Source organism: Oncorhynchus masou, chromosome 15 (genome assembly GCF_036934945.1).
Source record: "Oncorhynchus masou masou isolate Uvic2021 chromosome 15, UVic_Omas_1.1, whole genome shotgun sequence".
In the NCBI taxonomy this organism is placed as follows: domain Eukaryota; kingdom Metazoa; phylum Chordata; class Actinopteri; order Salmoniformes; family Salmonidae; genus Oncorhynchus; species Oncorhynchus masou.
This window is the reverse complement of record NC_088226.1, coordinates 54,720,212-54,850,196: the sequence shown is the minus strand read 5'-3', so window position 1 is coordinate 54,850,196 and position 129,985 is coordinate 54,720,212. Positions and strand designations below refer to the sequence as shown.

The following is a 129,985-nucleotide window of genomic DNA, read 5'->3' as shown; positions in this document are numbered from 1 at the left end:
GGGAGTTAGGAAAGCTAAGGCTAGCTTTTCAAGCAGAAATTAGCATCCTGTAGCACACACTCCAAAAAGTTCTGGGACACTGTAAAGTCCATGGAGAATAAGAGCACCTCCTCCCAGCTGCCCACTACACTGAGGCTAGGAAACACTGTCACCACCGATAAATCCACAATAATTGAGAATTTCAATTTTTCTACAGCTGGCCATGCTTTCCACCTGGCCACCCCTACCCTGGTCAACACCCCTGCACCCCTCACAGCAACATGCCCAAGCCTCCCCATTTCTCCTTCACCCAAATCCAGATAGCTGATGTTCTGAAAGAGCTACAAAATCTGGACCCCTACAAATCAGCTGGGCCAGACAATTTGGACCCTCTCTTTCTAAAATTATCTGCCGAAATTGTTGCAACCCCTATTACTAGCCTGTTCAACCGCTCTTTTGTAGCGTCTGAGATTCCCATAGATTGGAAAACTGCCACTCTAGACCCAAACTGCTACAGACCTATATCTATCCTACCCTGCCTTTCTAAGGTCTTCGAAAGCCAAGTTAACAAATAGATTACTGACCATTTTGAATCCCACCGTACCTTCTCCGCTATGCAATCTGGTTTCAGAGCTGGTCATGGGTGCACCTCAGCCACGCTCAAAGTCCTAAACGATATCATAACCGCCATCGATAAGGGACATTACTGTGACATTACAGCATTCATAGACCTGGCCAAGACTTTCGACTCTGTCAATCACCACATTCTTATTGGCAGACTCAGCAGCCTTGGTTTCTCAAGTGATTGCCTCGCCTGGTTCACCAACTACTTCTCTGATAGAGTTCAGTGTGTCAAATCGGAGGGCCTGTTGTCTGGACCTCTGGCAGTCTCTATGGGGGTGTCACAGGGTTCAATCCTCGGGCCGACTTTCTTCTCTGTATACATCAATGATGTCACTGTTTCTGCTGGTGATTCTCTGATCCACCTCTACGCAGACGACACCATTCTGGAAGCCTCTGGCCCTTCGTTGGACACTGTGTTAACTAACTGCCAGACGAGCTTCAATGCCATCCAACTCTCCTTCTGTGGCCTCCAACTGCTCTTAAATGCAAGTAAAACTAAATGCATTCTCTTCAACCGATCGCTGCCCGCACCTGCCCGCCCGTCCAGCATCACTACTCGGGACGGTTCTGACTTTGAATATGTGGACAACTACAAATACCTAGGTGTCTGGTTAGACAGTAAACTCTTCTTCCAGACTCACATTAAGCATGTCCAATTCAAAATTAAATCTAGAATCAGCTTCCTATTTCACAACAAAGCATCCTCACTCATGCTGTCAAACATACCCTCGTAAAACTGACAATCCTCGACTTCGGCGATATAATTTACATAATAGCCTCCAACATTCTACTCAACAAATTGGATGCAGTCTATCACAGTGCCATTTTGTGCCGTTTTGTCACCAAAGCCCCATAAACTACCCACCAGTGTGACATGTACGCTCTCATTAGCTGGCCCTCACTTCATACTCGTCGCCAAACCCACTGGTTCCAGGTCATCTTCAAGTCTCTGTCATGTCTTGTTATGTCTGTTCCTGTCCTTTCTCTTCACTCTCTCTCTCTGCTGGTCTTTTTAGGTTACCTTCTCTGTCTCTCATTCCTCAGCTGTTCTACATCTGCCCTAACTAGCTCTTTCACTCTTCCCCACCTGTTCTCTCTTCCCCCTCTGATTAGGTCTCTATTTCTCTCTCTGTTCCTGCTACTTTCAGTGTCTGATTCTTGTTTGTGTTTTTTGATGCCAGAAGCAAGCTGTCGTCTCGTTTGCTTCCACCTTGTCCTGTCCTGTCGGAGTCTGCCTGGCAGGAGCATCCTGCACTATACTAACGTTCTTTTTGTTCCGCTGACAACGTTGGAAGAGGATTTATGCCATTCCTGTATTTTCATTAAAGAACTCTGTTTTCTGTTAAAACCGCTTTTGGGTCTTCACTCAAGTTCATAACAGAAGAATCAGAACAAGAATGGACCCAGCGGCTCCGGACCCTTTTCACTCCGCCGTCGAGATCCAGGGAGCGATGCTAGGCAGACACGAGGAGGAATTGTCTGCTGCTCGACATGCCGTTGAGACCCTGGCCGTCCAAGTCTCCGACCTCACAAGACAGGTTCACCAACTCCACCTCGATCCACCGCCCACTTCCAGGGTTTCCGAGTCTCCGGAGCCCAGGATCAACAACCCGCCGTGTTACTCTGGGGAGCCCACTGAGTGCCGCTCATTCCTCACTCAGTGTGATGTGGTGTTCTCTCTCCAGCCCAACACTTACTCCAGGAGCGCAGCCCGCATCGCCTACCATCTCGTGCGCATCAGGGAGGGGGACGAGTGGAAGACGGCGTTTAACACTCCGTTAGGGCACTTTGAATACCGGGTTCTTCCTTTCGGCCTCGTTAACGCTCCAGCTGTCTTTCAGGCACTAGTTAACGACGTCCTGAGAGACATGCTGAACATTTTTGTTTTCGTTTACATGGACGATATCCTGATTTTTTTCACCGTCTCTCTCGATTCATGTTCAGCACCTGCGACGCGTCCTTCAGCGCCTTTTGGAGAACTGTCTTTATGTGAAGGCTGAGAAGTGCACTTTTCATGCCGCCTCTGTCCCTTTTCTCGGTTCCGTTATTTCCGCTGAGGGCATTAAGATGGATCCCGCTAAGGTCCAGGCTGTCATTGATTGGCCCGTTCCTAAGTCACGCGTCGAGCTGCAGCGCTTTCTGGGCTTCGCTAATTTCTACCGTCGTTTCATCCGTAATTTCGGTCAGGTGGCAGCTCCTCTCACAGCCCTTACTTCTGTTAAGACGTGCTTTAAGTGGTCCGTTTCCGCCCAGGGAGCTTTTGATCTTCTTAAGAATCGTTTTACATCCGCACCTATTCTTGTTACACCTGACATCTCTAGACAGTTTGTTGTTGAGGTTGACGCGTCAGAGGTGGGCGTGGGAGCCATTCTTTCTCAGCGCTCTCTCTCTGACGGCAAGGTCCATCCTTGCGCGTTTTTCTCTCATCGCTTATCGCCGTCAGAACGTAACTATGATGTTGGTAATCGCGAACTGCTCGCCATCCGCTTAACCCTAGGCGAATGGCGACAGTGGTTGGAGGGGGCGACCGTTCCTTTTGTCGTTTGGACTGACCATAGGAACCTTGAGTACATCCGTTCAGCCAAACGACTTAATGCGCGTCAGGCTCGTTGGGCTCTGTTTTTCGCTCGTTTCGAGTTTGTTATTTCTTATCGTCCGGGCTCAAAAAACACCAAACCTGATGCTTTATCTCGTCTCTTCAGTTCTTCTGAGGTCTCCACCGACCCCGATGGGATTCTCCCTGAGGGGCGTGTTGTCGGGTTGACTGTCTGGGGAATTGAGAGGCAGGTAAAGCAAGCACTCGCTCACACTCCGTCGCCGCGAGCTTGTCCTAGGAACCTTCTGTTCGTTCCCGTTCCTACTCGTCCGGCCGTTCTTCAGTGGGCCCACTCTGCCAAGTTAGCCGGCCACCCCGGCGTTCGGGTACGCTCGCTTCCATTCGCCAGCGTTTCTGGTGGCCCACTCGGGAACGTGACGCGCGTCGATTTGTCGCCGCTTGTTCGGTCTGCGCGCAGACTAAATCTGGGAACTCTCCTCCTGCCGGCCGTCTCAGACCGCTTCCCATTCCCTCTCGACCGTGGTCTCACATCGCTTTAGATTTTATCACCGGACTGCCTTCATCAGCGGGGAAGACAGTTATTCTTACGGTTGTCGATAGATTCTCTAAGGCGGCTCATTTCATTCCTCTCGATAAGCTCCCTTCTGCTAAGGAGACGGCTCAGATCATTATCGAGAATGTTTTCCGAATTCATGGCCTTCCGTCTGACGTCGTTTCCGACAGAGGCCCGCAGTTCACGTCTCAATTTTGGAGGGAGTTTTGCCGTTTGATTGGGGCTTCCGTCAGTCTCTCGTCCGGCTTTCATCCCCAGTCTAACGGTCAAGCCGAACGGGCCAATCAGACTGTTGGTCGCATTTTACGCAGTCTTTCTTTTCGTAACCCTGCGTCTTGGTCAGAACAGCTCCCCTGGGCAGAGTACGCCCACAACTCGCTTCCCTCGTCTGCTACCGGTCTATCCCCTTTTCAGTGTAGCCTCGGGTACCAGCCTCCGCTGTTCTCATCTCAGCTCGCCGAGTCCTGCGTCCCCTCCGCTCAGGCTTTTGTCCAGCGTTGCGAGCGCACCTGGAAGGGGGTCAGGTCGGCACTTTGCCGTAATAGGGCGCAGACTGTGAGGGCCGCTAATAAGCGTAGGACCAAGAGTCCTAGATATTGTTGCGGTCAGAGAGTATGGCTCTCCACTCAGAACCTTCCCCTTAAGACAGCTTCTCGCAAGTTGGCCCCGCGGTTCATTGGTCCGTTCCGTATTTCCCAGGTCATTAATCCTGTCGCAGTGCGACTTCTTCTCCCGCGCTATCTTCGTCGCGTTCACCCGGTCTTCCATGTCTCCTGTGTTAAGCCCGTTCTTCGCGCCCCCGCTCGTCCCTTCCCCCCATCCTTGTCGAGGGCGCACCCATCTACAGGGTTCGTAAGATTTTGGACATGCGCCCTCGGGGCCGTGGTCATCAGTACCTAGTGGATTGGGAGGGGTACGGTCCTGAGGAGAGGAGTTGGGTTCCCTCTCGGGACGTGCTGGACCGTTCGCTGATCGATGATTTCCTCCGTTGCCGCCAGGTTTCCTCCTCGAGTGCGCCAGGAGGCGCTCGGTGAGTGGGGGGGGGGTACTGTCATGTCTTGTTATGTCTGTTCCTGTCCTTTCTCTTCACTCTCTCTCTGCTGGTCTTTTTAGGTTACCTTCTCTGTCTCTCATTCCTCAGCTGTTCTACATCTGCCCTAACTAGCTCTTTCACTCTTCCCCACCTATTCTCTCTTCCCCCTCTGATTAGGTCTCTATTTCTCTCTCTGTTCCTGCTACTTTCAGTGTCTGATTCTTGTTTGTGTTTTTTGATGCCAGAAGCAAGCTGTCGTCTCGTTTGCTTCCACCTTGTCCTGTCCTGTCGGAGTCTGCCTGGCAGGAGCATCCTGCACTATACTAACGTTCTTTTTGTTCCGCTGACAACGTTGGAAGAGGATTTATGCCATTCCTGTATTTTCATTAAAGAACTCTGTTTTCTGTTAAAACCGCTTTTGGGTCTTCACTCAAGTTCATAACAGTCTCTGCTAGGTAAAGCCCTGCCTTATCTCAGCTCACTGGTCACCATGGCAGCACCCACCCGTAGCACGTGCTCCAGCAGATATATCTCACTGGTCTCCCCCAAAGCCATTTTGTCCTTTGGCCGCCTTTCCTTCAAGTTCACTGCTGCCAATGACAGAAATGAACTGCAAAAATCACTGAAGCTGGAGACCCTCGCTAGCTATAAGCACCAGCTGTCAGAGAAGCTCACAGATCACTGCACCTGTACATAGCCCATCTGTAAATAGCCCATCCAACTACCTCATCCCCATACTGTATTTATTTATTTATCTTGCTCCTTTGCACCCCAGTATCTCTACTTGCACATTCATCTTCTGCACGTCTACCATTCCAGTGTTTAATTGCTATATTGTAATTACTTCGCCACCATGGCCTATTTATTACCTTACTTCTCTTATCCTACCTCATTTGCACTCAGTGTATATAGATTTTTCTACTGTATTATTGATTGTATGTTTGTTTATTCCATGTGTAACTCTGTGTTGTTGTATGTTTCGAACTGCTTTGCTTTATCTTGGCCAGGTTGCAAATGAGAACTTGTTCTCAACTAACCTACCTGGTTAAATAAAGGTGAAATAAATAAAAAATAATCAAAATAAATACTGTAAGTTTGTAATATTGATGGGCACCAAATAAAGTCCATTTCTACTTGATATGTCAAATTGCAGTGTGTTTTTTTTGTACATTTACTTTTTTGTAAATAAACTATGCAATTCATGTAACACACATGCTATCGTATCTCCTTGGTGCTTGAGATGTATTTTCTGAAAATATTTAGGATGTTCAACACATAGACCCAGATGATATATTCATGGTAATAGAGTGACCCAAGTCTCTCCTGTGTGTGTGTGCGTGAGTGAGTGAGTGAGTGAGTGAGTGAGAAATTGAGCTGCAGTTCCGAGGTATTCATAGTATGACTATTCCCTAGTATGTTCAAGAATTCTAGTGAAGTAACCCTTTTAGACCACACTATCTGCCACATTAAAGAACTCCGGGTTAAGTGAATTATCACTTCTACCTCTAATCAGCAATCATAGGATTCATTCATGCTCCTTAGATGCCAGGTTAAGGTTACACACACATTTTCTGTCACGGTCTATGGACCCCCTGAAGTAGCTTTGGCCACCCCATGTATAAAACTCTAGTTCCACCACTGATGATGAGTGGTACTTTTGATTATCTCTTCATCTTGACAAAACAACTTCTGTTATGTTGTGATCATGAGACAATTATCTCATAATCTCGACAAAACAAATGTTATGTGGTGATCATGACATAACGAGGTCATATTTGTTTTATTCATATGTCCTCTCTGGACGTCCATACAATTTGTAGAAGACAGCTAGCTACATTTTTTTTATTTTTTAAATCCAGCAATATTACACCGAAATCAATAGAAGGGGGCAAATGTTTGGGATGAAGCGGTGTTTAAACTATCACTATTCAAAGACCACACGGAAACTTGGAATATGGTTATATGAGAATTTGTAGAAGGCTTATATCTATATTTTGGAATGTCGGATGTTGATTTCGGGAGGCTGCCATCAAGGAAAAGGGTACAAACCACACTTTTTATGTTAGCCGACTTCAACTAATCACGACGCGACAAAGGATTTCTACAGTGACAACGGTTGACTGCTATTTAATTGATAGTTTGACTGTCAAATTGGTGTGTGGCCAGTGACTTTTAAATAGAGACCGCCCTGACTTTTCCATGCCATTTGAAAGATCGAAAATTAACTCGGCGTTCCTGCACAACCACAGCGCGTGACAAAATCAACAGTACAAAACCAAAGATATTGATCTGTTTTAAGCAATTGATATTGTCATCGTGTTGACTATAAACGTTTATACTAACATAACCAATTTGGGGTAAAAACGATGTGTAATTCCATAAAGTTATGGGGTGAAAATGCAAGTTTGTGCAAGGCAGTAGTAACAAACTGGGAAATTAGTGCAATATCAAATAATTAATATGTAAATAATAATTTAACATGATAGTTTGTTGCCCACTACAAAAACGATTACAACAATGACATATTTCTCATTAATTTAACCATTTCGACAGTTTAAAAAGGCTGAGTACTAGAGGCTCCATGGTGTCTGCACAGCAGCCTGAACGTTTGACTTCCATACTCTTTGGATTGGTGGTTACATCTCGTTATTTTAAACATTTTTGAATATTCGATGAGGGGTGTTGACATCATCCGCCTGTATTCAATGAAGAGAGATGCTACGCTGCTCTGAAAGACAATCCTTTTCCAAAGCGTCCGGTCTATATCTTAACATGAATAAATGTGAACTCATGCCTGTCAAAGATTGTGTGACACCTTCATATTATGGTATTCCAGTAAAAGAAGAATTTACATATTTACATACAACCATTACAAAGGATCAGAAGTCTAGAGGCCTACTAAATTTTAACCCTCTTATTAAAAAAAACCAGAAGAAGCTAAGTCAATGGCTACAGAGGGACTTATCTTTAAAAGGAAGAGTCCTAATAACCAAGGCTGAAGGTATCTCTAGACTAACATGGCCCTCTATCTTTATATCTTGACAGTAAAATAAGCAAGGAGATAGACCAGATGCTTTTCAACTTTCTGTGGAGAAACCGTACCCATTACATTGTAATGAACACTTATGAAAATGGTGAGCTGAATTTTCTGGACTTTACTACCTTAAATAATAATTTTAAGATCAATTGGATAAAACAGTTCCTAAGAAGACCCACTTCTATCTGGAATTTTATTCCTCATCATGTCTTCTCTACTTTTGCTGGCCTTAACTTCATGTTGTTTTGCAATATGTGTGTTGCCACACACATACCTACTTGTTAACAAAATTAAGGAAGTTTCCTTTAAAATTATTCATAAATATTACCCTGCCAACCACTATATGAAGAAGTTTAAGGAAAGCATGAACTCAAATTGCTCCTTTTGTAATGACCACCCAGAAACAGTGTTGCATCTTTTTTGGCATTTTATTCATGTAAGAAAACTGTGGCAAGACATCAGTAGATTTATAATTGAACACTTATATGAAGGTCTTACACTATTGTGGAGAGATGTACTGCTTGGATTCTTTAACTAGGATAGGAATAAGCTGAAACATTTTTATGTAATTCATTTCATTATTCTTTTGGCCAAATTTCATATTCACAAATGTAAATTTACAAACAAAAAAGCTAATTTTCTTACCCTACAAAAATAAATTGAACTGTATTTTAAGACAATTAAATACTCTACTAACAAAAAAGCTATTAGAATTATAAGTGGATGTATGTCCCTTAAGGTCCTTGTGTAATGTGATATTGTACCCCCTAGCCCAATTGTCCATTGTATATCATCTATATATACACTTCTGTTCCCTCATGTATTTGTTGTTAATAAAAAAATAAAAATAAATGCGAGCATCATGTCATGAATATGCTTAGCTATCTCGAGACAACTCCGATAGAAAGTTTTTTTTCTCAAAGTTTCCGGGATGTCAAGTGTCCTTTTTTCACAGTAAACTCATAACAATCTAAGCACTAGGAAATTTTTATTATATCAAATAAACCTTACGTAGGAAAAAATCAATTACATTTTTGTTGACCAAATTCGACACTCATTAAACCACCTTCCAAAACCCCTCGCTTGGTGAGCGAAAATAAATAAACGACGCCACCTGGTGGAGAAGACCGATTTTTGGCCCCATTATCCCTCTCGCTTCGAGTAACACGGAACCTTTGAGAATACTGCTGTCTGGGATGGACGGTTAGAAATTTGAGTGACATACCCAACGAACATTTCAGGCCAGTTTAAAGCGTTCGGAGGGTTGTCACTAGTTACCACAGCCACGAAGTTATAATTATGGCTAAACCCCGCCTATTTCTACAATTGATCTTCTTAAAATCTGATTTTAACCATAACCACACTGCTGACCTTATGCCTAACCCTTAACTTTAATTAAGACCAAAAAGCTCATTTTTTTGTTTTCAATTGGTAACTAGTGACAACCCGTCCGTATTGTTGGGTTGTCAATCAGTTAGTGCAATAAGGAACCCTTGGGACGTCCATACCCTAAACCTAATCTCAAACCCTATATAACCATAACCATTTTAAACGTAATCTTCATTGTAGGGACGTCCTAAGGATCCCGGAAAACAGACCTTTGTCAATCTATGGTACCTTCGTAAACTCTCTGTGGCTATCTACTCTGACTTCAGAGCGCTCTCGTTTCTGCATGCCAGAGTGCAGAATAAATTTACGAACGCTCAACATGCGTTGAATATGGCCCGGTGTCAGTAGACGTTGGCAAAAAAGCGTCATTAAATGGTTGCCAGCAACACAGTCACCAATGCTCTAGATAACTTGAAAACAGCCTAACCAGTTCTGCTGGGGCGAGTAATATGGTGAGAGTGAGGTGTTCTCTCATTTTTGTCCGGAAGTAGCTAGCAAGCTAGCAAACTTTAGTTAGTTTGTTTAACAGTTGTGAGGTCAGAACTCTCGGATCAACCCTACCCCTCGTCCAGTGTGCAGTCTGAGCGCACCGAGAGCGAAACACTGAATTTACGAACGGACAATCTGACAACGCTCTGAATTTACTAACACCAAGAGCGCACTCCGGCTCTCCAGATTGAATTTACGAACACACCCCTAGCTGCTGTCTGTCATTATAATAGCTTTCACACTGTGGCTAACAACACTGGTTGAGAATAAAACATTTCAATCCCAAAATGGTGCTGCTGACAATGATCGCTCGGTTGGCTGATGGACTGCCGCTGGCCGCGTCAATGCAAGAGGACGAACAGGTTAATATTGATGGTTTTCCCTGTCAATGTCAGACAGCTAACTAGCTAAAATAGCTAATGTTAACACTAGCAATTCAATGTAGCTATCGAACTATTGGAAAATAGCTTGTAAAATAGCTTGCTAACTACGTGTGCAATATATATTTTATAATCTATTCGGTGTCTGTCTATGCAGGCCTACTTCATAATAAAACCATATTATTAGCTAGTTGTTTGATTGTGTCTATCATTGAAATCCAGATGGCTTTATTCCAGCTGTCAGAGTAACAGGCAGCTAATCATAATGGACAGATTTAGTCAATTTATGTGATGTAGCTAGAGGAAGAGATGGTTGAGGCGTCACTACAGACACTCTGGTTCGAATCTAGCCTGTATCACAACCGGCCGTGATTGGGAGTCCCATAGGGCGGCGCACAATAAATAAAGGTTATATATATATATATATATATATACATACACACAGTTGAAGTTGAAATTTCTTGTTAAAAAACTATAGTTTTGGCAAGTTGGTTAGGACATCTACATAGTGCATGACACAAGTAATTTTTCCAACAATTGTTTACAGACTGAGATTATTTATTATAATTCACTGTATCCCAATTCCAGTGGGTCCGAAGTTTGACTGTGCCTTTAAACAGCTTGGAAAATTACAGAAAACGATGTCATGGCTTTAGAAGCCTCTGATAGGCTAATTGACATAATTTGAGTCAATTGGAGGTGTGCCTGTGGATGTTTTTCAAGGCCTACTGTCAAACTCAGTTTTAATGTTTTATTTCACCTTTATTTAACCAGGTAGGCTAGTTGAGAACAAGTTCTCATTTACAACTGTGACCTGGCCAAGATAAAGCATAGCAGTGTGAACAGACAACAACACATAGTTACACATGGAGTAAACAATAAACAAGTCAATAACACAGTAGAAAAAAAAAGTCTATATACATTGTGTGCAAAAAAGGCATGAGGAGGTAGGCGAATAATTTCAATTTAGCAGATTAACACTGGAGTGATAAATGATCAGATGGTCAGATACTGGTGTGCAAAAGAGCAGAAAAGTAAATAAATAAAAACAGTATGGGGATGAGGTAGGTATAATGGGTGGGCTATTTACCGATGGACTATGTACAGCTGCAGCGATCGGTTAGCTGCTCAGATAGCGGATGTTTAAAGTTGGTGAGGGAGATAAAAGTCTCCAACTTCAGCGATATTTGCAATTTGTTCCAGTCACAGGCAGCAGAGAACTGGAAGGAAAGGCGGCCAAATGAGGTGTTGGCTTTAGGGATGATCAGTGAGATACACCTGCTGGAGCGCGTGCTACGGGTGGGTGTTGCCATCGTGACCAGTGAACTGAGATAAGGCGGAGCTTTACCTAGCAAGGACTTGTAGATGACCTGGAGCCAGTGCGTCTGGCGACGAATATGTAGCGAGGACCAGCAGACTAGAGCATACAGGTCGCAGTGGTGGGTGGTATAAGGTGCTTTAGTAACAAAACGGATGGCACTGTGATAAACTGCATCCAGTTTGCTGAGTAGAGTATTGGAAGCTATTTTGTAGATGACATCGCCGAAGTCGAGGATCGGTAGGATAGTCAGTTTTACTTGGAGGTTTGGAGGCGTGAGTGAAGGAGGCTTTATTGCGGAATAGAAAGCCGACTCTAGATTTGATTTTAGATTGGAGATGTTTGATATGAGTCTGGAAGGAGATATTACAGTCTAGCCAGAACCCTAGGTACTTATAGATGTCCACATATTCTAGGTCGGATCCATCCAGGGTGGTGATGCTAGTCGGGGGTGCGGGTGCAGGCAGCGCCTCTTTGCTTGACATCATCAGAAAATCAAAAGAAATCAGCCAAGACCTTAGAGAAAAAAATGTAGACCTCCACAAGTCTGGTTCATCCTTGGGAGCAATTTCCAAACACCTGACGGTACCACGTTCATCTGTACAAACAATAGTACGCAAGTATAAACACCATGGGACCACGCAGCCGTCATACCGCTCAGGAAGGAGACGTGTTCTGTCTCCTAGAGATGAACGTACTTTGGTGCAAAAAGTGCAAAACAATCTCAGAACAGCAGCAAAGGACCTTGTGAAGATGCTGGAGGAAACGGGTACAAAAGTATCTATATCCACAGTAAAAGGAGTCCTATATCGACATAACCTGAAAGGCCGCTCAGCAAGGAAGAAGCCACTGCTCCAAAACTTCCATAAAAATGCCAGACTATGGTTTGCAACTGCACATGGGGACAAATATCGTACTTTTTGGAGAAATGTCCTCTAGTCTGATGAAACAAAAATATAACTGTTTAGCCATAATGACCTTCGTTATGTTTGGAGGAAAAAGGGTGACGCTTGCAAGCCGAAGAACACCATCCCAACCATGAAGCACGGGTGTGGCAGTATCATGTTGTGGGGGTGCTTTGCTGCAAGATGGACTGGTGCACTTCACAAAATAGATGGCATCATAAGGAAGGAAAATTATGTGGATATATTGAAGCAACATCTCAAGACATCAGTCAGGAAGTTAAAGCTTGGTCGCAAATGGGTCTTCCAAATGGACATTGACCGCAAGCATACTTCCAAAGTTGTGGCAAAATGGCTTAAGGACAACAAAGTCAAGCTATTGAAGTGGCCATCACAAAGCCCTGACCTCAATCCTACAGAAAATTTGTGGGCAGAACTGAAAAAGCGTGTGCGAGCAAGGAGGCCTATAAAACCTGACTCAGTTACACCAACCCGGTCAGGAGGAATGGGCCAAAATTCACCCAACTTATTGTGGGAAGCTTGTGGAAGGCTACCTGAAACATTTGACCCAAGTTAAACAATTCAAAGGCAATGCTACCAAAAACTAATCGTGTGTAAGTAAACTTCTGACCAACTGGGAATGTGATGAAAAAAAAGCTAATATAATAATTCTCTCTACCATTATTCTGACATTTCACATTCTTAAAATAATGTGGTGATCCTAACTGATTTAAGACAGGGAATTTTTACAAGGATTAAATGTCAGGAATTGTGAAAAAGTTAATTTAAATGTATTTGGCTAAGGTGTATGTAAACTTCAGGCTTCAACTGTATATATATATATATATATATATATATATATATATATATATACACACACACACACACAAAAAGTATGGACACCCCTTCAAATTTGTGAATTTCAGCCACCCGTTGCTGACGGGTGCATAAATTCGAGCACACCGACATGCAATCTCCATAGGCTGTCACCTTTCCAACAAATCAGTTAGTCAAATACCTGCCCTGCTAGAACTGCCCTGGTCAACTGTAAGCACTGTTATTGTGAAGTGGAAACGTCTAGGAACAACAACAGCTCAGCCGCAAAATGGTAGGCCACACAAGATCACAGAATTGGACTATCAAGTGTTGAAGTGCGTATAAATCATCTGTCCTCGATTGCAACACTCACTGCTGAGTTCCAAACTGCCTCTGGAAGCAACGTCAGCACAATAACTGTTCGTCGGGAGCTTCATGAAATGGGTTTCCATGGCTGAGCAGCCGCACACAAGCCTAAGATCACCATCCACAATGGCAAGTGTCGGCTGAAGCGGTGTATAGCTTGCCTGTCATTGGACTCTGGAGCAATGAAAGCCCGTTCTCTGGAGTGATGTATCACAGTTCACCATCTGGCGGTCCGGCGGACGAATATGGGTTTGGCGGATGCCTGTGGAGAATGCTACCTGTCCCAGTGCATAGTGCCAACTTTAAAGTTTGATGGAGGAGGAATAATGGTCTGGGGCTCTTTTTCATGGTTAGGCTCCGTAATTCCAGTGAAGGGACTTCTTAACGCTGCAGCATACAATGACATTCTAGATGATTCTGTGCTTCCAAATTTGAGGCAACAGTTTGGGGAAGGCCATTTCCTGTTTCAGCATTACAATGCCCCCGTGCACAAAGCGAGGTACATACAGAAATGGTTTGTTGTGATCTGTGTGGAAGAACTTGACTGGCCTGCACAAAGCCCTGACCGCAACCCCACGAACACCTTTGGACTGAATTGGAACGCCAACTGCGAGCCCGGCCTAGTCGCCCAGCATCAGTGCCCAACCTCAATAATGCTCTTGTGGCAGAATGGAAGCAAGTCCCTGCAGCAATGTTCCAACAGCTAGTGGAAAGCCTTTCCAGAAAAGTGGAGGCTGTTATAGCGGCAAATGGGGGACCAACTCCATATTAATGCCCATGATTTTGGAATGAGATGTTCAATGTGCATGTGTCCACATACTTGTGATCATGTAGTGTAGGTAGTGAGTCAAAAACCAATGCAGAACAGCCATTTGTGTACTGTGCTGAATGATGTTGTGATAGCGATTTGATTAACCAGAGGAGATTGAGTAAATTCTGCTCCCTTTAGTTAATTTGCAATTTGTGATGGTCTACTTCATTCATCCTTGTTACTTTCTTGTCGTTGTAGCAAATCAGGCAGCCATGTATTTCTAGGACATGTGTAGTATAGGCTACATATGAGTCTTGCCACCTGCTTGAAGAACTTTAACACGTTTCCCTTGCTTTCTTATCTGCTCTCCCAAAGGGAAGTGACAAGGTTGGTCTTTTCTCTGCACTGTAACCAATGTTTGGACATCATACACATTGTTCCTGTGATGTGTTACTGTGTTTACCATACCCAGACCACCAACTTCTTTGTCGATAACATTTATATTGATCCCAATCATTGGTTCAGTGTCCTCTTAAATATGCTTGGTTGCATAATCTTGCTCTGTCCTCCGTGTTTAGTTGGGTCGGGACCTGCAACAGTACCAGAGCCAGGCTAAACAGCTGTTTAGGAAACTCAATGACCAGAGTCCCACTCGTTGCACATTAGAGGCTGGCTCCATGTCCTTCCAGTGAGTTCAAACCAGTTAGAGGAAAGACACCACAGACACTCTCTCTTGGCAAAATACTCATCACAATTAAAATACCATTAACATATTTATACCATGCACTAATAAGCAGGTATCCACTGACCTTTATGCTTCTCAGACACTCCACTCTCATGTTTCCCTCATGGATCTCCCAACAGCTACGTCATAGAAAAAGGAGTGGTCTACCTAGTGCTGTCTGAAGCAAGCTTTCACAAAAAACTTGCCTTTGCTTACCTGGAAGACCTGCAGGCAGAGTTCCATGAACAGCACGGGAAGAAGGTCCCCACTGTGTCCCGACCGTACTCCTTCATTGAGTTTGGTGAGATTCAATTAAATATATCATCATTAGAATCCTTACTATCAACCCAACGTTGATTAAAGCTCCAATGCAGCCATTCTTATCTCAATATTAAATTATTTCTGGGTAACAATTAACGACCTTACTCTGTTTTCAATTAAAATGGTCAAAAATAGCTTCTTAGCAAAGAGCAATTTCCCAAGCAAGAATTTTGCTACCACTGTCTGGAGGTGGTCTGAGTGGGGAGGGGAAAAATCTAAACTATCTGTTATTGGCAGACAGGTTTGGAACTCTTTCTTATTGGCATATTAACAAATTTACCACCTGGTGATGTCACCAGGCAGTCCAAAACTCCATCCCACCACAACAGGCTAACATTAAAGCAGTCTTTTCAAACAGCTCTTACACTAAAATGGCATTATCATAATTTTCTGAATTGTACAGTAATATTCCAACCTCGTAGTGTGGAGATATATAAAACATAGGATAATCATATTTTTGACTGTGATGAACCTTTAAAGGATACCCTAGTATGAATTATGAAAAAAATATGCCATAAATTCCTCAAATCAAATTTTATTTGTCACATACGCATGGTTAGCAGATGTTAATGCGAGTGTAGCGAAATGCTTGTGCTTCTAGTTCCGACAATGCAGTAATAACCAACAAGTAATCTAACTAACAATTCCAAAACTAATTTCTTATACACAGTGTAAGGGATATAAAGAATATGTACATAAAGATATATGAATGAGTGATGGTACAGAGCAGCATAGGCAAGATACAGTAGATGGTATCGAGTACGGTATATACATATGAGATGAGTATGTAAACAAAGTGGCATAGTTAAAGTGGCTAGTGATACATGTATTACATAAGGATGCAGTAGATGATATAGAGTACAGTATATACATATACATATGAGATGAATAATGTAGGGTATGTAAACATTATATTAGGTAGCATTGTTTAAAGTGGCTAGTGATATATTTTACATCATTTCCCATCAATTCCCATTATTAAAGTGGCTGGAGTTAGTGTGTTGGCAGCAGCCACTCAATGTTAGTGGTTGCTGTTTAACAGTCTGATGGCCTTGAGATAGAAGCTGTTTTTCAGTCTCTCGGTCCCAGCTTTGATGCACCTGTACTGACCTCGCCTTCTGGATGATAGCAGGGTGAACAGGCAGTGGCTCGGGTGGGTGTTGTCCTTGATGATCTTTATGGCCTTCCTGTAACATCGGGGGGTGTAGGTGTCCTGGAGGGCAGGTAGTTTGCCCCCGGTGATGCGTTGTGCAGACCTCACTACCCTCTGGAGAGCCTTACGGTTGTGGGCGGAGCAGTTACCGTACCAGGCGGTGATACAGCCCGCCAGGATGCTCTCGATTGTGGATCTGTAGAAGTTTGTGAGTGCTTTTGGTGACAAGCCGAATTTCTTCAGTCTCCTGAAGTTGAAGAGGCGCTGCTGCGCCTTCTTCGCGATGCTGTCTGTGTGAGTGGACCAATTCAGTTTGTCTGTGATGTGTATGCCGAGGAACTTAAAACTTACTACCCTCTCCACTACTGTTTCTGCAATGTTTTCTCTGTCAACAGACACCTACATTCAGAAGACCAAGAAGTCGTACATAGACAGCCGAGCCCGCAGGAACCTGGGCAGCATCAACACAGAGCTGCAGGATGTCCAGAGGATCATGGTGGCCAACATTGAGGAAGTGTTGCAACGAGGGGAGGCCTTGTCTGGTAATGTCGGTTTACTTGTTCTTCTTATAGATTTACAGCAATAATGTAGGTCAGGGGTACTGAACTACTATTTGAGAAGGTCTGGTCACACAAATGTCCTCCGTGGCAAAGGTCTGGATGGATATAGGCATTTATCGGCATAGTAACAATCCCCACCGCGCAACCCATCCGACTGAAAACTGTTCAAAATGTTCACACCCCTCTTGTTGAAGACAACCAAAGTTTTCTAACTTCCCAGATCAAGCTTCTTAGTTACAGCAGAGACAATCAATCCACTCATGGATCAAGTTCACTGTTGCCTAAATGTGTTTTGTTTGTCAATTATTAGTATTATTATCGTTACATTCTTTTGTGGGAAAAAATAGCACCCCTTGTGTTCACTGCTGGTAATACCATGTACCGCAGTATGGTATGAACATCTGGATACTGCCCAACCCTACTATCTAAGGTCTGTCAGTGAATGACATAACAAGAGGAAAACTGCCCATACACGAGCATGGCTGATGTAGGTCCTCGATGTAGGTCCTCGATAGCTGAAACACCTCTATTACACAAACCTCTATTACACAAACCTTTATCTATGATTCTCTGATGTCTAACTTGGGCAGGGCTTATTGCATTATCATGAATGCACATCATTGCAGCAAAACACACTGATAAAATGTAAATGATGTTGGGTAGAATTCACTAGATTAACTAATAAAAGGGAGTGCCACTTCTCAGCTACATACTGTTTGTCAAGTTGTGACAAAGAATAGTGTTTAAGTCACAAGAGGAAGCAGATGCCATTCTCACTTGTGTTAAATGAGGATTTGTTCTGGTTTCTGTTCCCTCTCTTTGCTCACCTGGATCCACTCTCATCACATCCAGCTCTGGACTCCAAGGCCAGTAATCTGTCCAGCCTGTCGAAGAAGTACAGAAGTGACGCCAAGTACCTGAACACTCGCTCCACCTATGCTAAGCTGGCTGCCGGAGGGGTCTTCTTCATCATGCTCATCGTCTATGTCCGCTTCTGGTGGCTCTGAGGAGGGAGAGGAGACAGGAGGGGTTGGAGAAGAAGAGCTGATAGGAGCTTAGCTGTGGTCTCACATTCCATCCAATATAGGATCCCTCCTTTTAACACAAGACTGTTGAAGTAGGGACAGACACTTCACGTTATTTTTCCAACTGTCTGTCCATAGATCTATCATGTAATTACAAATGTTATGTTTTATTTACAATTACGGTCATCCTATAGTGGTTATGCCTTGGAGTTGAGTGTTTGTATTGCGTGTGAGTGTGTGACAGAGGACATTTTATTTTCCTGTGTGTGTGTGTGTGTGTGTGTGTGTTACCAAAACCTGTATGATAACAATTCTTCTCTTATCGATTTAATCGTGTATACTGTGTAGCAGTACAGAAAAAAATATACGTAATTCTATTTACCCAGAGGACATCCCAAGGGCTTTGGCGTTAATAACACTACTATTATGTTGGTTTGGTGGAGATTTCTTAAATGTTAACCTGCTTTACTGGGGTGATCAATCACATTACCTGTGGTATTGGCTGCAGAAATAATATTTCTCATTCACTTTCATCTCCACACTGAGTGGACCAGTTTAACACCAGACGACGTCTAAAGGGTTAATTTCTTTTATTATGGAAAAAGTTTACACAAGTTGAAGGCTCCATGTAAAAACATGTTTTATCTAGATGAGAACGATAGCTAGCTAATGCTATGTAGCTGGCTTATGCTAATTGTGGCAGGGTTAATGAATTTCAACTTTACTGTTTCATTTGCTATGAATAAAGTGATTTGCACAAAAGTATTTGATTTCTACTAGAGAATACAAAGTTGCTCACAAATCAGGATCAATATAGATCAGTGGAGGCTGCCGAGGGGAGGATGGCTCATAATAATGGCTGGAATGGAGTCAATTTGTTCTTAAATGACTTGCCTAGTTAAATAAATAAAAATAGAATGGTAACATACACATCAAAGACGTGGTTTCCATGTGGTTGATTCCACTCCATTCTAGACATTAGCAGCCTCCACTGAGGTACATATTATACAGTACTAATAGAAACTGTTGTATTCCTGCCCGGTGCTGTGCTTGTTCATGAACTTTGGACACATAGCCAGTTGTGGTCTTTACTTACTACCAGGTCAAAGTCAGACCTCTAAATGCATAAGAGGAAGATGTGTCAACAGCTCAGTTTTCTAAATAAGGAACCTATAGTGAGGTGATGCATTCAAATCGTTATGTTTGTTTAACAGGACCAACTACTGGTAGGCCTCCTGGTTCATACATCAGCTCTTCAAGCTATGCCTATCCCAGCCAGCAGCTGGTGTCCTTTGCTTATGATACTCTTGCAGCTTGAAACACTGTTGCGGCAAAGACGTTTGCTGCACAAAATCAAAGGGTAGTAAAGGCTTGAAAAAATATACTGCTGCTTCTGGGGTAGAAAAAAAAACACTAAATGCACTACATACATTTAGAAAGTACTGCAGCCTGTTTCTGCTGACATAGTTTGAACAGGAAGTGGGCATAGCAGAAATGAGAAGCAGCAGAGGGTAGCGTCAGCTAAGATGGTTTTGGATAAATGAAGATGTCCCACTCAAGCCGTTTACCACTGAAAAAAATGCTCACAGTTTCGGTCTGCTTAAAGGGTGGCTCTCCCATAGGCACCAATTGCATTAGCAGCTGGGTCTGCTCTGCTTAGTTCATTGACTGTATATGAACCAGAATAAAGGAGCGAGTGTGATGGCTCGCTTTCTTCTCCGTCTCTGGCATGAATAGCGTGCAGAGCTAACCACAGGGCACAGCCTAACCTTTTCACCTCTCATCTTCAAGGGATACACATCTTCAAGGGAAGTGTGTGTGACTAACCTTGTAGTTACAAACTAGATCTTATCATATCCAAGAGTCTTCACAGGAAGGACATGTCAGATATTTTTATTTATTTAACTAGGCGAGTGAGTTAAGAACAAATTCTTATTTACAATGACGGCCTACCCCAGCCAAACCCTAATCCGGTCGATGCTGGGCCAATTGTGCACCGCTCTATGGGACTCCCAATCCCGGCCAGTTGTGATACAGCCTGGAATCGAACCAGGGTCTGTAGTGACGCCTCTAGCACTGAGATGCAGTGCCTTAGACCGCTGCACCACTCGGGAGCCAAATGATACTGATGTTACTTAATGGACTCAAACTGATAACACAGCCTGCAATCATCACTATAGTAATCATTATTCTAGTCTGTGTTACATTGCTGGAATCAGCCCATATGCTTCATATGAGCACTTGGGAGAGTAAATTAATGCATTGTTTGGTTTTCGCCAGGTGTAATGGGTCCCATGTCATCCCCAAAAAAAGTCCACTTTCACAGTAATAATCTTATACCATCGGTCAAGAAAGGTGGTGGTAGTGTGATGATTTGGGGATGCTTTGCTGCCTCAAGATCTGGACGACTTGCCTTAATAGAAGGAACCATGAATTCTGCTCTATCAGAGAATTCTACAAGAGAATGTCAGGCCATCTGTCTGAGCTGAAGCTGAAGTGCAGCTGTGTCATGCAGTAAGACAATGATCCAAAATAAGTCTACATGAAAATGGCTAAAAAAGCAACAAATTGTAAGTTTTGGAATGGCCTAGTCAAAGTCCAGACCTATTCCCTATTGAGATGTTGTGGCAGGACTTGATACAAGCACTTCATGCTTGAAAACCCACAAATGTCACTGAGTTAAAGCAGTTCCGCATGCAAGACTGGGTCAAGATTCCTCCACAGCGATGTGAGAGTCTGACCAACAACTACAGGAAGCATTTGGTTGCAGTCATTGCAACTTAAAGTGACACAGTTATTGAGTGTAAGGGGGCAATTACTTTTTCACACGGGAATTGGGTGTTGCATGACTTTGTTCATTAAGTAAATAAAATAAGTATACATTTTCTTTGTTATTTGTAAACACAGGTTCCCTTTATCTAATATTAGGTCTTGGTTGAAGATCTGATAACATCCACTATCATAAATATGCAAAAATAGGGAAAATCAGAAAGGGGGCAAATACTTTTTAATGGTATTGTATGTCACTCACTGACAGTGACTCAATTAGCCCATGTCAGTAAAAAATAATTAGATTGGTAAATTATTCTAGTTAGTCTAGCCAGCTATATAAACTGTAGTAATCATGGCTGAATTACCGACAGTGAACGGAGGGCATGTGCGGAAATTCAGGAAATAAACTTAAATAACAATTCAAAATTTGTTAAAACTGCTTTTATTTTCAATGGCTTCTCAATAAACTGAGGAGTAGAAGCTATTTATTTAAAAAGTTTTTCCATTTATTTTATTTTAAATTAGAATCACTTCCTGATTGACTGCCATCAATTCTAATTGGCCCCAGCCCTGGTGCCCAGGGGCCCTGACCTCACTCTTACTCAGATATCATATTAACATGGCAAAATGTGAAGGGAAATTAGTTTTAAAACGGACCTTTGGTAAATAAAATACTTATTCTGCTAACAGATCCCTATGTATGTTTTAAATTATAGTTTTTAATCCCAGGGGGGAGTTAATGTGAGTTAATGTGTAGCAGCTAATCGTATAGCTAATAGGCTATGTGTTTGTAGATTGCTGAATGATGCTACTGTGACATTTCGAGTAAAACAAATCTAATTATGATGTCGTATGAACATCAAACTCAGCCACAAAACCATGTTATTTGGTTTAGGGATTCTAGAAGAAGAATAGTGCCCACTTATGTAGTGGAGGTTGTTTGGTGAACTACACTGACATAAGTAAACCATCAGAGTGCTAATTTTGGTCTCAAATCTCAAGTTTGTGCATTTATTGTATGTTCAAGGTCCCAGACTTTTATGCAGAATGTGTCTCCAGAAGGATCTCTTTGGTATAACGGAGATGAGATTCCTACTGTTCCTAGGTGAGGCTCACTTAAACCCTGCCTACACCAACTCATTCCAGCTCACCTGTGCTATGGTGGGGGAGTTGGTCAACCAGCTCAATGCTGGCCTCTCAGTGGCAATGCAGACCAGCTCGGGTAGATTCTCCCCCATAATGTTAGATTGTGATGATGCTGGTGGATTAGCAGCAGGCAGGGAGATGGTGCATGTGGTCTCGGTCCAGCTACAGACACTAATGGACAGCTTTGATGGAAAGGCAGAAACCTTTGACAGAAACCTTCAGACTCTCTCTAGCCCTGACTTCCAGTCTAACACCCCTGCAGCGGTGAGCACCATACTTATGAAGAAGGTCAGCAGCTCTTCTGGTGTGCTTATTTCCTGAAGGCATTCTTGTGTTGCTCCCATAGTTCTGACGCCTGTAACCTCCACAACCAAAGGGATTATTAATACATTTATGGGAGACATGGAGGCCATAGCACAGTCATGTGAAGCATGTGTTGAGCCAGCTTCTCTCAATAACCAAGAGACAGAGTTTTCATAGAGGAGTGTCTTCTCTGCAGCCCACAGAGTCTATGGCCGTATGGACTTCCTTACACTTTTTGCTCCAGATCAAAGCGTGGCTAAAGATGCTCCTCTTCGGGAGTTTTCAGACACTCTGCAAAAGAACAACGTTTCCACTGGTGAGGAGCAATTACCCACCACCCAACTCAGTAGAGTTCCCAGTGAGAGCCAACCTTTACCAGCTATCTGTCTTCCTGATCTAGACGACAGCAATAAAGAGGTGCTCAGCAGCCTTGTGAACATCTTTAAGACAGAGGTCTCAAAAGTGGAGAGCAAATCTTCAACAGTAGCAAGTTCCCTTGGGTGGTTTGTGGATGGTGTTCTCACTATTTCCCAGTCCCCCTCAACATTTCAGGACTTGAGTCTTCAATTTTCTGAACTGAGCTCAGGAGAGAGTGTAATATTCACACAGTCATCGGCTAGTCTGAGTCAGAGCAATCAAATTCCTCTAGCAAGGAATTCCAGGCAAAAGAGGCTATTATGACATCCAGTAATTTCCTTATTATACAGGATAGCCATACTAGTCTTCATGAAGGTCTTCGGACTGACTTGTCATCTGGCTTATCATCAGAGATTGCATTCACATCCTCTCAGGACACAGCCTCTGGAATAATGGGAACTATTTTCCAGAACACTGAGTCCACTAAGTGGCCAACAGAGTCAGTGCTAGGGGGGTGTTTCAGAGACCTCAACAGTGGCCTCCCAGGGATTGACTGTGAAAATATCAGGTGAAAAGCTTTGGTCAATGGCTAAGAACATCTGCACCAATGTACAGAAGAAGCTTAAGGATTTCCTCACAGGGTTGAAGCCATTACTGTATGTCCTAAACAAACAGCAAAGTCTTTAAATGCCTCTTCCAAAGAGACCCTCGGAAAAATCCTGTTCACTATCCATAGTGAAATATCCACCTCAGAGAGAATGTAGACATCCAGGGAGCTCCTTTAGATCAACATTGATGTTGAAGGAGGAATAGAGAAGTGAGGGTGCCAGCGAACACGTCTGTCAAAAGACACCCAGGACCCACTCATCATTGTCTAAATCTTCAAGGAGTCATAGGCCAGCATCCCGGAGTCGCCTATTCACTGTTGAGACTGGTGTTTTGAGGGGACTATTTAATGAAGCTGGCAGTTGAGGACATGAGAGGCGTCTGTTTCTAAAACTAGGCACTCTAATGTACTTGTCCTCTTGCTCAGTTGTGCACCGGGGCCTCCCACTACTCTTTCTATTCTGGTTAGAGCCAGTATGTGCTGTTCTGTGAAGGGAGTAGTACACAGCGTTGTATGAGATCTTCCGTTTCTTGACAATTTCTCATGAAATAGCCTTCATTTCTCGGAACAAGAATATACTGAAGAGATTCAGAGGAAAGTTATTTGTTTCTGGCCATTCTGAACCTGTAATCGAACCCACAAATGCTGATACTCGAGATATTCAACTTATCAGGTATGAAGGTAAGACCACGTCAAATAAACAATAGTTTAATATTCCAACAGGGGCAGGCAATAGACAGGTCAGTGTAAGGCAGAGGTTGGTAATCCAGAGGGGGGCAAAGGTACATGTTGGCAGGCAGGGTCAGGGGCAGGCAGAGTGGTCAGGCAGGCTCGGAATCAGGACAGGCAAGGGTCAAAACCAGGAGGGCGAGAGAAGAGAGACTGGAAAAGGCCGGATCTGAGACACAAAATGCTGGTTGACTTGAACAAACAAGACAAACTGGCAACAGACAAACAGAGAACACAGGTACAAATACACAGGGGAAAACAGGGAAGATGGGCAACACTTCGAGGGTGCTGGAGACAATCATAAGGACAGGTGAAACACATCAGGGTGTGACACAACTAGTCTAAAGAAGGACAGTTTTATTGCTTCTTTAATAAGAACAACAGTTTTCAGCTGTGCTAACATAAGTGCAAAAGCATTTTCTAATGATCAATTAGCCTTTTAAAATGATAAACATTGATTAGCCAACACAACGTACCTTTGGAACATAGGGGTGTTGGTTACTGATAATGGGCCTCTGTATGCCTATGTAGATATTCCATTAAAAATCAGCCATTTCCAGCTACAATAGTCATTTACAACATTAACCATGTCTACACTGTATTTCCGATGTGATGTGTTATTGTAATGGACAAAACATTAGCTTTTCTTTCAAAAACAGGGACATTTCTAAGTGAACTCAGACTTTTGAATGGTAGTGTATATGTTTTCTATGTTTGTGGATTGCCCAGTTAAAGATTTCACCAAGACCCACAACCTCAGGGGCAGCATTTACAGTGCCTTGCGAGAGTATTCGGCCCCCTTGAACTTTGCAACCTTTTGCCACATTTCAGGCTTCAAACATAAAGATATAAAACTGTATTTTTTTGTGAAGAATCAACAACAAGTGGGACACAATCATGAAGTGGAACGACATTTATTGGATATTTCATAATTTTTTAACAAATCAAAAACTGAAAAATTGGGCATGCAAAATTATTCAGCCCCTTTACTTTCAGTGCAGCAAACTCTCTCCAGAAGTTCAGTGAGGATCTCTGAATGATCCAATGTTGACCTAAATGACTAATGATGATAAATACAATCCACCTGTGTGTAATCAAGTCTCCGTATAAATGCACCTGCACTGTGATAGTCTCAGAGGTCCGTTAAAAGCGCAGAGAGCATCATGAAGAACAAGGAACACACCAGGCAGGTCCGAGATATTGTTGTGAAGAAGTTTAAAGCCGGATTTGGATACAAAAAGATTTCCCAAGCTTTAAACATCCCAAGGAGCACTGTGCAAGCGATAATATTGAAATGGAAGGAGTATCAGATCACTGTAAATCTACCAAGACCTGGCCGTCCCTCTAAACTTTCAGCTCATACAAGGAGAAGACTGATCAGAGATGCAGCCAAGAGGCCCATGATCACTCTGGATGAACTGCAGAGATCTACAGCTGAGGTGGGAGACTCTGTCCATAGGACAACAATCAGTCGTATATTGCACAAATCTGGCCTTTATGGAAGAGTGGCAAGAAGAAAGCCATATCTTAAAGATATCCATAAAAAGTGTTGTTTAAAGTTTGCCACAAGCCAGTTGGGAGACACACCAAACATGTGGAAGAAGGTGCTCTGGTCAGATGAAACCAAAATGGAACTTTTTGGCAACAATGCAAAACGTTATGTTTGGCGTAAAAGCAACACAGCTCATCACCCTGAACACACCATCCCCACTGTCAAACATGGTGGTGGCAGCATCATGGTTTGGGCCTGCTTTTCTTCAGCAGGGACAGGGAAGATGGTTAAAATTGATGGGAAGATGGATGGAGCCAAATACAGGAACATCCTGGAAGAAAACCTGATGGAGTCTGCAAAAGACCTGAGACTGGGACAGAGATTTGTCTTCCAACAAGACAATGATCCAAAACATAAAGCAAAATCTACAATGGAATGGTTCAAAAATAAACATATCCAGGTGTTAGAATGGCCAAGTCAAAGTCCAGACCTGAATCCAATCGAGAATCTGTGGAAAGAACTGAAAACTGCTGTTCACAAATGCTCTCCATCCAACCTCACTGAGTTTTGCAAGGAGGAATGGGAAAATATTTCAGTCTCTCGATGTGAAAAACTGATAGAGACATACCCCAAGCAACTTACAGCTGTAATCGCAGCAAAAGGTGGCGCTACAAAGTATTAACTTAAGGGGGCTGAATAATTTTGCACTCCCAATTTTTCAGTTTTTGATTTGTTAAAAAAGTTTGAAATATCCAATAAATGTCGTTCCACTTCATGATTGTGTCCCACTTGTTGTTGATTCTTCACAAAAAAATACAGTTTTATATCTTTATGTTAGAAGCCTGAAATGTGGCAAAATGTCGCAAAGTTCAAGGGGGCCGAATACTTTCCCAAGGCACTGTATAACCAGAAATTGAAATTACAGAGTGCATTGGATTGATGAAGTAGGTCTATGGGTAATGGATGCTAGTCTCGTAAAATAAGGTGATTTGATGTATAAACATTACTGTGAACATACTTATTAGGTAAGTAACATGGTGATGTTTCTCCTCATCAGCTGGGTCAGTATTTCATCTCACGAGCGAGCAGCCTTCTGTCCTGCGGGCTCACTGAAGAGGTGTCAAACCCTGCCAGAGAGCACTGGGCCTCTGGGGAGGTCGCTTACTTTTCAGGTTCAGCCCAAGGATACAAGCCAGCGCTGGCAGCAGAATCTTGAGGACCTTCTGAGTCACAATCTTAATTATCTTCGGGCACATTATGGAGAGCTGCTCGAACATTGTAGTGTTTTGTCAATAGCTCAAATAAGTATAGCCTCTCTGATTAAACCCTATTCCCAATATAATGCACTACATTTGACCAGAACCCTAAATGAAGAGTCATATTATTATTCATGACATGCTGGGTCACTCTCCATTGGCTGGATAAGAAAATAAACATATTTTAGTTTGTGTTCACTGGTGTTAAAGAAGTTGCGGAGTAACCAGATAGCCATTAGGTAGAACAAAGGTGTCTACTACATTAAAGTGATTACCAAGTATATTTGTATTTGTAATATATCCCCATTAGCTGCTGCCAAAGCTGTCATTATCCTTGACATAACAACTACCCACGAAGTCACAATTAAAATATGTCTAGAAGCATTGTCAATGTCAACAGAACACAAGTCTTTGATATTGAAAGCCTGATCCTTCTAAATTTGAATATGTCCAGTTTTGTGCTTGTTAATATTTTATTTTAACTTTATTTTACTAGGCAAGTCAGTTAAGAACAAATTCTTATTTTCAATGACGGCCTAGGAACAGTGGGTTAACTGCCTGTTCAGGGGCAAAACGACAGATTTGTACCTTGTCAGCTCGGGGATTCGAACTTGCAACCTTTCAATTACTAGTCCAACGCTCTAACCACTAGGCTACCCTGCTGCCCCAGTATCAGGCACTCTCCTCCTGCTCTTATGCATCAACCTCATTCTCATCATCTCCACGTGCAAAAAGTGACACGCACAACACTGCATGGCTCCCATCAAATAGCCAATCCACTCCACGTAAGGCTTACCTAGTTGATTACATTTTATAGGTCAACTCGTGAATTAAAAATACATTTAAACGGCAGCCCCGCCACTTGGTTAACTATAGGCTTAAAGCTGAGGGGTGCTCCTGGAGAAGTGTAGCATAACACCTCTCAAATGGTGGAGCCATTTGACCACCATTTAAACATGTTTTAAGATGGATTTAAATGATAAACATCTGTAAATATCACAGCAGTGGGCCTTCTGTAGCCTATCTGTAGAAATGAAGATCAGCTAAGCAGTGCCTTTTTACGTTCAGTAGGCCGAGGTCTACCTTTTTGCAGCGTGGTTCCACATTCCCTTTGATTAGGCCAGTGAAACCCAGCTCAGACGTGGTTCCACATTCCCTTTGATTAGGCCAGTGAAACCCAGCTCAGACGTGGTCCACTTTCCCTTTGATTAGGCCAGTGAAACCCAGCTCAGGCGTGGTCCACTTTCCCTTTGATTAGGCCAGTGAAACCCAGCTCAGACGTGGTCCACTTTCCCTTTGATTAGGCCAGTGAAACCCAGCTCAGACGTGGTCCACTTTCCCTTTGATTAGGCCAGTGAAACCCGGCTCAGACGTGGTCCACTTTCCCTTTGATTAGGCCAGTGAAACCCAGCTCAGACGTGGTCCACTTTCCCTTTGATTAGGCCAGTGAAACCCAGCTCAGACGTGGTCCACTTTCCCTTTGATTAGGCCAGTGAAACCCAGCTCAGACGTGGTCCACTTTCCCTTTGATTAGGCCAGTGAAACCCAGCTCAGACGTGGTCCACTTTCCCTTTGATTAGGCCAGTGAAACCCAGCTCAGACGTGGTCCACTTTCCCTTTGATTAGGCCAGTGAAACCCAGCTCAGACGTGGTCCACTTTCCCTTTGATTAGGCCAGTGAAACCCAGCTCAGACGTGGTCCACTTTCCCTTTGATTAGGCCAGTGAAACCCAGCTCAGACGTGGTCCACTTTCCCTTTGATTAGGCCAGTGAAACCCAGCTCAGACGTGGTCCACTTTCCCTTTGATTAGGCCAGTGAAACCCAGCTCAGGCGTGGTCCACTTTCCCTTTGATTAGGCCAGTGAAACCCAGCTCAGACGTGGTCCACTTTCCCTTTGATTAGGCCAGTGAAACCCAGCTCAGACGTGGTCCACTTTCCCTTTGATTAGGCCAGTGAAACCCAGCTCAGACGTGGTCCACTTTCCCTTTGATTAGGCCAGTGAAACCCAGCTCAGACGTGGTCCACTTTCCCTTTGATTAGGCCAGTGAAACCCAGCTCAGACGTGGTCCACTTTCCCTTTGATTAGGCCAGTGAAACCCAGCTCAGGCGTGGTCCACTTTCTCCATTGTAGAAACTGTTATTCTTGGATTTTTTTAAAACCTTGACATGGTCACATAACTCAAGCATAGATTGGTCACTTTTTTTCTAATTTGGCACACAGAAACTAGAGGCCTTGAGTAACTTGGTCAAAAATAACTACATGGATTGGCCTATACGTCGCGCTGTTATAAGTAGTCTTATAACCCTTATATCATCCCGAAGAACACAGTGGCCTCCATCATTCTTAAATGGAAGAATTTTGGAATCACCAAGACTTCCTAGAGCTAGCCATCTGGCCAAGCTGAACAATTGGGGGAGAAGGGCCTTGGTCAGGGAGGTGGCCAAGAACCTGATGGTCACTCTGACAGAGCTCCAGAGTTCCTCTGTGGAGATGGGGGAACCTTCCAGAAGGACAACCCTCTCTAAAGCACTCCATCAATCAGGCCAGACAGAAGCCACTCCTCAGTAAAAGGCACATGATAGCCCGCTTGGAGTTTGCCATCTAAAGGACTCTCAGACCATGAGAAACAAGATTGAACTTTTTGGCCTGAATGCCAAGTGTCACATCTGGATGAAACCAGGCCCAATCCCTAGGGTGAAGCATGGTGGTGGCAGCATCATGCGGTGGAGATGTTTTTCAGCGGCAGGGACTGGGAGACTAGTCAAGATCAAGGGAAAGATGAACGGAGCAAAGTACAGAGAGATCCTTGATGAAAATCTGCTCCAGAGCGCTCAGGACCTGGGGCGAAGGTTCACATTCCAACAGGACAACGACCCTAAGCACACAGCCAAGACAACGCAGGAGTGGCTTTGGGACAAGTCTCTGAATGTCCTTGAGTGGCCCAGCCAGAGCCCGGACTTGAACCCGATCAAACATTTCTGGAGAGACCTGAAAATAGCTGTGCAGCGACGCTCCCCATCCAACCTGACAGAGCTTGAGAGGATCTGCAAGGAACAATGGGAGAAACTCCCAAAATACAGGTGTGCCAAGCTTGTATCGTCATACCCAAGAAGACTTGAGGCTGTAATCACTGCCAAAGGTGCTTCAACAATGTACTGAGTGTACATTTGATATTTCCTTTAAGATTTTTTATTAATTTGCTCAAATTTCTAAAAACCTGTTTTTGCTTTGTCATTATGTAGTTTTGTGTTTGATAAGTTAAAAAAAACAAAGATTGAATCAATTTTACAATACGGCTGTAATGTAACAAAATGTAAGAAAAAGTCCAGGGGTCTGAATACTTTCCGAATGCCCTGTAATGAGTTTAAGAATGATTACCTTCTGCATTCAAATATAACCAACCTACAGCACTAGACTAAACTTCACTTGCGTCATCCTTGTGGTATTGAAAGAACAAAATATTATTTTTTTATCACATGCTTCGTAAACAACAGGTATAGACCAACAGTGAAATGCTTACTTACGGGCCCTTCCCAACATTGCAGAGAGAAAAACATATAAAATAATATAAAAATATAAAAAATAATAACACGAGAAATAAATACACAGTCAGTATCGATAACTTGGATACTGGGTAAGTACCGAGTCAATATGCAGGGGTAAAAGCCATTGAGGTAGATACTGCATGTTATGATATATACTATAGGATATATACTATAAGAAGGGATAAAGTGACTAAGGCAACAGGCTAGATAATAAAACGTAACAGCAGCAGTGACAAGAGTTAGTTCAAAAAGGATCAATGCAGATAGTCCGGATAGCTATTGATGAACTATTTAACTAGCTATTTAGCAGTCTTATGGCTTGTTCAGGGTCCTGTTGGTTCCAGACTTGGTGCATCTGTACCACTTGCCATGCGGTAGCAGAGAGAACAGTCTATAACTTGAGTGGCTGGAGTCCATTTTTAGGCCTTTCTCTGCCTGGTTTAGAGGTCCTGGATGGCAAGGAGCTCGGTCCCAGTGATGTACTGGGCTGTACACACTACCATCTGTAGCGCCTTGTGGTCGGATGAGAAGCAGTTGCCATACCAAGTGGTGATGCAGCCAGTCAAGATGCTCTCAGTGGTACAGCTGTAGAACTTTTAGAGGATCTGAAGGCCCATGCCTTTCAGCCACCTAAGGGGGAAGAGGTGTTGTCGTGTCCTCTTCACCACTGTGTTGGTGTGTGTGGACCATGATAATTCCTTAATGATGTGGACACAGAGGAACTTGAAGCTCTCAACCTGTTACACTACAGCCCCATTTTTTATTTAGTGTTATTTAACCAGGCAGCCTAGTTAAGAACAAGTTCTTATTTACAACTGCGACCTGACAAAGCAGTGCGACACAAACAACACAGTTACACATGGAACAAACATACAGTTAATAATACAATAGAGAAAGTCTATATACAGTGTGTGCAAATGAGGTAGCATTTCTTTATATTGTTTTTTATTTCACCTTTATTTAACCAGGTAGGCTAATTGAGAACAAGTTCTCATTTGCAACTGCGACCTGGCCAAGTTAAAGCATAGCAGTTCGACACACACAACACAGAGTTACACATGGAACACACAAACATACAGTTAATAATACAGTGGAAAAAAGAAAACAAAAAGTCTATATACAGCGTATGAGTCAGGACCCGGTTACGAACCTGGGTCTCCGGAGTGAGAAACAGTCACTTAACCAACTGAGCCACGAATAATCAGCAGAACCCAGAAGATGAGGCAGACACAGCAGTACTTAAGACGGTGTATTTAATAAATTAAAAAAGAGAAGTCCTTCAATACAAAAAGGCAAATCCACAAGGTGGTAGGTATAGCACAAAAAAGCCTCAAAAGATACTCAAAAACAAAAACAAAAAACAGAATTCCACAAGAGCGTCCACCGGAATCGACAAGAGCACACAGAACACTAGGGCTGGGTGCTAACATACAAACACAGAGCCCAGAACTGAGGTTAACTAAGGGTTTAAATACAATCAGGGAAAACGAGGCACAGGTGCAAATAATAATGGGGAACAAGGGAAAAAACATAAGGTCAAAAAGCACAATGGGGGCATCTAGTGACCAAAACCCGGAACAACCCTGGCCAAATCCTGACAGAATCCCCCCCCTAGGAACGGCTCCTGACGTTCCTACCAGCTCTCTCAGGGTGGAGGGCCCTGAACTGACGAATGAGGTCAGGGTCCAGGATGTCTTTGGCAGGAACCCAGGAGCGCTCCTCGGGACCGTAGCCTTCCCAGTCCACCAGATACTGCCAGGACCGCTGCACCCGGCGGGAATCCAGTATCCGATGGACGGTATAAGCCGGCTGGCCTCCAATGACACGAGGCGGAGGGGAGGTCTGTCTGCCGGGACAAGGGGAGAAAAACAACAGGTTTTAACAATGAAATGTGAAATGTGGGATTAATCTTAAGGGATCTGGGTAAGTGTAGGCGATAAGAAACTGGGTTAACTCTCCTGGCAACCTTGAAGGGACCGATGTATTTTTGGGACAGCTTGCGAGACTCCACCCGTAGAGGTAAGTCTCTTGTGGAGAGCCAGACTCTCTGGCCGGGGCGCAGGGTAGGCCCGGGACGGCGACGTCTGTTGGCTTGTTGTTGGTACCTCTGTGAGGAACGCATAAGATTAAGACGGGTCTTCCTCCACATAAGCCGACAGCGTCTGACGAACTTCAAGGCTGAAGGCACTCTGACTTCTGCCTCCTGGTCCGGGAACAATGGAGGAGCATAGCCAAACTGACACTCGTGCGGGGACATACCAGTGGAGGAGGAGCGCAAGGTGTTGTGTGCGTATTCGGCCCAAACAATAAAGGATGACCATGTGGACGGGTTGTCACGAGTCATACATCGGAGGGTGGTTTCCAGCTCTTGATTCATCCTCTCTGTTTGACCGTTGGACTCCGGATGGTACCCTGAAGATAGACTGGCAGAAGCCCCCATGAGTTGGCAGAAGGCCTTCCAAAACCTTGAGGCGAACTGGGGACCTCTGTCAGAAACCATATCTTGAGGAATGCCGAAGACTCGGAACACATGATTAATTACCAACTCAGCCGTTTCCTTGGCAGAAGGTAACTTAGTCAGAGGGACGAACCTGGCCGCCTTTGAAAACCTGTCGATTATGACTAGGATAGTAGTATTGCCATGGGATGGAGGAAGTCCAGTAATAAAGTCCAATGAGATATGGGACCAGGGTCTGTGGGGAACAGGTAAAGGGTGAAGGAGTCCTTCTCTTATGGTAGGCCACCAGAACTTACGCTGGATGAACTCCAAGGTGCGACCTACGCCCGGATGACAGGTGAGGCGAGAGGAGTGCCCCCACAGAAGGACCTGAGTCCTCACTGCCTTGGGGACAAACAACCCATTGGCAGGACCTCCTTTCGGGTCCGGTTCGCTAGCTTGAGCACGTCTCACGGTATCCTCAACTTGCCACGAGATCGGAGCCACAATCTTAGCAGCAGGAAGGACAGGCATGTCCGTGTCATCTCGAATGGCAGGAGCGTAGACTCGGGACAGGGCATCCGGTTTGAGATTCTTCGACCCGGGCCGATAGGTGAGGATAAACTGGAATCGATTGAAGAAAAGAGACCATCTAGCTTGTCTAGAGTTCAACCGCTTCGCCTGCTGGATATACTCCAGATTTTTGTGGTCCGTAAGCACTTGAAACGGGTGAGAAGCCCCCTCGAGCCAGTGTCTCCATTCCTTCAATGCCATCTTAACCGCTAGGAGTTCACGATCCCCCACATCGTAGTTCCTCTCAGTCGGGGTAAGCCGGTGTGAGAAGAAAGCGCACAGATGAAGCTTCTTGTCTTCACCCCTCTGAGACAGGACAGCTCCAACACCAACCTCTGATGCGTCTACCTCCACCACAAATGGTTCATCCGTAGTTGGTAGTATCAGGATGGGAGCAGAGAGAACGCGCTGCTTGAGTCCTTGGAAGGCCGTCTCAGCTTCTCTTCCCCACAAAAACCTTGCATTGCCACCCTTGGTTAAAGCTGAGAGAGGGGCTGCCACCAAGCTGAAGTTCTTGATGAACTTGCGGTAAAAGTTTGTGAAGCCCAGGAAACGCTGAACTTCCTTAACGGATTTGGGGGTGGGCCAATCCGCTACCGCCCCTACCTTCCTGGGGTCCATCTGGACTCGACCGGGTTCCACTACAAATCCCAGGAATTGTACTCGGGATGAATGGAATTCACATTTTTCCGGCTTAACGTACAGATGGCTGTCCAGGAGGCGTTTGAGTACTTGTCTGACATGCTTAGTGTGTTCTTGAAGGGAGCTCGAAAAGATGAGGATGTCATCCAAGTAAACGAACACAAATATGTTAAGCATATCCCTAAGCACATCGTTTATGAGCGCTTGGAACACCGCTGGGGCGTTGGTCAGGCCGAAGGGCATCACCAAGTATTCATAGTGACCAGTAGGCGTGTTGAAAGCGGTCTTCCACTCGTCACCAGGTCTGATCCGCACAAGATGGTATGCGTTCCGCAGGTCAAGCTTAGTGAAAACAACTGCTTCCTGGAGCAGCTCGAAGGCTGTGGCCATAAGGGGTAGCGGGTAACGGTTACGGACGGTTATGGCATTGAGTCCCCGGTAGTCGATGCAAGGACGTAATCCACCGTCTTTCTTGGCCACAAAGAAAAACCCTGCTCCCGCCGGGGAGGTGGATGGACGCATGAGGCCTGCTTCCAGAGCGTCCTTGATGTAGGTATCCATAGCAGCTCGTTCGGGTGGAGATAGGGAAAAGATCCGACCCCTGGGGGGCAAGTGCCCGGAAACAGGTCAATGGGGCAATCGTAAGGTCTATGGGGTGGTAGCATGGTGGCCCTCTGTTTGCTAAACACCAGTTTGAGGTCATGGTAACACTCGGGAACTCGGGTCAGGTCGATGGATTCTAAAGACTCGGGAGTAGAACTCGGGAATTCTGGAAAATACAAGTAGCTTGGCACGTAGGACCCCACTGCTTGATAGTGCCCACAGACCAGTCGATGTGAGGGTTATGGCTGTGAAGCCAGGGGTATCCAAGGACGAGAGGGAACTCGGAACAGGAGATCAAATGAAAGTTCATCAATTCCTGGTGTTGTGAAACTGAAAGTCGCAAGGAGGTAGTGACATGAGTGACAAGTCCAGATCCCAAAGGGCTTCCATCCAATGTAGTGACCCTCATGGGTTCACTTAGAGGTTCAGAGGGAACGCCATTCTCCTTCGCCCAGACACCATCCATGAAGTTACCTGCGGCCCCAGAGTCTACCAAGGCTTGAAGGTGAAGCTTGTGGTTGTCCCAGGAGAGGGTGACTGGAATGAGCAGACGGGAGTTGGACGGATGGGAGGAGGTTATGTTTCCCGTTACTGTTCCCCCCGGTCTGTACGGGACAGAGCGTTTCCCTGGAGCCCGGGACACGTGGAACGGAAATGGCCCGGTTTGCCGCAATATAGACAGCGTCGCTCCCTCATCCGGCGGTCTCTCTCAGCCTGGGAGATGCGTCCAATCTGCATGGGTTCCGATGGAGCCAGCGAGGATAAAGGTGGGGACTCGGAGCTGGGACTGATAGGAGCTAGAGGTCTACGGTTGAGTTCTCTCTCTCTCAGACGCTGGTCAATGCGTGAGGCCAACTTAATCAGGGACTCGAGATTGTCCGGTGGTTCCCGAGTGGCCAGTTCATCTTGGATAGTGTCGGAAAGGCCTTTCAGAAAGCACACCGTGAGCGCCTCGTTGTTCCAGCCACTTGCTGCTGCCACCGTGCGGAACTGGATGGCATAGTCCGTCACGCTGCGCCAACCTTGGTGGAGAGTCAGGAGCTGTTTGGCTGAGTCGGAACCACTGCTTGGGCCTTGAAACACTCGTTTGAATTCCTCAGCAAAGGCAGAGTAGCTGGCACAGCAGGAACTATGGGCATCCCACACAGCAGTAGCCCAGGCCAGGGCTTTTTCCGACAGCAGGGTGATGATATAAGCGATCTTAGACCGGTCGGTGGGAAACGACGAGGGTTGTAGCTCAAAGGAGAGAGAACATTGGGTGAGAAACCCTTTACAAGCACTTGGATCACCTGAGAACCGTTGGGGAGGTGGAAGACGAGGTTCAGCCAGGGGGTTAACTGCCATGGGTACGTGAATCTGAGGTACTGGAATGGGAACTGTTGCCGGGGTAAGACGATCAGATATTTGCTTAATGGAAGTCAGCATCTCCGACAGAAGATGAGAATGTCTAGCCATTAAGGCCTCTTGCTGAACCAGGGCGGCTTCGTGGCGTTGGACAGTCTCCTGGTGGTGGGACAGCATGGCAAAAAGTTCCTGGGAACTGGCTGCCTCTGGGTTCATTTTTGGCTCTGTGTTTCTGTCAGGACCCGGTTACGAACCTGGGTCTCTGGAGTGAGAAACAGTCACTTAACCAACTGAGCCACGAATAATCAGCAGAACCCAGAAGATGAGGCAGACACAGCAGTACTTAAGACGGTGTATTTAATAAATTAAAAAAGAGAAGTCCTTCAATACAAAAAGGCAAATCCACAAGGTGGTAGGTATAGCACAAAAAAGCCTCAAAAGATACTCAAAAACAAAAACAAAAAACAGAATTCCACAAGAGCGTCCACCGGAATCGACAAGAGCACACAGAACACTAGGGCTGGGTGCTAACATACAAACACAGAGCCCAGAACTGAGGGAAACTAAGGGTTTAAATACAATCAGGGAAAACGAGGCACAGGTGCAAATAATAATAGGGAACAAGGGAAAAAACATAAGGTCAAAAAGCACAATGGGGGCATCTAGTGACCAAAACCCGGAACAACCCTGGCCAAATCCTGACAGTATGCAAATGCGGTAAGATAAGGGAGTTAAGGCAATAAATAGGCCATGGTGGCAAAGTAATTACAATATAGCAATTTAACACTGGAATGGTAGATGTGCAGAAGATGAATGCGCAAGTAGAGATTATGGGGTGCAAAGGAGCAAGATTAATAAATAAATACAGTATGGGGATGAGGTAGTTGGGTGAGCTGTTTACAGATTGGCTATGTACAGGTGCAGTGATCTGTGAGCTGCTCTGACAGCTGGTGCTTAAAAGCTAGTGAGGGAGATATGAGTCTCCAGCTTCAGAGATTTTCTGTAGTTCGTTCCAATCATTGGCAGCAGAGAACTGGAAGGAAAGGTGACCAAATGACGAATTGGCTTTGGGGGTGACCAGTGAGATATACCTGCTGGAGCGCATGCTACCAGTGGGTGCTGCTATGGTGACCAGTGAGCTGAGATAAGGCGGGGCTTTACCTAGCAGAGACTTGTAGATAACCTGGAGCCAGTGGGTTTGGCGACGAGTATGAAGCGAGGGCCAGCTAACAAGAGCGTACAAGTCGCAGTGGTGGGTAGTATATGGGGCTTTGGTGACAAAACGGATGGCACTATGATAGACTGCATCCAATTTGTTGAGTAGAGTGTTGGAAGGCTATTTTGTAAATGACATCGCCGAAGTCAAGGTTTGATGGGATGGTCAGTTTTACGAGGGTATGTTTGGCAGCATGAGTGAAGGATGCTTTGTTGCGAAATAGGAAGCCAATTCTAGATTTAATTTTGGATTGGAGTGTGAGTCTGGAAGGAGAGTTTACAGTCAAACCAGACACCAAAGAATTTGTATTTATCCACATATTCAAAGTCAGAGCCGTCCAGAGTAGTGATGCTGGACGGGTGGGCAAGTGCGGGCAGTGATCGGTTGAAGAGCATGCATTTAGTTTTACTTGCATTTAAGAGCAGTTGGAGGCCACGGAAGAAGAGTTGGATGGCATTGAAGCTTGTCTGGAGGTTAGTTAACACAGTGTCCAAAGAAGGGCCAGAGGTATACAGAATGGTGTCGTCTGCATAGAGGTGGATCAGAGAATCACCAGCAGCAAGAGTGACATCCTTGTATACTGTTGTTCAGGTTAGTTATCATTGTTTTAGTTCACAATGGAGCCCCTAGTTCCACTCTAAATACCCCTGATACCTCCTTTGTCCCACCTCCCACACATGCAGTGACCAGAGATACAACCTCTCTCATCATCACCCAGTGCCTGGGCTTACCTCCGCTGTACCCGCACCCCACCATACCACTGTCTGCGCATTATGCCCTGAATATATTCTACCATGCCCAGAAACCTGCTCCTCTTCTTCTCTGTCCCCAATGCTCTAGGCGACCAGTTTTGATAGCCTTTAGCCGCACCCTCATACTACTCCTTCTCTGTGCCGCGGGTGATGTGGAGGTAAACCCAGGCCCTGCATGTCCCCAGGCACCCTCATTTGTTGACTTCTGTGATCGAAAAAGCTTTGGTTTCATGCATGTCAACATCAGAAGCCTCCTCCCTAAGTTTGTTTTACTCACTGCTTTAGCACACTCTGCTAACCCTGATGTCCTTGCCGTGTCTGAATCCTGGCTCAGGAAGGCCACCAAAAATTCTGAGATTTCCATACCCAACTATAACATATTCCGTCAAGATAGAACTGCCAAAGGGGGAGGAGTTGCAGTCCACTGCAGAGATAGCCTGCAAAGTAATGTCATACTTTCCAGGTCCATACCCAAACAGTTCAAACTACTAATTTTGAAAATTACTCTCTCCAGAAATAAGTCTCTCACTGTTGCCGCCTGCTACCGACCCCCCTCAGCTCCCAGCTGTGCCCTGGACACCATTTGTGAATTGATCGCCCCCCATCTAGCTTCAGAGTTTGTTCTGTTAGGTGACCTAAACTGGGATATGCTTAACACCCCGGCAGTCCTACAATCTAAGCTAGATGCCCTCAATCTCACACAAATCATCAAGGAATCCACCAGGTACAACCCTAACTCTGTAAACAAGGGCACCCTCATAGACAACATCCTGACCAACTGGCCCTCCAAATACACCTCCGCTGTCTTCAACCAGGATCTCAGCGATCACTGCCTCATTGCCTGTATCCGCTACGGAGCCGCAGTCAAACGACCACCCCTCATCACTGTCAAACGCTCCCTAAAACACTTCTGTGAGCAGGCCTTTCTAATCGACTTGGCCCGCGTATCCTGGAAGGACATTGACCTCATCCCGTCAGTTGAGGATGCCTGGTCATTCTTTAAAAGTAACTTCCTCACCATTTTAGATAAGCATGCTCCGTTCAAAAAATGCAGAACTAAGAACAGATACAGCCCTTGGTTCACTCCAGACCTGACTGCCCTCGACCAGCACAAAAACATCCTGTGGCGGACTGCAATAGCATCGAATAGTCCCCGCGATATGCAACTGTTCAGGGAAGTCAGGAACCAATACACGCAGTCAGTCAGGAAAGCTAAGGCAAGCTTCTTCAGGCAGAAGTTTGCATCCTGTAGCTCCAACTCCAAAAAGTTCTGGGACACTGTGAAGTCCATGGAGAACAAGAGCACCTCCTCCCAGCTGCCCACTGCACTGAGGCTAGGTAACACGGTCACCACCGATAAATCCATGATTATCGAAAACTTCAACAAGCATTTCTCAACGGCTGGCCACGCCTTCCGCCTGGCTACTCCAACCTCGGCCAACAGCCCCGCCCCCCCCGCAGCTCCTCGCCCAAGCCTCTCCAGGTTCTCTTTTACCCAAATCCAGATAGCAGATGTTCTGAAAGAGCTGCAAAACCTGGACCCGTACAAATTAGCTGGGCTTGACAATCTGGACCCTCTATTTCTGAAACTATCCGCCGCCATTGTCGCAACCCCTATTACCAGCCTGTTCAACCTCTCTTTCATATCGTCTGAGATCCCCAAGGATTGGAAAGCTGCTGCAGTCATCCCCCTCTTCAAAGGGGGAGACACCCTGGACCCAAACTGTTACAGACATATATCCATCCTGCCCTGCCTATCTAAGGTCTTCGAAAGCCAAGTCAACAAACAGGTCACTGACCATCTTGAATCCCACCGTACCTTCTCCGCTGTGCAATCTGGTTTCCGAGCCGGTCACGGGTGCACCTCAGCCACACTCAAGGTACTAAACGATATCATAACCGCCATCGATAAAAGACAGTACTGTGCAGCCGTCTTCATCAACCTTGCCAAGGCTTTCGACTCTGTCAATCACCATATTCTTATCGGCAGACTCAGTAGCCTCGGTTTTTCGGATGTCTGCCTTGCCTGGTTCACCAATTACTTTGCAGACAGAGTTCAGTGTGTCAAATCGGAGGGCATGCTGTCCGGTCCTCTGGTAGTCTCTATGGGGGTGCCACAGGGTTCAATTCTCGGGCCGACTCTTTTCTCTGTATATATCAATGATGTTGCTCTTGCTGCGGGCGATTCCCTGATCCACCTCTACGCAGACGACACCATTCTGTATACTTCCGGCCCGTCCTTGGACACTGTGCTATCTAACCTCCAATTGAGCTTCAATGCCATACAACACTCCTTCCGTGGCCTCCAACTGCTCTTAAACGCTAGTAAAACCAAATGCATGCTTTTCAACCAATCGCTGCCTGCACCCGCATGCCCGACTATCATCACCACACTGGATGGTTCCGACCTTGAATATGTGGACATCTATAAGTACCTAGGTGTCTGGCTAGACTGTAAACTCTCCTTCCAGACTCATATCAAACATCTCCAATCGAAAATCAAATCAAGAGTCGGCTTTCTATTCCGCAACAAAGCCTCCTTCACTCACGCCGCCAAACTTACCCTAGTAAAACTGACTATCCTACCGATCCTCGACTTTGGCGATCTACAAAATTGCTTCCAACACTCTACTCAGCAAACTGGATGCAGTTTATCACAGTGCCATCCGTTTTGTCACTAAAGCACCTTATACCACCCACCACTTCGACTTGTATGCTCTAGTCGGCTGGCCCTCGCTACATATTCGTCGCCAGACCCACTGGCTCCAGGTCATCTACAAGTCCATGCTAGGTAAAGCTCCGCCTTATCTCAGTTCACTGGTCGTGATGGCAACACCCATCCGTAGCACGCGCTCCAGCAGGTGTATCTCACTGATCATCCCTAAAACCAACACCTCATTTGGCCGCCTTTCGTTCCAATACTCTGCTGCCTGTGACTGGAACGAATTGTAAAAATCCCTGAAGTTGGAGACTTTTATCTCCCAAACCAACTTCAAACATCTGCTATCTGAGCAGCGAACTGATCGCTGCAGCTGTACATAGTCTATTGGTAAATAGCCCACCCATTTTCACCTACCTCATCCCCATACTGTTTTTATTTATTAACTTTTCTGCTCTTTTGCACACCAATATCTCTACCTGTACATGACCATCTGATCATTTATCACCCCAGTGTTAATCTGCAAAATTGTAATTATTCGCCTACCTCCTCATGCCTTTTGCACACAATGTATATAGACTCCCCTTTTTTTCTACTGTGTTATTGACTTGTTAATTGTTTACTCCATGTGTAACTCTGTGTTGTCTGTTCACACTGCTATGCTTTATCTTGGCCAGGTCGCAGTTGCAAATGAGAACTTGTTCTCAACTAGCCTACCTGATTAAATAAAGGTGAAATAAAAATAAAAAATAAACATCATTGATGTATACAGAGAAGAGAGTCAGTCTGAGAATTGAACCCTGTGGCACCCTCATCGAGACTGCCAGAGGTCCGGACAACAGGCCCTCCAATTTGACACACTGAACTCTATCAGAGAAGTAGTTGGTAAACCAGGCGAGGCAATCATTTGAGAAACCAAGGCTGTTGAGTCTGCCAATAAGAATGTGGTGACTGACAGAGTCGAATGCCTTGGCCTGGTCGATGAATACGGTTACACAGCATTGTCTCTTATCGATGGCGGTAAGGATATCATTTAGGACCTTGAGCTTGGCTGAGGTGCACCCATGACCAGCTCGAACACCAGATTGCATAACGGAGAAGGTATGGTGGGATTCAAAATGGTCGGTGATGTTTGTTAACTTGGCTTTCGAAGACCTTAGAAAGGCAGGGGAGGATAGATATAGGTCTTTAGCAGTTTGGGTCTAGAGTGTCTCCCCCTTTGAAGAGGGGGATGACCGCGGCAGCTTTCCAATCTTTTGGGATCTCAGACGATACGAAAGAGAGGTTGAACAAGCTAGTAATAGGAGTGGCAACAATTTCGGCAGATAATTTTAGGATCCTAACTGCCTGTGTATATTGGTTCCTAACTTCCCTGAAAAGTTGCATATAGCGGGGGCTATTAAATGCTAATGCAGTACGCCACAGGATGTTTTTGTGCTGGTCAAGGGCAGTCAGGTCTGGAGTAAAAAAAGGGCTTTATCTGTTCCTGGTTTTAAATTCTTTTAATGGGTCATGCTTATTTAAGATGGTGAGGAAGCACTTTTAAAGAATAACCAGGCATCCTCTACTGATGGAATGAGGTCAATATCATTCCTGGATACCCGGGCCAGGTCGATTAGAAAGGCATGCTCGATGAAGTGTTTTAGGATGGTATCTATGAGGTGCCCGTGTTTACGGATTTTGGGTTGTACCTGGTGGGTTCATTGATAATTTCTGTGAGATTGAGAGCATCAAGCTTAGATTGTGGGATGGCCGGGGTGTTATGCATGTCCCAGTTTAGGTAACCTAACAGCACGAGCTCTAAAGATCGATGGGGGGCAATCAATTCACATATGGTGTTCAGGACACAGCTGAGGGCAGAAGGTGGTCTATAGCAAGCGGCACCGCTTGCTATAGCGACTTGTTTCTGGCGAGGTGGATTTTTAAAAGTAGAACCTCAAATTGTTTGGGCACAGACCTGGAAAGTAAGACAGAACTCTGCAGGCTATCCCTGCAGTAGATTGCAACTCCGCCCCCTTTGGCAGTTTTATCTTGTCGGAAAACGTTATAGTTAGGGATGGAAATTTCAAGGTTTTTGGTGGTCTTCCTAAGCCAGGATTCGGACACGGCTAGGACATCCGGGTTGGCAGAGTTTGCTAGGGCAGTGAATAGAACAAACGTCTAATGGCGTCTAATGTTAACATGTATGAAACCAAGGCTTTTACGGTTACAGAAGTCAACAAATGAGAGCGCCTGGGGAATGGGAGTGGAGCTAGGCACTGCAGGGCCTGGATTAACCTCCACATCACCAGAGGAACAGAGGAGGAGTAGGATAAGGGTACGGCTAAAGGCTATAATAACTGTCCGTCTAGTACGTTCAGAACAGAGAGTAAAAGGAGCAGATTTCTGGGCACGGTAGAATAGATTCAAGGAATAATGAACAGACATAGGTATGGTAGGATGAGAATACAGTGAGAGTAAACCTGTGCATAGAGTGACGATGAAAGAGATATTGTCTCTAGAAATATCATTTAAACCAGGTGATGTCACTGCATGTGTTGGACGTGGAACTTAAGTGTTAACTAAGGCGTATTTAGCAGGGCTATAGGCTCTACAGTGAAGTAAGGCGATAATTACTAACCAAAACAGCAATGGACAAGGCACATTGACATTAGGGAGAGTCATGCGTAGCCAAGTGATCATAGGAGTCCAGTGAGTGGCTTCAGGCAGCTAGCAAGCTAGCAGATGGGCCTTCGAGGGACTTTACGACGGAAGAAAGTCTGTTGTGGCCCCGTCGTGCTGTGATGTCGGGAGACGGATCAGCAGGGCTCAGTGTTGTAAATTAGGCCAATTGGCAAAATAGGCATAGTGGCCAAAGAATTTGTCCGATGGGCCTCTTAAGCTAACAGTCCGATGTGCTCTAGACAGCTAGTGGGCCGCGGCTAGCAGGTGGACATTCAGGGGACGTCGCAACGGAGGAGTCAGTTGAAAAAAACCCTCGGGCGGAATTACGTTGGTAGTCCAGTCGTGATGGGTCTGCGGGGGTCCAAGTATTTTAGCCCAAGGAGTGGCGTGATGGGTCTCTTCGGCCCTCCCGGGAGATGGGCCTAGCAGATGGGCCTAGCAATGGCTAACTGACTACTAGCTAGCAGCCAGTTAGCTGGCTAGCTTTTGATGGGGGTTCCGGTTCTTGGGTATAAAAAATTGCAGATCTGTACCACATTGGGTGAGGTGGGTTTTAGGAGAGTATATTCAGTCCGTAGATGGAAAGTGATATTAAAATATATATGAAATATATACAGGGAAATTATATTTACACGGGACAAGACAAAATACAAGTCCAATTGCTATGCCATCTTGGTTCCATTCTCCAATTGATGTGGATGGGGGCGTATTCGGCACTCCGTTTTCTGCAGTCTATGATCAACTCCTCTGAGGGAGAGGTTGTTGTCCTGGCACCACACTGTCATTTCTCGGACCTCTTCCCTTTAGGCTGGCTCATCGTAGTCGGTGATCAGGTCTACCTGAGGTTGTGTCGTCTGCAAACTTGATGGTTTTGGAGTCGTGCGCGGCCACACAATCGTGGGTGAACAGGGAGTACATGAGGGGACTAAACACGCACCCCTGACGGGCCCCCGTGTTTAGGGTCAGCATGGCAGATATGTTGTTGCCTAACCTCACCACCTGGGGGTGGCCCTTTAGGAAGTTCAGGATCCAGTTGCAGAGGGAGGTGTTTAATCCCAGGGTCCTTAGCTTAGTGATGAGCTTGTAGGGCACAATGGTGTTGACCACTGAGCTGTAGTCAATGAACAACATTCTCACGTAGGTGTTCCTTTTGTCCAGGTGGGAAAGGGCAGTGTGGAGTGCAATAGATAATGCATAATCTTGTGGATCTGTTGGGGCGGTATGCTAATTGGGGTGGGCTTAGGGTGTCTGGGATGATGGTGTTGATGTCAGCCAGGAACAGCCTTTCAAAGCCTTTCATTGCTACAGATGTGAGTGCTACGGGGCGATAGTCATTTAGACAGGTTAGCTTGGCAGTCTGCTTGAAACATATAGGTGTTACAGACTCGGTCAGAGAATTGGTTGAAAATGTAATTGAAGATACTTGCCAGGTGGTTTGCGCATGCTCTGAGAATGCGTCCTGGTAATCTGTCTGGCCCTGCAGCCTTCTGAATGTTAAAGGTATTACTCACATTGGCTACGGAGTGAGTGATCACATAGTCGTCCGGAAGAGCTGGTGCTTTCACACAGTCCGGAAGAGCTGATGCTTTCACACAGTCCGGAAGAGCTGGTGCTTTCACACAGTCGTCTGGAAGAGCTGGTGCTTTCACACAGTCTGGAAGAGCTGGTGCTTTCACACAGTCGTCTGGAAGAGCTGGTGCTTTTACACAGTCCGGAAGAGCTGGTGCTTTCACACAGTCGTCTGGAAGAGCTGGTGCTTTAACACAGTCTGGAAGAGCTGGTGCTTTCACACAGTCGTCTGGAAGAGCTGGTGCTTTCACACAGTCTGGAAGAGCTGGTGCTTTCACACAGTCGTCTGGAAGAGCTGGTGCTTACACACAGTCCGGAAGAGCTGGTGCTTTCTTGCATGGCTCAGTGTTGCTAAACATGCTTTGTTATCCAACTGATCTTGTGTCCTTTCCGACCTCATTCATTGCTGCCCGCATCTATATTATAAGGTTTATTATTTAGGCTACACGGATGATTCAAGGTGGAAGATTAACGCTGCTGCAAGGTTTGTACAGGTAGTCTATCACTTCCAGACCAGGTAGGCCTAGTCTATATGATGCTGTGTAGGCTGCTGTATGACTAGCTACAGTAAATTAAAACATTCTTGTAAACTGGCATTCAATTCATGAGATGCCATAGCCTACACACAGAAACGGGCTCTCCTATAATCAAACTCATGGCTCCTGACAAATAAGATATCAAAATTGTGCTATTCCTTCCTGAGGCACTTATCACACAGCTAGCACATTACGTTCTGAGATCCATATGGTTCTTCGAGTTTGGTGTTTCTTAGAGTTTTGTGAGTTTTGTGAGTGTCGTTGACCCATGGTTATTTTGCACACAACCTTCCCACAACGTTCTTGGAATGGTGCTGGATAGTTACTTGGCTTTGGAACTTTCTCATCACATTTAAGAATCTTGACAAAATAACATTATTTTCTTGGTATTACTTTAACATAATGTTTCCTAAAAGTTCAAACATGGTTACGTTTATTTACATTTTTGGTCATGTTATAGGAATGTTCTCCATCTGGTTTGACATTGGGAATGTTCTCCAATAGTTCAGAGGATGTTAAGACACAACGTTCTCCTGTGAGAATTTCAAAACTTCAGCAAAACGTTTACACCAGGTTTCTTCATGGTTCTATTTAAAATCATGTTTTCTCAAATTGTTCTGACAACGTTAAGAAAAAACGTTCTTCTGTGGGAATTTCAATACTAACGTTTAATTTCAGCATAACGTTTTCTACAAGTTTCCTAATGGTTCTATTTAAAGTCATGTTCTCAGAATGTTTAGAGCCGTTAAGAAACAACTTTCTTCTGTGGGAATTTCAGTACTTCAGCATAACATTTTCTGCAGGTTTCCTCATGGTTCTATTTAAAGTCATGTTCTCAGAACATTAAGAAAACTTTCCATAGAAACCACAAGAAAGCATTAATAACGTTGAAATAACGCTATAAGAATGTTATTTAAAAACATATACATTCCATTCTCAGCGTCAACAAAACTCTCTCTGTCCTCTATCTTGTTCAGTGTGTTCAGGTGTGTTGGCCACGCCCATTATTTACACTCCTAGAACAAGCAAAATGTTCACTTCTGTTCTCAGAATGTTAAAGTTTTACCAGTCAGGAAACTTATGGCTTCGTTCCCAGAACCAATGGGAAAGAAAAAGCGTATGTATTCACAACCTCCAAAGAACCAAATGTAGTAGTAGGGCAGGGTTTAAAAAAAAACATAACTTCGTAAAAACCAACATAAAAAACACATTATTAACTATATTTTTGAGCATATCTTATAGAATCACGTAGGCCTACCTTACTGTCATCCTTCACATCTCAATTATGTTGAAGGAACATCAACATCAACTTCTGTTTCGAGTAACTTTGTTTTAAATCAGGCTGCTTCTTCTCCAATAGTGATCTCCTGCCTACTGAAGTTCATACATGAAGTTCACTGCCCCTATCTCCCCTGTTATGTGTCCACATACTGTAAGTTCTCCAAAACTGTAAAATTGTCATTTGGAAACAAAGTAGAAAATTAGTATGTGATGATTTATGCAATGTCTTCACCTCAGACACATATCTACTATGTAGCATGAGCAGCATAGAGGGGGGAAGGGGGGAGTAGAATTCCACCCCATGGCATGATCCTTACTATGGGAGAGCTGAAATGTCAGGCTGATAAAAAAGACTGAAGGACTTGTGAGAACAATATACTGCTCTACTTTCTGTCCCTTTTCCCTCCTCTGTATGTTACCATGGCAGCAGGGGGTGCGTAGCAGTCATGTGAATAGGAAGCTGATTGGATTAAAATACTTTGTGTGATCAGGGGTCAGGAAAACTGCACATGCACTAAACGCACCATAAACAGATTATATATATATATACACAATATATATACAGACACAGGCAGACACACACACAACATACGTACACACACATTCACGTTAAGTTCATAGAGCATAGCATCCAAATTTAGTCCACAGTGACATAGACACAATAGGCAATGCATGCCCCGCTTACTTCATTAAAGAAGTTTACTGCAAAAAAGACTTACAAACAGGGGAATAGGTACCCTTAGTACTTTAAAAAGCAGCAGCACCTTGAAATGTATGACATCCGAGCCACATTCTGTAGTCTTTGTTTGAGTGGAAATTCAATGACAGATGGATATTTCAAGCTTATGAAACATGGATTCAGTCCAGACCAGGAGCCTTACTAGACAGGATGTGATGATATAAAGGCCCACACACACAACTGTCCTGTGTAAATTACCCTGAGTTTAAATGTGCATGTGACCCTGAAACTTACATGGAGTGGTATCAGTTTTTACTATAGTAGTACAAGGCTCTCTATTGTAGTTCTACAACAATATAAAACAATTATATTTACTATAATGGAAAAATATAATTTTAGAGACTATTGTCACTGTTGTCACCCACTGTTATGGATGATGTATGATGTGACAGTAAATGGGAGTTCCTCCTTTCCCCTGGTCAGTATTGAATAATATCAAAATCAATCCATGTCATGCAACCAGTGTGTCTCCTCCCAGCTGTCCTGATGCTTCCCTGTCCCTTCCTGTTCCTCTTCTCTCACACTCCCTCCCATCCAGGCACATGGAGGCAGCAGCTGTACGGCAGTGGACGGGGTCGTAAAAGCGAGGGCCGAAAGAGGAAGTAAGGGGGACCTTCTGAGTTATTACCCTCCAACGTACACACGGGGGCCTGGGAACTGTCCTCTTCTCACAGAGGACCACGGTGCAGCGTGGAGCAGGGCTGTTCTCTGGCCTGCTTCCCCCATCACCCTCTGTGTACTTTACCATCCCATCACAAGTCCCCAGCCGTCATAGTGAGGCATGAGAGTATACAGTATGGACAACAAGACAGTGTTTTATCCATAATAAAACCATTTGCTTACCTTTGCTTTACAACAGATTTGTTCCCACCATGATCACATGCAGGTACTGTGTCTGTTGCTGTGTGACCATAAACACACATCAAAATGGGAGAATTTATGGCAAAGTCACAGGCCTGGCAACAGAAATAGAAAATGTGCACTATGTACTTTATGTCTGAATCGGTCAGATATTAGGTCACTGTCTGCCATTATATTGGGTACACCGAGATACAGACCATTTACAATTTCACCTGACTGTGGAGACCTATGGTTCTTGTGTTGAGAGGGTCATGCACCATCTGAGTTTATTAATAGTGTCCTATGTGGATCCCTGGCCTCTTCTCTGAGCTAGAATGGTGAGGTGTGAATACCAGTCATGCCTGTCCTCTAACAACTCCTGAATTTATGATACAATTAACCCCCGCCTGGAGAAACGACAGGCTCGCTCACTTTACACTATCTCTAGGCTAGTGGCAAAGCCCCACATTTATTTTTAGATACCCATACCCAAGGTATAACAAAACACAAGCATGTGTTTCCATATCTGTAAGGTCTCTTTGTAAGGTCTCCCATGTACTGCAAAAGTGGTTAAATTGATAGATATTCAGCGCTGTATAGTTCTGCCTGACAAAAATGCATACAGTTACATTGTTTTTGATGTTCTGACTTGTAATTGGCTCTAAGAAAACTAAGTGGGCTCAGACATGTTCCTTAAAGAATTTTAAAAATGTATCCCCTAGACTTGCAATTAAATCTGATCTTCATATTTAGCCTCAAATCCAATATGGTGTCCAAAATCCAATATGGCTACCATAACAACTTTGATGGAGGTTAAATCACCTGTAAATATGTTTTTTATTTATTATTGTGTACAACACTCACGCCTATAAATACTGTTGGTGTGAATAATTTTTATTCTGAATCCAATATGTCCAACATGATTACACTCAAACACTGTTGCCTGATTGTAAGTAGCCCATGTTAGTTTTGTATTGTGTTATTCTGTCTTTAAAATGGTTTCGTAAGGCTCTTGGTACATCTTATCTAGGACTATGAGTGGCACTGCCATGACTATGTTGTGTTTGAATAGCCAAAGCCAACTAGTTTTTCAATGTGTGTTCCTGCTTTAATCTCATTCACACACTTACAGCATATCAACAATGGTAAATTTCACAAAATATAATAACAAGCCTTTCATGACATGAGCACACATTAGCATAACCAAGTTACAGGAAAGCAACCATAGTACAACAGTTAACTACTCTAATAGTTTATATGTATAGCCCTCTTTTCCCCACTACAACTAAGTATGCAAGGTTGATTCAAGGTCTTTGAGGTGACCAGGACATGAGTGTGTCCTTAATGGGTGTGGAGACAAAGTAGCCAGTAGTGGTTGTATTTCTGGGGCCTGACCATCAGCAAGCGGTGGTTGTAGTTCTGGGGTTTGACCAGCAGCCAGTGGTGGTTGTAGTTCTGGGGCCTGACCAGCAGCCAGTGGTGGTTGTAGTTCTGGGGCCTGACCAGCAGCCAGTGGTAGTTGTAGTTCTGGGGCCTGACCAGCAGCCAGTGGTGGTTGTAGTTCTGGGGTTTGACCAGCAGCCAGTGGTGGTTGTAGTTCTGGGGCCTGACCAGCAGCCAGTGGTGGTTGTAGTTCTGGGGCCTGACCAGCAGCCAGTGGTGGTTGTAGTTCTGGGGCCTGACCAGCAGCCAGTGGTGGTTGTAGTTCTGGGGCCTGACCAGCAGCCAGTGGTAGTTGTAGTTCTGGGGCCTGACCAGCAGCCAGTGGTAGTTGTAGTTCTGGGGCCTGACCAGCAGCCAGTGGTGGTTGTAGTTCTGGGGCCTGACCAGCAGCCAGTGGTGGTTGTAGTTCTGGGGCCTGACCAGCAGCCAGTGGTGGTTGTAGTTCTGGGGCCTGATCAACTTGCACAGCTAACTGGTCATTCTGTGCAAGCTGCAGCGACAAGGGTAGTATCCTTTCTGTAAAAGTGAAAGGGCTGTCACAAACAGACCTTTTAATGTTGAATGTGGCAAAAAGTCTTGCAGTTCACATCCTACATATTTCTTTATACTCCTTTGGAAGTCAGATAGGATTATAATTAGGCTGATATTAACTGTGGGTGGTTGACATTGATTGCGGACTGGAGCATGCCCAGCAGGAGATGAGGAGAGTAACTGAACCGGTGAGGGTGAACTCAGGTTAATTAGAGGTTACTTGGAGTGTAGGTCATAGATTATGACTAAGAATCGTTGGTTGTGAGGGACGAAGCACAGCTCCACACACATATACATTTAAAGATGATCCCTGGGCTTTGATGAACAGTAAAAGGGTTGCAGAGCAGGTGGAGCTGATGAAGCATGGTCCACAAAGACCACTATCTCACAGTCAATACCCTGCCGCCATAAATGATCACATACAGCAGGTTTTACCATCCTACTGTGCCTCTTGTTTGCCATAAATGGCATGTCCGTACAGGGATGTTGGGATTACTGTAGTTTCCCAAACCAATGCATGAGGCACCCCAGCTTGAATGCTCATTCTTCACGTGAGTCCAGTTCAAGTGTAACATGGGCTGGCCAGCCAGGGTTGGTAGCAAAATAGGTACATATGAGAACAATGCACGGCAGAACTTTCCAGACAGCATTTTGGCTGTGGAATGGCCTCCTGACATGTGGCAGTCCAGTTCCATGGTGTCTCTGTCTCTCGTAACTGCCTGAGGGGAGGAGTGATGGTGGAGTGGGCCTATCATGGACAGTTCTGGGAGATTCAGGATAACATTGACATTTGGGAGGTGCAAGTCCTATGACATGAAGGCCCAATAAGTTGATGGTATTTCTTATCAAATGAGTGTCAGGTTGTGTTGGTTCATTGTAGTGAACCATGGCTTGTCATGTGTGGTTGCATCCTCCACATACACCATAACTGTCACCAAGTCAACATATATGGCAACTCCAGGCCAGACAGTCAGGATAGTGGATATGATTGTCTGGAAGAAGCAATGCGGCAGGTCAACCTGCACCGGAACATCCTAATGTACATCACAAATGCAGTGAGCCAGCATAAAGTCATGTTGGATTCAGGCAAATGTATTGGACTAGCAATGAATCAAAGCTCACTTCTAAATGATAAGGTAGGTGACTTAAGAGCCTAATCCTGGAAGGGCAAGTTATATGGAGGCGGTGCAGCCAGCGGGTTTCTCCACGCGTCGCGCCGACAGAAACAAACATCTTTCTGGTAAGAAGAGGGGCGGGGGCGTATGCCTTATGGCTAGCGAGACGTGGTGTGATCACAGAAACATACAGGAACTCAAATCCTTCTGTTCACCTGATTTAGAATTCCTCACAATCAAATGTCGACCGTATTATCTACCAAGAGAATTATCTTCGATTATAATCACAGCTGTATATATTCCCCCCCAAGCAGACACATCGATGGCTCTGAACGAACTTTATTTGACTCTTTGCAAACTGGAATCCATACATCCTGAGGCTGCATTCATTGTAGCTGGGGATTTTAACAAGGCTAATCTGAAAACAAGACTCCCTAAATTGTATCAGCATATCGATTGCGCAACCAGGGCTGGCAAAACCTTGATCATTGTTATTCTAACTTTCGCGACGCATATAAGGCCCTGCCCCGCCCTCCTTTCGGAAAAGCTGACCACGACTCCACTGCTTTTAATCAGGGCAAGGTGACTGGTAACATGACCGAATACAAACAGTGCAGCTATTCCCTCCGCAAGGCTATCAAACAAGCTAAGCGTCAGTATAGAGACAAAGTAGAATCTCAATTCAACGGCTCAGACACAAGAGGTATGTGGCTGGGTCTACAGTCAATCACGGACTACAAGAAGAAAACCAGCCCAGTCACGGACCAGGATGTCTTGCTCTCAGGCAGACTAAATAACTTTTTTGCCCGCTTTGAGGACAATACAGTGCCACTGTCACGGCCTGCAACGAAAACATGCGGACTCTCCTTCACTGCAGCCGAGGTGAGTAAAACATTTAAACGTGTTAACCCTCGCAAGGCTGCAGGCCCAGACGGCATCCCCAGCCGCGCCCTCAGAGCATGCGCAGACCAGCTGGCTGGTGTGTTTACGGACATATTCAATCAATCCCTATACCAGTCTGCTGTTCCCACATGCTTCAAGAGGGCCACCATTGTTCCTGTTCCCAAGAAAGCTAAGGTAACTGAGCTAAACGACTACCGCCCCGTAGCACTCACTTCCGTCATCATGAAGTGCTTTGAGAGACTAGTCAAGGACCATATCACCTCCACCCTACCTGACACCCTAGACCCACTCCAATTTGCTTACCGCCCAAATAGGTTCACAGACGATACAATCTCAACCACACTGCACACTGCCCTAACCCATCTGGACAAGAGGAATACCTATGTGAGAATGCTGTTCATCGACTACAGCTCGGCATTTAACATCATAGTACCCTCCAAGCTCGTCATCAAGCTCAAGACCCTGGGTCTCGACCCCGCCCTGTGCAACTGGGTACGACCTCCTGACGGGCCGCCCCCAGGTGGTGAGGGTAGGTAACAACATCTCCACCCCGCTGATCCTCAACACTGGGGCCCCACAAGGGTGCATTCTGAGCCCTCTCCTGTACTCCCTGTTCACCCACGACTGCATGGCCACGCACGCCTCCAACTCAATCATCAAGTTTGCGGACGACACAACAGTGGTAGGCTTGATTACCTACAATGACGAGACGGCCTACAGGGAGGAGGTGAGGGCCCTCGGAGTGTGGTGTCAGGAAAATAACCTCACACTCAACGTCAACAAAACTAAAGAGATGATTGTGGACTTCAGGAAACAGCAGAGGGAACACTCCCCTATCCACATCGATGGAACAGTAGTGGAGAGGGTAGTAAGTTTTAAGTTCCTCGGCATACACATCACAGACAAACTGAATTGGTCCACTCACACAGACAGCATCGTGAAGAAGGCGCAGCAGCGCCTCTTCAACCTCAGGAGGCTGAAGAAATTCGGCTTGTCACCAAAAGCACTCACAAACTTCTACAGATGCACAATTGAGAGCATCCTGGCGGGCTGTATCACCGCCTGGTACGGCAACTGCTCCGCCCACAACCGTAAGGCTCTCCAGAGGGTAGTGAGGTCTGCACAACGCATCACCGGGGGCAAACTACCTGCCCTCCAGGACACCTACACCACCCGATGTTACAGGAAGGCCATAAAGATCATCAAGGACAGCAACCACCCGAGCCACTGCCTGTTCACCCCGCTATCATCCAGAAGGCGAGGTCAGTACAGTTGCATCAAAGCTGGGACCGAGAGACTGAAAATCTCAAGGCCATCAGACTGTTAAACAGCAACCACTAACATTGAGTGGCTGCTGCCAACACACTGACTCAACTCCAGCCACTTTAATAATGGGAATTGATGGGAAATGATGTAAAATATATCACTAGCCACTTTAAACAATGCTACCTAATATAATGTTTACATATCCTACATTATTCATCTCATATGTATATGTATATACTGTACTCTATATCATCTACTGCATCCTTATGTAATACATGTATCACTAGCCACTTTAACTATGCCACTTTGTTTACATACTCATCTCATATGTATATACGGTACTCGATACCATCTACTGTATCTTGCCTATGCTGCTCTGTACCATCACTCATTCATATATCTTTATGTACATATTCTTTATCCCCTTACACTGTGTATAAGAGAGTAGTTTTGGAATTGTTAGTTAGATTACTTGTTTGTTATTACTGCATTGTCGGAACTAGAAGCACAAGCATTTCGCTACACTCACATTAACATCTGCTAACCGTGTGTATGTGACAAATAAAATTTAATTTGATTTGATTTGATACCACAGTGGGGGCAAGTTGTAGAGTTAGGGAGAGGATGTTAGAGTCCAGGGTTGGATTTTCTTACCTTTCGTTGGAGCCTCCTAGTTGTCTTATTGATCCTCAAAGAGGCTTGTGACTAAGAATACTTGGTGTTGCCATGCCAAGCTGTCTGCTGCCTTTTTATATATCCAGATAAAGGTGTTTGAGTGTATATGGTGGCATATTGGATTCTTAACATACAGTAGTTGACACACACAAAAATAGTATTGAGTACAGGTCAGAAGTACAGTACACAAATCTGAAAAATGGCTCTCATTTAAAACATGTACAGATACAGATCATTAAACAAACATTTAATGGTAATGTGGCAGCCATATTGGATTTGGAGTCAAATCTAGGGGGGCCCCCTAATGTAATTGCAAGAGTAGGGGCTAACATATAACATCCACAGAGGAGCCTTTGACTGGGAAAAATGACAATTTTCAGTGTCTGAGCCCACTTGCCTTAGAGCTGGTTACAATGGCCATAACATCAAAAAACATGTATTCCTTTTTCTCAAGCAGGACCATACCACAGTAGGTTGGTGGCACCTTAATTGGGGAGAACGGGCTTGTGGTAATGGCTGGAGCGGAATCAGCGGAATAGCATCAAATACATCAAATGGTTTCCAGGTGTTTGATGCCATTCCATTTGCTCCGTTCCGGCCATTATTATGAGCCATTCTCCTCTCAGCAGCCTCCACTGGCACCATACAGCACTGAAGGAGAGCAAATTTGCAACCAAAAAGTGAGGTTTATGTTCATCATAAATATTCATAGTTGATATTTCAGACTATTGTATCTGTGTGTTTACAGGTCTATATTTCCAAGATGCATTAAGATATCCTAATGTTGTTGTTTGTGTATGTAGTGCAGACAACTGACTACTTCCTCATTTTTTGCAATATCAGAGCTTGCGATATTGGGTTACATGAGCTTAGGTCACTCACCACCCCTCCAGCCAGGCATTATTCTGCACTGTTTGAGTTAAAAACCTGTTAAGGCTCGGGACAATACTGCCCCCTTTGGATGAATTGTGTGCCCATAGTAAACTGAAAAAAAATCTGTCCAAAATTGCTAATATATGCATATAATAATAATTATTGAATAGAAAACACCCTAAACTTCTAAAACTGTTTGAATTATGTCTGTATGAATAGCAGAACTCACAGGGCAGCCAATCTCCCAAACTAGTTTTCTCATCCAGAAAGTTGGGCCAACTTTGACGTCATCGCCCCCACCCTTCCCAACCAGCTAGGAACAGTTTCTATGTCTTCCGGGAGATGTCCTCTATCAGTAGAGCGTTTAATTGTGCAAATCCCGCGAGCTTTGACCCTTTGGCAGGCAAAATTGTGAGTGTCGCGAGAAAATAGATGCACGTTCGGGCGCGAATTGTACAAAGTCATTCCTCCGTTCCAGATTGTCTGAGAGGAATTGCTTTTGTCCGGTTGAATCGCCAATTGTTTTGTACGTTAATAACATCCTAAAGCTTGATTCTGCACTTAGTTTGACCAGTTTAGTCGACATATAATATGTAATTTTGAAGTTTTGATGCGCAACTGTTCGGGACCAGAAGTAATTTTGGATGCATTTCAACTGGAACTTGAAGCATATGCTAATACAAAGACACACGACTTGAAACCAAACGATGTTTTGGGTAAGTATGACTCCTTCCACTACATCCTGATCGAAGACCATCAAAGGTAAGGGAATATTTATGTTGTAATTTTGTGTTTCTGCTGACTCCAACATAGTGGAGAAATATTGCTTATGACTGAGCGCCGTCTCAGATTATTGAATAGTAATAGATTTCTGTCACGTTAAAAAGTAATGTGACAAAGCGATTGCATTAAGAAGCAGTGTATCTTTCTAACTATATGTAGTCAAAGTTTATGATGTGTATTGCTGTTATCTGGCGTTATCTGGCGGAGCTATCTATAATTTCTCCTGACATTTTTTAGCATTTTCTGAACATGGCGTCAATGTAAACGGAGATTTATGGATATAAATTGCATATTATTGAAAAAAACATAAATGTACTGTGTAACATGCCTATTACTGTCATCTGATGAAGATTTTCAAAAGGTTAGTGAATTATTTTTCTTTTAATCCTGCGTTTGTGATTGCATCTTTTGTTCGACAAAATGGCTACATATCGTCTGTGTCTTTGTGGTGGTTTGACATACATATGTGCTATGTTTTCGCCGTAAAACATTTTAGAAATCTGACTCGCTGGGTAGATGAACAAGGTGTTTATCTTTCATTTGAGCTATTGGACTTGTTAATGTGTGGAGGTTAAATATTTCTAAGAATATTTTTGCATTCTGTGCGCCACTTTTTGAGTTGAGGGGGTGGGGGTGGGGGTGCCCTTGGGGAACGTGTAGCGTGAACACGTTAAGGGGGTGTGTAAAAAATATCTAGCACTTTAACCATTTTAAAAATATTTTTATTTTTATGTGGGAGACCTTAGTGAAAAACATGGCTGTGCTTCGGGAAGGGGACTATCAAAAACCAAAGCCCTTTTTGAGCATTGGCTACTAGCCTACTCAGTGTGTCAAACTCGCACACACAAACACGCACAAGTACAAACACACACACATGCACTCAAACACACACCATTGCATTCACTTGCACAAGCCTGATAAACACTCGCCACTGACTTACAGCACCAGTACCATTTTATTTTAATTTTTTCTCTCTCTTCCCCCTCCCACTCCCTTCCTCTCTCACATTCTCACCCAGTCAGTGTGTTAGTGTGGTTAAAATGTCATGGACTATGGTAAATTAGTTTGACCTCAGTGTACCCTGGGGCTAGAGAGGCAGGGGGAGGGATCTGGCACTATGAACTCCAACTTCAGCCCATATACCAAGTCAAATGACTCCAACATACACATGCATTTGTTATGGTGTATTAAAGAGGTCCTGGTATTGACCTCAGGACTCCCCATATTATTCCTCTAACTAATCTGCTCCAGTCACATCAGCTTCAACCCTACCACCCTACAAGCAGACCTGGACCCTGTGGCAGACAGTTCCACATTTCATGTCTTTGAGCCTCCGGGTCATAAATATTACTTTGAGAAATAAACCCTGCAGAACCCAGCTCACACTGCTGGGGCCATCCTTTTCCCACAGTGCAGTATAAATAGCCCATGATAGAGTAGGGTGGGGTGACGGCAGGGCCGCTCAGGGAAGATCCCATGCACAGCAGCACATTCTAGCCCACCTGGCCCTGCCAGCACCCAGGTCACCTTTCAGGACCTATTCCTCCTCTCCCACTTCCCCAAAGAACCTCACACCTTCAAACTGCTTTCCTGCCGACCACTGCTTTCTCCACATCCCCCTTAGCAGGACCCATTTGCTCTGAAGGTATCCAGCCTATATCCTGCCTGGTCACTGGGTCTTTGGTTCGCGCTCACTGACCATCTAATCCTGACCACTGTGGAACACCATGACTTGGCACGTTGGCACGCCAATGACAGCACAAGCACAAGCCTCATGCACTGCTAACCAACTTGTTCTGGTGAGGTCTTGAAATCAGCAGATTTGCATGCATGAACATCAAGTGAAATATGATATTGTGTGCTGCTGTAGAACCTGATGGAGTTTTGTATGGTATTTTGTAAAAGGTCACTCGCTGCATATCTCAATCAGTGTGTGGAGACAGTACGGAGACCAAGGTCTCAGGCCGCATCTCTTATCTAATGGACATTTACCCTGCCCCCTATGGACATTCATCATTGTTACAGTTGTAAATATGTATATACAGTATATATATATTATTTTTATTATTGACTTCTGTTTTTGACCTGCACTGTTGGATTTCCGAGCTTATGAGTTCCACTGCAATTACGTTTGCGACCCTGTGCATGTGACTAATAAATTAATCTAATCTAAATGTCAAATCTTACAGGAAGGTCAACCAAAAGAATGCTGTGGTAGCCATCCTGGTTGTGTGCCTTGAATTCTAAATAAATCACAGACAGTATCACCAGCAAAGCACCCCCACACCATCACACATCCTCCTTCATGCTTCACGGTGGGAACCAACCACACATGCGGAGATCATCCATTCACCTACTCTGCGTTCCACAAAGACACGGCGGTTGGAACCAAAAATCTCAAATTTGGACTCATCAGACCAAAGGAAAGATTTTCACCGGTCTAATGTCCATTGCTCGTGTTTGCCCAAGCATTTATTTGGCCTGCAATATCTGAGACTGGTAACTCTAATGAACTTGTCCTCTGCAGCTGAGGTAAATCTTTTCTGTGGCGGTCCTCATGAGAGCCAGTTTCATCATAGTGCTTGATGTTTTTTTGCAACTGCACTTGAGGAAACTTTCAAAGTTCTTGACATTTTCCGCATTGCCTAACCTTCATTTCTTAAAGTAATGATGGACTGTCATTTTTCTTTGCTTATTTGAGCTATTCTTGCAATAATATGGACTTGGTATTTTACCAAATAGTGCCATATTCTGTATACCACCCCTACCTTGTCACAACACAAGTGGTTGGCTCAAATGCTTTAAGAATGAAATAAATTCCACAAATTCACTTTTAACAAGGCACACCTGTTAATTGAAATGCATTCCAGGTGACTACCTCATGAAACTGGTTGAGAGGTAAAGGGTGGTTGTATTTTGATTTGTTTAACACTTTTTTGGTTACTACACAATTCCATATGTGTTATTTAATAGTTTGATGTCTTCACTATTAATCTACAATGTACAAAATAGTAAAAGTAAAGAAAAACCCTGGAATGAGTAGCTATGTCCAAACTTTTGACTGGTACTATGCATATAAGATGAGTAGAGCAGTATGTCAATATTATTAAAACATTATTAAAGTGACTAGTTTTCCAATATTAAAGTGGCCAGGGATTCGAAGTCTATATAGGGCAGCGGCCACGAAGGTGCAAGGTTGCATAACCGGGTGGAAGCCGGCTAGTGATGGCTATTTAACAGTGTGATGGCCTTGTGATAGAAGCTGTTTTTCAGTCTCTCGGTCCCAATTTTGATGCACCTGTACTGACCTCGCCTTCTGGATGATAACGGGGTGAACATGCCGTGGTTTGGGTGGTTGATGTCCTTGATGATCTTTTTTGGCCTTCCTGGAACATCGGGTGCTGTAGGTGTCCTGGAGGGCAGGTAGTTTTCCCCCGGTAATGCATTGGGCAGACCGCACCACTCTCTGGAGAGCCATGCGGTTGCGGGCATGCAGTTGCCGTAACTAAAAGGATATTGGGTTTGAAAAATACTATGAAATTGTGAGATGTTTTTTATTTTTATTGTGTCATCGGGGGCCTCCCGGGTGGTGCAGTGGTTAAGGGCACTGTACTGCAGCACCAGCTGTGCCACCAGAGACCCTGGGTTAGCGCCCAGGCTCTGTCGTAACCGGAGGGCAAATCTTGTCTCTCATCTTCTAGGATCTTGTAACTCATCTAGTCCTCTAACTGATAGCCACTGTATATCCACAGTATAGCTGTCTGTAAGTCTAAACAGGTCAGTGACAGGTCGGTGAGAAAGGGGTCATAATCGTCCCTAAATATACCCGTTGCTTCCTGTCACCCGGCTCCCATTTCACTTGAAGGAACATTAAGATGGGTGATGTTTCCGGCATGGTGTGCGTGAGGGGAGGGGAGGGGAGGGGAGGGGGGGGGGGCATCGACACTTCAACACTTTAGGTCCACTGTCCTGTGGTCTTTGATCTTTGTTGGTCTCTGTTCTGTCGACCAGTCTAGGATGCCACAATGAGGGGCCATGTTTGATGAATGAGGTTAATTAAATAACGCTAGCTATCACTAACTGTATAACAATTTCTATCCGTTTGTATGTATTCACCTCTGTTTAGTGGATCAGTCCTAGGCGACATGTTTCATAGATGAGTGTAGTGAATTACATGTAAACAACTCCACTAGCCAACTAAGCCCCTAAAGAACGTTACTTCCTTCTAGAATGACAACTGGTGATTTTGTTTCCCACGGTTATCAAATCGGGGTGGGGGAGTTGTGGTGTGAGGGGGGGGACCAATCCATGGCAATTACTCTGCAGCCCTTTATCTGCCCCTGACACCAATGTCCATTGCTATAAATCTATTGTCTGACAGCTGGAGTATTCCTGATGATCACTACACTGGTGTGAATTGCACTGCTCCAATATCGATTGACAAACACACATGTTGAATCTTCAGTACTATACATGCACAGAACTATACAGAACATTTCAATATCTATTGGCCTACATCTTCCTTAATTGAACAGATCAATTTCTTTATCTTAATAGCTTGTATCCTTGTTTTGCCAACCCACATCAGGAAGTGGGTGCTACGGCCTCAAAGACGAATTGTTCAGGTCATCCTTTGTGACACTGCACTGTTCAATCAAAGACTCTGAAGTGAGTGGGGTAGTTTCCAGCTATATGTCCTTGGTTATTAAAAATACTTGAGTTTTTCGTGAGAACAATAATTAGTGAGCATGTGGCAGCCAGACACCAATGCACCAAGTTAAAGCAGAGAGACATAAAGCAACCCGTATTCTAGTAGTACATCCATTGTTCAGAGTTGATGCTGAGGTATGATGGCACGTGTTATAGCTGACCAAGTAGGGGTTTTCCAACTCTATTATGATGTATTTATTTATTTTATTTATTTTCTCTTAAGTCCCTGCTTCTTTTTCCTCAGTGCAATAGTAATGAGGAACTGCAGTAATCGGCTAGTTCTGCACATGGCTAAGCTAGAGGCCCACACTCTCATACACACTTCGGAAGGCCACATCCGGAGTTACATCATATGAATACAGTACACTAGACAGTGACCGTATGTAACGTTTCCTTTTACATTACTTTTGACACATATGACCGCAGACTCCATTATGAAATGTATATCATAGTACCTGTTTAAGTCTGTGTCATTTTCATGTAACTTGGGATTTTCACATTTGGGATAGAGTGTATTTTCACAAGGCCAACTCATGATTTACCATTAAACTCTTTTGATATTTTTTACTTGCGTGAATTGTTTCTACAGCAGTGAATTTGTGTCCTGGCTGTTAAAAGAGAATATATAGTGTTTCATGAAGCCAGATGGGAGAACAGAGAGAAAGAGAAATGGATGTTACTGTAAATGAAGGAATAGAAAGCGAGCAAATGTGTGATCAGTTTTGTTCGTTTTTTTGTGCTTTACCTAACATTTACCCTGCAGCCTTAAGGCTTGTCTTGACATTGATTACAGCAACAATAGAGTTAGGTTGAGAGAATCCTGTTGGGTTGTATCACTGCCTGGTACGGCAACTGCAACGCCCACAACCGCAAAACTCTCCAGAGGGTGGTGCGGTCTGCCCAACGCATTACCGGGGGAAAAACTTCCCGCCCTCCCGGACACCTACAGCACCCGATGCCATAGGAAGGCCAAAAAGATCATCAAGGACATCAACCACCCGAGCCACTGCTTGTTCACTCCGCTATCATCCAGAAGGCGAGGTCAGTACAGGTACATCAAAGCTGGGACCAAGAGACTGAAAAACAGCTTCTATCGCAAAGCAATCAGATTGCTAAACAGCCATCATTAGCACATCAGAGGTGGCTGCCTATAGACATAGATTAGGAATCACTCCACACTATTCTATGGTATCTTAGTCAGTTTTAAATTGTGTTTACATATTGCATCACCCATTTCATATTAATCTACTGTATTGTATTCTATACTACACCCCTGACTGTTGAAAAGTCAGTCAGTCTCCAGCACATCAGAAGCTGCTGCCTATAGACATAAATTATAGACATAAATTAGGAATCACTGGCCGCTTTAGTAATTTTGGGGTGGCAGGTAGCCTAGTGGTTAGAGTGTTGGGCCAGTAACCGAAAAGTTGATGGATCGAATCCCTGAGCTGACAAGATAAAAATTTGCCCCCGAACAAGGCAGTTAGCCCACTGTTCCCCAGTAGGTTATCATTGTAAATAAGAATTTGTTCTGAACTGACTTGACTAGTAAAATAAAAAATGGAAGATGATCGCAACAGTCAACAAAGAGCTATTTGAAAGATTAAACCATCAAATTGTTTGGGTTGAAGACAACTGAAGGCGATACTTGGTAAAGTTTGCCACCCCCCCACATTTGGAAGATCTGTCTTGCCGAAAAAGGTTATAACCAGAAAGGTTAACTACAGTATTCAAAACACTAATTACCAACACATCTGGATTGGAGGGGTGAACCCACAATTTCAATTGATCCATTTTAGGTAATAAGCTTCTAGTGTTAACGTGCATAAAACCCTGGCTTTTACAGGAGCAGAAATCAGTGAAGCAGAATTGGAGCTAGCAACAGTAGATGGGCCAGGGTGTACATGCACATTTCCAGATATCATCAACAGTAATACAATCAAGGCACGGCATAGGAGAGGGGAGCTCTGCAGTGCTGATTTATGACATCTGAATGTGCATTAGATGGCAACAAGATCATATTGTACAGCAATTTCATCAGGTAACATGAATACAAAGCCGGTGAGAGGTGGTTAGAATGGGATGGGAGGCCAAAAGTCTGTGTAACCAATAGAGAGTCAGAGTCCCGACTGTGAGAACAAACATAGTCTGTCCCACTGAGTAAAGAAAGTTCGTAGTCAACAAAGAAACTCATCTCATATGTATATACTGTATTCTATACTATACTGTATCTTAGTCCAATGCCGCTCTGACATATATGTATATATATTCTCAATCCATTCCTTACTTAGATTTACGTGTTTTTTGGGTATATGTTGTGAAACTGTTAGATATTACTGCACTGTCGGAGCTCGAAGCACAAGCATTTCGCTACACCCACAATAACATCTGCTAAATGTTGGGTTGTGCCGTGGAGGAGATCTTTGTGGGCTATACTCGGCCTTGTCTCAGGATGGTAAGTTGGTGGTTGAAGATATCCCTCCAGTGGTGTGGGGGCTTTGCTTTGGCAAAGTGGGTGGGGTTATATCCTTCCTGTTTGGCCCTGTCCGGGGGTATCATCGGATGGGGCCACAGTGTCTCCTGACCACTCCTGTCTCAGCCTCCAGTATTTATGCTGCAGTAGTTTATGTGTCGAGGGCTAGGGTCAGTTTGTTATTTCTGGAGTACTTCTCCTGTCTTATCCGGTGTCCTGTGTGAATTTAAGTATGCTCTCTCTAATTCTCTCTTCCTCTCTCTCGGAGGACCTGAGCCCTAGGACCATGTCTCAGGACGACCTGGCATGATGACTCCTTGCTGTCCCCAGTCCACCTGGCCGTGCTGCTGCTCTAGTTTCAACTGTTCTGCCTGCAGGTATTGGAATCCCGACCTGTTCACCGGACGTGCTACCTGTCCCAGACCTATTATTTGACCATGCTGGTCATTTATGAACATTTTAACATCTTTGCCATGTTCTGTTATAATTTCCACCCGGCACAGCCAGAAGAGGACTGGCCACCCCTCATAGCCTGGTTCCTCTCTAGGTTTCTTCCTAGGTTTTGGCCTTTCTAGGGAGTTTTTCCTAGCCAATGTGCTTCAACACCTGCATTGTTTGCTGTTTGGAGTTTTAGGCTGGGTTTCTGTACAGCGCTTTGAGATATCAGGGCTATATAAATAAATGTGATTTTTGATTTGCTAAACACGTGTATGTGACCAATACAATTTGATTTGATTTGATTTAGGTGGAACCCCTGAGGAGATCAATTTTCTCCCCCTGGTGTCTCCCCCTGGTGGTCCCAGCTCTTTCATGAGGGGTCTATAGGGACAGACGGACGTCCTGGATTTAATGTCTATGGTCCCAACAGCAGGGGTCCTGCAAAGTTTCTCTAACAGGGTGTGAAAACAAACAATGGGATGAGCTCTGTGTTTAGGTCATGAGTCAGTGATTTACACCTTGATCAGAATGATGTGACCATAATAGCCTGCAATAACTGTTGTTAGTATCTGTGAATATAAAGTAATTCAGTTTATTGTTATATTAGAGGTTAAATGATACCAATAAAGTGCTGCTCTTGTTCTCACACCTCATGATGGAAGTAGGCTATGATATCACAAATCACAAGACAGCCTATCTTATACTGTATGACAAGGCCTAAAATTATTCAAATTTATAGCCTATCACACCAAATAAGGTAGGCTACCAGATTGCACTGTGACTGCAAGTTTATTGATGTTGCTTATTTGTTTTACTAATCTGGTTATTGAAAGTAATATTGTTCATCAAAACAACATTGACAGTAAACACTATGGTATAGTTATTGAAGGGAAATATTCTGATCACCTTCATGAGTCAGAAATACCAGTAAACCTGCCAATGAGGGCAACCTGTAGTAGTACAATTAGGAAAGTGTGGGAGTTAAACGGCTGAACGGAAAAGCGTCAACATCTAGGCCCATGTGGGGAGAGAAAAAAATCTATGAACGGGTTAAATTTCAGTCATACGAAGCTTTGAGAAGTAGAAAATATGTGAAAATTCCTCCGCCGCGGCGACAGAGAAAAATATAAGTCGAAAAGTGGAATTCTAAAACAGTTCCACAAGTACAAACACAAAAATATCTCAGTAATCAATTTGTAATGCGATGTTGGTTTGGTGAGTGTCAAGTGTACTTTCAAATGTGCCGACACTCATATATACTGCTCAGATAGATCCTCCTCTGTAACTTCTGCGGAGGAATCGATTTTCCTCTGAGTGACTTCAGCGACGAGGTGAGGAGTGAAGAAACGGAATACAGTCTTTTATAGGAAAATAGAAACAAAAACGAAGATTTTAAAGTAAAAACAGACGGGGACGAAACAAGGGGAACGGGGCCTTTATTATTTTAACTCCGTAATAATATTGTTCTTGACGACACATTTAGAAGTTTAGTTCACCTCACCGGAGACAGAGCTCAGCCTCGCGCTGGTGACTCTATGTGGATTTTACAGAAAATATGGGCCAATTACCCGTTTTCTCTTCGGGCAAAGTATTAGTCATCGTCGTCTGCTGTGTTCGACTTTCTTTGGGTAAGTTTTGCTTTTGATACATTTCTATGACCTAAATCTTATGCTCTCGCTAATTACTTAGCATCTGTGCTGGCATGGGGCGAAGCATCTGCACACGCTTCTGCATAATAACAGGGGCTGATTAGGCGACTTTTGGATCCAAAGTAACACATATCGACATTAATACTTTGTCACGTGCCTCTTTAGCATCAGTTTAGTAACTTTGTAACAAATAAAGTTGTCAGTAGCAGTTCGCGACAAGGTGAAGAATGGGAAAAAGTTACAACACAGCTGTACTGTTTTGTTTGGCAGTTTATTCTTTAGAGTACATTGTATACGTCTATCTTAAATCTAGTGTAACCGACAGTACACACACACTATCAAGTAAGATTTGTGGATGGTGTTTAATTACAAATTATATTTAGTTGCCACAATTTAGTTATTGACACCTATGCTCGATGTCTCGCAGCGCTGCCCAGATGTTAGTTAACCAGCGCGCTCGCCCAATATATTTAGGGTGAAAGGAATTCAAAATTGTTTTGTTGTGTTAGCTACAAATAAATATATATTTTGTAATTTGAGTTTGATGGAGTATAGATTTTACGTTTTTGTTGTTTTTTTTTGTTAGTTTTGGGCGTGTTTTTAATGCTTATTGCTGATTGGCTACTTTTGGCTCATATTTTTTATGACCACAACTATACCATCACATATTGATGATAATCACAATTCTCATAACTCTAATACAATACTTTTAATCGTTACACAATGAATAATTGGGCTAATAGCAATGATACCATACTGATATTGTTACTATTACTATCTGGTCAGTACCATTATTGTTCCTTTGTGATAGTTCCCAAATTCAACAAAGTACTGCTACAGACTCAAAGTCATAGCACAGAAATGGTGGTTAATAATAAAACACATTAATTCCAGCCAGGTAATGGACATAAACATAAAAGTGATTACATGAGCCATGTTTCTGCCTCGACCTCATGTATGCATGTGACAATCATTTCTCACGATTGGGACAGAGGCCTGACACAAAATAACACAAGAAAAGTAAAGCTGCTGCATGCAGGAGAAGAAGTGGGTGGAATGTTCCTGTTGGTGTTTCACATTCCTCCCTCTTTCTCTCTCTCTCTCTGACCCTCTCATGCTTTCTCTCTCTCTCCCTCTCACACGCACACACTCACTCACCTAGCCACTCTTACAGCATAGAAATCGGCGGTTGCCTCCCTATTGTGTCAAGCAGATGATGTCCCTTGAGGATGAAGCTTCTGACTTTTTTTGTGGCACATGACTTGGTGCTGCCTGCCTGCCTCCACTGCATGGGTCCATGGCTGCATGCATTTACTCAGTCCTGACAGCATGCCTGTGCAATGAAAAGCCCAGTGATTGTGCCTGTTACTGCATTGCTTGTTCTGCAGTCTGACCCATGCTGGAGCCTGGTGTGAAATGTGATTTATCTGTGACATGCTGCGCCCTCCACGTGGAACAGAAGCTTCTGTTTATTGACCTGCCTGCATTACTGAGCTGCTGAGCACTGGCTCTTCACAATGCCGGTGGAGGGCACAGTGGTCGGAGCATCAGTTCATCCCAGCTCAGTCTGCCTCGAGACAATTTTAATATTTTTCTATGTTTGTTGATTCTCCTTAACCCATTCTCCTCCCTAAGCTATATGTACATATTAGAAGAAAACACATATTTTTTGCCTGTTTCATTTGGTTGTTGTAGTAGTAAATTAACTCAAATTAAAGCAGCAAAGAACAGCTGTGTGATAAGAACGGGATAGGAGTGTGCTCCAGATAGGTTTTTAGTCGAGTAGAGGGGAGGCGATCTGATGGAAAGGGGGACTTGGTGTGATTAATGTGAGGTGCTGCTGTGAAGAGTGGGGGTGATTTACAGAGGGTTGTGACTGCACTGTTGAGCAGGTTAGCAAATTAACAGAGAATTAAGATGTCCTACATTCCTGCCTCAGCAGAGCTCAATAATCCCGGAGCTATGTGGGCAGAGCGCTGGTGCCCATGTCCACGGCGCCACACTACACCCCAGCACTGCAGTGTAAAGGCCACTCTGCCTGCAGAGGATGGCCCTCTGTATACATAGATTTAGATCAGGGGTGATAATTCTTCTTCCTAATTGTAACAGCAAAGTTATCCTCAGGACTTTACTATTGCGATTGGAACGGGGCAATTTGTAACGTCATCTCCCTCGCTGTATGTGACCTACTAGTCCAAGTACAAACCCAGCTTGATGTTGATGCTGCTGTTTTTGTGGGCCACAGACATAAGTAACCCTCGGGCAAAGTCGTTTAGCTTAGTTTCTGTGCATGCTAAGTCAACTAGGAGTAGTACTGTTGACCAATCACCGACGAAGGGGCGTAGACTTCAGTTACCGAACTTCGACTTGCCTCAAGATGTTTTTTTTGTGTGCACAAACTGCTGAAAAAAAACTTCCAAAGACAAAAATTAACCAAAACATCACACAATTTAGTCATAATATATGCGAAAAACTGTTTCAATTTGGAAGCATACAGTAAGCTGTGCAATGACGGGGCGGCAGGGTAGCCTAGTGGTTAGAGGACTAGTTGGACTAGTAATCGGAAGGTTGCAAGTTCAAACCCCCGAGCTGACAAGGTACAAATCTGTCGTTCTGCCCCTGAACAGGCAGTTAACCCACTGTTCCCAGGCCGTCATTGAAAATAAGAATTTGTTCTTAACTGACTTGCCTGGTTAAATAAAGGTAAAAAAAAAAGCTTTAGCCCCAAATAAATTAGCCTATGATATTACTGCACATAAAGACCAGGGAAGTTTCTATATTGATTTTTTTTTTTAAACGTAAGGTTCTGCAAACCAATATTTATTTATTTATTTAACTTCTTTTTTTGTACTTTTAACCTTTTCTCTCCCCAATTTTGTCCAATTTGAAGTTACATTCTTGTTCCATCGCTGAAACTCCCGAAAGGACTCGGGAGGCGAAGGTCAAGAGCCATGTGTCGCACTGCTTCTTGATACACTGCTCGCTTAACCCAGAAGCCAGCTGCACCAATGTGTCGGAGGAAACACCATACAACTGGCACCTGAAGTCAGCTTGCAGGTGCCGGGCTCGCCACAAGGAATTGCTAGAGCATGATGGGACAAGGACATCCCGGCCGGCCAAACCCTCCTTAACCTGGACGACACTGGGCTAATTGTGCGCCGCCTTATGGGTCTCCCGGTCACGGCCAGCTGTGACACAGCCTGGGATCGAACCCGGGTCTGTAGTGATGCCTCAAGCACTGCGATGCAGTATCTTTGACCACTGTGCCACTCAGGAGACCCCTGCAACACTTTTTAACAATAAAATATAACAACAATAGCTTAATTGTCAACCCAACATGCATGACAATTACTGGATTGGTTGCACATGAGAATATTTAGAATCACAACATGAAAAGATGAAACAACTTATTTCTTGAATACAATCTCAGTAGACTATTTGTGCTTTTTAACAAATCACTGCAAATTATGTTATAAGATGATACTCATTTGTTCTATTGTGAGACTCTGTGGAAAAGAATTGGTGGAAAATGTTAGTCTGGAGCCCTGCCATGGCAACAGTTTGCTTGTCGTCTGTTAGATATGGCTGCACTGTCGGAACTAGAAGAACATGCGTTTCGCTACACTCACAATAACACAGTAGCGTGCCGTGGTTCTGGGGCCTGGGCCTTCAGTGAAGTCCTACACAGTCCCACCCGAATTAATCCACCTCTTATTACCATCATTATGATGCCATGGCTCTAGACACTATACATTTAGACAGAAAAGCAGTATAACCAGGCGTTGCGCCACCTTGAAATTGACATTTTTATTCAGAATATTGCAGGGGTAGAGTACAATACCTTTTCATTGTGCAGCTTAGTTGAGCTGTAGATCCACTCGGGTGTCCCCAAAAGTTTTCAAAAGCACCATTGCTTGTAAGTGCCCAGCCGTACTTTGGTGTCTCGTTGCTGCCTTGGTTAGACAACTCAGGTTTGCAAAGCCAGTGTGGCTCCAAACACCAAATCGATCGCTTGCAAATAATAGGCATTCCCAGCAGTACAGCGTGCAGTGCTTCTCAGAGCCTGTCTTTGTAGCGTCTACCTCTCCTGACAATGTCTAACTTTTCTTGAAAAGTTTGTCTTGAGAATGGCGTTATAATTATATCCTCGACCAAATCGATATCTTCTCCTTCCGCCATTGTGGGTTGAAAAAACAGTTTAGTAGTACGCAAATTAATTTGTTGATCAATTTCAGTTTCCTAGTTTTGAGACCTGCCCATATAGGACCTGCCTCTCAATATTGGTAATCCAATCAAAAGATGTGCACGCACTACGCCTGCTAGCTGGCTCCTGTGTAACACTGGAGCCAGCCAGCAGGCGTACAATAGCCAACTCTAAAGCTGATTGGTTGACACTAAATTTGAATTTCCATTCACTTTAAGCTACAAGCGCCCGCACTGTTGATTCTGAAGGCATGAGGGCAGATTTTAGACCCCTGGCAACACATGATGGCTGAATATGATTGGATAAAATATCTAACATAAAGACCAGCCCTCCAAATCTCAACCTGGGGCTGGAAGCAGTGCAACCAAGAGGAACACTATGAAATGAAGAGTGTAACTCTTACTCTGGGGAATAATTTAATACATATTTGTGGGAAAATATATTTAAAAAAAATTATATTCTGATGATGTTTAGGCCAGCAGAGAAGGCCTTGCTGGCCCTGACGGCCCACCACTGCAATAACATCTGCTAACCATGTGTATGTGACCAATAAAATTTGATTTGTTTTGCCAACGGATATGGGCTATAGCAATTCCAGGAAACTGGGTTACTTCCTCAGATGGTGCGAACAACTTCCTGTCCTCTCCAATATGGGACTAGAGCCTGTGCTTGGGGGCGCCCATTCTTGTGCACTCTTTGTCAGTCCGTCACTCATTCCCTCTCCGCAATCAGACTCAACTAACAGAGCCTTCCCTCCCTAGGGTTTTGTAGTGGTTTCAGTGACAAAGCAGTGGTGCGTGTTGAGGGAGGAACCAATGTGTGCCAGCCAGCTGCACAGCCAAGGCCCATGACCCTGACTAGACATACTCTTCGTTTGTTCTTGATCTGTTCTTAAACTGGATAGAGAACAACATAGTGCACAGAGACAAAACAAGAGAGAGGGAAAGAGAGCGAGCGAGAGATTCACTTCCATTTCTACGAATGTGGGGATTCCATTGTCTAGCCCACACAGTCTTGTCTGACCGCAGTCACGCATGCTCCTGCTCACACCACTACACATATGTGTCTGGCCTACTAGCCTGGCCTGAAGGACGATGAGTGTTTTAGTCATCTCATCTGTGTGTTAAATACCACCCCCTTCCTCTTCAACCAACCCCAATTTCCCTGTTTTCCTTAGCCGTCGGGTTCTTATCATGTCTACAATCCCAAGAAAATTCCCCTAAACCAGCTTTCACTGATAGAATAGGAGAGCCTCCATTAGGGAGAAGAAAGAATGTCAGTTGTAGTTACAATAGGCTGGTAAAAGTTATTTGTCAGCGGGGTCTGTGACGCGTGGTGCTATTGTTTGTTTGCTTGTTGGGTCTGTGTGAGAGCGGTGGGCTGAGCTGCGATGGGGGGGATCCTCTCCCAGAGCCTGGTCTGGTGGCCTGCTTCAGAATGGAAATTGAGTAAGTAGTGTTAGCCTGTCCCAAATCCTGTGAGATCATTATGCCTGGTGTTGTGACAGCGTGCGTGTATGTGGACTGGAGCTTGTCAAACCAGTCAGGGGAAAGAGATTTCTCCTCTGCTTACTCGCTCACTCTCTCCTTCTCACCCTTTCTCTCCCTGTTGCTCTTTTTAGCACTCCTCCTTATACTATTTGGATATCCTTATACTCCGTTGCTCATTGTCTACTGTCTTTATTTACCCCTATATATTTTGCTTCCTGCTTTCTGTCTATTTCTCTCCTTCGTGTCTAAAAAGTAAGAAATTGTGTCTGACTGGAGCAGTTTTTTTTCTGAAGTATTTCCTATTTAATGAGCCAATGTCAGTAGAGAGAGAGTGAAACCCCAGATGCGAACTTCACTGTTCAATCATGTGCATATTTTTGGCACCTCTTTTTAACCACAGTGACCACCAATGAGACGGCATAGGAAAAGTATGTCTGCTTCTAGAGCTTCCAAATACATTTTAGGCCTAAGTACTGTATATATTTTCTTGACATGCATTTTCATGCAAATATCTCATTAATAATCAATGCATAGCCTATTTATGCCTATAGGCTAAGCTATGAGCATTAACCGCGTATCACAAGTTAGCCTTGAATGATCAGTCATATGGAGATGAAAGTGAAGGATCCAGACAGGGAGTGACCGTATGATCTGTGATGTCTTACTGTCTTGTAGCATGAGTAATGGGGGGTATTATGTTCGTGGTCAGTCATCATGCAAAGTCACACATGATATCACAGCCTAGCTGTATGTAGCACAGCAGTATCTGGTGTGATATGTCAGCTGATATTTACTGGCCTTATGAGATGTGTGTCTTGCCTCAGGTCTTCCAGGCTCATTCTGTTGCTCTAAATTGTAGTGTGGTTGTGTTTAATACCATTGTTCCTAAATTTGATTTTAACCAATATCCGCTATGATTGACCGAGTTTATATCTGTGATTCTTGGACCTTGGAGTCTGATTCCAACCAGCACTCAGTTGTTGAAATGACTAGGCTTGTCCTTTACAGTCGAAGTTGCTCCAGATGTGTGTGTGAGCGTTCTTGTACTTCTTGCTTTCAGAGTGGTGCATACAATATGCGACGGTCTTGTCACAGGAAGTAGTGTTAATGCTGAGCGCACTTCCTGTGCATTGATGATGTGGCTGTCATGTGAGTATTGGCGTTGCTGTGAAGTCATTTGACCTGCCCTTTCTTCCAGGAAAGAGCGCTGTGTTTTGGGTTTCCCAAACTCTGTGCTGGGGCCCCCCCTGGTTGATTATGACAGTGAACCCCAGGCTAAGATTCAGACTAAGTTAAATCAAACATCAATGGAAGAAATGTAAATGTAAATGTAAGAGAACATTTATTTTGATCTTAAAACAGGCTGGATTGAATGGGCCTTAGTTTGCCCCCCCGCCCCCACACACACGCCATTCTAGGAGCTAATGATATTCACAAACATATGTTCTTTTCCTTCCTGTTATTCACATATATATATTGGAAGCCCATTGGACCGTTTCTTACCGTAATGCTAACAAAATGTGCACAAACTAATAGCAGAATCACAAAGTCAACTAACAAACTAATTGCAAAACCGTGCAAATCCAGCTCATAAAGTTGTACAAGCATAGCTAGTAGCTACCGAATGTGTACATGGAACAGAGGTGAGAAGAACGGAGGAGGGGGAGATAACACTAGTATGAATCACAAGAAAAAAATTGGAGCTTTCCAGGCAACTCATCCAGAGCTCTTTGACTTCTGGCAGAAAGCCATTATAATATTGCAAACATTTAGTAGTGAATATTTTTGTTTATTTGTATTTCACCTTTATTTAACCAGGTAGGCTAGTTGAGAACAAGTTCTAATTTACAACTGCGACCTGGCCAAGATAAAGCATAACAGTGTGAACAGATAAGAGTTACACATGGAGTAAACAAGTCAATAACACAGTAGAAAAAAAGAGTATCTACATTGTGTGCAAAAGGCATGAGGAGGTAGGCGAATAATTACAATTTAGCAGATTAACACTGGAGTGATAAATGATCAGATGGTCATGTGCAGGTAGAGATACTGGTGTGCAAAAGATCAGAAAAGTAAATAAATAAAAACAGTATGGGGATGAGGTAGGTGAATTGGGTGGGCTATTTTCCGATGGGGATGAGGTAGGTGAATTGGGTGGGCTATTTTCCGATGGGGATGAGGTAGGTGAGTTGGGTGGGCTGTTTACCGATGGACTATGTACAGCTGCAGCGATCGGTTAGCTGCTCAGATAGCAGATGTTTAAAGTTGGTGAGGGAGGGAGAAAAGTCTCCAACTTCAGTGATTTTTTTTTTTGCAATTCGTTCCAGTCACAGGCAGCAGAGAACTGGAAGGAAAGGCAGCCAAATGAGGTGTTGGCTTTAGGGATGATCAGTGAGATACACCTGCTGGAGCGCGTGCTACGGGTGGGTGTTGCCATCGTGACCAATGAACTGAGATAAGGCGGAGCATTACCTAGCATGGACTTGTAGATGACCTGAAGCCAGTGGGTCTGGCAACGAATATGTAGCGAGGGCCAGCCGACGAGAGCATACAGGTCGCAGTGGTGGGTGGTATAAGGTGCTTTAGTAACAAAACGGATGGCACTGTGATAAACTACATCCAGTTTGCTGAGTAGAGTATTGGAAGCTATTTTGTAGATGACATCGTCGAGGATCGGTAGGATAGTCAGATTTACTAGGGTAAGTTTGGCAGCGTGAGTGAAGGAGGCTTTGTTGTGAAATAGAAAGCCAATTCTAGATTTGATTTTAGATTGGAGATGTTTGATATGAGGCTGGAAGGAGAGTTTACAGTCTAGCCAGACACCTAGGTACTTATAGATGTCCACATATTCTAGGTCGAACCATCCAGGGTGGTGATGCTAGTCGGGTGTGCGGGTGCAGGCAGCGAACGGTTGAAAAGCATGCATTTGGTTTTTACTGGCATTTAAGAGCAGTTGGAGGCAGCGGAAGGAGTGTTGTATGACATTGAAGCTCGTTTGGAGGTTAGATAGCACAGTGTCCATGGAAGGTCCAGAAGTATACAGAATGGTGTCGTCTGCGTAGTGGTGGATCAGGGAATCGCCCGCAGCAAGAGCAACATCATTGATATATACAGAGAAAAGAGTCGGACCGAGAATTGAACCCTGTGGCACCCCCATAGACTGCCAGAGGACCGGACAACATGCCCTCCGATTTGACACACTGAACTCTGTCTGCAAAGTAGTTGGTGAACCAGGCAAGGCAGTCATTAGAAAAACCGAGGCGACTGAGTCTGCCGATAAGAATATGATGATTGACAGAGAAAAAAGGCCTTGGCCAGGTCGATGAAGACTGCTGCACAGTACTGTCTTTTATCGATGGCGGTTATGATATCATTTAGTACCTTGAGCGTGGCTGAGGTGCACCCGTGACCGGCTCGGAAACCAGATTGCACAGCGGAGAAGGTACTGTGGGATTCGAGATGGTCAGTGATCTGTTTGTTGACAAGGCTTCCGAAGACCTTAGATAGGCAGGGCAGGATGGATTTAGGTCTGTAGCAGTTTGGGTCCAGGGTGTCTCTCCCTTTGAAGAGCGTGATGACCGCAGCAGCTTTCCAATCCTTGGGGATCTCAGACGATACGAAAGAGAGGTTGAACAGACTGGTAATAGGGGTTGCAACAGTGGCGGTGGATAGTTTCAGAAATAGAGGGTCCAGATTGTCAAGCCCAGCTGATTTGTATGGGTCCAGGTTTTGCAGCTCTTTCAGAACATCTGCTGTCTGGATTTGGGTAAAGGAGAAGCTGGGGAGGTAGCTGCGGGGGAGCTGTTGGCCGAGGTTGGAGTAGCCAGGAGGAAGGCAGGGCCAGCCGTTGAGAAATGCTTGTTGAAGTTTTTGATTATCATGGATTTATCGCTGGTGACCGTGTTGCCTAGCCTCAGTGCAGTGGGCAGCAGTGCTCTTGTTCTCCATGGACTTTACAGTGTCTCAGAACTTTTTGGAGTTAGAGCTACAGGAAAAAAGCTGAAAAAGCTGGCCTTTGCTTTCCTGACTGACTGCGTGTATTGGTTCCTGACTTCCCTGAACAGTTGCATATCGCGGGGACTATTCGATGCTATTGCAGTCCGCCACAGGATGTTTCTGTGCTGGTCGAGGGCAGTCAGGTCTGAAGTGAACCAAGGGCTATATCTGTTCTTAGTTCTGCATTTTTTGAACGGAGCATGCTTATCTAAAATGTTGAGGAAGTTACTTTTAAAGAATGACCAGACATCCTCAACTGACGGGATGAGATCAATATCCTTCCAGGATACCCGGGCCAGGTCGATTAGAAAGGCCTGCTCGCAGAAGTGTTTTAGGGAGCGATTGACAGTGATGAGGGGTGGTCGTTTGACCGCGGACCCGTAGCGGATACAGGCAATGAGGCAGTGATCGCTGCGATCCTGATTGAAGACAGCGGAGGTGTATTTGGAGGGCCAGTTGGTCAGGATAATGTCTATGAGGGTGCCCATGTTTACAGATTTAGGGTTTTACCTGGTACATTCATTGTTGATTTGTGTGAGATTGAGGGCATCTAGCTTAGATTGTACGACTGCCGGGTTGTTAAGCATCTCCCAGTTTAGGTCACCTAACAGAACAAACTCTGAAGCTAGATGGGGGGCGATCAATTCACAAATGGTGTCCAGGGCACAGCTGGGAGCTGAGGGTGGTCGGTAGCAGGCGGCAACAGTGAGAGACATATTTCTGGAAAGATGAATTTTTAAAATTAGAAATTCAAACTGTTTGGGTATGGACCTGGAAAGTATGACATTACTTTGCAGGCTATCTCTGCAGTAGACTGCAACTCCTCCCCCTTTGGCAATTCTATCTTGACGGAAAATGTTATAGTTGGGTATGGGAAGTCCCAGAATTTTTGGTGGCCTTCTGAAGCCAGGATTCAGACACGGCAAGAGAACAGACAGAATCCAAGCCAGATGGCGGAAGAGGTATTGTAGAATTTAGTTTGCTCACCGGAAGATGCGCCTGGCTCACAGCTAACTGGTGCTGGCTTCGTGGCAGTGGCGTTAGCCACTATAGCCAATCGGTAGCAGCGGTGATCCGGTGCCAAGGTCCAGAGTTTACAGCAAGGATCCGGTGGAGTATGTGATGGGTGAAATGAAGTACGCAATCTGCTTTATCTCCTAACGTTCTGCACAAATTACTGCAGGTATTCATTAATAAAGTAGATACAAAAACTTAAAATAAATAGTTTTGACGGTATTAATAAAAACATCCCTGTGGCTTTTTTATACGATATACCGCCCAAGCCTAACTACCACCTGGCATGCATCAGGAGCACTTGAGTGCCATCTCTGGTTGCATCCTCCCCACACAATAGAGGAAGTGTTTATTTTTTTGAATCATATTTTTCTTAACCTTTATTTTGACAGGGAAGACACGCTGAGCCTGAGTGTCTGACTAGCAGCCCCGGGTGCACGTATATATTGTTTTTTCCCCTAGTACTACACATCTGATTCAAATCATCAAAGCTTGATGAAGAGTTGTTTTGAATCAGCTGTGTAGTGCTAGGGCAAAGACCAAAAGGTGCAACGGGGGGGGGGGCACTGAGTTTGGGAAACTCTGACGTAGATGAGCATTGTGGTCTCTGTCAAGGCTCACTGATGTCTCTGTCTGCTGCATGTTCACTGGCTGGCCAATGTGTCTCTTGTAGTTTCCTATATTAATATGATCACCTGGGGTTGGGTGGCAGGAGTGGTAAGATGTGCTTGAGTTTGGATGGCATAAGACTGAAATATATTAGGATTTTTTTTTAAATGCATGTTTTCAAGAGGATTCTGAATAAACAGATTGATCAAGGCCTATTGGAAATAATCACTAAAGTTATTCATAAGGTTATGTGTTCTTGACTGATGTGTTGTATTCCTGTCTGTTGCAGCTCTCCAGTGTCTGGATGCTGTTAAGCCGTGTGTCAACAATGCTACATGTGCCACCTTCACCAATGGGACAGGATACTGCAGGTAAGACTGGCTTGGCCGAGGAGAAACCCCTCAGGTGGTTGTTGGGTCCAGTGCCAACCCAAGGATCACTGAGTAATAACAATACTGGCAGCCCCACCAAAGAATACTTCCACCTCCAAGCTGTTTTTTTGTAGAGATTGCGGGGGATCTCCCAAGTCGTACATTTTCAAAGGGGTCTCGTGTTGCCAAATTAATCAAGACTCTTCCACTGTATTCAATGGCAATGGTTCACAGTCTAAATCCAGATTGGGTATAGCTTTTTAATGTTCTGTAAAGGTCTGCAGTTATTTCGGTTTGTCATGATATATGCCTAGTGCTTTTGACAGTGCTTGTAATTATACATTTACTTAGCATAGAAAGAACGGACACTCCCAATCTATACACCAATTATAGAAACACACAGCGGGGTCATGAACCTATCACGTAGCATGTAATGGGGTGTGAGTCACGCTCTGTTTCTGTTCCCAGACCTGTGGAATCTGAAAAGTTTGCTGCTTCCGAAATAAATAGAAAACATCTAGGCTATAGTCAATGTTTTCAATTTGACTATAAAGTCAATACGTTCCCCTACAGGTGTATGGAGTCCATTATTTAGGGCCCTATAGTCTGCTTAGTCTGCTTTATTTTTCCCCAAATTCTGTTTTATCCATTTTTGTTGTTCCAGGTTTCATTTTTTTTGGGGGGGGTTCACTCTCAAAATCACACCTTTTGGATGTTTTAAGTGCTTAAACCCCATCAGCAGACCACTTTTGGGATCTGGGAAAAATCTAATAAATGTAGATGCTCTTTAATTCAACTGAGCACCAGCAAGAGACTTGTTTGGTTAGCTGTGTTTCTGTACCACACATGTCATTGCAGAGTTTGCTAAATAAATCGCCACTGGATAATCACATTTTATTGGCTACATGGACCGAATACAGCAGTTGTGGACTTTACCGTGAAATGCTTACTTACCAGCTCATCCACAACAACACAGAGTTAAAAAGTAAGACAAATATTTGCTAAATAAAATCATAGTAACAGAATAAATAATCAATGCACGGGCATTCCTGTGCGTTGCCTCTTCAGAAAGTTGAAGGAAATACGAATCACTGAATCATTTTTGAATGTCTTGGGCAAATGTAATACATGTTGTAGTAAGTTGAATACATTATTTGATTTCATACTAAGTTCAATACATTTTTGAATGTTTTTGAATTCCGTTTTAATGTCTAGATTCCGTCTGCTTTCTCCGCTTTATGTATTTTATAGGATCCTACATTGTGTGTGCCTCTGGTGTAGAACAAGACACTGACCTAAGCTAGGCCTAGCTTTCACAGTCAGTGGTTGTAATGAGAGCGAGTAGGAGGACAAGTGAACCCAAGACAAAGAACACTGAACAGACCGCTTGAGTCACACACTGGTTTTAACGGTGACTTGTGTAACTGGCTGACTGCCCCAGAAGGAAGTTTCAACATTTGAGTTTCTCTATTATCTATTTGAATTCATTTAGTCCTTTGTCCCATATCGGGCAGACGGTTGCTCCTCCTGAAGAGAGGAGTCTTTCAGTCCAAGGCCAGTCGGGTGACAGAGGAGGGCAACTGTTAGACTGATTAACCAGTCAGACGGCACACACAGTCCCAGCTCTCTCCCTCCTGCCCGCCCGATGGCTGACCTTAAAAGAGTCATTGTGTGAAAATCCCATTGTGTTTATTAGACTTCCAACATATTAAGGCAAGCAGTGAAAAAACAGTGCCTGGTCCATCCCTCTCAAGACAAGTGCAATTATGGACTGCGCAGCAGCCCAGGGGTCAGAGTTAATTGTAAAGACTACTGTTGTGTTGATATGCTGTCTCTTAGGACAAGGCTGAACACTGCCGGGGGACAAGGGAGGCAGGCTGAAATGTGCTCCAAGACAGATTGATGGCAGCCTGTTGGCTTTTGTGCAAAGGGAACAGGAGGATACAGAGAAGGAATTAGGGGAACATTCAGCTGATGCTTAGTAATGCTTTTTTTTGTGGAGGTGACACCCAAGCACTCATTTCTGCCTGTCTTTTTGCTTACTGGGAACCTAATGAGGGAATATGAGTCTGGGAGGGAGAGGCTGGCTGGCAGAGCAGGGTGTGTTTAAGCTGTTGAACCGGTGGGACTACAAGCCTTCAGCCAGGGTGTGAGAAAGAGGCGTGTGTCACCACTGTGTGTTTGTGTGTCACTGTCTGTTGAGCCTGGGCTTTCGTTAGTGCCCAAGTGTACTGGTAAGTCACAGCAAAGTGTGTTGATCTTTATTTATTATTTGACATATTTGACGTGATAAACCCACAGAGGGCCAGGAAGATGCGTGTGATAATCTGAAGGACACAAAAGGGCCACCTGATGTCTTGAGAGAAATTTCATCAAATCCTTGAGTTATCAAAATTCTGGTAGTTTGCTGGTAAACTTAAAAGGTTTCCAATAAAACATTTATATCTATCTATCTCTCTCTTGCTCTCTCACTCTCTCGCTCAGGATAGATTTAGAGTTTGGCCTAGTACCTCATCACAGCAACCCTAGGGCAAGAGTAATGACATCCAAACCTTTTTTTTCCCTGAACAAGATCCCTTTGTCTACTGCAGTGCCATGGTGCAAACTGATTAATTTTCTCTCTCTTGACTGAACAGAGAAGGGGAGAGAGAGTTTGGTGTGTAGTAGATGGTTTGATCTGACAGATAGAATTTAGCTTGGGGCAGAGAGAGGAAGAAATAGGGAGTAAAGAAAGGAGGATGCCTCTTTAGCAGTAATTTGAGGAGAGTATCTCAGAGCTGACTTGTCACTGATGAGTGGTGTGGGAGGGGAGGAGAAAGGAGAGGGACAGAAATGACCTGTCACTGCCCCTTCCGCATCACTATCAATCATCCCTCATTCCGCCGAGCTAAATGCCTCTGGACACATCTCACCTGGTGTCTTAATCCTTCGCTCTCTCTCTCTCTCTCCCTCAATTTATCCCCCTTTTCATTATTTCCACCATCTCTTTCACTTCATTTAACCCCTCCACCCTACTTTTAGTCTCTCAGACCCTCAAATCCTTTGTTACCCCTTGCCAGTGCCCCACTGACTTAACCTCACCCCCTTTCTACTCCTGTCTATATATGTCAGTTCTCTTTCATCACGAGCTTGCCCTACAGAGAGCCATGATGTGATTTCCTATCCCCATTGAGCCTCCCATAGCCTCAGGTGAAACAGGAGAGAACCAGAAACTCCAGCACAAGGGAGGAGGGAAAGCTGAGTGGAGAAGCACTGCGTTAGCTTAATCTCTCCCTCACTCCTTTCACTGTAACCACTCCGTCTCCTCTACTCCAGCAGACCAGCACACACAACCACAGTAGCTCAACACACACTGAGTGGCCAGGCAAACCTAAGTTAACAAAACCCTGTGATTTTGAAGAAACAAACCCAGGGTGTTGATTTTCCACCCAGTCCACTTGCCCACCACAGCTCAATGAGATGTACTGACAGAATGAAACCACACAGATAAGAGACTAAAGACAGGCCCAGGGGCACCTTGGAACAAGATAGTGGCTGGCCTGGCCCTGGGACAGTGGGGCAGGGAAAGAGCTGAAGTGTGGCTGGAACAGAGGGCTAAGAAAGGGGTCTGCCGGTGGGGGTGTTGGTGGATGTTAGAGTGGGGTATGACTAGGCCTGTGTGTATGGTCTATGGCAGGGGTCTTGACGGGGTGGAGACGAGACCATTCATCATTGTCAACTCACTAGATAGGGTCAACATGGCTTGCTGGCCAAGAGGGACTGTCCCTTTTTGTGTGTTTCACCCTACACCCACTCAATCTGAAAGGGAGGAAGCCCTACAGAATAGTGGGGAATGTAACAACCAGATTCTAAACCCACAAGACACTGCAGTGACGAGCTGTGGTGATAATGACAACAAAGTAGGCTAACCCTGTGAAGTTCAAATGCCCAGTGGTTACATGCCAACATCTTTCATTGAAGTCCTCAGGCCTCCTAGAGATTCATAACTAAATGACACCACACAACAGAGGAAAGCAGATGGCGCATACAGAATCAAAATGGATTCCTTATTCTGTCTGTCAGATCTGGATTACTTTGGAGTGTTCTTTTAAATATAGTGTGCTATATTACCACAGCCCAAAGTCAGTCTCCACTCTCCGACAGTCTCTTTTTCTACCCTCTCCTGCATTTCATTCCTTCTCCCTCATCTCTACAAGCCACACATTTTCTCTTCATTTCTTGCTGTTCGCAACTTCGCCCCACCCCCATCGCTTGTTTTTGCAGCCTTCTCTTTATGAAAGTGTTTGCTTCCAAAAATACTACTAACATTTCCTCTGAGTAAAGAGCATAGAAGGTATTGAGCAAAAAGCAATGAGAGAAATTGCTTTATTGTAAAGAAACCAAGGAAGACTTTTCCTATTATACTGTGTCATATAGCCTTGATCTCATAAGACACTTCTCAAAATCTTCTCAACCTACAACATTAGTTTTGAATTGAAACTTTCTACTGTAGAATATAGAGCACTATATTACATACTTGCACCAGAGAGACCACCTCCAGTCCAGCCAGCCAAAGCGAATGTGGCAAGTGTGAAATGTGAGCAGGAGCACCTTGTTTATGCATCCTGGTCTATGTGTGATGGCCGGAGGGAGAGGAGGAGATAGGGCTGTCCTTGACTAAAAACAATCTATTGGTCGAAATTTTAAACGTTTATTTTTCTATATATAGACACACCCTATGTGTTTTAATAAAATCAATTATGTGCATTGAGCTTGTCTGATGCTTTAAGCTTACTGGTTGATGAAATAAGACATGCCTCAAAAGGGCGCCAGAGATAACCAGAAGAAAAAAACCTGGCCCAACTATTCTCCTCCCGCTCCTGTTGGCTTTCAGATTCTGCCATCACTCTCCTGAAATTGCTGGTTGTCGGCAACCTTTCTCATGTGGAATGCCAATTTATCCTACCATTTCTACCGATCTGCGTGCCAGTTATGGTTTTCATATGCACATTTTCGTGAAACAGTTTCATTTAATTTATAACTTCTTCATATCTAAATATCATTGGCATGTGGTTAATCAAAATTCTATCCAAATTAAAATTATACAAACCTAAAAAGTAATTGCCATTTCCAACAATGTAAAAATAGCCTCCATAAAGCCAACAAATAAAAACATTGCAACCTGCAGGTAGAAAATATCCTGATTTTAAAAATAAATATCCTATAAATCACTGGTTACACATGGCCTGTCTGCAACAAACTTGAAACATTGTATCAGCTATTTAACTTCTTGATGCACCCATCCCGTTAGCGGGATCATTTTCGTCAACATCCGCTCAATTGCAGAGCGCCAAATTCAAATTAAATTACTAAAAATATTACATTTTCATGAAATCACAAATGCAATATAGCAAAACACAGATTAGCTTGTTGTTAATCCACCTGGCGTGTCAGATTTCAATAAAGCTTTTTGGCGAAAGCATACCAAGCGTTTATGTAAGGACATCTCTCTCAGTAGACAAAATATTACAAACCGCTAGCAGCCAAGTAGATAGGTCACGAAAGTCAGAAAAGCAATAAATTAAATCGCTTACCTTTTGATGATCTTCAGATGTTTGCACTCACGAGACTCCTAGTTACACAATACATTTTCATTTTGTTCCATAAAGATTTATTTAATATACAAAATACCTCCATTTGATTTGGCGCGTTATGTTCAGAAATCCCCAGCTCGAGCGGTCACGACATTGCAGACACAAATTCCAAATAGTATCCGTAAAGTTCATAGAAACATGTCAAACGTTTTTTATAATCAATCCTCAGGTTGTTTTTAAAATATATAATCGATAATATTTCAACCGGGACTGTAGCTTCTTCAATAGGAGAGAAATGTCTGCTCCAAGCTGTTGCGCATGCAAAACACTGCTGGCACCCAGCCATCCACTGACGCGATGTGATCTTTCTCGCTCATTTTTCAAAATAAAAGCTTGAAACTATGTCTAAAGACTGTTCACACCATGGGGAAGCCATAGGAAAAGGAATCTGGTTGATATCCCTGTAATTGGAGCGAAGGCAGGCAATGGAACAGAGCTTTCAGGAAAAACAGCACTTCCGGGTTGGATTTTCCTCAGGTTTTCACCTGCCATATCAGTTCTGTTAAAGGGACAACCTAGTTAGTTTCTAGTAATCTCTCCTCCTTCAGTCATCTTCTGGCGGCTGGCAACCAACTTTAAGGTGCATTACCACTACTAACTGGACTGGAGTGTGGACCTCAATACAGTTTTCTATCACCCATGTGGGTATATGTTCCTAAAAACCAATGAAGACCTAAGATGTTCAAGGTTTTCTTTTCTTTTTTAAAAACTATTTTCTACATTGAGATCATCAAAACTGTGAAATAACACCTGGAATCATGTAGAGACCAAAAAGTGTTAAACAAATCCAAATGTATTTTATATTTGAGATTCTTCAAATAGCTACCCATTGCCTTGATGACAGCTTTGCACACTCTTGGCATTCTCTCAACCAGCTTCACCTGGAATGCTTTTCCAACAGTCTTGAAGGAGTACTCACATATGCTGAGCACTTGTTGGCTGCTTTTCCTTCACTCTGTGGTCCAACTCATCCCAAACCATCTCAATTTGGTTGATGTTGGGGGATTGTGGAGACCAGGTCATCTGATGCAGCACACCATCATTCACCTTCTTGGTAAAATAGCCCTTACACAGCCTGGAGGTGTGTTGGGTAATTGTCCTGTTGAAAAACAAATTATAATCTCACGGCATCCCATCTGGTTTAGGTTTAGTATCACTGCAGAATGCTGTGGTAGCCATGCTGGTTAAGTGTGCCTTGAATTCTAAATAAATCACAGACCATATCACCAGCAAAGCACCCCCAACCCATCACACCACCCCCTCCATGCTTTACGGTGGGAAACCACATGCGGAGTTTCTCCATTCACCCACACCCCGTCGGTGGTTGGAACCAAAAATCTCCAATTTGGATTCCAGATCAAAGGACAAATTTCCACCGGTCTAATGTCCATTGCTTTTGTTTCTTGGCCCAATCAAGTCTCCTCTTCTTATTGGTGTCCTTTTTAGTAGTGGTTTCGTGGCAGCAATTTGACCATGTTAGCATGATTCACAGTCTCCTCTGAACAGTTGATGTTGAGATGTGTCTGTTACTTGAACTCTGAAGTATTTATTTGGGCTGCAATTTCTGAGTCTGGTAACTTATCCTCTGCAGCAGAGAACTCTGGGTCTTCCATTCCTGTGGCGGTCCTCATGAGATCCAGGTTCATCATAGTGCTTGATGTTTTTTGCACTTGAAGAAACTTTAAAAGTTTGAAACTTTATGGATTGACTGACCTTCATGTCTTAAAGTAATGATGGACTGCCATTTCTCTCTGCTTATTTGAGCTGTTTCTGCCATAATATGGACTTGGTCTTTTACCAAATAGGGCTATCTTCTGTATACCACCCCTACCTTGTCACAACACAACTGATTAGCTCAAAAGCATTAAGAAGGAAATAAATTCCACAAATGAACTTTTAAGAAAGCACACCTGTTAATTTAAATGCATTCCAGGTGACGACCTCATGAAACTGGTTGACATAATGCCAAGAGTTTGCAAAGCTGTTGTCAATTTTGGCTACTTTGAATAATCTCAAATATAACATTTTGATTTTTAACACTTTTTTTTGGTTACTATATGATTCCATGTGTTATGTCATAGTTTTGATGTCTTCACAATTATTCTACAATGTAAAAAAAAAAAAAAAAACCTTGAATGAGTAGGCGTTCTAAAACTTTTGACCGGTAGTGTATGTCTACATTTATTTTACGTAATGGGAGCGGTGTGGTCAGCATGTTACTCAAGATTGACAGTAGCGCTACAAACAAAAGACAATGAATAAATTGGCAACTCTTAAAAGGAATTAAATAAGTGTAGCCTAGGTTGTGCGCTCTGGAAACATGTCCACTCCAACAATGACAACAATAAGACTGTAACAATAATATATTGAATGCAATTAACAGAAAGTACCGTAACCAAACAAACATTGTAAATGTGTGAATCAGACAGGTGCCTCATGTGCCATAATTGTTTTTTTGATATATTTGCCACTGCTCAACTAAAAAAATGCCTATCGACAAAACAATTAACCAGTCGACTAAATGGGGTCAGCCCTACATCCAATCAAATGTTATTGGTCACAAATTTGCAGATGTTATCACCGGTGCAACGAAATGCTTCTGTTTCTAGCTCTCACAGTGCTGCAATTTCTAGCAATACAATGACAGTAAAAAAAAATCAAAAGAGCAAGAAATTGGACATATCAGAATATATGGACAGTATATGAATAGAAAAGGCGTGTACAGCAGTAGTTGTATAGGATGGCCATGACTAGAATACAGTACATGCATATCAAGTGGGTAAAACTGGATGTAAACATTATTAAATTGACCAGTGGTCAATGACTATGTACAGTGCATTCGGAAAGTTTTCGGACTGCTTTACTTTTTACACATTTTGTTGTTACAGCATATTCTAAATGGATTAAATTGTTTTTTTTCCCCCTCATCAATCTACACACAATAACCCATAATGATAAAGCAAAAACAGGCTTTTAAAAAACAAATATCACATTTTACATAGGTATTGAGACCCTTACTCAGTACTTTGTTGATGCACCTTTGGCAGAGATTACAGCCTCGAGTCTTTTTGGGTATGACGCTACAAGCTTGGCACACCTGTATTTGGGGAGTTTCTCCCATTCTTCTCTGCAGATCCTCTCAAGCTCCCTCAGGTTTGATGGTGAGAATTGCTGCACAGCTATTTTCAGGTCTCTCCAGAGATGTTCAATCAGGTTCAATTCCGGGCTCTGGCTGGGCAACTCAAGGACATTCAGAGACTTGTTCCGAAGACACTGCTGCATTATCTTGGTGTGCTTAGGGTCGTTGTCCTGTTGGAAGGTGAACCTTCACCCCAGTCTGAGGTCCTGAGTGCTCTGGAGCAGGTTTTCGTCAAAGATCTCTCAGTACTTTGCTCCGTTCATCTTTCCCTCGATCCTGACTAGTCTCCAAGTCCCTGCCACTTAAAAACATGCCCACAGCATGATGCTGCCACCACCATGCTTCCCCATAAGGATGGTGCCTGGTTTCCTCCATATGTGATGCTTGGCATTCAGGCCAAAGAGTTCAATCTTGGTTCCATCAGGCCAGACAATCTTTTTTCTCATTGTCTGACAGCCTGTAGGTGCCTGTTGGAAAACTCCAAGTGAGCTTTACTGAAGAGTGGCTTCCATCTGGCCACTCTACCATAAAGGCCTGATTGGTGGAGTGCTGCAGAGAGTTTTCCTTCTGGAAGTTTTTCCCATCTTTACAGAGGAACTCTGGAGCTCTGTCAGAGTGACCCAATTGCTCATTCTAGGAAGAGTCTTGGTGGTTCCAAACTTCTTCCATTTAAGAATGATGTAGGCCACTGCATTCTTGATGACCTTCAATGCTGCAGAAATGTTTTGGTACCCTTCCCCAGTTCTGTGCCTCGACACAATCCTGTCTATTGGAGCTCTACTGACAATTCCTTTGATCTCTTGGTTTTTACTCTGACATGCACTGTTAATTGAATTTACCACAGGTGGATTCCAATCAAGTTTTAGAAACATCTCAAGGATGATCAAGGGGAACAGGATGCACCTGAGCTCAATTTGAGTGTCATAGCAAAGGGTCTGAATACTTAAGGAAGGTATTTCAGTTATGTTGAATACATTTGGAAAAATGTCTTAACCTGTTTTCACTTTGTCATTGTGGAGTATTGTTTGTAAATTGATGAGGATTTTTATTTGATAAATTTTAGAATAAGGCTGTAACGTAACAAAATGTGGAAAAGGTAATGGTGTCTGTATACTTCCCGAAAGCACTGCATAGGACAGTAGTCTCTAACGTGCAGGGTAGAGTACCAATGATGGAGTTTAGGCATCAGTGAGCATGCGGGGGTCCATGAGAGAGTTGGAGAGGCAATCCCCAAGCCCTAACCCACGCCCCCATTGACAGGACAGGGAGAGGTCAGAAATCAGAGAGCCGAGGGAGAGGTGCATTGACGGGACCGGGGCTCTCTAATGTGATCCAGCTGTAGAAACCTGACACCCCGAGAAGGGAGGGAGAGGAAAGCTGCTGCGAACTGCACTTAGAGAAGGACAGGGAAGAAGGTTGAGCGGGAGGGAGGGAATGAAAAATCCCACATCGAGGATAACAAAGAATCCTATAGATGAGTTTGGCTGCAGAGCCACTGAGTTCTTCCTGAGTGTAGAGCTGACTACTGGGTGGTGAGGAGCAGTCTGGACTTTATTTGACTGTAGGGCCTTGTGCACTGCTTTGTCCAATTTTCTTTTGTTGTTAATGTGTTTTATTAGTTTCTTTCAACATGCTTCAGCACATTGCAGCAAACAGACTACACAGGCCAACATGGTTTGTTGTCTTATAAGTCATATTAGGTCCTCTTCTGTTTTCACCTAGAACCTCCCTGGGAATAATAATGCTGTGTGTCATTCATAGCCTTGTTCTTTAGCTGTAGGGTGATTTTTGGTTAGGGGCAATATTATATTAAATAGAGCATACAAAGCTGAAGGACAAGACATTTCTTCATGCCAACAGAAATAGAAATGATACAGAAATTATTAAACCCAATTGAAATCAAAACTTATGTCATTTTTTTCTTTCAACACAGTTGAATTCAAGAGATTGTATTTTTTGTTAAATGTCACGTTCCCCTTTACTCATACATTATAGGTCTTCTGAAATATAAAACGATTACCTACATGGACATGGTCAGCTTTATTTGACAGGCTGCTAATGTGATCTATGTCAGGGGCCATGTCATCATTCTTTCAGAGGGTTGAGAGGTTGCCTTGGAGTAGAGTAGAGGGGAGTGTGAATTCCCAGGGTAGCTCATTGTTGTGATATCATTGACAGGCTGTGCTTAGTTGTGTGTGTTTTTGGGTGGGGTGAGGGCATAGTGTAACCAAAGACGAGGAGAGGAGTGCTGAGACGGAGAGGAGGGATGAGAAGGTATTATAGGGAAGTAGCCTAGTCATGCCTGTGGAGCATGTCCAATCAGAGAGAGGTGAGGTCTGTGTTACAGCTCTTTTGAAGAGCTGTTTTTTTTAAGGTTGTTTGTGTATGTGTAAACAAGCATGTTAAATAAAACAGGTATGTGAATCCTGAAGCCTGGGACGGTGTGATAAATATTAGGGTTACACTTATACACTTTCAATCGATCTACTCTGGAATTCTCACTGTCATGAATCATGACATCCAGAGTTTCCCATGCTCTCTCAACCTAATATTTTCAAGCTGTGTTTGGGTGTAGTGCAGAATATATATATAGTACATGTGAGACTACATTTAAAAATGATTCCCATCTCCATTTCAAAAGATAAAAATTATTCCCGTTTGTCATTCAATGATCTGTGAAATAAAAATGTATTCCTTTTTGAGAAAATTGTGTGTGTGTGTGTGTGTGAGGGAGGGAGGACGTGTGTCAGTGAATGGAATTTATTCCGTTCCAGCCATTACTATGAGCCTGTCCTCCCCAATTAAGATGTCACCATCCGCCTACGCTGAGCCCCTTCAGGGAGGCAGGTGTGAAGACCTATATCTGATAGTCAGCAGTTTACTCTATGGCTGAGAGTCTCTTGATAGTGTATTGGCAGTGTGCCAGACACACACTCCGGTGTGCTGAGAAGCATTCGAGCCCTGAGACCGTGTCTGTCTAGAGCAGCGTGACCACTGATCATGCTTCAACCTCGATCGGTCTGTGACCACAACCAGTAGACAAAACTTAAGAAAATAGACAATACAATATACACAGACTTCGTACAAAATGACAATGTCAAACTGAGAGGGACATGTCAAGAAGTGAAGAAACAGTGAAAGTATGGGGCAGAGTGGGGGTTTTCATTTGTCCTTTTGTGCAATATTGTAATTTCCTATTGGCATTTCTTTTTCTGTTCTTTTCTCTATGTCTTGTGAATATCTAGCGATGGTGAGCTGGCCTTATGTCCTTGTTTTTATGTTTACAAGTATTTGTGTAACTTCACTTAAGATCTTGTTTTTTGTTTTTGCCACTTGGCCAACTTCCGTCTAACACCACATCGTTGCATCCTTCTGGCTGCAGGATAGCCTAGTGGTTAGAGTGTTGGACTAGTAACCGGAAGGTTGCGAGTTCAAACCCCCGAGCTGACAAGGTACAAATCTGTCGTTCTGCCCCTGAACAGGCAGTTAACCCACTGTTCCCAGGCCGTCATTGAAAATAAGAATTTGTTCTTAACTGACTTGCCTGGTTAAATAAAGGTAAAATAAAAAATAAAATAAAATAAAAACTTTACCTTGCTGTCACCCTTTCTGCTGCTCAGCTCTATTCAAATGATTTACAGTAGCTCCAGTGACGTGAACATGAATAGTCCAACTATTCTGAACAAAAATATAAACGCAACATGTAAAGTGTTGGTCCCATGTTTCATGAGCTGAAATAAAAGATCACAAATGTTCCATATGTACAAAAAACGTATTTCTCTCAGGTGCACCTTGTGCTGGGGGACAACAAAAGGCCACTCAAATGTGCAGTTTTGTCACACAACAACATGCCACAAATGTCTCAAGTTTTGAGGGTTTGTGCAGTTGTCATGCTGACTGCAGGAATGTCAACGAGAACTGTTGTCAGATAATTGAATGTTAAATTCTCTACCATAAGCCACCTACAATGTCGATTTAGAATTTGGCAGTATTTCCAACGTGCCTTACAAACACAGACCACGTGTAACCACGCCAGCCCAGGACCTCCACATCCTGCTTCTTGCTCACAAATGCTGGCATGCTGGAGAAATGTGCTCTTAACGGATGAATCCCGGTTTCAACTGTACCGGGCAGATGGTAGGGTTATGGTATGGGCAGGCATTAGATATGGAAAACAAACATAATTTTATCTATGGCAATTTGAATGCACAGAAATACTATGACGAGATCCTGAGGCCCATTGTTGTCCCATTCCTTTGCTGCCGCTGTCTCATGTTTCAGCATGATGATGCATGGACCCATGTCTCAAGGCTCTGTACACAATTCCTGGAAGCTGAAAATGTCCCAGTTCTTCCACGGCCTGTATATTCACCCGATATGTATATTAACCTGATACCCATTAAGCATGTTTGGGATGCACTGGATCGATGTGTACTACAGTGTGTTCCTGTTCCCGCCAATATCCAGCAACTTTGCACAGCCATTGAAGAGGAGTGGGACAACATTCCACAGGCCACAATCAACAGCATGATCAACTCTGTATTCCCAGTCATGTGAAATCCATAGATTAGGGCCTAAGGAATTTATTTCAGTTGACTGATTTCCTTAAGTTAACTGTACCTCAGTCTTTGAAATTGTTGCATGTTGCCTTTTATTTTTGTTCAGTGAAGTATTTTCCCTGTATTCATTACATTATCCCACATACCCTCTCTGACTTAATGAGCTCCAGAAGTATTGGGACAGTGACAATTTTATTGTTGTTTTGGCTCTGTACTCAAGCACGTTGGATTTGAAATGATACAATGACTATGAGGCTAAAGTGCAGACTGTCAGCTTTAATTTTAGGGTACCGTTTAGAAATTACAGCACTTTGAACATAGCCCCCCCCCCCCCCCCCATTTTGCTGAGACTCAAAATTGAGCTCCGGTGCGTCCTGTTTCCATCGATCGTCCTTGATGTTTCTACAACTTCATTGGAGTCCACCTGTGGTAAATTGCCACTCCATCTAACACCACCTCGTCGCATCGTTTTGCTTTTAAATATTTTGAGAACTTGACCTTGCTGTCAACCTTTACCCCGCACAAAATAATCCACAACACCAAAACAAATTACAAATGCATCCAAAAAGTTTGCAGAGTCACACGCTTGATGTAATCATTGCGTGCTATGACTATGGGACCAAATACTAAACTTTTGACAACTTTAATACACGTATCAGTGAATTTGTCCCAATACAATTTCTAAACGATTCACCCAATATGGATGGTTATACCCTCAAATTAAAGCTGACAGTCTGTATTTTAACCTCCATAAGATTTGAAATGATACAATGACTAAGTGCTGGAGTACAGAGTCAAAACAACAACAAGTGTGTCACTGTCCCAGTACTTTTGGAGCTCGCTGTAAAATTCTTACGCTATGACTGATTTGTACTTGTCCACTATACTTGTCCACTATTGCTGCTCCTGTTTCTCTTTATAGTGTTTCTAGTGTAATGTCCTGTCTGTGATGTATTGATGAGACAACTTTTATTGTCCTTTGTCTATAGGTGTGCCGCAGGTTTCCTGGGTGATTACTGCCATCACAAAGACCCGTGTCACCCTGGTTACTGTCTGAATGGGGGGAATTGCTCTGTGGCTGTGTCGGGCATCCCGGGCAGCCCTACCTGCTCCTGTCCCCTGGGCTACACTGGGCAGCACTGCCAGACCCCCCAGAACTCCACCTGCTACCCCAACAACCCATGTGCCAACCAAGGAGTCTGCACCCTGCTCTCCCTCGACAAGTACAAGTGCCAGTGTGCCCACGGATGGACAGGTCAGCTTCTCTCTGACTCAAACTGTTGCTTAATACTGTATAAGCGCTCCTGATATGTGCTAAGTGCTGTGCAGTTCACTAGTCCAAATCCATTCTTTCCACTATGTTGTCATTTGTTTGGTGCATGTATTCAGGACAGTCCTTAGCTTTTGCATTGATCAGAAGTCTGTTTTGTATGTTATGGCCATGATAAGTAACCAAGGACATGAGGCACTGTAGCCTAGCTGTTTGCCTGCTCCCCAGGCACCGATAACGTGGACGTCGATTAAGGCAGCCCCCCACACCTCTGATTTAGTTGAGCAACTGACTAGGTATCCCCTTCCCCATTATTTCATATTTCTCTGTTATATAACCTCGGCTCACTCATCTCTTTTTCCACTGCCTCTCTCCCTGTGTGTCCAGGCATGCGCTGTAATCGTGAGGACAGCTGTCTGTCAGGACCCTGTGCTAATGGAGGCACCTGCAGCTCTCTGTCTGGGGGCAAGTTCAGCTGTACCTGTCCTCCTGTTTACTGGGGTCCTCGCTGCCTCAACGACACTGACGAGTGTGCTGCTTCTGCCCCGGTGTGTCAGAACCAAGGGGCGTGTGTCAACACCCCCGGCTCCTACAGGTGTAACTGCGCCCCCGGGTTCACTGGCCGCCAATGTGAGACCCCCTACATCCCCTGCTCCCCCTCGCCCTGCCTCAACGGGGGCACGTGTCGCCCAACCTCTGAGACCAGCTACTGGTGCCACTGCCTGCCAGGTGAGAGGGAAAGAAAGAAAGATGGAGAAAGGCCTAGTGAAAGGCCTGTATGAATGCAGCTTGTTGCAATCAATGTTTGAGGTCCAAGCACTAGAATCCTGTGGGCACAACAATCAACTGTCAACCCTAGCTCATGTTATCTGTTTACAATACAACTTGATGATACAATGATACATTATATGACAGATTGCCAGCAAGATTGATAGTAGTGAAATACACTATATATACAAAAGTATGTGGAGACCCTTTCAAATGTGTGGATTCACCCATTGCTGACAGGTGCATAAAATCGAGCACACCGCCATGCAATCTCCATAGACAAACATTTGCAGTAGAATGGCCCGTACTGAAGAGCTCAGTGACTTTCAATGTGGCACCGTCATAGGATGCTACCTTTCCAGCAAGTCAGTTTGTCAAATTTCTGCCCTGCTGGAGCTGCCCCAGGCAACAAGTACTGTTATTGTGAAATTGAAACGTCTAGGAGCAACATCGGCTCAGCCGAGAAGTGGTAGGCCACACAAGCTCACAGAACGGGACCAGCGAGTGCTGAAGTGCGGAGCGTGTAAAATTCTCCTGTCCTTGGTTGCAACACTCACTGCAGAGTTCCAAACTGCCTCTGGAAGCAACGTCAGCGTAAGAACTGTTTGTCAGGAGCTTCATGAAATGGGTTTCCATGGCCGAGCAGCCGCACACAAGCCTAAGAGCACCATGCTCAATGGCAAGTGTTGGCTGGAGTGGTGTAAGGCTCGCTGCTGTTGGACTCTGGAGAAGTGGAAACATGTTTTTAGATTATTGATTCGACCGTTTAAAAAAAACAACAAGCACACACAACTTAAATGCCATACATGCACATGAATAAAATCATCGAGGATAACACACAATAAAGTCTGGGACTAATTTCCATTGTGGTCCTCTTGAGACAAGATGGCTATACAAGATCGAACACAGTTAAACACAGTATGGCAGTGAAAAACATAGAAGAACATCTATCTCATCATTCCAGTTACGTCATAGGGGTTATTCATATTGGCACAGAGGACATCAAACATATTTTTACTTTATTTTTAAAGCTGCCCAGAGAGGATATTGTTTTTGTAGACAGAGGCAACTCATTCCATTCTGAGGCTCCGGTATACAAGAAAGTACCTTTCCCAGCATTACTCCTGAACCTGTATTAGCACACATCAGCAACACCTGATCTGATGCTGTGATTGTGTGCATCCCTAACACAAGGAAAGTAATCACTTAAATATCTGCGCGCAGGACCATAAATACTCCTGTAAACCAAACCTAGGGTAATCTGGGACACCCTAGCCTCAACAGGCAGCCAGTTTAGTTCCTGAAAGCAGCTCCTGCCTATGTGCGTACGTGGACTCACATAGGCAGGAGTGATGAATCACGCTTCACCATCTGGCAGTCCGGAGAATTCCAGGAGAATGCTATCTGCCCGAATGCATAGTGCCAACCAATGTTCCCTCAAAAAATGTTTGGCACTGGGCAAATTTCAGGTCTGTTCAGGTCTGTTGTTTAGCTTTGTTAGGATAGTTGCATTAAAAGTGACTAATTACGCTGATTCGATCCCATTTGCCACAGTAAAGAGAAACGTTGATAGTGTTAACAGGGAAAGCTCTACTGGTCACCAACATTTTCTGAGTCAAGATCACTTTCTGAGTCAAAATGCAAGCCTAGGTCTACTGCTCAAATTTGTTTTTAACATGACTTAAAAAATGTACGCCTGTGCAACATTAACAAATTAAAAACAGTTCTGTAGCAATGATGTTTGTGCAGTAAGCTATAGACCCAATACATTATCACTGCATACTGGCTTTGCTTGAATTGCCCTGTACGGACCATTTTTTTAAATATATATATTTCAAAATTTGGGGTATTCTATATGATCACACTAGTAATAAATACGTTGTTGTATTACTTGTGAGGCACAACTGAGTGAGCATGCGTTTTAAATCATTTGCTTTTCATTTTACTGGGCTGATGATGCCTGCATCTGATGGTCGGTCAGTCTCCTCTCTCTTTCCTCCACTGACTCTCACCAAAAAGGGACACCATCCTCCAGCGGATGATGACAACTCCAGTCACACCTCATTATTTCTGCATGGACAAGTTCATGGTACTTCTATGAACAAAGCAAGTGAAATATTCTTAAAGATGAAAAAAGACCCAAGCTGCTAATAACAACTAGAACGCAAGCCTATCGATTTACACTTTCATACTCATTCATTACTGCTGCAGTACTTGTTGTAGCGCTGAGTGGAAATGGGAAGTGTGCATTTTTTGGCTTATAAAAGTGTTGACAGTAGAGGTTGACCGATTATGATTTTTCCGCTCCCTGATACCGATTATTTGAGGACCAAAAAAGACGATACCGGTTAACCGGACAATTTTCTATATATAATGACAATTACAACATTACTGAATGAACACTTTTATATTAACTTAATATAATACATAAATAAAATCAATTTAGTCTCAAATAAATAATGAAACCTAAACATTAAATAATGCAAAAACAAGGTGTTGGAGTAGAAAGTATGTGCAGTATGTGTCTTGTAAAAAAAAACTTTTAAGTTCCTTGCTCAGAACAAGTTTTAGGTTGTAGTTATTACAGGACTATTTCTCTCTATACCATTTGTATTTCATATACCTTTTGACTATTGGATGTTCTTATAGGCGCTATAGTATTGCCTGCTTAATCTCGGGAGTTGATAGGCTTGAAGTCATAAACAGAGCTGTGCTTCAAGCATTGCGAAGAGCTGCTGGCAAACGCAGTAAAGTGCTGTTTGAATCAACGCTTACGGGTCTGCTGCTGTCTACCACTGCTCAGTCAGACTGCACTCTCAAATATCAAATCATAGACTTAATTATAATATAATAAACACACAGAAATATGAGCCTTGGGTCATTAATAGGGTCAAATCTGGAAACCTATCATTTATCGAAAGGGTGGAATCCCTAAAATTCTGGCAAACTAATTACGGTCTTTATTAGGAAGAAATGGTCTAAACACAGTTCGCAACGAGCCAAGTGGCCCAAACTGCTGCATATACCCTGACTCTGCTTGCACAGAACGCAAAAGGAGTGACACAATTTCCCTAGTTAATATTAATTAATGTTAATGTTTAATGTTAGTTAATGCCTGCTAACACATTTCTTTTAACTAAATATGCAGGTTTAAAAAAATATATACTTGTGTATTGATTTTAAGAAAGGCATTGATGTTTATGGTTATGTACATTGGTGCAACGGCAGTGCTTTTTTTCACGAATGCGCTTGTTAAATCATCACCCGTTTGGCGAAGTAGGCTGTGATTCGATGATAAATGAACAGGCACCGCATTGATTATTTGCAACGCAGGACAAGCTAGTTAAACTAGTAATATCATCAACCATGTGTGTTTAACTCGTGATTGTTTTTTATAAGATAAGTTTAATGCTAGCTATCAACTTACCTTGGCTCCTTGCTCCACTCGGGTAACAGGTGGTCAGCCTGCCACGCAGTCTCCTCGTGGAGTGCAATGTAATCGGCGTCCAAAAATGTCGATTACCGATTTTATTATGGAAACTTGAATCAGCCCTAATTAATTGGTCCACCTCTAGTTGACAGTGCTCAGTAAGAACTTAAACATGAAGTCATAAAAACAGTAGCTCTTTGCTGTATTTGTTGACAGTTTCTCTCTAGTCATGATTTTAAACATTTTGAAATCTCACAGTATCAACTTTGCTGTAGATTTCTTATGCCTGCTACATTACTGCAGACATGGTAATCTGAGCAATCCGATTGGCGAGAGGTAGGTCTAGAGTGCACAAGGCTTTATCGTTGGGTTATTTACAGAAATGTTTGGCGATCGACTAGGAATGCTTTGGAGATTTCCAGTCGATGGCGATTGACCGGTTGTTGACCACTACTCTAGAAAGTTGAGTGAAGGTCAATCTCATGCTTCTCTCCATGGGCTGATATTCGGCAGTCACAGGGGAGTTGTGCGGCAGTCTCGGAACTACTGCGTGCCTGCCTGCAGCTAAGAGGGAACATTGGTGCCAACTGTAAAGTTTAGTGGAGGAGGAAAAATGGTCTGTGGCTGTTTTTCATGGTTCGGCTTTCATGTAGTGTAATTAGTCTAAGTATCATTTCTGTCTTTGTCTCTCTCATCGCAGGCTTCAATGGTACTAACTGTGAGAACAACATTGATGACTGCCCCGACCATCAATGCCGAAATGGAGGGACCTGCATGGACGGTGTCAATACTTACAACTGCCAATGCCCTCCAGAATGGACTGGTAAGGATAAAGAATAGTCCATGGTTTTGTGACAATCTGGTTGGCTTTACTTCTTTGTTTCAGTTTTTCATTCAGTGTCTGTGTTTCTTTGTTTGTCTGTGGTTTCTCTCTGTGTCCAAATTGGGGGAGTTTTTTTCTTCTTGAATGTTCAACTGTTCTCCCCCTACAGGTCAGTTCTGTACTGAGGATGTGGATGAGTGTCGCCTGCAGCCCAACACATGTCAGAACGGGGGGACCTGCAGCAACATCCAGGGCAGCTACACCTGTGTATGTGTCAACGGCTGGAGTGGCCTGGACTGCTCTGAGAACATAGATGACTGTGCTACGGCTGCCTGCACCAATGGCTCCACCTGTATTGACCGTGTGGCATCCTTCCTTTGTGTCTGCCCCTATGGAAAAACAGGTGTGGGACAAAGCCTGTCTATAGTATAGATATATACAGACATCTCTTATGGACAGACTGATGGATAAATAGAAACAGAGTGTATTAATCCCCAGGGTTTATCTATAAGCACAGAAAACACACAGGCTGACTGACTGTTGAGTATTCCCTACCAGGTTTGCTCTGCCACGTGAACGATGCCTGCATTAGTAGCCCGTGCCGGGACGGGGCGCAGTGCGACACCAACCCCATCAACGGCATGTTCAACTGCAACTGTGCCCCAGGTTACATAGGAAGCACCTGCAATGACGACATCAATGAGTGCATCATAGGTGAGGAGGGACAGATCAGAACACATGATACCTAGAGTGCTTTTGTAATTTGACTTATTCTTTAAGAAAAATCCTTCCTTTCCCTTTGAAACTTTCGTTACTCCTTTATAGTTATGTGTATCTAACCTCTCTCAGGCTTCCCCTCAGGTCCAAACCCCTGTGAGCATGGAGGATCGTGTGTGAACACAGATGGCTCGTTCACATGTAACTGTGCGAGAGGTTATGGTGGGCCGCGCTGTGAGACAGACATCAATGAGTGTGCGTCCAGCCCCTGCCAGAATGACGGCACCTGTCTGGACCGCATAGGAGACTACAGCTGCATCTGTATGGAAGGTGTGTGTGATCAGTGATTCCCATCTCTTTATAATTACACACACAGTACCTTTGTGTAATATTCTCTCTCTGTTTCAAGGATTTGAGGGAACACACTGTGAGATTGACATCAACGAGTGTGCCAGCTCTCCATGTCTGAACCAAGGGACCTGTCTGGATCAAGTCAAACGCTACGTCTGCCAGTGCCCTCTAGGTTCGTCTGACTTTTTCTAATCAAATTAATTTGTCATAGTGTTTCAGAAGGTTTGTATCTACAGTATTTGAAGCTGGGTTCCATCCCTGGCCTTTAGGATTCAGTGGGGAGATGTGTCAGATCGACATTGACGAGTGTTCCAGCACACCATGTCTCAACGGGGCTAAGTGTATCGACCGTCCCAACGGCTACGAGTGTGAATGTGCTGAAGGTACTAGACCGCCTTCACTATCTCAACTTTAATTAACGTACCTTTCTCGCATTTTTAAACATGTCTAAACTAAAGCATTAATACAGGGAATCTTTAACTGTTACTTAATGTTTGGTTTCTCTCGCCAGGCTTCTCGGGGCCGTTGTGTAATGAGAACATAGATGACTGTGACCCAGAGCCCTGTCACCACGGGGTTTGTCGTGACGGCATCGCAACCTTCTCCTGTGACTGTGACCCGGGCTACACCGGCTCTATCTGCAACGTCCAGTTCATGGAGTGCCACAGCAACCCCTGCCAGAACCGTGGACGCTGCATCGACCTGGTCAACAAGTACCAGTGCAACTGTCTGCCTGGCACCTCAGGTGAGCAGAGACAGAGAATGGGTGGACTATTTTATTGAACAAAAACTTTGTAATTAGAGGAAAGCAACAAGAGAATGTTTGGACAAACAGAAAAATAAACTTACATCTGCTAAACCATTGCCTCTCCCAAAAATATGAAGTAAAATAATAGGAGGAAAACGATCTCGAATGGCATTGAAATGACTATATACAAAAGTATGTGGACACCCCTTAAAATTAGTGGATTTGGCTATTTCAGTGACACCCATTGCTGACAAGTGTATAAAATCGAACACACAGCTATGCCATATCCAAAGACAAACATTGGTACAAGAATGGCCTTACTGAAGAGCTCAGTGACTTTCAATGTGGCATGTTATAAGATGCCACCTTCCCAACAAGTCAGCTCATCAAATTTTTGCCCTGCAAGAGCTGCCCCGGACAAATTTAAGTGCTGTTATTGTGAAGTGGAAATGTCTAGGAGCAACACTACTCAACTGCGAAGTGGTAGGCCACACAAGCTCACATAGAAATTGTCTGTCCAAACTGTTCCAAACTGCAACGTCAGCATAAGAACTGTTCGCTAGGAGTTTCATGAAATAGGTTTCCATGGACGCACAGCCGCACACTTGCCTAGGATCACCATGCACAATGCCAAGCGTCAGCCAGAGTGGTGTAAAGCTCGCCGCCATTGGACTCTAGAGCAGTGGAAACATTTTGTCTGGAGGAGTCGCTGGTGCGCAGGAGTCGCTGGTGCGCGATGAGACGGGGATATCCCTACCGGCCAATCCCTCCCTAACCCAGACGACGCTATGCCAATTGTGCGTCACCCCACCGACCTCCCGGTCGCGGCCGGTTGCTGGGCGCAAACCCAGAGTCTCTGGTGGCACAGCTGCAGCGCCCTTAACCACTGCGCCACCCGGAAGGCCCCGTTTTTTAATTTTTTTCAAATCTTATATTTTTGCATTTTCCAATTAAGAACATTCAAAACAAAAGTGAAAAGATATTAGACAACGATAAGGCAAAGTGTGAAGGGGCATCATAATGCTATACCATACAATGACATTCTATACGATTCTGTGCTTCCAACTTTGGGGCTACAGTTTGGGGAAGGCCCTTTCCTGTTTCAGCATGACAATGCTCCCATGCACAAAGCGAGGTCTATACAGAAATGGTTTGTTGAGATCGGTGTGGAAGAACTTGATTGGCTTGCACAGAGCCCTGACCTCAACCCCACCCAACACTTTTGGACTGAATTGGAACACCGACTGCGAGCCAGGCCTAATCGCCCAACATCAGTGTCCGACCTCATTAATGCTCTAGTGGCTGAATGGAAGCAAGTCCCCGCAGCAATGTTCCAACATCTAGTGGAAAGCCTTCCCAGAAGAGTGGAGGCTCTTTGGGCAGCTAAAGGGTGGACCAACTCCATATGAATGGTCCAATGAGATGTTCAATGAGCAGGTGTCCACATACATTTGATAATGTAGTGTACTTACATTTATAGTTCCTTCACTCTGACCTGTTTGCTAACAGTCATCGAAACAAAAGCTAGACAGTCAGGGAGCGTCAAAAATGCCAAAAGTGATGTATAGAGCAGGTGTATTCAACCGGCGGTCTGCAATGCATGGGGGTCTGCATAACAAAACAAAAAAATGTTGTTGATGTGAAAAATGTGTTTATTTAAAATGTTTTATAAATATCTCTAGCAATAATAGAAAAACAAACGTAATTACATACAGTAGAAAATATATTTTATTTCTAATTACTTTTTTTCTCAACAAATTACATTCACTGGAGTATTTGACTGGATCACTGGAGTAAAGTCTACACCCACTGTATTAGGTGCATTTGACAAATAACATTATATAACACTGCTTTTTCAACAAGCGCTGCTGGTTAGCTCTCCTGACTTAGCCATGTGTTGGCAAAAATGTATGTCTAACCTTTGATTAACCAGCTAAATAGCTGATCTTAGTGAAAATGTGTTTGGAGTTACCTTTCTACCTTATTGGCTCTGTTACTTCCTCTTCCAATTATGTATGGACATCAAAACAATCTACCAAATCTATTCATTTTTAAATGTTGATCACTTCCCCTTTCCATTATCATTCACCTGATAATAAGACAAGACCTGTTAACTTATTCTATGATGGGGTTCCCTGGGTTGCTGGTTTGCCTGGGAGGGTTCTCTGGGCAAGAAAAGGTTGAAGACCTCTTGGGCTTCCGGACCTCAGTGAATACCCGAATGTGACCTGTGCTGCAAAATGAGTGTGACACCCCTGGGCACAGAGAAGGGAGAGAGGAGCAGCTGAGCACACCTTTAAGTTCATACGTTTTAAATTGTCACCAGAAGTGGCCTCGCAGTCCTTCTACCAAAACAATCTCCTGGTGGGGTATCCCCGACCCCATTACCTTAGCCACCGCTGCTGAAAAAAATCCCAGGGAAAACACTTATGTGTAAAACTCTGGTCTTGACCATGACCAAACTACAGTTTGTAAACTTTAGTAGACCATGACTTCATTGGTGTCATGTAGCCCCAATTTACACTGCTGCTCAGAAGGTGCTCTCAGCCTCAAAGCACTGTGCTGTGCTGCTCTGAACCTGAAACCACAGCAGTTCCTACACTGTTCTGTTGTATTCTGTGGTGTGGAAGGGGCTTCCTGCAGCTCTCAGCACTATGCACTCAGACAGGAGTGGAACAGTCATAAGGGTCGTCCGATCTCTACCCTGCTGTGCCCAGCACGCTGCCGTGGCCTGGGGGGGATTAGTGCGGCCAGAGCACTGGTGCTGTACAGATACATACAGCCAGTCAGCCATCCAGTTAGCTAGCTCAGGTCACACACTCTTTCACTCGCTCAGCTCTCTTTGGAACGCACCTGTTAAGCATGATCAGCTAGTCCACAGCTCCCCCTGATGGAGGCCATTAGAACTGCATCTACCTTGTGTAATGGAGAGCCTTATTCAAGTAACTTCAAAATGCATCCTTCCTTTCTTACATTAGACTCAAGACTAAATGGTTTTCTTCTCAGGGGTGAACTGTGAGTTCAATGTTGACGACTGTGCCAGTAACCCCTGTGAATATGGAGAGTGCCAGGACGGGATCAATGAGTACAAGTGTGTCTGTGCTCCAGGATACACAGGTAAACACACACTTCTCCCTCTCATCTAATCAGAAGCATCTAATCTGATTTTTTTTTTTTCAGTGAATTAATTTACTTTCTGAATTCCTTCTCTCACAGGTGCAAAATGTGATGTGGACATCCATGAGTGTAATTCCAGCCCGTGTATGAGTGGGGGTACGTGTGTGGACAAGGTAAACGGCTTCATCTGCCAGTGTCCCCCTGGCACCCACGGCCCCTTGTGCCACTCTGGCACCAACCACTGTGCCCCCCAGCCCTGTGTACACGGAGACTGTGTAGAGCAGCAGAGCGGGTACGCTTCTCCTCACCTTATCCCTCTATCTCTTTCTTGAGTTACGTACTTCATGTAAAATAATATTCCTACCACTCCCCTGGTCTCTATGTAGGTACAACTGTGAGTGTGATTCTGGCTGGGTGGGGCAGCACTGTGACCAGGAGAAGGATGAGTGCCAGTCCAGCCCCTGCCAGTACAGCAGCACCTGTGTGGACAGACTCAACGGATACTCTTGCCAGTGTCGCCCCGGATTCACAGGTCTGAATCGGGGTTACATTTATCCTTTATTAATATACAGATGATCCCATTAAACTGCAGTACCTAACAGATACACATGTATTTCTGTTCACCATTTTAGTTAACATCCCTCTCCCCTCAGGTGTGAACTGCGAGTTCAACATGGAGGAGTGTGCATCAAGCCCGTGTGAGAACCATGGTACCTGTGTGGATGGAGTCAACACCTACAGCTGCCTGTGTGATCCTCCATACTCCGGTAACAACACCAGTCACACTACTGTACTATCCAGGATACACTCCCTCTGTTGGAGCTGAGTTGATTTGTACCGTGGCCATTTGGGATATTACCAATATTGCTATGTGCGTCCACAGGAAAACACTGTGAGGAGGAGTTGGTTCCCTGTGCGTCTCATCCATGTGAGAGGGGAGGTGTGTGTCAGCCAACCCCAGACTACACCTTTTACACCTGTCGATGTCCCAGTGGCTGGCAAGGTGAGTAATTCATAGAAAGAGAGAAAAGGTTTGTTTGTGTGTGTCTGTGTTGGGGGACATTTTCTACCATTCAGTCATTGCGTTGATGTTAATTGAAATGGTATGTTTGTGAATAGGCCCCCGCTGCACTGAGGATGTGGATGAGTGCAGGAAGAACCCATGTCAGAACAGGGCCCGTTGCATCAACAGCCAGGGCAGCTACGTGTGCAAGTGTCGACCAGGCTACAGCGGTCTCAACTGCCAGACCAACATCGATGACTGCTCCCCCCGTGAGTTATCACACATTTCTCTTTAACGTTAATTTTTTACTTAATTTGTATCAACACGTATACTGCTGCATATTGGGTACTCTCCATGAGCACCTCTTTCACTCTTTCACTCTCATCTCCGTAGTTAGTTACTATTCTGGGTCTTTTAAACTTCTTGTCCGACTCCAACCCTTTCTTTTTATGTCTCTCTCTCCCTCTCAGACCCGTGTCTGAACGGCGGTTCCTGTGTGGACGAAGTGGGAGGGTTCTCCTGTGACTGCCGGCAAGGGTTTGATGGTGAGCGGTGTGAGGCAGAAGTGGACGAGTGTGCCAGTCAGCCGTGCCAGAATGGAGCTGTGTGCCGGGACTACGTCAACAGCTTTGTCTGTGTGTGCCGGCCAGGTTTCGATGGAATCCTCTGTGAACACAACATCCCAGAATGCACTGAGAGGTGGGTTAAAAAGGACTGTAACTATAGTCAATATTGTAAAGGGTTTAACGTTGAGATGCACTCAGAATTATTCTTCAATGAGTTTCCTTTTTGATATGTGGATTGGGACGCATTTAGATGTATCGAACATGTATTGAAAATGAATTTCCTTTGCAACGCACAAGGAATTCCTATCTACCTACATATGTTCGACTTTTCATCATGCTTGACTCCATCTCTTTCTCTCTTTCTCAATTTGTTTCTCCTTTCCTCTAGTTCCTGTCTGAATAACGGGACCTGTGTTGATGACATCAACACCTTCTCGTGTCGTTGTCGTCCTGGCTTCTACGGCACCTTCTGTGAGTATGAGCAGAATGAGTGTGACTCTCAGCCCTGCAAGCACGGAGGAACCTGCACTGACGGCCTGGGCTCCTACCGCTGCACCTGCCCTGTGGGCTACAATGGACAGAACTGCCAGGTAGAGTGTGTTTTAGTATGGTTCTTGCCTGGTTCTTCATTTTAAAATCAATGCAAACATTTTATACTCACTTTTCTCTCCTTGTAGAACTTTGTGAACCTGTGTAGCCAGCCACTGTGCCAAAATGGAGGGTCTTGTTCCCAGTCAGAGACCACCTGGTTGTGTCACTGTCCTGTGGGGTGGACTGGCATGTACTGTGATGTCCCCAACATGTCCTGTCAGGACTATGCTGCTCGGAACGGTGAGCAGGCACTGCCTCTATAGTACCATTTCTTCATTCTGTCACCAGTGAAATATGAAACTTATATAGGTAAAGATAATGACCATTTGATGAAGATATATTACGCATTATGCGTTTCTGGTTAACGTGTCTTTGTGTGTGTCTTTGTCTCGGCCAGGTATCCAAGTGGAGTTGGTGTGCAAGCACTCGGGTCGCTGCGTGAACGTGGGTAATGCCCACCAGTGTCAGTGCTTGCCTGGTTACATGGGCAGCTACTGTAATGAGATGGTGGATGAGTGCCTTTCCAACCCCTGCCGCAACGGGGCCACCTGCATGGACTACCAGGGCACATATGAGTGTATGGTAAGTTGTGTATGAATGTCTGCGTGTGGGATCTAAGTATTGCACTTACTGTACTGCACCAAGGGAAACATCTAAAAATGTATTTTTCTGTTCCAGTGCAAGGCTGGCTACCAGGGGGTGAACTGTGAATATGATGTGGATGAGTGTCACTCTAATCCTTGTCACCACGGAGGAACCTGCATCAACCTCATAAACCGCTTTTCCTGCGCCTGCCCACCTGGCACTAATGGTAAGCAGATACCGGAAGATTCTCTTCCTTTATCTATCTCTTTCTGGCCCATTGGTTTTGCGTAATGTACAACTCTAATTCTGACCTCTGAACTGATGGTCTTCACTCCCACTCTCCTCTCTCTCTTCTCCCCCTCTCTGTAGGTGTTCAGTGTGAGGTGAATGTGGACGACTGTGCTCCCAAGCCTGGCTCCTGGGAGCTTCGCTGTCTGAATGGCGGCCAGTGTGTGGACGGGGTGGGACGCTACACCTGCTCCTGCCCCCCTGGCTTCGCTGGGGAACACTGTGAGGGGGACGTCAACGAGTGTCTCTCTGGTCCCTGCCAGTCTCCTGGCAGCCTGGACTGTGTACAGCTGGCCAATGACTACCAGTGCCGCTGTCGCTTGGGCTACACAGGTAGAGTGCCCCTCTGTATATGTTAGACAGTATAAAGTTACCTAGCTTAACCCACATTCATGCTGTATAACATGACATGTCTGTCTGTTGTCCTAGGACGCCGCTGTGAGTCCATGGTGGACCTGTGCCAGTCGAAGCCGTGCCATAACAGTGGCACCTGCTCCATGAACATGAGCTCAGTGCATGGATACACATGCATCTGTCAACCAGTAAGTCATATAACGTTACTCTATCCTTTTCAATGTTTGTTTTCCAACTGCCAGACTGCTGTGTTACTAAGTACTCCATGTGTCAGCTTGCTGATCTTTCTCTCTTTGATTTGAATGGATTTACAACTGCATAGAAATTGCATTGTGTTGTATAAAATTGTATTTACCTCTAATGTAGATATGGAGTGAGTTTTTATTCCTACTGCAGGGTTTCCAAACACGGTGTATGTTTTGGTTTTTGCCCTAGCACTACACAGCTGATTTAAGTAATCAACTCGTCATCAAGCAATGATAATTTGAATCAACTATGTAGTGTTAAGGCAAAAACCAAAATGTGCACCCATTGGGTTCCCGAGGACCGAGTTTGGGAAACCCTGACCTGCTGGCTTGTTTTCCAAACCACTAACCACTTCCTTCTCCTTATTGTCACGCTTGCTTCAGAGGGTGAAACAACACAGGTCAGGTATGACTGAGAACAGCAGTGTTCTAGGAAGATACCAAACTTAGTAGATTCTCCCAGCTTTTCTGACTAGTCAACTGCAGTAATGCATGTTAGAGATGTAAAACTGAGACCACAGGTATCTGTCTAGCCAGTCTGTTCACATGTCTGATGCCTACTCTGTCCCGACCCCCTTAGGGCTTCACTGGTTTCAACTGTGGAGAGGTGGAGGGCTACAACTGTGCCAAGCTGCGTTGCCAGAACGGCGGGCACTGCCAGGAGTCTCAGGTTGGTCGTCCGCACTGCCGTTGCCAGCCAGGCTTCAGTGGGCCCCGCTGCGAGACCGTCCACAGCTGCCAGAACCGGCCCTGTCTGAACGGAGGCACCTGTATGAAGGACCCACTCTACCAGTACAGCTGTCACTGCCCAGCCCACTTCTCAGGCAGGCACTGTGAGAATGTCATCTTCGATCCGTCTTCCAGCACCCCTGCCTCCTGCCCCTACGTAGAGTGTGAGCAGCATTCTGGGGATAAGGTGTGTGACCCGCAGTGCAACAGCCATGAGTGCCAATGGGACGGAGGGGACTGTTCTCTACATTGGCGCCAGCCATGGGTCAACTGCACCGCCCCGGTGCCCTGCTGGGAGCTGTTCCGCAACGGCCGATGTGACCCCGAGTGTGACAACTCTGGCTGCCTCTTCGACAGCTTCGAGTGTCAGGAGAGCGCACAGTCTTACTGCAAGTAGGTACAAGAATGTGCAACAACATAAAGACATCAATACACATGTACACTGAGTATACCAAACATTTAAGAACATTTTTGAGTTGCACGCCCCCTTTTGCCTTCAGAACAGCCTCAATTCATCAGGGCATGGAATCTGCAAGGTGTTGAAAGCGTTCCACAGGGATGCTGGCCCATGTTGACTCCAATGCTTCCCACAGTTGTCAAGTTGACTGGATGTCCTTTGGGTCGTGGACCATTCTTGATACACCCAGGAAATTGTTGCGTGTGAAAAACCCAGCAGTGTTGCAGTTCTTAACACAAACTGGTGTGCCTGGCACCTACTACCATATCCCGTTCAAAGGCACTTCCATTTGTTGTCTTGTCCATTCACCCTCTGAATGACACACATGCTCAATAGATGTCTTAAAGCTTAAAAATATATGTTTAACCTGTCTCCTCTCTTTCATCTACACTTATTTTGAAGTGGATTTAACAAGTGACATCAATAAGGGATCATAGCTTTCCCCTGGATTCACCTGGTCAGTCTGTCATGGAAAGAGCAGGTGTTCTTAATGTTTTGTACACTCAATGTGTATGTCTTATTAATTACATTCAAAGTTTATTAACCCATAGGAACTTCTAGAGTCTTCTGAATTCCCTAACCCTCTCCCTTGTCCTGTATACAGGTATGATAAGTACTGTGCGGCCCACTATGCCAACAAGAACTGTGATAAGGGCTGTAACACGGAGGCATGTGGCTGGGACGGCCTGGACTGCTCTGGAGACACCCCTGCTGTGGTGGCGGACGGAACGCTGGTGATCGTAGTGTTACTGCAGCCTGAGGAGCTAATGGGAGACATGAGAGGCTTCCTGCGCTCCCTGGGAACCCTGCTGCACACCAACCTCCGTGTCAAGATGGACGACCAGCAGAAACCTATGTTGTATCCGTACTACGGCCTCGAGCACAACGACGCCAATGAAGGACAGCCTTCTACCATGAAGCTTCGAGGCAAACGAGAGCTAGACAAGGAGGTTGTCGGGTAAGGAGATGTGTATTTATCCTGTCTGTCTCCCTCTTTCTCTCTCTTTCTCTACTAGATAAGATGAGGTGTGTGTATAGTCTTCCATGTTTGGAAGTAAGACTAACGGAAGTTGTTTGCTGCAGGTCTAAGGTGTACCTGGAGATTGATAACCGTAAGTGTTCTGAGCGCTCCATGGACTGCTTCTCCAGCACAGAGCTGGCTGCATCCTTCATCGCTGCTGAGTACTTGAAATCTGAGCTGCCCTACCCTGTGGTCTCTGTCAACAGTAAGTCCCTCTCCTTTCTTCCCAGTGTGATTTCTGAGACACCTTTAAAACACCCTAATGGTTGTGTTACATCAGCACACAATTATCTTTGATCACATACCTGATTAAACCCACTTATCATGTTCTTTGGTAACAAATGGACACTCTGTTCCATGCTCTGAATGCAGAGCCCATTTCAGATAGCATCACCTACTTAAGAGTTCTATGTCTCCTCCACCACCAGGTGACCCTACGGAACCCCATAAGCCCCCCTTCCTGCTCTACCTGGCTGTGGGAGCAGCCGTCATCATCCTGCTCATCTTGGTGCTGGGCGTGCTGGCCGCCAAGAGGAAACGCAATCACGGCATCCTCTGGCTCCCCGATGGCTTCCTGGCCAAGAAGGATGACAAGAGGCGAGAACCCGTGGGCCAGGACGACTTCGGCATGAAGTGAGTGGAGAAAAGACAGAAGTTGCATCTGAAATGGCACCCTATTCCGTGTATAGTGCACTACATTTGACCAGGGCCTGCATACGGTCAATATATTTATTGTTTTATTAAATTACTGCACTACACCGGGAATAAAGACAAATGTGTACCTTTATACTGTACCATACTCTAGTATTTTCAGAATAATTCAGAATGGAACTGAGACAAATGTTTGACTGGTGTACCATCATGTAGAGTGTAATTCTCCTGAGCCACACACTGACCTCTTTTTCCTCTCCTCCCTGCAGGAACTTCAAGACCCAGGATGGAGGGATGATAGATGGAGGCCAGAGGTGGATGGAAGAGGAGGCTCCGCCAAAGAAAGTAAGGGTGAGCGAAAAGAGGAACCCTTCTTGGCAGCCATTTTGGGTCAGAACGCTCACCAGCTACTGAGTCGTTCCAGGAAATAATTGACTTTTGCCTCCCTTTGATATTTTAAGTAGAAATGTTGGACAAATATTGAAATCTGAAAGCCTTGTATATTAAAGGAAGTGCACTTTTTAATATAGACTATATGGAAAATTAAATAAATCCGGGACATTTTGACATGTCCCTCTAAGCATCCTCTGACTTCTCTGAAGATTTTAACCCACTTAACCCCAACTTTTCTCCAACATTGTAAAGCCCTGGTTATTTAGTTGTTTTAACATAGTCATTTCTACAGGTTATTATTCATTTCATGTGATAAGTGATTAATTTTAAGGTCGACCTTTTTATGTGAACTGAACTCTTGTTTCCATATGGTGAAAATATTCCTTTTTAAATATTTTTTTTCAAAAGAGACATTGAAAAGTCAATGTCCTAGTGTAAAAGCAGGTGAACTGGTTGTACTCTTTTTGTGGTGGAAAACTGAGCAAGTTGAACATAACACGTCAACCATGTTACCCAGAGTTAGGTTTTATTTAACCTCTTGAGATTCACTTTTTTTATGTGGTCTTTATGACAGAAAGATAAAATTAGGTGAAATCCACAAAGTTACACTACTCTAAAGGCACCTAATTGGCAGAACAACCTACTATACATAATGGCATTGAGTCAGTGTCTAAAAATCTCTCCTCCTTTGCCTCCCTCTCCCCCAGACTGAGGACAAGCCCCTGCTGCCCATGGGTGTGGATGGAGGAGTGGACAGACGGGAGTGGACCCTGCAGCACCACAAGGCTGCTGACATCTCTCTCACTCCACCACAGACTGATCTGGAGGCAGACTGCCTGGATGTCAATGTCAAAGGACCAGGTAGAGTTTAAGATTGAATAGGATTGGTGTCAATCAAGTGTAAGGATACCTAACTGAGAAGTGCTGTGTGTTTTTTGACTGACCAAATGGCAAAAAACTATTTTCCAGATGGGTTCACCCCCCTGATGCTGGCCTCTCTACGAAACGGAGGGGCATCTGATTGCGGCCTGCAGGCGGAGGAGGAGGAAGAGAGCGGGGGAGATGAGCCGGGACCCAACGCCATCTCAGACCTCATCACCCAGGGTGCAACAGTCATGGCCCAGACAGACCGCACCGGGGAGACGGCACTCCACCTGGCTGCTCGCTACGCCCGGGCCGACGCCGCCAAGAGGCTGCTGGACGCTGGGGCAGACGCCAACGCTCACGACAACATGGGTCGCACCCCTCTCCACGCTGCTGTGGCAGCCGATGCCCAGGGAGTGTTCCAGGTGAGAGGCTAGAAAAACACTCATTGGAGCAGCTGAAAACTATTCCTCGTACTGCGCTCACATGGGCACCAGTTCAAAAATCTTATTGCAGTCTTTTAAATGTTATTTTGAAATCATCACTATATGTTGAATGTGGGTTTATTTAATGGAAAATAACTTGAAATATACTGAATAAAAATATAAACGCAACATGCAACAATTTCAAAGATTTTACTATGTTACATATAAGGAAATCATTCAATTTAAATAAATGATTTAGGCCCTAATCTATGGATTTCACTTTACTGGGCATAGGTGCAGCCGTTGGTGGGTCTGGTCAGAATAATCAGATTGTGATGTCATTCTGTGGGCCAAAAGCTCTATCCCACCTGAGCAGATTGAAATTCCAGGTGTTTTTATATTAAATGTTTTTTGGCTCTTACAATAAAAGGGCATTTTCATAATTTTTGTTTTAAATGTCATTGTTATTACAACTTCAGTGTGGAAATATCATTAATATGCAATATTCAGAAATCGTTTCACCATATCCTGCTGGCTAAATTTCTAATAGTTCGCCTAATTTCAGTTTGTGACAAAATAAGAAATGTATAGTGTAGAGAATCATTGTACCATCTAAACCACTGTTAAATATATACTGAGTGTACAAAACATGACAGAGGGAAAAAAAGTTTGACTGCACTGCCCCTTTAACACGGTTCCCTTCTCAGATCCTGATCCGTAACCGGGCCACGGAGTTGGATGCCAGGATGAATGATGGCACCACACCTCTGATCCTGGCTGCCAGGCTGGCTGTGGAAGGCATGGTGGAGGAACTGGTACATTGCCACGCTGACATCAACGCTGTCGACGACCACGGTGAGCACTGGCATTGTTTTTACATGTATATTGTATGATTTTACATTTGTTTTATACAGGTAATCCCATTGGGATTAGAGATTTGTTCTAAACTGAGATTACGTTGAGAGCAAACAACAAGCTGCACAAGAACTCACTACTGTAATGGTCCAGGTTACAGAGTGGCTCAGTGACTCGTGTTTGCATCTCAATGTGAAAAAACCTGTTTTCCAATAGCCATCATCACTGTTACATCCTCAGAAAACATGAGCTCCTGAGTTGGGAAAATCTTGTGCAATACACCGACACATGTCTTGTATTCAAGATCCTAAATGGCCTGGCTCCCCCTCCACCCAGTCTTTTTGTTAAACAGAAAACCCAAACAAATGGCAGCAGATCCACAAGGTCCGCCATGAGGTGACTGTATAGTTCCCTTAAGGAAAAGCACCTTTAAATCCGCTTTCTCTGTGAGAGCTTCCCATGTCTGGAATACACTGCCATCAGACACACATAACTGCACCACCTATCATACTTTCACAAAATGTATGAATACATGGCTAAAGGTCAATCAGATTTGTGAACATGGTCCCTAGCTGTGTATTGCCGCTTTCCATGTTGTCTGTAGCTTGTGAGGTGTGGAAACACTTTGTTGCTTTTATGAATTTTGTCTTGCTGCTTTTTGTTCTATGTTGCTATGTCTTGCTTGTCCTATGTTGCTCTGCGTGTGCTCACTGCTCAATGATTGTCTATATTGTAATTGTTTTTAATAACCTGCCCAGGGACTGCGATTGAAAATTAGCCGGCTGGCTAAAACGGCACTTTTACTGAAACGTTGATTAATGTGCACTGTCCCTGTAAAAAATAAAATAAACTCCAACTGTTCAGTAATACTTAAATAGGAAATGTTATTTTAGTGATTTTCTCATTGAGCACTGCAATACAGGGCAATAATTAGGAAAGACCTTGGGACTGTAAGGTTCTATCTATGCAAAACATAGTTCTGAGATTCTTTTTTTTTTTTTTTTACCTTTATTTAACTAGGCAAGTCAGTTAAGAACAAATTCTTATTTACAATGACAGCCTAGGAAAAGTGGGTTAACTGCCTTGTTCAGGGGCAGAACAACAGATTTTTACCTTGTCAGCTCAGGGATTTGATCTAGCAACCTTTCGGTTACTGGCCCAACTCTCTAAACACTAGGCTACCTGCCCCCCCTATTAAGCATTGTTTTCAGATCTCAGAACTGTTTTGTAGTGAATTCTTCTTTCATAACCCATTAAGGTCCTCACCTTTATAGGTACCTAAAGTGCAGATTATCAAAATCCTGAGACATTTGAAGATCTGTTTTTTTCAGGGGGATGCAATTGAAGATAGAACCTTATGGCTATGACATGTCAATCTGGGTTCAGCCACAAGGTTCTTTCTGAATTAGACAGAAAACTGTAGCTATTTGAATACATGATACATTATAGAATAGCATTATTTTACCAAGACAGTCAAGACGCATCAAATACATCAAGAAATGTAATATGATAATCAGACAACTGACTGTCATTACTGAATGACAACGTCATTTACTTGTTTTTTGTTTACGTGCCATTATTGCTGGCCAGACTAGCCCATACATGGAGAAAGATGGCAAGAACATGTGCTGATTGGTTTGTCTATTTGTTCAGGCTTGTGATTGGATTGCAGATAGAACCTTATAGTGGCAAGTTCAAATAGTTTTATGTAGAGAACTTTTTATTTTTTATTTTTTTCACTTAAAATTAACTATCAAACATTTTACTTCACGGACATATGAAGAACCATCTAAAAATCAAATCAAATTTTATTTGTCACATACACATGTTTAGCAGATGTTAATGTGAGTGTAGGGAAATGCTTGTGTTTCTAGTTCCGACAATGCAGTAATAACCAACAAGTAATCTAACAATTTCAAAACTACTGTCTTATACACACAAGTGTAAGGGGATAAAGAATATGTACATAAAGATATATGAATGAGTGATGGTACAGAGCAGCATAGGCAAGATACAGTAGATGGTATCGAGTAGAGTATATACATATGAGATGAGTATGTAAACAAAGTGGCATAGTTAAAGTGGCTAGTGATACATGTATTACATAAAGATGCAGTAGATGATGTAGAGTACAGTATATACGTATACATATGAGATGAATAATGTAGGGTATGTAAACATTATATTAGGTAGCATTGTTTAAAGTGGCTAGTGATATATTTCCCATTTCCCATCAATTCCCATTATTAAAGTGGCTGGAGTTGAGTCAGTGTGTTGGCAGCAACCACTCAATGTTAGTGGTGGATGTTTAACAGTCTGATGGCCTTGAGATAGAAGCTGTTTTTCAGTCTCTCGGTCCCAGCTTTGATGCACCTGTACTGACCTCGCCTTCTGGATGATAGCGGGGTGAACAGGCAGTGGCTCAGGTGGTTGTTGTCCTTGATGATCTTTATGGCCTTCCTGTAACATCGGGTGGTGTAGGTGTCCTGGAGGGCAGGTAGTTTGCCCCCAGTGATGCGTTGTGCAGACCTCACTACCCTCTGGAGAACCTTACGGTTGTGGGCGGAGCAGTTGCCGTACCAGGCGGTGATACAGCCCGCCAGGATGCTCTCGATTGTGCATCTGTAGAAGTTTGTGAGTGCTTTTGGTGACAAGCCGAATTTCTTCAGCCTCCTGAGGTTGAAGAGGCGCTACTGCGCCTTCTTCACGATGCTGTCTGTGTGGGTGGACCAATTCAGTTTGTCTGTGATGTGTATGCCGAGGACCTTAACTTACTACCCTCTCCACTACTGTTCCATCGATGTGGATAGGGTGGTGTTTCCTGAAGTCCACAATCATCTCCTTAGTTCTGTTGATGTTGAGTGTGAGGTTATTTTCCTGACACCACACTCCGAGGGCCCTCACCTCCTCCCTGTAGGCCGTCTCGTCGTTGTTGGTAATCAAGCCTACCACTGTTGTGTTGTCCGCAAACTTGATGATTGAGTTGGAGGCGTGCGTGGCCACGCAGTCGTGGGTGAACAGGGAGTACAGGAGAGGGCTCAGAACGCACCCTTGTGGGGCCCCAGTGTTGAGGATCAGCGGGGTGGAGATGTTGTTGCCTACCCTCACCACCTGGGGGCGGCCCGTCAGGAAGTCCAGTACCCAGTTGCACAGGGCGGGTCGAGACCCAGGGTCTCGAGCTTGATGACGAGCTTGGAGGGTACTATGGTGGTAAATGCCGAGCTGTAGTCGATGAACAGCATTCTCACATAGGTATTCCTCTTGTCCAGATGGGTTAGGGCAGTGTGCAGTGTGGTTGAAATTGCATCGTCTGTGGACCTATTTGGGCGGTAAGCAAATTGGAGTGGGTCTAGGGTGTCAGGTAGGGTGGAGGTTATATGGTCCTTGACTAGTCTCTCAAAGCACTTCATGATGACGGAAGTGAGTGCTACGGGGCGGTAGTCGTTTAGCTCAGTTACCTTAGCTTTCTTGGGAACAGGAACAATGGTGGCCCTCTTGAAGCATGTGGGAACAGCAGACTGGGATAGGGATTGATTAAATATGTCCGTAAACACACCAGCCAGCTGGTCTGTGCATGCTCTGAGGGCGCATCTAAAGATGAATTGAGTGATTTTTAACTATTTAAAAAAACAAAGTCAACCTTATCGTCCCATGGTTTCAATCTCACTCTCAATGGAGCCCAGTTACCATTACAATTCCATTAAAGCTGGGTCATGAGTTTGTTGCGGTTTTGGCATTTGCATTTCGGTCATGCCATTGCTTGAGGACCAACCTTCTCAAAAAAATTAAAAGTGGGCAGTCAAAATAGTTTTGTGCCATAACAGAGCAATTTGCATGTCTGTCTTTGACTCATATTCCTCTCTCTCTCAGGTAAATCTGCACTGCACTGGGCAGCTGCTGTGAACAATGTGGAGGCCACTCTGGTGCTGCTGAAGAATGGAGCCAACAGAGACATGCAGGACAACAAGGTTTGTACTACCTCAGTTTGCATTTCACTTCTACCTTGTATTGCACATGTTTTCAAACCTCAAAAGTAGTCTTTAAGTCAAGCTACAGTGTATTCAGACCCCTTCACTTTTTCTATATATTTTTAAGTTACAGCCTTATTCTAAAATTGATTGAATACATTTTTCCCTCATCAATCTACACACAATAATACCACATAATGACAAAGCGAAAACTGCGTTTTAGAATATTTTGGGGAAAAATCGTTACAAAAATAACTTATTACTAAATTATTCAGACCCTTTGCTATGAGACTCGAAATTGAGCTCAGTTGCATTCTGTTTCCATTCATCATCCTTGATGTTTCTACAACTTGATTGAAGTCCACCTGTGGTAAATTCAATTGATTGTACATGATTTGGAAAGGCACACACCTGTCTATATAAGGTCCCACAGTTGACAGTGCACGTCAGAGCAAAAACCAAGCCATGAGGTCTAAAGAATTGTCTGTAGAGCTCTGAGACAGGATTTTGTCGTGGCACAGATCTGAGGAATAGTACCAAAACATTTCTGCAGCATTGAATGTCCCCAAGAACACAGTGGCCTCCATTCTTAAATGGAAGAAGTTTGGAACCACCAAGAATCTTCCTAGAGCTGGCCGTCAGGGAGGTGACCAAGAACCCGATGGTCACTCTGATAGAACTTCAGAGTTCTTCTGTTGAGATGGGAAAACCTTCCAGAAGGACAACCATCTCTGTAGCACTCCACCAATCAGGCCTTTGTGGTAGAGTGTCCAGATGGAAGCCACTCCTCTGTAAAAGGAACATGAAAGCCCGCTTGGAGTTTGCCAAAAGGCACCTAAAGAATTTTCAGACCAAGAGAAACAAGATTCTCTGGTCTGATGAAACCAAGATTAAACTGAATGTCAAGTGTCACGTCTGGAGGAAACCAGGCACTGCTCATCACCTGGCCAATACCTTCCCTACGGTGATGCATGGTGGTGGCAGCATCATGCTGTGGGGATTTTCTTCAGCGGCGGGGACTGGGAGACTAGTCAGGATTGAGGGGAAAGATGAATGGAGTAAAGTACAGAGAGGTCTTTGATAAAAAACCTGCTCCAGGGCGCTCAGGACCTCAGACTGGGGCGAAGTTCCACCTTCCAACAGGACAACGACCCTAAGAGCACAGCCAAGAAAACGCAAGCGTGGCTTTGGGACAAGTCTTTGCATGTCCTTGAGTGGCCCAGCCAGAGCCCAGACTTGAACCCGATTGAACATCTCTGGAGAGACCTGAAAATAGCTGTGCAGCGATGCTCCCCATCCAACCTGGCAGCGCTTGAGATGATCTGCAGAGAAGAATGGTAGAAACTCCCAAAATACAGGTGTGCCAAGCTTGTAATGTCATACCCAAGAAGACTCGACGTTGTAATTGCTGCCAAAGGTGCTTCAACAAAGTACTGAGTAAAGGGTCTGACTACTTATGTAAATGTGATATTTACGTTGTTATGGGGTATTGGTAGATTTCAGAAGAGGGGGAAAAAGTATTTATTCCATTTTAGAATAAGGCTGTAATGTAACAAAATGTGGGAAAAGTGAAGTGGTCTGAATACTTTTTGAATGCACTGTATGTCCTGTATTCTATCATGAGGATGATCTTTTATTTGCTTGGTACATGCCTTCATGGGTTGTTTCTCCTGTTGTGTTCCTTCAGGAGCAGACCCCGTTGTTCCTGGCAGCCAGAGAGGGTAGTTTTGAGGCAGCCCAGGTTCTGCTGGACCACTACTCTAATAGGGACATCACAGACCACCTGGACCGGCTGCCCCGCGACACCGCACAGGAGCGCATGCACCATGACATTGTACGTCTGCTTGACCAGTACAACCTGGTCCACAGCCCTCACAATGGCCCCAACCACATGGGCGGGGGACACTCTTCCTTGGTCTGTGGAGGCAATGGCGCTGGCTACATGGGCATGCGCCCCGGACCCCAGGGCAAGAAGAGCAGGCGCGGCGGGGCAAAGGTTGGAGGGGTGGGTGGGGCTACAGCAAAAGAGCTGAAAGACATGAAGGCCAAGCGGAGAAAGAAGCCAACGGGAGGAGAAGGGCCTGCAGTGGGAGGAGCCAGTGGCAACGGCACTAAAGCTGCAGGAGGGCTGTCGGAGAGCTCAGTCACCATGTCCCCTGTCGACTCCCTGGAGTCTCCACACTCATACATAGGAGATGCTGCCGGGGCCTCCAAAACGACCAACTCTCCTCTCCTGGGCAGCCCCTCCTCCAGGCCCCTGCTGCCCCCAGTCAGCCACATGCTGGGCCAGCAGCAGAGTTGGGTGGGCCTGAAGCATGGCTACGGTGGCCACATGTTCAACCTCCTCCCCCAGCAGATGGGCAGTGGCCACCCTAGCATGTCCCAGCACCACGGCCAAGGCCTGCTCACACCTATGAATGTCACCATGAGCCGCGAGCAGCTGCCTCCCATTGTTACCTTCCAGATGATGGCGCCGGGGGGCGGGCAGGCCCTGCTGAAGCAGCCCCAGCCTGGGCAGGTGCAGTCCCAGGGGCAAAACCAGGGCCAAAACCAGGGCCAGCCCCAATCTCAGCAGGGCCCTACTCACCTCCACTGCACCCAGGGCATGTTATACCAGATGCCCAACATGAGCCTCCAGCACAGCCTGTCTCACAGCCTCCCTCACCCCCACTCCCATGGCCTGGGCCACGGCATGGTGCAGGATGGCCAGTCCCGCCAACAGCTCCCTCCCTATCAGGCTATGCAGAGCCCCGTGGATAAGTACCCAACCCCTCCTTCTCAGCACAGCTACGCTACGGCTGGCTCGGAAGGCACCACCCCAGGGTATCCGGCTCACCCGCCCAGCGAGCACCCTTACCTCACCCCCTCCCCTGAGTCCCCTGACCCCTGGTCCTCCTCCTCCCCCCACTCCAACTCAGACTGGTCTGACGTCACCACCAGCCCCACCCCCCTGGGGAACCCCCATGCACTGCCGCCTCTCCACCACACACACATTCCGGAGCAGCTGCAGCCGCAGTCCCAGCAGACACAACAGAACCCCCAGCAGCCTCAGCGTGGCAACATGCAGGTGTTTGCATAGACAAGAGGACTCTATCAAAGTGCCCAACTCTTAAATGCTTTGTTGATCTTTGTAGTTACAACACTTAAACTCTTATCCTTCACTTCTTTCGTCATTTGTTTTTGTCTTATCGTCTCTTTGGTTACAGTAATCACTTTTACACTTCATTGTCACACGATTTTCTTCAATTTTGCACTTAAAGATAGTGTATAGTCTTGTATGTGTATTGTCAACTAAAACCAAAAACTGTTTAAGTACCTTTGACATTTAAAAGTGACGGATCGTCAGAAATCAAACAAGGAACCAGAGCCAAACGGACTGTTCAAGAAGACAGCAAGACAGAATCGACATTGGATATTGCCTAACTCTGCTTTATATTGTCATCCCTCTTGGGATGTTTCTTTGGGCTGAGACTTATTTTATTTTAAAAATTATGTAAATAATTGCTCATTTAACATGCTATCATTTTCATTCACTGTTTTATGTAGACCTCTGCCAAGGACATACGGTTTCATTGAAAATTAACTTGACTTTTTAGATGATGGGTTACGTTCGCTTATGTTAAGATGTGTTCACTAAGCGAAGACTGCCTTATGGATTCGTATTATGGAATGTATCTGATTAGGATGTGGTGATGCTATTTGAGGGGCTATTGTGTGGTTAGAAACACACACACAAGCTAAAAACATGCAGATACATCTCTTCAATGTGTGGTTCTAAGCTAAACTGTGGTGTAAATAGTTGTCATGTACACTGAGTATACCAAACATTAGGAACACATTCCTAATATTGAGATGCACCCCTTTTGCCCTAAGAACAGACTTCTTGATACACACAGGAAACTGTTGAGCATGAAAAACCCAGCAGCATTGCAGTTCTTGACACAAACTGGTGCACCTGGCACCTACTACCATACCCTGTTCAAGGACATTTGCATTTTTTGTTTTGCCCAATTCACCCTCTAAATGACACACATACACAATATGTCTCGAGGCTTAAAAATCCTTCTTTAACCGGTCTCCTCCCATCCACACTGATTTTTTTTATTTAAGTGATCATAGCTTTCACTTGGATTCACCTGGTCAGTCTATCATGGAAAGCAGGAGTTCTTAATGTTTTGTACACTCAGTGTAAGTTCCTGTATTCTTTTTCATTATTGCCTTTGTTACAGTGTAGCCTCTGTCTCTCCGCTACACCTTAGGGAGGATGTCAGTTAGTGGGGGCTGTGGTTTTCTGTGTCAGGAGAATCTGTGTTACTGAAGAGTGTAAGATGTATGGTACAGTTATGGATACAAAAGAAAAGATTGACTGAAATACCAAATTAAAGAAAAAGGCATTGTTTGATGTTGCACTGTCGCTCTCCATGTTCTCTCACCATGGGGGTTTCACTCTGGTGTGTGAAATAAGACGAGGACAAAGATGCTTTACATTATGTCAATCACTTTGATAGAACAGTTGAGCGTTGAGGTACAGTATTTCTTCAAATAATGTAATCACTTTTTTGCTTAATTACAATCAGTGTATCTTTTTTGTGATTCTTAAACCAAGTCGTTTAAGATAAAAACAATTGTATAATGAGTATTTTTGTCGTCCTAATGTTTCTCATGAGCACAGCCTTATGTGAATGCTCTGTGATTAGACAATCATTGATTGTTTCTATTTTGTACCGATAAATGAAACATCAATGTCTCCAAGACCAAAGTGATTCATTGCAAATCCATGACATTGGTGACTGTTGAAAGTGTTCTTTGGAAATGTTGCATTTTGGAGGTATTGTCTAATCAAAGTGGATTATTGTTACAATGTATTTGAAAGATTAATGTGGCTATGACAGAGCAAAATCCAAATACAGTCAATGATTATTGTTATACCTTTTATTTAACTAGGCAGGTCAGTTAAGAACAAATTCTTACTTTCAATGACGGCCTAGTGTTAGTGTTAACGACGGCCGTAGATTACCTGCCTTGTTCAGGGGCAGAAAGACATTTTTACCTAGTCGGCTCGGGGATTCGATGTTGCAACCTTTCGGTTACTAGTCCAATGCTCTAACCACTAGGCTACCTGCCGCCCCGTCACACATGGCAAGGTATCATGTGAGTGCCTTTGAGAACTACATACCAAAATCCCCAAAGTCCTTTCCCATTCCCCCTATCTGGCACTTAATATCCCCCACTACAAATTACTTCTGATATACTATCCACATAATCAAATCAGCAGAGCTCGTGGAGCATGGTATTTACACCTAAATGCCGCATTATACAAGGCTATTTTTTTACGTGCTGTATATAAACAAGTTTTGTATGTTTATACTCTTTCTGCTAACCAAATACATACGTTATATGAAGTAGCTTCCCCTCATATTTGTATGATGAGGAAAATATGCCTGTTTATAAAGAACAAAACCTGTCTGATTTGAAATAAACTAAACAAATGATACATATTATAGATCTAAAAGTCTGACTTTATTTCTGTATATCTGCCTATTGTGCACGTACGTGCCATTCTCATGGTAAAACACAGGAATTGTTTTTCGAAATAAATGAATAAACTGTTCAAAACAATGTATATTACAACCGATTTCTTTTCTGTATTACACTATGGCATTGAACCAATTCACTGATAAAGCGAATCAAGGGCATTAATATGGAGTTGGTCCCCTCCCTTTGCTGCTATAACAGCCTCCACTCTTCTGGGAAGGCATTCAACTATATGTTGGAACATTGCTGTGTGGACTTGCTTCCATTTGCCACAAGAGAATTAGTGAGGTCGCTGTAGCGTTAAGATTTCCCTTAATTGGAACTAAGGGGCCTAGCCCGAATCATGAAAAATAGCCCCAAACCATTTTTCTTCCTCCACCAAAGTTTACAATTGGCATTGGGGTAGGTAGCGTTCTCCTGGTATCCGCCAAACACAGATTCGTCCGTCGGACTGCCAGATGGTGAAGCGTGATTCATCACTCCAGAAAACACTTTTCCACTTGGCAGCGAGTCCAATGGTGGCGAGCTTTACACCACTCCAGCCGACGCTTGGCATTGCGCATTATGTTTTTAGGCTTGTGTGCGGCTGCTCGGCCTTAGAAACCCATTTTATGAAGCTCCTGACAAACAGTTTTTATGCTGACGTTGCTTCCAGAAGCAGTTTGGAACTCGATATTGAGTGTTGCAAATGAGGACAGACGATTGTTACGCACTACGCCCTTCAGCACTCGCCGGTCCCGTTCTGTGTGCTTGTGTGGCCTTACACTTTGTGGCTGAGCTATTGTTGCTCCAAGACGTTTCCACATCACAATTACAGTACTTGTTAACCGGTGCAGCTCCAGCAGGGCAGAAATTTGACGAACTGACTTGTTTGAAAGGTACTATCTTATGACGGTGCTACATTAAGACACTGACTCTTCAGTAAGGCCATTCTACTTCCAATGCTTGTTCATGGAGATTGCATGGCTGTGTGCTCGATTTTATACACCTGTCAGCAACGGGTGTGGCTGAAATAGCCGAATCCACTCATTTGAAAGGTTGTCCGCATACGTTTAGTGTAGCATAGCCGCTTCGTGTAAAAGTGGAGAACACCGTAAAGACCTAATTAATCCAAGTATGTGTACAGTAACTGCATACGTGGAATGTGTATGAAAGTGGGCATTGCAAAACAAGTGGGAGGCTCAACACCAGTGGGTGTGTCAACCTAACAGCTTATTGGGCAGATTGGTTGCCACTCAATACTGTTTTATGTGGCTGCTTCCTTCCTTGTATCCTTTTAGCTAAGCAGGTTAGGATCATTAACGTGGCAGGTTAGGAATACTAACATGGCAGGTTAGGAGAATTAGGGTAGCAGGTTAGGATAAACATGGCAGGTTAGGTGAATTAACGTGGCTGGTTAGGAGAACTACCCTAGCAGGTTACAAGAATGGAGGTTAAGGTTAGGAAAAGCTTCTGCCCAATTAGCTGTTAGTTTTCAATAGACCCACTTGTGTTGATCCTCCCACTTGTTTTCCAACCCCTACTTCCAGACACACTCCACATATGCAGTTCACTGAGGTAGATGTAGTTACCCATGACTCAATTCCTCTCCAAGTTCACAGACATAGGCTGTGTTCAAAACACTGGTTCAAGAGCATCAAATCCATAATTCACATTATAGGTGTCACTTATGGGCATGTGGCAGCACTGTAGGATGGAGATTCCAAGATGTGGGACATGTGCAGGAGGACACGGGACAGAGAAATGCATAGTTTCGGTGAGAAAAGTTGTGTGTGTCATCTGTACAAGTGCCCATGTTGCTGGGGATCTGCGATGTCTGGTGCGAGGGAGGCAGTTTGAGGTTTCCAGGGTCAGAGTAGTGCAGAAGATGTCGTATGCCGAGACAGTGAATAAAGTAGAGGAGTGTGGATCAAGGGTGAGGGATTCTGAGAGGATCCCTGTGAATAGTAAATATGTGCCAGAACAAAGAGGGATAGGCCAATGGGTGATAACATTTCAGTAAGGTTGGCTTCCTAGTGTTCATAGCAATGGTCATCAACTGCACCGCAGAGATGGAACGTAAGTCACAGAAAATAGATGTTGTGGTGGCAGCTGCAGAGAAGTACTTGGGGGTACGAGGTTTGAATTCAGGAAAAAATTTAATATTTACAGAGTGCGTTGATTGGTATTGTACCATCCTCTCATGTTGTTGGCCTGGGGTAGGATCAGATAGGGTTACCGTCCTCTCATGTTGTTGGCCTGGGGTAGGGTCCGATAGGGTTACCGTCCTCTCATGTTGTTGGCCTGGGTAGGGTCAGATAGGGTTACCGTCCTCTCATGTTGTTGGCCTGGGGTAGGATCAGATAGGGTTACCGTCCTCTCAGGTCATTGGCCTGGGTAGGATCAGATAGGGTTACCGTCCTCTCAGGTTGTTGGCCTGGGGTAGGATCAGATAGGGTTACCGTCCTCTCAGGTCATTGGCCTGGGGTAGGATCAGATAGGGTTACCGTCCTCTCATGTTGTTGGCCTGGGGTAGGATCAGATAGGGTTACCGTCCTCTCATGTTGTTGGCCTGGGGTAGGGTCAGATAGGGTTACCGTCCTCTCATGTTGTTGGCCTGGGGTAGGATCAGATAGGGTTACCGTCCTCTCCTGTTGTTGGCCTGGGGTAGGATCAGATAGGGTTACCGTCCTCTCATGTTGTTGGCCTGGGGTAGGGTCCGATAGGGTTACCGTCCTCTCATGTTGTTGGCCTGGGTAGGGTCAGATAGGGTTACCATCCTCTCATGTTGTTGGCCTGGGTAGGGTCAGATAGGGTTGCCGTCCTCTCATGTTGATGGCCTGGGGTAGGATCAGATAGGGTTACCGTCCTCTCAGGTTGTTGGCCTGGGTAGGGTCAGATAGGGTTACCGTCCTCTCATGTTGATGGCCTGGGGTAGGATCAGATAGGGTTACCGTCCTCTCAGGTTGTTGGCCTGGGTAGGGTCAGATAGGGTTACCGTCCTCTCATGTTGATGGCCTGGGGTAGGGTCAGATAGGGTTACCGTCCTCTCAGGTCATTGGCCTGGGGTAGGATCAGATAGGGTTACCGTCCTCTCAGGTCATTGGCCTGGGGTAGGGTCAGATAGGGTTACCGTCCTCTCAGGTTGTTGGCCTGGGGTAGGATCAGATAGGGTTACCGTCCTCTCAGGTCATTGGCCTGGGGTAGGATCAGATAGGGTTACCGTCCTCTCAGGTTGTTGGCCTGGGGTAGGGTCAGATAGGGTTACCGTCCTCTCATGTTGTTGGCCTGGGGTAGGGTCAGATAGGGTTACCGTCCTCTCATGTTGTTGGCCTGGGTAGGGTCAGATAGGGTTACCGTCCTCTCATGTTGTTGGCCTGGGTAGGGTCAGATAGGGTTACCGTCCTCTCATGTTGATGGCCTGGGGTAGGATCAGATAGGGTTACCGTCCTCTCATGTTGTTGGCCTGGGGTAGGATCAGATAGGGTTACCGTCCTCTCATGTTGTTGGCCTGGGGTAGGATCAGATAGGGTTACCGTCCTCTCAGGTCATTGGCCTGGGGTAGGATCAGATAGGGTTACCGTCCTCTCAGGTTGTTGGCCTGGGGTAGGATCAGATAGGGTTCCCGTCCTCTCAGGTTGTTGGCCTGGGGTAGGATCAGATAGGGTTACCGTCCTCTCATGTTGTTGGCCTGGGGTAGGGTCAGATAGGGTTCCCGTCCTCTCAGGTTGTTGGCCTGGGGTAGGATCAGATAGGGTTACCGTCCTCTCATGTTGTTGGCCTGGGGTAGGGTCAGATAGGGTTACCGTCCTCTCATGTTGTTGGCCTGGGGTAGGGTCAGATAGGGTTACCGTCCTCTCAGGTCATTGGCCTGGGGTAGGATCAGATAGGGTTACCGTCCTCTCAGGTCATTGGCCTGGGGTAGGATCAGATAGGGTTACCGTCCTCTCATGTTGTTGGCCTGGGGTAGGATCAGATAGGGTTACCGTCCTCTCAGGTTGTTGGCCTGGGGTAGGGTCAGATAGGGTTCCCGTCCTCTCATGTTGTTGGCCTGGGGTAGGGTCAGATAGGCCAATGACCTGAGAGGACGGTAACCCTGGGGTAGGGTCAGATAGGGTGACCGTCCTCTCAGGTTGTTGGCCTGGGGTAGGGTCAGATAGGGTGACCGTCCTCTCATGTTGTTGGCCTGGGTAGGGTCAGATAGGGTTACCGTCCTCTCATGTCATTGGCCTGGGTAGGGTCAGATAGGGTTACCGTCCTCTCATGTTGTTGGCCTGGGTAGGGTCAGATAGGGTTACCGTCCTCTCATGTTGTTGGCCTGGGGTAGGATCAGATAGGGTTACCGTCCTCTCAGGTTGTTGGCCTGGGGTAGGATCAGATATGATTACCATCCTCTCAGGTCATTGGCCTGGGGTAGGGTAGGATAGGGTTAAAGTAGTGGAATAAGGTGGTGGGTTTTGTTTGCCCTTTTCTCATTTTGTATCAGAAAGTGTAAAGGATTTATCAAATCAAAAATCTAATTTTATCTGTCACATGCGCCAAATACAACAGGTGTAGTAGACCTTACAGTAAGGTGACCAGATTTGTGAAATGAAAACCGGGGACATTTCCAGTTCGGCGGTTAATATATAATTAAAATATCCAAAGTTATTATCTATGAAATAAAAAAGGGGGACAATTCCGGTTTCATGTATTTAGTCTAACAGGCACACTGTGAGAGAAAACTATACTACAGAAACACTACAGACATGTCATGGCTTTCGTTGTGGGAAGGAGGAGCGGACCAAAATGCAGCGTAGTTGTGATTCATTTTATTTAATAAGGAAACTATACACGATTAAACTAACAAAATAACAAACGTCCGAAAACAGCCCTATCTGGTGCAAAACACAGACAGGAACAATCACCCACAAACACACAGTGAAACCCAGGCTACCTAAATATGGTTCCCAATCAGAGACAATGACTAACACATGCCTCTGATTGAGAACCACATCAGGCCAGACATAGAAATAGACAAACAAGACATCCAACATAGAATGCCCACTCAGATCACACCCTGACCAACCAAAACATAGAAACATACAAAATAAACTATGGTCAGGGTGTGACAAGACAAGACAGAACTGTCCAATCTGAACAGCCATTCAGTGGTCCTGGTAGATAGAATAAGAGCAGAAGAGAACATGAGCAAAATTGAAAAAACAGACAATAGTATATGTGAAATACTTAACATAATAAAGATATAAGATGCTGATGAGATTGGTAACTACATAATATACTTATACCAACCTATTCTGTATATTTCTCAGAAGAATGTATTTTCTTCAGGATTGCTCTGTCTTTGGCCAGCTTCTCCATGAACTCCTGGCAGGGGAGGTTAAAGTTTGTCTTGACAATAAGCATGGCCTTGATGGTAGGAACAGTGAACCTATTTCTTGCTGCTGTCCACAGATCATTCATTTGGGAGAACACTCCCTCGACTGGTGCATTACTTCCAGGTAAGCACATGACAACAGACGCTAATCTAGCCAGGTTAGTGTGTGGGATGTCGTTCTCTTTGAAGTCGGTAACCACCGTGCTCCATCTCGGACTAAACGGTGTCTCAGATGTTTTCCATTCTTCAAGCGATCCCCCTTTTAGGAACTCTTGCAGGCCAGTAACTTCGTCACACATCCTCATTGATGGTCACATTGGGGCATTTTTCATGCAGTGTGGCTGCTGCCTTCTGGATCTCTTCACGCAGAGGTTGCCTTTTTAAAAGGAGACGATGTACATCTTTTAGATGATCTGTGTGCTTTCCCCATGCTTGCAAGTAGTTCACTGCCGTAGTGAAGAATGATTGGGATGTTTTGAGAAATCTCTCTTTAGACATGGCTCCATTTTCCTCTGTCTCTCTCAGAAGTCCTCTGACCAAAACTGGAATTAAGTTTTCATCACGTCTTGCAGTCAATTTTGCCTCAACGTTTCTCAGAATTGCAGCGGAGTCCACAGCACAGTGGTCCTGGCCTCCAAGCATCTTGATCGTGTTACTGAATACAGTCATGTTTCCATGGACAAAGGCCAGCCAAAGTTCAGTCAGTGGATCTTCGAACATTGTTCGCAGGACAACAGGGCATTTGTCTTCAGAAATAAAAATGATTTCAATGGCACATTTTCAGCACTCTTTCTAGAGCAGGGAGCATGGACATCCAGCGAACATTGCTGTGTCCTAAAATATTATGGTACTCCTGGCCAACAAACTCACAAAAGCCCTTCAGTCTTTCTACTCTGACGGTGAAAATATGAACATATCCAAATATCTTTGTGAGCAGATACTCAATATCATATCCAAAGCTGTTCTGGCCGTGTTATGAATGAAAACCTAAGCCAATCACCTCCCGCTGCAGAGCATTTTTGGTATTTGTTGTCGCCAGAGAATGTTTTCCAGGTTACATTTTTGGATGACCACCAGGACCTCAGCTGCAATTTCCTCTGCTGTTTCTCCATTCAATTCAACAAAATCAAGCAGTTTTGTTTCCACAGATGTGCTGCCATCATATATCTTATAATATCTGACTACTATTGGCAGCAGCTTTACATGTCCACGATTGGACGCATCAATGGACAGGGACACAAATTCAACCTGGTCTAGGTCCTGTGTTACCAAAGTAGTTGCCCATGGTGCTAACACGTTACTTACTATGGCGTCACATTTTGTCCTTGCATATGTAAACTTTGGCTCATAAAGCTTCCGTGTCAGTTGTGCTGTGCAGTCCATAGATCTGTAACTGTGATTGTGTCGCATAGTGTGATATGCAAAGACACCCTCCTGCACAGCTAAACCATGTTCTTCTTGGGAAGGCTCTACCTTCTTGAAGAATGTGGTGACAGAGGACATACCAACACAGGCAATCAGAGAGGCTTTATGCTTTTTCGTCTGCTGATGTTCTACCACTGCCGTTCTTCGCCGTAACTATAATCTTTACCTTTCCTCCTCTGTCTCCTTCACACTTCTTCCTATCCAGTCTTCCTCCTCTCCTTCCTCTCCACTGCTACGCTATCCATGAACATTTCTAAATATATTTTCACACTACTTATTATAATGCCAAACCATTAAAATTGTAATCTACAAAAATATTATCTGAATAAATTGTGCATTCATTTAATATAATCATATTTTCAAAATAGCCCATCCACTGCATGTTTACATGTGAACGTTTTTTAACCTAGCTACCATAACAGTAGCTAGCTAACCTAGCTAGCTAACTTAGTTTCCATAGCTAACGTTAGCTAGCATAACCTATTTAAAACCTTATAGAGCAGATCATCTATCTATATAATATATTGTGATATAACATCACTAGCTAGTATCTCAAACGATTGTAATTTACCTGGCTTGAAAATACATTTGTGGTGATGATGTGGATTCACTTAACACTTGCTAGCTTCTGGACGAGTTTTTCACAGCAGCTTTCTCTAAAACTATCGCGAGCAAGTAGTTAGTAGAAGAAGAAGAGTGAATGAAACTGCTATAGCGAGCAGCCCCCTCTGTTGGCCTAAACAAGCACAACGCGATTGATACGTCAACCCGTAGGCTCTGCTGCCCGGTCTTTCTTGCCAAGTAAAATATTTCACTTTGCGGTCTGTTTTTAACGCACGGGACATTTCCGGGGACAGCTCCAGCCGGGGACAAGCCACCAAAAACGGGGACTGTCCCCGGAAAACTGGGACGTCTGGTCACCCTACCTTACAGTGAAATGCTTACTTACAAGACCTTAATTAATCAACAATGCAGTTTTAAGAAAATACCTTTTTTTTAAAGTATGAGATAATAATAACAAATAAGTCACTCGGCAGTCTCCGACACTGACGAACAAGCCTGCCATCATGGGTTTTCAGTAGAACCATGTCCACCCATCCAGCAGGTGGCAGTAAAGTGCGAGCGGAAGGTTGGTCCTTGATGTTCTTCTAATCAGATGAGGAAGACAAACATACTGTACAAGTCGTGTTAGAATACTCATACTAACACACTGTATACTACATACTTAATGAGTATATACTACATACGTTTAGTTTGTTTTAGTATACTGTAAACGAATGGTATCGTTCATGTATTGAGCGTACTGGAGCTTCGCCTTTCTATCGGAAGTTGATGCTGTTGCTATGCAACCCTTGCTAGCTTGTTAGCATGACAAATGAGTAGCCAGACATTTTACGATTTTGGGTGTGTTGGTAAATTCAATCTGGAGCGCAGAGTGCGCTCTGGGCGTTCGTAAATCATTGTCAGATTGTCAGTTCATAAATTCAGTGTGCGCTCCGAGAGCGCACAATGGGAGCTCTGGCCAAGGGGGGTGGATCGAGCATTCAACGGCAGTCAAGCACCCAAGCGTTTCAAGGCTGTGTTCAAACAATGATTTTTCAATGACCAGCTCAATTAATCCTTTCCGTTGTGACAATGAGTCGTCATAATGCTGCATAAACTGTACATTAGCCCAGGGGCGTTGGCAGACACAATGTAAGTAACTTCAATTGTGTCCCCCTAATTGCCCTGAATACCTCTGTTGATCGTACAGCTATTGTATGCAGTAATCATGAGCCTATGAACCAGAGTTATACCAAATATGTTCTATGTATGCGGAGGACTCAACACTATACACGTCAGCTACTACAGCAACTGAAATGACTGCAACATTGAGCAAAGAGCTGCAGTTAGTTTTGGGAATAGGTAGCAAGGTATAAGTTGGTCCTAAATATTTCAAAAACTAAAAGCATTGTATTTGGGACAAATCATTCACTAAGCCCTAAACCTCAACTACATCTCGTAATGAATAATGTGAAAATTGAGTAAGTTGAGGTGACTAAACTGCTTGGAGTAACCCTGGATTGTAAACTGTCATGGTCAAAACAGTAGCTAAAATGGGGAGAAGTATGTCCATAATAAAGCGCTGCTCTGCCTTAACACTATCAACAAGGCAAGTCCTACAGGCCCCAGTTTTGTCACATCTAGTATTCAGTAGTGTGGTTAGGTGCCACAAAGTGGGACTTAGGAAAATTGCAGTTGGCTCAGACCAGGGCAGCAAGGTTCGCCCTTAAAAGTACATGGAGAGCTAACATTAATGACACCCCTTTAAAATATTATCATGATAAAACATTAATGACATGCATGTCAATCTCTCATGGCTCAAAGTGGAAGAGAGATCAACTTCATCACTACTTGTTTTTGTAAGAGGTGTTGACAAACTGAATGAACTGTCTGTTTGAACTACTGGCACACAGCTCAGACACCCATACATACCCCACAAGACATGCCACCAGAGGTCTCTTCACAGTCCCCAAGTCCAGAACAGACTATGGGAGGCGCACTGCACTACATAGAGCCATGACTTCATGGAACTCTATTCCACATCAGGTAACTCATGCAAGCAGTAGAATCAGATTTTTTTTAAACAGGTAAAAATACACCTTATGGAACAGCGGGGAATGTGAAGAGACACACACAAAGGTACAGACACATGCATTGGGATATTGTTGTATAATGGTATCAAACATTTTGTATTGTATATATGTAGTACTGTAATGTTAATATGATGTACTGTTTTATATTTATAATTATATGTAATGCAAGTGCTTTAATATGTTTGGACCCATGAAGAGGGATCGCTAATAAACTTTGGTTAGCTACTTCCAGACACAAATGAGAGAACACTTCACTCTGACCATTTTACTCGGCCTAAGCAGGGCTGGTTCGGCAGTTTTCATGTTATGCAGTTTTCATGTTATCCAGAGCGTTCGTGACTAACTGTGTTGCTGGCAACAATATTAATTCTGCTTTTTTTGCCGACGTTTACTGACACCGGCCATATTCAACCGGTATTCACCAGTTATTCTGGCTCTGCCACACTCAGATGAGAGCACTCTGACATTGGAGTAGATAGCCGGAATTAACAATGTCCATTGAAACGAGCAATGGCTATACCACTTAACGTAAACTCACCCCATTCTGTACAAATGTGCGCAACCGCAACATTCAAACGAGGCTACAAAGAACTAATGGGACTGTAGTGACTGTGTTGACTTCAAAATCGGGGGTGTGAACTAGGTTTCTATTCAAGCTTTGATCGACATGGTAATGGATCTATAGTATTTTAGAAAAGTTGAAAGAACGGACCCTTCGTTACATCGTGGCGTGTCATGTCGTAACGTACAGCACGAATACAGCAACTATTTCTGTCTTACAATCTCTCTCCAAAAGGTGTAGCACTTCTCTCATCCTCTAAAAACAAGAAATGGACAGTGACAGGGTAAGGGGGGTTACCTCGTCATTTTTGCATCATCACTGCATGTGATCGTCATTCT

The 129,985-nt window shown here is 44.4% G+C and overlaps 2 protein-coding genes across 4 annotated transcripts; both read left to right on the top strand.

Annotated features, from left to right (window-relative positions):
* The first annotated feature begins 9,629 nt into the window (after positions 1-9,629).
* LOC135556470 (vesicle-trafficking protein SEC22b-B-like) lies at positions 9,630-18,739 on the top strand. Its single transcript, XM_064989703.1, has 5 exons — positions 9,630-10,023; positions 14,773-14,882; positions 15,059-15,219; positions 16,788-16,934; positions 17,805-18,739. The coding sequence occupies exons 1-5, from the start codon at positions 9,949-9,951 to the stop codon at positions 17,957-17,959; spliced, it is 648 nt and encodes a 215-aa protein (XP_064845775.1). The 5' UTR covers positions 9,630-9,948; the 3' UTR covers positions 17,960-18,739.
* Positions 18,740-64,250: 45,511 nt separating this feature from the next.
* LOC135556469 (neurogenic locus notch homolog protein 2-like) lies at positions 64,251-119,752 on the top strand. 3 transcript variants are annotated; one of them, XM_064989702.1, is made up of 34 exons: positions 64,251-64,878; positions 76,502-76,583; positions 90,904-91,169; positions 91,572-91,913; positions 96,083-96,205; positions 96,375-96,608; positions 96,764-96,919; positions 97,067-97,252; positions 97,332-97,445; positions 97,543-97,656; positions 97,785-98,018; positions 101,028-101,138; positions 101,238-101,430; positions 101,525-101,670; positions 101,792-101,905; positions 102,022-102,141; positions 102,258-102,410; positions 102,612-102,840; positions 103,096-103,297; positions 103,385-103,538; positions 103,696-103,880; positions 103,977-104,109; positions 104,253-104,504; positions 104,601-104,713; positions 105,351-105,892; positions 106,561-106,914; positions 107,040-107,182; positions 107,406-107,610; positions 107,898-107,979; positions 108,729-108,882; positions 108,991-109,310; positions 110,018-110,165; positions 114,036-114,133; positions 115,821-119,752. In XM_064989702.1, the coding sequence occupies exons 1-34, from the start codon at positions 64,806-64,808 to the stop codon at positions 117,210-117,212; spliced, it is 7,467 nt and encodes a 2,488-aa protein (XP_064845774.1). In that variant the 5' UTR covers positions 64,251-64,805; the 3' UTR covers positions 117,213-119,752. The 3 variants fall into 3 exon arrangements, with proteins under 3 accessions (XP_064845774.1, XP_064845773.1, XP_064845772.1); XM_064989701.1 differs by having other exon boundaries at positions 97,055-97,252; positions 107,898-107,973; XM_064989700.1 differs by having other exon boundaries at positions 97,055-97,252.
* Positions 119,753-129,985: the final 10,233 nt, after the last annotated feature.

Bases quoted from the DNA above. Each gene is read 5' to 3' on its own strand.
- LOC135556470 (XM_064989703.1), top strand. From the start codon at position 9,949: ATGGTGCTGCTGACAATGATCGCTCGGTTGGCTGATGGACTGCCGCTG. The intron at 10,024-14,772 runs GTTAATATTGAT...CTCCGTGTTTAG, and splicing joins CAATGCAAGAGGACGAACAG to TTGGGTCGGGACCTGCAACA. The intron at 14,883-15,058 runs GTGAGTTCAAAC...ATCTCCCAACAG, and splicing joins GCTGGCTCCATGTCCTTCCA to CTACGTCATAGAAAAAGGAG.
- LOC135556469 (XM_064989700.1), top strand. From the start codon at position 64,806: ATGGGCCAATTACCCGTTTTCTCTTCGGGCAAAGTATTAGTCATCGTC. The intron at 97,253-97,331 runs GTGTGTGTGATC...CTCTGTTTCAAG, and splicing joins CAGCTGCATCTGTATGGAAG to GATTTGAGGGAACACACTGT. The intron at 101,906-102,021 runs GTAACAACACCA...GTGCGTCCACAG, and splicing joins GTGTGATCCTCCATACTCCG to GAAAACACTGTGAGGAGGAG.